Genomic DNA, 144,179 nt, shown 5'->3' on the forward strand with positions numbered 1-144,179 from the left:
TGCCGAATATGTTTTACAGTAACGTAAGCTGTTTTGACTCTGTTAGTGCTCACTATCTAATATGGAAAATGACACCTGCCTTAAGGTACAATAATAAAACAACCAGTTTTATAACCCTGCTTGTTCTTAAATGAAATAAAGTATTCTAAGAAAACGAACATTGACAACACACACTCAGCGGTCAGTTTATTAGGTACCCCTAGCCGTGAGGAATGCAGTCTTATACAACAGTCCTGCAATAAATCCTACCTTCATGAAGGTCATAATGTTCAGTTTTTGTTGAAATTATTTCAGTGATGTTCATTCAACTGTATAATAATATCAGAGGATGTGGTTTATGGTGCTGTTGGACTGCATTGCTTCATACAGAGAGGTTTCTTCTTTTATTTAGAATAGAAACACCTGTATACTGTATACTCCGGCCAGTAGGTGGCAGTATGAGCTATAGACCTGGTTTATTTCTGCAAACATGTCATACGGAAGTAAACAGGAAACTTGGGAACGCAAGTTTAGTAAGCTCAAATAGTTTGAGGAAGTTTTAGTGAAGGAAAGTATCTCAGTTTTAACTTAACAATGTCTTCGGTGCAAAGTATGCGCCAGTTTGTCTGCGATCGACTAACTGCCGCTGCTCAAGAAATATTGGGAGCATTCGAAAACAAAATACAAGATTACGAGACAGAAATCGCTCGTCAACGTAGGCTGTTGGGAGCCGTTCTGACGCCTGAGATAAAATTATGCCAGACAGGTTGGTAAGAAAAAAAAAAAAAAAAAAATCAAAGCGTTCTTCTCTAATGAAGACGGTTCTGTGTTAAGCAGGCGATGGTATCGGCCCATTCGCATTTTATCTTTGGCTATGGCATACCTCATCTCACAGACGCAACATTTGCTTTCGAGAGAAGAGGGCTGTGATTGATTGATTATAGTTGGGCGCAGCGTGTTGCCAAGTAGCCGAGGCAGGCGCGTGCCCAGATTGTTAGCACACTTTCACGTGTTAATTTTTAACCAAACGCCACCCCATGCCATAAACGTGGAAGCCGCCACAGTCCTTAGGTCATATCCGCTGGGTGGCAATAGGCCACAGGACAATAACTGACGGGCACTAAAGCGTCGCCAACGGTCTAATCCACCGCTGCCGCGTCCAGGGCCTCCAGGGCAGAGGGGAGGTAGGCGGCCGCCCGGCGCGTAAAGCGGGGGAAGAATTCTTAGAAATGGATGACAAATGGCCTTTCTACTTTCAGAGGTCCGTCTCTGCCTTCGATTGAGGTCAAAACACGCTGGCACTCAGTGGAAAATTTCAGAAAATACCGTAAGACACTATACCAAACATTATAGGAAGATATTCCCTTAAGGCAGAGCTATTCAGCTGTGAAACATGTCTAAACTGAGTCGTTAATTTCAGTGCAGGCCCAAACTGTGCACTGTGAGCTGTGAAAAAAGAAGGCACATCGAAAATATGAGAATATGTCGCAACAGGGAGTATTTTCATGTAACGTTCCGGATTTACAGACGATGGTGATGACATGACGTAGGCCAGAAGTTGAGCGGAGTTGAATAAAGTTAAATTTGAAATAATAAATTATTCTAATAGTCCCTCAGGGACACCAGTGGACACCTCAGGGCACCAAATTGTCCAGAAAACGGCCCTGGCTATGCTGGACTACTTTCTGACCCAAATAAATGCATTCAGCGAGGAATCAAATTTTGTCTCTGTGGTACGATGTGGTACAATCACAGAGACAGGCATTGGGGGCATGCCTTACATTTAAAATTGGAAGTGAAAACTGCCATTTAATGAAAGTTTAATTATTATTTTATTTGAACTAAAAATTATAACCCTTATAATCCAGCAGGTATGAACATTGTGGCCATTAATGTGTCATGCATGGCCAGTCCTTGGTAGGGGAACTGCTCATTAAAGACTTTCTTATTCATAACCGTTACATATAGGCTTATGTACGTACAAAACTTCATCACTGTCCCATTTCTTTGTCCCTCCCCATAGAGCTCTCACAGACATCTGTCCATATGGAGGAGGAGGCTCCCCTGAACCAGCAGCAGCAGCAGCACTGTAACCAGGAGACGAGCACCAGTGTAGTCAAACCAGTTCATCTGCAGGTTAAAGAGGAACACGAGGAAAAATGCATCAGTCAGGAACGACAGCAGCTGGCACAGCAACAGGAGACTGATGCCTCTAAGTTGACTTCCACACGTGCGGCACGTGTCCGCAGTGATCAGTCTCAGCCTTTGGACACTGACCAGCCTCACACTGCAGCAAATAAAGCTCCTCAGTCCAACATCCTAAACAAAGACACATTATCTGAATCTGACAGGGAGGGTTCTTCAGTATCAGTGCCAAACAGTGACAAGCACCTCCTCTCTCACGACTCTCGTGTAGCTGAGAGCCAAGATGCCATAACTTCTAACCACGGAAGTGTAAAACCAAATGGACATACTGAGTTAGCACCAAATGAGAAAAGCAACGAGGAGAACACAGCATCAGCTACGAATACGGAGCAAACATCAGATAAGAGATGTAATGATGAAAACACAGCATTAACCAGGAGTACCGAGCTAGCACCAACGGAGAAATCTAACAATGAGACATCAACTAGAAGTACTGAGTCACCACCAAATAACAAACCCGATAATGGAAAAACAAAATCGGCTACAAGTACTGAGCTAACACCTGATCAGAACTCTAACGGTGAGAACACAACATCAGCTAAAAGTACTGAACCAGCACCAGATAACAAATGTAACAATAAGACCACTACATCTACTAGTGATGGGAACACAACATCAAACAAAAGAACTGAGATAACACCAAACAAGAGAAGCAATGTTGAGAACACAGCATCAACTGAAAGTACTGACCCAACACGACATGTAAATGAAAATGAAAACAGGACCGTAACCAGAAATACTGCATCAGCACAAAATAGAGACCCGAAAGGGGAAGAACACAAGACACGGAAGAAACCCGATGATGGGAAAGCGACATCAACTTCAAGTATTAAACCAACACTAGGTCAGAAACGAAACAATGAGACAAAATCAAGCAGAAGTACAAAGCTATCACCAAATAAGAATTGTAGCAGAGAGAACACAACATCAACTGAAAGCGCTGAACCAGCCCCTAATAAGAAATCCAGTGATGAGAAAAAATCAACCACAAGTACTGAACCAAGAGCAGATGATAAATGCAATCATAGGAAAACAACTTCTACTGAAAGTATTCAGCCAAAACCAGAGAGGAAACCCAGTGATGGGAAAAGAACATCAACTACAAGTACCAAGCCAATACCTAATAAGAAAGATAATGATGGAACGACAATGTCTGCAAGAAGTGAGGAGCCAACGCTGCACAAGAGACAAGAGGACGGGAGCGCAACATCAAATGGAAGTACTGACCCAACACCAAGAAAGAGACGGAAGGATGACTGTACAACATCAACCAGTAGTACAGAGCTAAAACATAGTGACAAACATATCAATGAGAGCGCAACATCAAATGGAAGTACTGACCCAACACAAAACAGGAAAGATGGGAACACTTCAAGCGGTAGTATCGAGGATGACGAAAACCCTTACAAGTGTGACTGGTGTGGTAGAGTGATGACCAATTTCAAAAACTACAAATTCCATATGAAATCCCACACTGTCGAAAAGACTTTCAAATGCGACACTTGCGGGAAAATGTTCAGGGAGAGTTGGGACTTGAATAAACATGTAGTAATTCACTCTGTCGAGAAGCCTTTCAAGTGCAACGTTTGCGGAAACGGATTCAACCGGCGTTACAATCTCGACCTGCATCTTAGGGTTCACACCGGGGAAAAGCCGTACAAATGCGACAGCTGTGAGAAGAGCTTCAGCTCCTGTGTGAACATGAAGAAGCACATGAGAATTCACACAGGTGAGAAGCCTTACGCGTGCAGCGACTGCGGGAAGGAGTTTGCAGATTCTTCGTCTTTCAAAAACCATCTGCGGGTTCATACGGGCGAGAAGCCCTTCAGGTGTTCCCACTGCAAGAGAAGATTTGCCACCAGGACAACTCTGAAGAGGCACACCCGAACACACACCGGCGAAAAGCCCTATAAGTGCAATGTGTGTGAGAAGGTGTTCGGTCACAAAACGGACCTGAAAGGACACGTGAGGACACATACCGGGGAGAAGCCTTACAAATGTGGTACTTGTGGAGAACAGTTCTCCAACTGGTCAAAACTCAACAAGCACAAGATTGTCCACACAAGTGATGCACAAAGCTCCTCTGCTTAAAAACGTCGGCTTTTGACACGACATGCTAATGATAAAAGGAAATTTTGTTTAGTTTTAAAAAGGGTACTGATTTAGCATTGCACTCCTGCAGCTTAATGTTGTCTGACTCACGACTGACAGTCAAAAAACTATCACAAACTATCAAAATCAAGTCTTTTTTCAGTCCGTACATTCTTTTTCCTTGTCAATTCCTGGTGCCTACATTCCCCGTGATGCAACACAATCATAGACCATTTGCCGGCGAGAGTGTTAATAATAATGCATTGTGTTTGATGCACAAACTGGATTCAGTGTAGTAGCCAGCTAGCTTGGGACCTAGCAGATGGTCAGACTGAAAATTGAGTTGCATTTAAAAACGCAAGGGGGCAGCGTTGGTGAGGCTTTGTTACATAAGGTACTAGTGGTAAGATGAAATACAAGCCAGGAAAGTTACTTTAGTGAGTGATCTATGAGTTTGTTAGACATCAAAATACCGCACAGAGGTTTATAATGTCACAAAGACAATAATTTTACCGACATTTTTGATGTAAACCGTAGATTTGCACTTCTCATAACAAAGTACTCTACCTGGGCTTGCACGTATTTGACTGTCCAACACATTTCTTTGCCGGATTAAGTTGCATTGCTTTGCAGCAACACTTGATGCAGCTAAGCGTTTTCGCTGGACATCTCTGACTCAAAATGCATTTTGTATATTACTATTTTCACTGGTGTCTAGATTTTCATGAAGCATCTGGAAGCTGGGGCGTTTGTAAGAGCCAAATCCCACAGTTTTGTTCCCTCTCAAAGTTTCATAACAATTGTTTTTATACACAGAAATTGTTGGCATACACTACCAGTCAAAAGTTTTAGAGCACTTCAGTTTTTTTTATTTATTATTATTGTTTTTTTATTTTAAATAATTAAAGTATAGAACAAATAAATGACTGCTGTGGAGGAAATATTAGGAGTTTGTGAATAGACTATAGTGAGCAGTGTAGATTGCTGGATACCCTTTTGAAGCCTGAGATAAAGCTACACACGACAGGTCTGTAAGATGATTTTGTTACTGTTACATTATACGTATTCGTATGAGGTGTTAAAAACAAATAGTCAGTTTGAAGTTGGATGACTGACAGATGAACCGTGCGTCCGGGAGTCGGTGGTTGTTGCAGGTTCAGCCTGTTTGGTTTTCTGTCTGAATAAAATATTGTTGTTTGCCTTAATGCTGATTGACCAAAAAATTTGAAAAAATAGTTAAAAATAGCCTTTTTTGTGAGAAATTGAAGTAGGTTAGGTTTTTTGTTTGTTTTTGTACTTTTTACATGTATTTGCAGATACTTTAGATTTACCTGTACCGTGTTAAAACCAGCCTTGCTTTACCATAGGTCTAATGCAAGTTATACAGTTTCACAAATACATGGTAATTATGCCTAAAAGGGTAGCAACCCTATCCCCCAGACTAACTCGGACCAAAGAGCCATATTTCCATAGCAACACTGACATCTGCTGGCTAGTGGCACCAAAAGGTCTTTATGCCTGTCAATGAAAAATACTCCCGATAATCTTGAAATGACCTCAGACCTTTTCCGACCCCATGCCCAGTAATTCTCCCTAAGGGATAACTTAAGATACCGTGGAACACAGATTGACTTCTGTCAATACTCTGTTTACGTCTATACTGTCACATTAGTTAAATATTGAGTCATACGTCACGTATCAAGTTATTTTGTTCGTACAGTTGTCTCACCAGGTAGCAGTTCTTGATAAATGTAACTGTGCTTGACATGAAAAAAGTAATCAAAAGGTACTAAACTACTTTTTTTTTTTTTTTTATGATCTTGTTAAACTTCTATTGTTTACGGCTGTATGTTTTCTAAGCATGACCACCATGAACTTTGGACTTACAAATGGTCTTTCTAGGGACACACTGCTGTTAAAATGGCTGTCTGGTCCCTTTGCAACTTGCACCGTGATACAGGCCCGTGAACCACACAATGGTCTGACATAAACGCATAAAAGAATAACTGGAACGGGATGAATTTACAACCCCTTGTGGAAATAGATCTCCAGATCCTGAAACAGATCTGTTACTGAACCCAGAGTCAGCTCCTGTCTAACTGGATTCCGGTATAACTGGATTCTAAAACTCTCTCCACCATCAACAGGTTACAAACAGATGACTCGGCTGTTGTCACAGGGAAACTTTCCGCCAGCATCGAATCACTCGTGGTCCCATTCTCCCATCATGCGGGTCCTTTATACATTTGCACCATTTGAGTAGGTTGTGTGTGTGTGAAAAATGTGAATCCATATCTAGGCTGCCATGTTTCTGTTGCAGTATTTTTTTTAATTAGTATTTATTGTGAATTAAATTATTGTAGAGGCTGAACTTTTCATGTTTTGATGTTTGTTTGACAAGCTTCGATGCAATTTGATGTATTTGTCTCTACCTAAATTAAACTGTGATGTGTGACTGGTTATGGTAGTCCCTGATATAAAGCTACACATTAACTTATTAAATAACCTTCCTTTTATAAAAAGTAACTCATGCTGCTCATCCCTCTCATGTTGTTAGAGAGAAACCTTCTAGCAACACTGAATCAATTAGAACCACACTCTGCCATCTAGTGGGCATCTATGTGATTGCACCATCAAAGTTTTATATTTAGTAGGCCACATATGCGTATTTTTTTTTAATGTACAATTTATTATTTTACCTTTGGTTTCTCTTACATTTTGGGTTTTTTTTTTGACGTTACAGATTCAAAACAGCACCAGAAGGCAGCCTTCGGATACTGTTTTGAATCTGTAACATAAACATTCACGGGTAAGTTAAATAATTTGGTGAGCCATGTTGGTGAATGCCAAAAGTAAAGTTTCACCAGATATTTTATAGCTTTTTTTTTTTTTTTTAAGTTATTGGGCAAACTTTCTTATTCTACTCTTAAGAATAACCCCCCAGATATTGTAGCTAGGTAGAGACTGGTACTAGTGTGCTTTGCCTTGCGGCTGAAATTTACCAACTCATGGGGCTCGTTAATACCGACATGGTGTGTTTCCATTGTGTGTCTTCTGCAGAGACGCTGGCACCAGAATCTTTTAACTGAAGATGAATGGCCAGAAAAACCATTTTGAACTTTAGTTCAGCCCCAGCTGTGGACTTGCACTGTCTCTGTTCACTAGTCACTTTGTATAAACACACACTCGTGCTTTATCTATCTTTTTCATCTTCCCTCCTCTTCTCTGTTAAACATACAGGCACAATCAAAGGCTCTCTCACTGCAAAATGTTATTTTACGCCAAAGGCTGCTGTCAGATAACAAAACAAAATGTAGATGAATGTATACAGTTGTAGTCCTGTGGAGATATACAAAATGATAAACAACTGATAATAGTTGATTAAAATGAAAGAGAAATGCAAAAGCAGTCTCCGTCTGTCAGTCCGACCACCTACCTACCACTTTGTACTGTATACGAATCAGTCTGTGTTGCCGTTGGTAATCAGTGCGTCATGGTTCCAGAGCTGCGGCGGCTCCTGTGTCATTTTGTACCATTAGCAGCTCACAGGTGGGTTCATTAATCACCCAGATTGTGTTTGCGCAGCTGGTCGCAAACCTCCACGCTCCTAACCCCCAACCTCCCTCAGCCGCCGCATCAATTTCAAAGGGGACAAATATTTGTAATCATCTTGGATGACTTGTGTTTCTTTGTAAAAGTTTTCTTATGCGATTGATGGGAGTAAATGTGAGTAGGCCTTTGGGGCCAGTACAGTACATTAAAATGCATTTTTTTCCCCCTCCCCCTTCTGTATAACCATCACCATGAATCTACCAAAATAAGACCTTAACGGTTATTTTCAGCCTCCGGCCGGGTCACAGAGATGTTTCCAGAAAAAAAAGGCTGCTTTCAGCATCCTGAAAGGACCCTTCCCCACCCCTCTTACAGACCGTTTGACCCCTGCCTTGTGTGAGACACCGCAGGTGAAGTCCAGCACCACCAGAGGGAGCGACTGCTTCTTATCCCGGGGCTGTCAAACCACTGAACACATCACAGACGCACATTAAGTCACTCGGCATCATTTCAGTTGCCACAGTGTACATGGGTTCTCTCTTTTTCTCTCTCTCTTTTTCTCTCTCCGCCTTATACATTTTATTGAAATTCTAGCTCGGAATTTTTTAAAGCTCTCAGGTTTTTGAAACACACGTGACACGTTTTTTTTTTTTGTCTTAGTGCTTTTTCACGTTTCCTTGGTTTTTGATTTAATTTAGCTGTAGGCTGTCTTCACTTGAAAAGTGGAAAAACAGAAAAACAAATAAATAAACGGATGTTGCTGAACATTTCGCTTTTTACGAACATGTGCGGAACACAGTCGCGGCCCTGCCGCCCACCAGCGGCGGGGGACCGCGTGCGAGCGCCACGCTCACACGTGACAAAACTTACGTCCAACGCGCCCTTTCACCTCTGCGTGGCGGCCCGTTCGAGTTTCCCCGGTGCCACCTGTCCACCGTGCCGCGCTGCCAACCTCGCCGTGCCGGCAACAGGTGGCGGCAGGTAGCATTTCATTGGCGGGTTAGCCTGTCTGCAGCCCGACCCCGTTGAAGGCGGAGGTAACGAAGGATAAAACCACCGGGGCATTGATACTCTCCTGCCACCGGCCATTGCACCACAGCACAGTCCTCCCCCTCCTCCTGTTGAGACGCTACAGATCTGCTGCTTCACTTCCCCCTGGGGTAAGAAATGTCGCTGTGTGTTGATATGCAACCTGCGAGCCTTGGCTAAGCTCAGTCAGTTCTCGTGGGCTAGATGTGACAGTATTTGTGAGGCTAGATTTACTGGTCTGAGCGGGTTTGCTTGCGGTCAGCCTGTTAGCATCCGCTAGCAACATGCTACTTTTTTTTTTTTTTAATGTCTAGCATTTGGTAATATTATATTGGGTTTTTTTTTATTTCTTTGCATGTCTATGTCTGTTATGTGAATGTATTCAAAGGCTTTTATAATTATTTCCCTGTAATGTTTTGAAATTCAACACGCTGCCGCGTGCTAGGTATTATTCCCATTTTCTCCACACACTTCTTATTTCTCAGCTCACTTTTTCCCTGTTCTTTTAACATGAAGCTCTATGGTTAATGCTGTCCTTGCATTCGGCTGCACTTCTCTGTATACCCTCGCTCTGACGGTCGTCTGCTGACTACGCGCTACAAGACATTAAATCGGAGGATATCGCTTGCTACAAGTCATGATTTGAAATGTGCAGTTTTGCTGCTAGTCTGACACATCCGGCAGCACATCCACCCCCATACTATGAATGTTTTGCTTTTGCTTTGCTGCTGCACTGCTCATCTCCGCACAAGTGGCGGCTGGCTGGCTGCCACCTTTTGGCAGCAACTGGAGTATGAAGATACAGACGGTTGACAAACGAATGGGGGGGGGGGACCTGAGAAATGTGGCAATGACAATGCCCCCATCCACAGGGCACGAGGGGTCACTGAATGGCCTGATGGGTATGAAAATGATGGGAATCATGTGCGGTGGCCTTCGCAGTCAACTGACCTCAACCCAATTGAGCACCTATGGGAGATTTGGGGCCGTCGTGTTAGCAGGCGCTGCTCCCGAGGGAACAACTTTTGGAAGAACGGTGCTCCATCCCGCCAGTGAAGTTGTGGCGGCACCACAGTTATCAGTGGCAGGCTGAGACTCCTCTGTTTTGTTTTGTTTTTATTTTACTTTTAATTGCCACTAAGAGAGTTTTGGAAGATGTGAAATCTGAGGTTAAGAACATAACATGTTGTGGGGGGAAAAAAAAGGCCAACTGGCCAATGAGCATTTAGCGGTCATTAGTGGTTTTGGTAGTGTTTCCCAGATTATTTGCCAAATTGGTACATTTCAGTCAGTCTTTTCTCCCAACCATATTTATTTTTTGTTTTCTTCACTCCATGTTTTTTTTTTGTTTTTTTTTTTTTTGTGGCTGTGACTGGTAGTGCCCAAGAACAAATCCTGCGGGGACATAGGAAATATGTCTGTAGCTGGGGAGTAATGTAACTATTCTTCTAATAACAAATGTAAAAAAATTAAGATTTTCAAGAGCGCTTTGATCTGTTGTTTATTTTCAATGAAGTCACTGAGTTTCCTCCAGTTTATTCCGTCCGGAGGTGGAAACAAAGAGTATGAAATTCAATAGGCATTAAAAAGATACCACATTTTACCTACTGACTATTGCTAATTTGCTGATTCTTAAAGGACAGCCTCCACGGTGACGGCGGAAATTAAAAGCTGCTGTTACGATCAGGGCAGCAGGAGGTTGACAGTCCCCGGACCCCTCCTCTCGCTCTCTCCCGTAGGGTCCATGTCAACCAGGGATTGGAATCGCCCATGGGTGCAGTTAGACACTCTTAAGCCTTCACTGTTTAGAGGCGGGAGGGGTCTTTTAATGGAAACGGGGAAGTGTCGTCTCTACACTCCAGCAATGATAAGGACCATAGTATGTAAGAGATTTTAACCAAAGCAAAGAGCATAACCAAGCTGATGAAGAACAAAGGAGTTTCTCTGGCTTCTGGTTTGAAAATGCTAATACTGTATATTCCCCTGAAGTCATTTAATCTAGTTTCCTTTTGCACATTTCAGGCAAACTTGTAATTATCACATAGTCCTTATTTTACTGTATGTCTAGTTTTTTTTTTTTTTCCTTTTACATTTTAAGATTGCACAAAACACTTTTCATTCTTTAAACTATATTTTAAGAAGTTATATAGTTGGTTACAGGGGATTTGACAATTATTTGCATTACTTTATGTATTTTTTTTCCTGACACTTTTAAGGGAATAGTGTGTTAAGAGATCTACGGATTCCTGGATTAGACCCACAAAGCTCTTGTGAATCATCACAGAAGACCTGACTCCTTGGTCTCATTAACAACATCAGCCTCTCCATCTTCTTACTTATTAAGCTTAGCAGGTTGGAGCGGCCTGCCGTGACTCTTTTGGCTGGCTGACATTTTATTTTTTCAGCAAATCATTTTTGATAGTTTACACTGTGGAAATTGGATTGGGCAGTGGTCAGGACAGGAAGCCAATTTTCTTTTTTCTTTTTCTCTCATACTGGTGCCAACAGAGCTCCTTAAACAAAACACCACAATACTAAACTAACATACAGTATGTAGGCGCGCGCGCACACACACTGCAGAGTTAAATTTCATATAAGAAGTCAATATCAAAGGGAAGTTCCCCTTCTATATCATTTCCAACAAGGCTAGTGGGTCAAAAATGGACACATAAAAAGATAAAAAGGATTCTGTATATTTAACCAAATTACATAAAAGCTTAAATGGATTTGTGATGAAACCCCAAGCTTAAAAACCATGTCTGCGAAATCCATCATGGTTTTCACAAGCTTTCCCTGGCGATTAGCATTGGCTGGAGCATTGGTGTGCACTGCAAATCGAAACCATATTCATTCTGGCCAGACACGCTTGTGTGCTCGCAGAAAGTGTCTCGGTTGCTAACCCCGTGATTTATAAACATTTATCTCACCACAGTGGCCGAATCAAAGGCCTGGGAAAGGGGAACAAATTAACAGAAATGTATTTAGCTTTTCTGAGGGACCTAATTTTGAGAACCTCAGTATTCATAAAACCACAGTGCATAATTATGTTTTTATAGCTGTATAAACTATAATGTTACCTTGTAATTTCATGGTTACAAACGTAGCAATTTTTTAGACCCCAGATTTGCTTTGGCTTTGTTTGTTTGCATTTCTGTGTGAGAATTTTTGCATGTTTTTGAAAACTGAACTCTTAATTTTCACAGGATGTGAGCATTTTTATAAATGTTACGTTTGTGGCTAAAAATCACATGAATCTGGAGCGACAGCTGTCTAGTGAATGTTGGCAGGTTTGTCGACTCATATAAGCCTAAAACTGATGATCATACAATACACCGCTGACTGTATAATAATCCGTAATGGTGCTGCGCCTAGACCGTGCCAAATCAGAAGGTTTCACTCTAACAAGCACCATGTATGCATGTCCTATCGTTTTTAGGGAGAAAATTTGCTCTACTTTACCTTCAGCCAAAGATACATAAAATAGGCAGCAATTCAGCCACAGTACAATGCCTCTACATGCCTGTTGTGGCTGAATGGTTGTGTATTTTACATATTGTTGAATGGAGTAGAGTTCGGATTAGGAAATAAAGTGATGATTACACATGCAGGTACTGTATATACTGTGAGATGACCTGTTTGTGGTAATATCTCTTGTAGTTTCTTTACGATGATATAAAATTTATAGGATTTTTGCACCAGTGGGATGAATTCTCTTGATAAGGATAGAGATAGAGATAGATATAGATAGATAGATATAAAAAATCCTATAGAATATCAGAAAATATTGAAAAATGCCCATCACAATTCACAAAGGTGACATAGCCCATTACTGATACTAGATATTTGAGGAAAATAGTGATGTTTGGTTGTTTAAAAAATAAAAATTAAAGATAATGACTTACAGTATGGGCTAGTGGTAATAGCATTTTTTTATCTTGTTGGTAGTGGTAGTGCTCTCTGGTGGACAAACTATGTAACGGCCTGGTCCATTTATCGGTCTAGCTCTACAAGGTGATGTCCTCAAATTGCTTGTTTTGTCCAACCAACAGTCCAAAACTCAAGGGATACTCAATTTACAATGATATAAACAAGAAGAAATGATTAAATCCTCACCTCTCAGAAGCTGGAACGAGCAAATGTTTGGCATTTCGTTTGATAAATTCAGTCAATTATCAAAATGAACAGTTGTGCCCATTATGGGACTAATCATTTCGGCAGTTTTTAGAGTTTTTGAGCCGGTTCCTAAAAACAAGGTGTGTGTGTGTGTGTGTGTGTGTGTGTGTGTGTGTGTATATGATTACACGCTGCAGTGTATGTTATTGTAGGATTTAATGTAGAAATGAAATGTTCTAAAGAGTTTTAATATTTCCAATATGTTGTATGTTACAGTTCAACTTCTGCTACGGATGAGTGACAAATGCTTGGATGCAGCAGGATGACTCATGCCTTGTGTGCAGGTGAATTTTCTCAAACATAGCGGTATATTACTGAAAATGTGAAGGATGACAACAGCGTGGGCTTCTACCATCTCCGCTATTAAGACTGAAATTTAATATCCTTTATTTCTTGTATTTCTTACCTTACATAAACATCAAAGGCTGCCTGTATCTATATTGCTTTGCTTTTGGTGACTGAGATTATTTATGGATAATCTTAATGGATGTATGGAAGGGAAATTCACAGAGAAGTTTGAGCGTAGTCTATTTCTCTTCTTAACAAACTTCCACTGCTTTTACATGAAAGCTATTAAAAGCAGTAAAACTGCCAAGGCAAGATTTCTCTAACAAAGTTCCCATGAAGTTGGTATCATCTAGGAGCTCTGAAAATAAAATATGAAAGAAGAGGGACGGGAGTTTGATGAAAACTTTTGCGTGAAAAGCAGAGAGGGATCTGATTTTTTTCAAGGTGACACGAGGTAATAGTTAAAAGATGACTTTGTAAGAAGGAAGCGACTTCTGTTATTATCATAGTAGGGCAGCTTTTCCACCATCAGGGAGCCAAGAATGAGCAGACACATTAGAGATGTGTAATGGTGGTATTATTTCTTTGGGCTGTGACTTCACCAGTTCCCTCTCGGCCAAGTGAGACAGGTGCTCTAGTTTCAACCTGGCAGCCCGAGCTCTGACATAAATAATGGCCTTTAAGTGAAGCTCAATTGTTGCAATAACTTACCCGATGCAGTGAGAAAATGGGGTTCTTTACAGAAATAATGATGGAGCTCTAAAAGGCCTTAAAACCTGTGTAGGCGGTGGAACTGCAGAGAGGAGAGCAGCTGGGAAGCATAATCAGCCAGCCGTGGACAGCTTATAACTGTCTGCGCGATTAATTAGACATTTGAATATATTTGTTGGTGTGTGGTTCAGAAACACATTGTGTTTTACTGTCAGACACGTACAGTTTGAGATAAGAAAGAAATTTGTTGCCACATTTCCTATATTATTGGATATAGCATGTGCGTGATAGAGCTGCAAACATGAGCCAATTCCAATTTGTCATTCGGCAACAATTTTGATAATCGCTTAATCATTTAGAGTGATTTCTTTCTTTCTTTTTTTTTTTAGGGCAAATGCCCAAATTCTCTGGTTCCAGCTTCCCAAATGTGAATATTTTGCTGGTTTTTCATAGTTGAGTTTTGGATCCCTGCTCAGACAAAGCAAAACATTTGAAGATCTTACTGTGGGCATTGGGAAATTGTGGTGGTTGTTTTTTTTTTTTTTTTTGTGGTTCAGAAACACACTGTGTTTTACTGTCAGACATGTACAGTTTGAGGTAGCATGTATGAACCATACAATACATTACTCATTAAGTGACACAAAATATGACAGAGAGTAGGGCGAGACAATAAACTGTATTTATCACATTAGGAATCCCGTACGGACCAAATTTAGTCAATTTGCAATTTTCAACAAATGTATATACATTGAAAATAGCTACTACAACGAATGACATCTGAATAGAAGTTTGGCCACCGGTCATAATCTAAATAAAAAGCACAAATGCATCAGAAGAGAGAACAACATGAGATAGAAAACACGTGCATTGACGTATAAAAAAATAATTATTGTTACATTTATAAGTGTCAGGGTAAATATGATGATTTATTTTGATACAGATTACAAGTTACTTCGTTCAGCCGCACCAGTAAGTATCCAAATCTGAATTCTTGAGACATTGTCTGCCAAGAATGAGTACCTGCCCGTGGCCAGCAGGGGGCGGTAGTTGACTGGTGGGTTGTGCTATGACTGCCTCACCCTGGACTTAAAATGTTCAAGTCTCCCTCTGCCACTGGATGAGAGGCGTTCACAGCATAAGTTTGTCAAAATTCAGATTTTATATTCAGCCCGCACCTGCATTAGAAAGAAAACAAAGAGAGACAGTTTTTTTTTTTTTTTTTTTGTAGGTCTTACTGCTGTGTGCACAGCTTGAATCAGTGCTTGTGTGCATTATTTTCAATAATTGTATGACAGATCACACAGTGGCATCCTTGGCGTTTAATCGAGCCTTCATCAGTGGTCTGTCTGGCCTGTCGGCAGCAGAAGGCGTTAGAGCAGCTGTGGGAAAGCAGAGGTGAGCTGGCCGGAGAGGTCGTAAATCTTCCTCGGCTCACAATAGTGTTGGCTCACCGACTGAACGACACGACTTCAAAGAGAGCCCCCGTCTTCAAATGAACTTGTTGCCTTCGCTAATTCAGGTTTATTTTGGCCAGCTGTTTCAACTGTGACTGTGTGTGTGTGGGTGTGTAGGTGTGTGTGTGTGTGTGTGTGTGTGGGTTTATGCTTGAGATTGACACCAGTGGGCCACCAACCAGGAGCTATGACCGACACCTTTTTGGATGAAGCCTTGGTGTGTCTGTGTGTGTCATTTTGAAATGTAAATTTTAAAGGACCTTACCAGTGTTCTCATACAAATTAGCCAATTTGCTACATTTCATGTATACTTTACATTACTCCTGGTCATTTTCCACTTTTTTTTTTCTTTTTGTGTGTGTGTGTGTGTGTGTGTGTGTGTGTGTGTGTGTGTGTGTGTGTGTGTGTGTGTGTGTGTGTGTTTTTATACCTTCCCAGGAGGCCACAGTTTCTATTCAAGTTGATATGAAAGTCAGCTTGTTTGAGAGGTAATTGTCACTGTTAATATCATATGTGCATGTATTGTTTTCAAAATTACTTATAAGAGCTGTTGTTCTAAAAGATCGCTAAAATATTACAGGGTACTCTGGCAAAAGGTCACCAGCAATGTAAAGTATATGTGATTTGCAGTAAATGAATTCAACAGGCAAAATACTGCTTGAATGTTACAGTTCTCAGATAGAAACTAAGTTTGGAATCTAGTTACAGAACAGAATAGTATAATCTATGAAGTTTGTTACAAAATGTCAGGATGGGAGTAAATTTTTGTGCCATTTTGTTTTTGCTAGTGAGTCACACCAATTGTTAAAACACAAAATAATATCTTAAAATGGCTACAGCATGAGCTCTGACATCCGTTGAACATCTGTGATTGGCTACTGAAAAGAAAAGTTTTACTTGTAAGAGCACACAGGAACTTCGCTGTAAGTTGAGAGTCGAAGCTGAATCATCCTGAAAAGAAATTTTCACCTTTTGGAAATGGGTATTTTCTCAAGAAAGTTTGTGGGGGAAAATACTTCTCAAAAGATCGTGGGCAAGTTTGGCAAAGGATACAGAAGCTGAATAGAATGGATCCCTTTGGTTTAAAATACTGACACAAGAATTTGGGAAACTGTTTTTCTTTTCAAAATGCATAATATTGCAGTTTCTGGAATAGGACTGTGTTCTGCATTCTTTTAAGAAACAAATGGAACCTGTCCGCAGTCATCAGAGACAGCCCAAACACCCTTATGGGGTGTCAGGGTTCCTCTAAAGGGACATATCACTTTAACAATTGTGCAGTCAGACTTCCACTTATTGCGAAAGCAGTCCGGGCTGATCATGTTTTGGAGGGCCTGCAGGGTGTTTGAGCGTTCCAGTAAAAGCAACGTCCTTCCAATATCTTCCTGGTATTACTCTTTCTTTATGGGATCTGTCTTTGTGCTAACTTTGATCTGTATACTTTACAATCAGTCATTCCCCCCCCCCCCCCACACACACACACACACTCTCGTCTCACCCCTCTCCTCCCTTCTCTTTCTCCCTTCTCTCTCTCTTCCCATCTCTCGTGTTGGTTGTCTTTCCGTGTCAGAGACTAAGCAAACAGAGTCGTGTGTGAGCGGCCTCATAACTCCACGTTCCTGAGAGACTGGGAGCTCTCAGACGAGCGCAGCTGTGTCTTCATTTTGTCGGTCATGTTCGGCATTCCCAAGATGTCTCCAGGAGGCTCCTGGGCTTTTTCTGTGTTCTGGTTTGACCTTGTGCCCTCTGAAAGGCTGTGTGGAAGGGAAGCAAAGTGGGACAAAATTTCAGGTGCAGTTATGAGGTGGACAGACACATGAGACACGGCACTCAAGAAGACTCTTGGTAGATATACAGTAAGCAGGGCTGGGCGATATGGCTGAAATCAATCATATTTTTCTAATATCAGCATATCCAGGTATATCACAATAGGGCAGATACACACCGAATCACATGAAACCTGACTCGGTTTAGCCAACAAATCTTTATATTTGAGAACAAGAAACCAGTCAATTTTTGCCAGTTTTGCTTGAAAATGACTGAAAAAAATAATCGATTGCAGATTATATTTCTGTCGATCGACTAATTGCTTAATTGACCAGTCGTTTCAGCTCTGAAACTGATTGAACAGTCGGTGTATGTAATGACTTGTATTCCACTGCTATGCATTACACGAGACATAACTTCTCACATGTGAAACAAGAACGTCTGTAACTCATTTGGTTGGTTATGGTCCAAATTTGCATTAAAGAGTTGACAGAATTTTGGAAAACGCAAACATCATATAATCATACGATTCCACTGAAAAGTTGACAAATGGAAATTTTGAATTTAGGGCTGCAACTAGCTATTATTTTCATTATCAATCAAACTGCCAAATATTTTCTTGATTAACCAAATAATCATTTAGTTTTTTTTATGTTCAGTTTTGCTTGAAAAATGCACACAAATCTGTAAATGATGATCAAAATAGTTGTAGATTATTTGACTGACTAGTTGATTAATCGACCAATTTTTTTAGCCCTAAATTAATTATCACTCAACCCTAGATGTAAGTTTGGTGCCCGAACAGCATGAGGACGAGAGCGAGAGAGAGAGAGAAGATATGTTGTTGCAACGGTTAGAAGCTTACAGAAAAGGAAAAAAAGAGGAGAAACACAAATCGATAGAGCAGAGAGCAGATGGTGTGTGTGAGTGTGTGAGAGAGCGTGTAAAGAGATGGGAATGAAGCAGGAGAGAGAAAGTGAGGAGACCCGTCCTTGCCAGTCTCTTGGTTAACACAGATATTAGCGGGAGGCCAGCTTGTGTTTTCTTCACCTTGGCCAAAGGAAGTTTGCACTTCCCCTTGCTCCTTCTTGCTCCCCCTTCTCTCTCCTCCCCTACTTGCAGTCCCCTTGACCCCTCTTCTCCCTCACCTTGCTGGCGTGAATCGTCAGAAACACACACGACTCTTTCCGCGCTCCTCCGCCTATTCACTCCTCTCTCCTCTCCCCCCTTCTATCTCTCTCTATCTTTTTCTTTAACTTTTTCAGTCCCTTCTTCAATGGTTCAGAATCAGGGTCTCCCTCTCCCTCTCTCTCTCTTTCTGTCTTCATCACTCTCATCTGTTTCTTGGTGCATCTGGCGGACGAGCTGTGGAAAGACAACAGACAAGTAATGGGAGAAGTGTGTGTGTGTGTGTGTGTGTGTGTGTGTGTGTGTGTGTGTGTGTGTGTGTATTTAGTGGGGGAGGCTGTGTACATCTGCATGTGTGTGCATATGCACAGATGACAAAGGCAACTGCTTGTCTTCATCAGCTAAATCCCTTCTGAAAGCATTTTCATAAGCTTTTGGTTCTGTACCGACGCTGAACCAACACCCACAAAACCACTGACACTTGAGGGGCTAAGCTGTCCAACGACGACTGCTGACATCTCTCAATAAGCACCAATATATCTTAATATCATGAACGTACTCTGCATTTAAACAGCTGGCAAAGAAGCCTGGTGGTTGGGTCTGTCCATACTGTAACACGATGATCACAGATTTGATCCCCTTTAAAAGCAAGTGTATCCGTCTGTCTTGGTGGCCACAACAACTGGACAGAATCAGTGACGAATAAGGACATTGGTTGATTTTTGTCAGACAACTGTGACAGCTTCTACATATGCACGTATAACTTGTCTATAAGTAGTTATAATCAGTGCAGACTGTGACTTAGAATACTTTTGTATGTCTTGTTACTCAGGTTTATCGTGTACAATTAGGGATGGTTGCCGATAGCCGGGTTCATTTTGGATTTGGTTCCTGGTCAGCAAAATAACTGGATATGTTTAGCTCCGAGGGTGGGAAAAAAAAAAAAAAATCTCTAACCAAGACCCCATTTCTCTTCCTTTTTTTTTTTTCATGTATTATGCTGCTCATTTAATTTCCAGGCTGTAGGCACAGATTGTGAACTCTACTGTGCCAATAAAAACTGTAGGGTGTCTGCCTTCTGAACCAACACAGAGACATTTCTGAGTTATAGCTGTTTTTGGTCACAAGTTACTTTCAAATGTTGAAAAGCAAAGCAAAGAATTCAAAAAGTGGTTCGAAAGGATTCGGATTCAGTGGGTTTTGGTAATATTAATTATAGTGCTGTTTTACGTGTGTTTTCACATTATTTACAATGAGTTATTGATTCCCCGTGAATTCTCCCAGCTGTTGAACTACTGGCAGCTACACATTTTGTTATGCGGTGTCCAGAACACACAAATATGCATACAGACATACAGCATATGCTCATCTAAGAGTTGTTTTCAATGTTATCATGCATTTTTGTGTAATACAATAACACAAGTTAGATCAGATACAATCGTGTTTAGCTTTGGTAGTTCAGTGTCAATGTTTGGGCATCCCTTGTACATATGAAACCTCAAGTACCACGATACCCACACCAGTTTATCAAGCTGCAGGAGCAGATTATCTGACAAGCTGTTACAAGTACAAACAGCTGAGACCCTTGTCAAATCAGTGAATGGTGTCTTCAGTATAATATCATGACAGTGAATTAGGTCAGCTCCAAACTTACATCTGCACTTTAAATTCTGGCTGTGAGAATAATTTAAGATATCATTACTAGGGCTGCAATAAACATTTTTTTTCATTATTGATTAAAGAAAGATTGTTTTCTTGATTTATTGTTTAGTCTGTAAAATATCAGGGAACGAAATGGCCATCACAACGTTACTAGAGAGTTTTGTCCATCCGACAGTCCAATTCCAAAAGAAATTCAGTTTACTATCACAGAAAACGAAAAAACCGCCAATATTCACATTTTAAGTTTTTTTCATTTTAAAAATGCATTCAATGTTTAATTGTTCATTACAGTTGCTGCAGATTAATTTTCTGTCAACCGACTAATTGATTAATCGAATCATTTAAGCTCTGGTCACGACATTCAAATTGAATTTTCTTCCAAAATTAGATTTTATTTGAAAACACTAACATCTCTCTCAAGGTAAAAAAAGAAAAGATCCCTTTTTTTTATTAAACTATATATTAATTATGGCTAAATTGTAAATTTTTGTCAAAGTCAAACGACTTACTACTGACACACCATGACACAATGACTGATTATCTTTGTAGAAAAAGGTGATCGGTCAAAACAGCCCCCCCCCCAACAGATTCATCAATCAATAAATATTGTTATCTGAGGTGAGTGTTGATGATGTTTGGAGAGCATATGTTTTTCAAAGGGCACATTTTGAAATACAATCCTTAATGTTCTGTTCTGTAGTGTGACTGTGGGATTGACAAAAAGTGTCATTTTCTCTGACACTTTTTGTTAAACTCTTCACGCTGTGACTTTTGAACTGAAGCATATGACGTGTCAGGTTGCATTAGACGGTGTTCAGCTTCTGCACTTTGCATATTAACCTTCTCTCACCATGTGCTCCTAATGAATGGTGGGTTTGTGGCTCGGACCAGGCAGATGCCAAGTTCTGGATGTGGAGAGTCTGCCAGTGACCATTGGTTACACAGTTTAGCTACACTGCGAGTAACATGACGACCTGAGGTTCTAATTCACTAAGAAGTAACATCTGTCACGCCAAAACATAGTCCGAAGTGTAAACAGATGAAGGTTGTATTGGTTTTTGTTGGAGGCAGTCTGGTGGTTTGTACTTTCAGCACACCTACAAAAAAGCACAAGCCACCGACCACATCTCGTCCATCTCTGGCCTCACTTTGCCTGAGGTTTCCCCTCGAAGTACCTTTGCCAGCACCTTGCAACCCGCAGAAGCCTAACTGACTTGGGGAAGTGACAAATTGTGGGGTTTTGGCAGTCTGCTGGCCGTAAAACATGCCTGTTTACATGGGAGGATCCCACAGAACCACAGACGTGTCTCTGACAGCCAATAAGAGAGGAAGAGGGGAGCGGATGAAGGGAGAGCGACAGGAAGAAAGCAGGAGGGAGAAAATAGAAGAAAGAGGGGAGAGGATATTGAAACACTATTTCTGCCAAGATATTAATGCCCAGAAATTGTAGGCAGGTCAAACCCAGAAGCACACACTTAGTTATGCACATGCACTTCCAAAAATATTGTGTTGTATAGTCTTCCAGCAACTTGTAAATTGTAGACATTCATTTATATTTCTCATTTTTAGCCATGCTATTGGCTTGGCTCAAGGGATGGCAGTAGCTGGGTGTCCATCCAAATGTACTGCAAATTTTAATCAGAAAATCATCAAAAGAAAACGCGAATTAATGCGCGTTTCCATCCAGTACTGTTATGCTAACATTAAGAGTTGGTTCATTGAGATAACCAGTAGGTGGCACGAATTCTCCAGTCAGGTGCCGTTATACCACTGCAGAAGAAGAGGGCACAACGATATGTTCTAATTAAAAGAGCACCAGTCAAACCTCAAATGAAGGGAACCCATAAATGTACTATCACGATGGAAAGCTTGGAGACGAAATGCGCACTGGACAATTGAAATGGAGAGTTTTTATATTACAGCTATTACAGCTGTGTGCTTTTGGAAGGGTCCTGGTAACAGCCACGTGTGCATACATAAGCGTGTTAAAAGCCATCCAGAGGCGATGAAGAGAGCTCGCAGTGGCCTGTGCAGTGACAGCCCAAATGGCTATGGCGCCACCGCCGCGTCGCCCTCCATACATCTGGGAACGTCGGCGCAGTAAGCAATTTCGGGAAGTTGTTGTTGTGCAAAGGCATTTAACACACCAACTTTAGGTGAAGAAGCATTTGAGAATGTTAAGAGACATTTTTAACCAACTGTGTGCCATTACAGGAAGTCACGTGATTTCTGTATGTCGTTAGTTGTATTAGCCGAAATCTCTTTCCGTTGCACTCAGTCGCATTTAACTTTTTACCAACACACCAACTCTTCCACGTCTCCCAAGCGTGAAAGAAATATTATAGATAATAATATAAATACGTCTCCCTCAGTATACACTATAACAACTAGGACGATACCCACACTTTCCATCTAGCACCATGATCTGGTCAAAATTTTAATTTGTCCAATACTTTGGTTTTTGACTAAATGCCTGCAAAAATAATGACATTCCCATCAGCCTCAGCTGTACTTTGTGTTTACTGCTAATTAGCAAATGTTAGCATGCTATCACTCTAAGCTGCCGAACATGGTAGTCATATGCAGATTTCCTCTTCTTACAGGCTTGAACTTTTTTATGGTTTTTACACCAGACCTCTTCAAACCAATAAAATAGTGCATACTGAAAAAAATACTGAAAGCCATTGTCTTTAGTCTGTGTGCTGAGCTGCCTGGGGAGCAGGGCTCAGGTTTCCAGGCCAAGACAAAACTTTAAGGCACTCTGACAAAAACGTCTGAGTGAGGAGAAACACTATCCTTCACATGTCATTGTACTTCAGGAATATAATATGATTTAGAGAGTGGAGAGCAAAGGGCTATGGAAACACCGAACTCAGTGGCAGGGCACACAAAGGACTTCTGTTCTTTTACAATGGAAACCTTGTTGGCATTTTCTTTGTGCCTTGCAGAAGACTAAAGAATAAGCAACAGTTTGCTGTCTCCTGTCTCTGATGTGATTGTGTATCAGACAGCTCTTCCAAAATGGAAATAGGGTGGATTTAATTTCATCAGAGGCTAACCTCAGCTTGAAGCATTATTCAATTTATTTGGTCAAAAACTGTATATTTGTTGTGAAACCTCCGCAAAAATCACAAGAAGTGTTGAGTAAAGCTGGACTGCAGCTATAAAAGACAACAGAGCGGTTGAAGTGTAAATCTTTTTATGTGACATCTGAATGTAATTTTTAAGAGCGTCACTGCTCCGTCTCCACTTCTTCATTCCACTTCTTTCAGCAGCAGAAACCCCTTTTGCTCTACAGAAAGTTTTTCAGGTTAGCCCGCAAGATAATACAAACCCTTTGTTTCTCCTCAAAGTAAAAGTTTACAAGCAAGTTAAGAAACCCTACTGTCTCTTTATTCATTGATTATTTTCTTAATAAATCAATTCATTGTTTAGCCTAGAATATGTCAGTGAATTTTTTTTTTTTAAAGATGTGTTGCTTTGTCTGACCAACAAAAACTGAAACCCAAAGATATTCAGTTTTCTATCATATAACACTAAGGAACCCAGAAAATTCTCCAAATGGGAAGCTGTACTAGAGAATGTTGGACTTTTTTTTTTTTTTTTTTAATCTAAATAGTTCCTGAAATATTTTCTTTTGAGGGACTAATTGATTAATCATAGCAGCTCTAGCCAGGTTAAGTCCACACAAGTTAATAGTAATTTCTAGTTTTCAGATTTTTTTTTCTTTGCATTTCCCATGTTGGCTTGAATATGTGTGTTGTCTGTTTTTGCTATGTGAATATTTGGAGAGGTGTTGTTAATTAAAAGAATAAAATCAGTAAAATGAAATCAAATCAGGTGACCAGAAACGCAACACTAAGTGACTGCTAATGTTTCTCCGTTTCTCCGTTTCTGTGTAAATAGGCAACTTTTTGCTCACACGTTGCCATCAACATTATGAAGTGATAACATGTCAATTTTATGCTTGCAGCTTGTTGCACTGCCCCCAAGTGGCCAAAAAAATCAGTTAATGCAGGTTTAATTTGTATAGATTGTATAGAATTTTTGATGAGCTTCTCCTAAGTGCTCATATTCCATTTCCTACTTTTTTTTTCACCTTTTTAAGTTTTTATTAATTTCTTATTCAGTTAAACTAAATGAAAAACACAATTGCTGTTGAATTTGTTGTTTAGCTGAGAGAACACACAGAAATTTATTATTATTATTATTATTATTGATTATTAAAAGTTGTGAAAATGGGGTTTTTTTCGCCATAGTCTATCTCTTCCACTGCTGAAAATGATAGATTAATCCTGGAAGCCTATTACTGCAGCGCTTTTCTCCTTATGAAAGTAACGCTGGAGATTGTCCGACCGAGGAGAATTTGGTCGGATGAGAGCATATCCACCAACCAATCGACCGGTCAACCGGGAGTTCTGGTGATTCCTTGTAGTGGGTGCAGTCTGCAGTAGTAAAACATTCACTACGCCACATTATTCCCTCTGCCAGAGGCAGAAGGAAGAAGTGAAGAGCTACATTTGAGCAAAGCTCCGTAGGAAATGAATTAGATGAGATGGAAAATTTAGAAAAGATGCACATGACATTCTCCAGGATGATTTTCTGGGGATCAGATATGTTCTAGGAACTGATACTGATACTGCATGAGTCCATTGCTTTGCCATCCCATTCATCATCATTTGAGGAGTTCAAAAGAATACATCAGGAATACACTCACAACACACACTTTAAACAGCTGGGCAAGCTAAACCTGTGTCAGTGAAGGCAACAAGTTCATTTGAAGACAGGGGTTCTCTTTGAAGAAATGTCACTAAGCTAACAGCAAGTGGGTTGAGGATGATTTATGACCTTATGAGCTCACCTCTGTTTTCCCACAGCTGCCGCACACTGCAGGTGACACCCCAGCACTGTCACTCATAAACAAAACATTTAGCATCTTCCAAAGTTATAGTAGGAAACTTAATGGCATAGAGGAATCATTTAGTAACTGAAAAATGTAACTTGTAAAAGACAAAAAAACAAAAAACAGTACATGGAAATGTTAAGTTGTTTTCCTTGACTGTGACTGTAGCAGATGCCAAAAGAATTAAAAAAAAAAAAAAAAAAATCTGTTGTTGAGGAGTTATGCTTCCTCTAGATGGAATCTCACTGGATCCTTTTTTTCAAGACACTTTGTACTTGAGTGGGAGGTTCATTCTTCACCTTCGGAATACATAACATATACATAATACATAAATATTCTAATATATATTGTACTTTCTACATAAGTATTGATTTGTCACCTCCTGTGGTTGGAGGTCCACATACCGCACCAAACATAAGCATTCCATATATCATTTGGAGAAATAGAGCAAATCTACAGAGTAAGTTAGTTAAAATTACAATGTGCCAATTTATGTATATCAAGAAACGTTATCATTGCAGAATTATTTGAGAATTGTTACGTCTTAGCAATGAGAAAAATGTCAACATGACAGTATCTTAAGTAGACAATTTTCTGCAGAATATTAGAAACAGAAGCATGTTTTTACCTCAGGAACCTTTAACTCTTTGTGCTGGACATAGCAGTAGATGAACATGAGACACTGAATATCTGTTTCCGTTGCATGTGGCTACAGTCTTGCAGCAGGCCCAGCCATCAATTTAACACACAGACACAATAAGCCCATTATGATACACATTGTCAAACCTGAGAGCTGGTCCTACTGATTCCGGTTCATTACAGAAAGATTAGAAGGATAAGGTGTCTCTTCGAAACCCAGTGCGGCTCAGAGGACTTGTTGTCATGACTGCATATATTCAAGAGAGAGATTTCCTACACTGGAAAAAAGTAGCTGCCATTACAGATAAAGATTTTGTTTATACTATACTTTTGCATTGATTAATGCAAGCTAAGATATAGTATCTAAAAGATTACATTTGAACAGTTCATTTTTAGCAGTTGTTAGCTGGTCAAGGCCAAGACCAGTACTTTTTTTTTTTTTTTTTTTTTTTTTAATTTCCTGCAAACAAGTAAGTTAAATCTTTGTTTATAACATTTTAAATAAACACTCAAACTTTATGAAACTAGATCTTTGTAAAGTAGCCTACATTTGTTATGTAATGCAACATCACTCGATCTTTGTAGCCGTTTAACAATACCCAGTATTGAATATGATAATGGGGTTTTCTTGTGTTGTTAGTTCAAAAATGTCTTTTATATGCTATTCTATCCCAAAACGGACCAAAAAGATGAATTTATGTTGACACACATGACACACATTTCTCATGAAACAGTTGACTTTCTTTCCTGATTGCTGATTTTTTTTTTTTTTTTTTTTTTTCAAGATGGAGTCATTTAACTTGGAGGGAACAGGCCCTTATTCAAAGGACTGGCCGGGTTTAATCAATTTGCTGCCATCTTGATTAGCCAACGATCCACCAATCTGCCTGGCAATCAGCAGCAAATTGCCTGGCTTGAAATAAAATCTCCTCCTCAAACTTCCAATGTGCATTTTGTCCAACTTATCAGTCTGGTCCGTGCACCAATGGCAGGGGCTCGTTCGAGTTCCTGTGATTACCTTTGGCGTCATCTGAGCCGCTGTCTCCTCTCCTGTGTAGTGTGGCCAAAAATGTGCAGGCATTGAAGGGGTACTAATGGGCCAAATCCTGAATGGTCCAGATGGCTGCTGAAGGAATTGGTCTAGGCTGACAGTTTGTCCAGGCATCCGAAAATTACTACTGAAATAAAAGGCAACATTTGGATAGTTCATTTAGAGCATAACAATAGAGAGGAAATATCAAAACACATTCCCACACACAAATGGAACCATATGGCAGCCATATTACCTGGGTCTGGTTCAAAAGCTGCTTTTAGAGTGTATGTAAAAAGCAGTACTTTAAATTTTTTTTCCACATTAAGCTTTTATTGTAAATGTACAATCCACTATGTCTTGTAATACACCAGATATATGCTATTGACACGAATATTCACTAATTGTTTTTTTAACTTGACCAATCTTAACTGTAAAATGTTTGTTACCTCAAACACGGACTTGAAAACTTGGGCGTCCTGCTGGAGGTTTTAATTAATGCATATGCCTGTAGTCTTAAATTACTTGATCTGAAAGAACTGATCAATGTTGCTGATCACCATTGAGATCAGTGGTATGCTAGCGGAATAGCTTTTAAATGTAACCTCTTGGCCTCTCATTGAAAAATGCAAACAAATAGTGTATTAGATAACAGTTAATAAGTATTTTATTTGTCACTTTCAGTTATGAGAAATAACACTGTACACTGGCTCTGGTTTTGAAATTGTGCCTTACCGACCATTCAAACTGAAAAAAACTCTGCGTTAAAACAAAACAAGGAGCTGCATTGGCTAAGGCTGTTGCTTCAGGTACTGGTGAGACAAGAAATAAGATCCAGGAAGTCCAGTTTGAATAATTGAAATATAAGTTTTTAGGCTTATCAGATACTAAAACACTGCACAGGGGGTTATAATATTAAGAAGAATTTTACAACTTGGGAAAGTTATCATGGCGACAGTCGTTTTATCCTCTGTTGTGACAATGACCAGGTAAATATTAGAAACTAACTGTTCACATTACCAAATAATCTATCAGGAATGTACGCTTGCATATATTTGATAGGCTAAACTGTTGCAATGCGTTGTGCCAAAATGTGAACACAGTTCAACTTTATTTTGCCTGGGCAACCCTATATGAAGCATCTTTTATGAATTTCGGGGATAATTCAGTTAGATCTGAATTATCTGAGTCAAATTGTGAAATGGCCACTTGCTTTCCCCTCCCTACATCAATATCCAGAGAACGATGCTGGATGCTAAGTCCACAAAGTTTAAGAAGTTTTCTCTTCTCTAAAACATAATGCCTAAACAAGCCTACATTTTGGTGTACTTTAAGCATCTTAAAGAATACCTGTCAATTTTCCAAAATCCTACTATAGATTCTTAGATTTAATGTGTTTTCCCTACTGTACCTTCCAGGCAGCCAGTAGTTTAAGTTCGTGTCAGCACAGAATACTAATCCACTTGCAGAGGCTTGAAACTGGCTTGAAATACATAAAACATCATAGTGGACACTTTTCTTTTTTTTTTAAATGTGGTTGGAGTTGCTGCTTGGATATGCAAGAAGAGACTGTATATAGAACTGTTCCTGGTACAGTAAAAGTGCTTGTTAGAACGCTGGGAAAAGAAGCCTGGGAAAAGGAGAGTACTGAATTGTGTTTAAAAACCTAGAGTGCAGCTCGGGTTGGAAAAACTCCACACCAGTTTGGTGTGGTCTCACTCAAACTTTTTATTCAGCTAACTTTTATGGGGGAAAAATGGACATATTGTTGACTTCAACATCAGTACATCCTTTTACAGTACTTCAGATTGATGACTTCAGATATATGTATATATAAATATTATCTAAATAAATAAATAAAATGCATGCTACGAAAAGCATGTGGTTGAAGGCCTTAGTGCTCCAAAACATAAAGCTTGGCAGAAAGCTTTCATATCCCTCATTAGTTGGGTCCACTGGCAAGTAATAAAAGATTCTGAACACTCATTTTGGTTGTGTTCAATTCATAGAAAACAAAACAAATAAAGAGTAAATGAATAACAGATGGTTTGGTGTATAATACAGAATCAATTCCCAAACAGCTGCTGCAAATAAGCCCGGGAGACATGGAGACGAATAATAATTACGCAGGAAACTCAAATATAGAGGTGACTACGGCTTGATCAAAGCTTTGCTTTTCTTCAGGAACATAATGAGACATTAATGTATTATTAATGATTAATTATTACAATAATGTAATCGTTTTCTGAATAGGGCAGAAAACACATCACTTCATAATAATGAGAGAATGACTGCCATGTTTCAACACATAAAGAAGGGAGTGGTTGCGTATGTGCAGAGAAATGACTAGTGTCTTAAATAATGCAAAAACATGATAGTGTTACATGTGTACAAACACTGCAAGGCACATTTTCATGCACAAATTATTTGACATGACTAGGTTTTGCATGTCTGACAGCAGGTGCAGTCAGAACTCAGAGTCAAGAAAACTTTGGGATATAATTCTCAGATACAATACGCAACGTGGGATTTTCTTGAAGTTTTCAGTTCAAATTATGAAGCTATATGAGTCACCACTGAATCAATTGTGCCTTTTTGCAGATCAGTGGAGTGTAACACCCTTGTTGTCGGCCAAAATAATCCTTGGAACCAAATGTAAGTATCTAAGTAATGAAATTCATGGACAATTTGATTCCAAGTACATGCTGATCCATAGCAAAAAGTGATTTTCATGGATGAACAATACAACTGTGTCACATAATCCCTTCCCAAAGTGATCCGTCTATCTGCACTGAGAGCTCTTCAAATCCTGCTAAACGGGACCCAGAGTGAGATGAGCCCAAAGATAGAACGAAAGATTTATTGCACCCCAGATGCGCCTGATTTATGACCATTGTTTAATCTCCAGATTCCAACCACATGAAGGTCTTATATTTGGAGCCTTAATTTATAAAGCTCAGAGAATGCAGGCTTAATGTTTTCTCTCTCTGTAGAAGATGAGCCATCACTGTGACTCGGGCAGATAAACAGATGCTTGGATTAACATTGATCTTATAAACAGATGTGGAGAAAGGTAATCTCTTAAACAGGCAACATAAGTTTTTGTCAAATACAGAAATCCTGCATCTAAACAACACTGAAATCCAATTTGAAAACAGTTTTTTGTTTGTTCATTGTTGTGTTTTTAAAAGGTCAAATTATAGCTGCAATGCACAGTATAATCATAGACTCAGCTGCTTCAGCTTCAAAAGTGGGCTTTTCACTTGAAATCCTTGAGTTTTTTAGTTAAATTCTATTTTGAGAAGAAAGGTCGGAGTCTGAGGGGAGTCCACTTCAAAGCTTTCACGCCAAAGCTTGATTTTAGAGCTGGTAGGAGGCAGGAGTGTCACACACGTAATTATACATCATAATATGTCTTCCATTTTCTTCTTCCCACCCCCTGGCGTCATAGGCAAGTTCTCATTATCAGATTGGCTGAGCTGAGAGCCAAAGGCGGCTGTTTTTTTTTTTTTTTTTTTTTTCCCCCAGCAAGCTGGGGTTCTTGTGTTGTGGTGGGAGGGTCGGCAGAGGTGACACGGTCAAATGTTGCTGTTTATTTCCATTCTGTCATGTGTGTGAATCTGATTACAGGTCGCTAAGTCAATATTTAGCTTCTGCGGACGGCATCATTGTCGGCCAGTTTATTTTTTCTGGGCCCCGCCACATCTGCTGCCAATGTCGTGCACAGTAGCCAACGTGTGCTGCTACCAGGAAGGAAAGCAAACAATGAGTCTGCAATCCTGGTCAAATGACTCAGGCAAAAGACTGACGAGCATGAAACCATGATTTACAGCTAGAAGTCAGACTGGTTCGAGGATGGGAGGTTCATAGTGAAAGACTAATTTATCACATCAGCCTCATTCACATTTAAAAGAAAAAACAAACCCCTAGTAGATAAAGGCAAAACACGTTTACAGAAGTATGTCAAGTGCACATTTAGTTGACTGCAAGAGTAGAAACGTCGTGTCAGTGTGTGCTTCACTTTTAGATCTTTCCTACAGTGCAGACTCTGTAGAAACTGCAGGGACAATTATTGCATTTCCTGTATTTTTTTCCGTTTGATTCCCCTTGTCTGAGAATCTTTCATTGGGGCTGGCATTCTATTAGGAGCCACGAGGAACACTAGGTCGCGGCCTCTTTTCATCTGGCCCTCAGGCGAGAAGGATTTGATATTTATTAAAAATAGGGAGCAGTGTAGTTTTTCCAGTCATGACTTCATTACCTCAGGTTATTCCAGGGAAGCGGACCACACACAGTCACTAGATCTGAAACACCTCCTCTGCTTGTTTGCCTGACCTACTATTTAAATTTGAGGGTTCACAGAATTGTGTAAATTCTCTGCCAAGGACGTGCAAGTCAGGACTTCATTAGATTTGGAATAGTATCTATGCTGGCTGTTACTTGAACTGAGTTGGCAATAGTATAGTATGTATGGACTTGCTCTTAGTTGCAGCTATTTCAACTGTCTCAACTATAGATTCAATATTTGCATATATTGTAAATTATTCCACTGGTTTTGCAGCCAAATGGTGAGTTTTACTACTTGTTCAAGAGATTAGGGACACAATGTCTCAGCCCGACCGTTGAAGTCCTGCAATATCTAAGTGTATAAGTAGACAGCTTTTTAGGTAGGGATTATACATGTACATTATACAGTAAGGTACAGAAGTATATGGACGGTGACAAGGTTTTTGTAATTTTGACTCTGTAGGCCACCACAGTGGATTTGAAACAAAGCCATCAAGATGTGATTGCAGTGTGGACTTTCAGCTTTAATTCAAGGGGATGAAAAACATTTAGGAATTACAGCCATGTTTATACATAGTCCCTCATTTTTAGATGCTCAAAAGTAATCGGACAATCGACTGACGGTTTCATGGCCAGGTGTGGCCTGTTCCCATGTTACTTCATAACAAATTAAGCAAGTGTTGAATTTACATTCCGTAGCTATTCATGGAAACAACGAGGTGTTGATGCAAATTAAGGATGCCGTCATTATGCTGAAAAAACAAAACAAACCTATCAGACAGAGAGCACAAACTTTGGGAGTGGCCAAATGAACAACTTAAATACATTCTTAGAAAGAAGGAATGCACTGGCGAGCTAAGCAACACAAAAAGGCCTGGAAGACCACAGAAGACAACTAAATTGGATGATCATAGACCTCTTTCCTTGGTGAAGAAAAACCCTTCACGACATCTAGCCAGGTCAAGACGCTTCATGAATATAAATACAGAGGGTTTACCACATGGTGCAAAATGCTGGTAACACTCAAGAACAGAAAGGCCATATAAAACTATACCAGAAAACATCTAAAAAAGGCTGCCCAGTTCTGAAACAAGGTTTTTTGGATAGATGAAACCAAGATTAACCTTAACCAGAACGATGGGAATAGAAGAGTACGGCGAAGGAAAGGAGCGGCTCATGATCCAAAGCCACCACGTAATCTGTCGAACATGGTGGAGGCAGTGTTGTGGTGTGGGCATGTATGGCTGCCAAAGCAACTGGGTCACTGTTGTTTATTGATGATGTGACCGCTGATAGAAGTAGCAGGATGAATTCTGCAGTGTATAGGGCTGTACTATCTGCTCAGATTCAGCCAAATGCTACAAAACCAATAGGACGGTGCTTCAGAGTACGGATGGGTAATGAACCAAAACGTACTGCAAAAGCAATCCAAGAGATTCTCAAGGCAAAGAAATGGAATATTTTTCAATAGCCAAGTCAGTCACCTGACCGCAACCCAATTGAGTATGTTTTCACTTACTGAAGACAAAACTGAAGGCAGAAAGACCCACAAACAGGCAGCAACTGAAGGCGGCTGCAGTAAAGGCCTGGCAAAGCATCTCAAAGGAGGAAACTCAGCATTTGATGATGTCCATGGGTTCCAGACTTCAGGCAGTCATTGACTGCAAAGTATTTTCCTCCAAGTAGTAAAAATAATCCTTATATTTACAATTATTTAGTTTGTCCAATTACTTTTGAGCCTCTAAAAATGAGGGACTATAAAAATGACTGTAATTCCTCATCGGTCAATGCAGTATTTTTGTTAAACCCCTTTTAATTAAAGCTAAAAGTCTACACATCAATCACATCTTGATGGCTTCGTTTCAAATCCAGTTTGGTGGTTTACAGAGGCAAAATTCCGAAAATTATGTGACAGGCCAAATACTTATATGCCTAACCATACTTACTGTTCAAAAAAGAGCAACTCCCCCCAAATGCCAGCACCCCTTAAAATTCACTTTCGTCTGAAAAACATCTGGAATTCATTGAGAGGAGGAGGTTTTGGGGAAATGAACTCCGACAAGAGTCTGTAGATTTGGGTACAGCCCCCTGCTTTAGGTTCTCTCAGATGGTTATGATAGGCCTGCAGACAAAAACTTACTGGTTTGTCTCACACAGACTCTTACCTGTTCCATCCTGCAAACAAAATAAGACTTTGTTGTGATAACATTAAAACCAATTTTTAAGATAAATATGCTTTTACAGCATTAAAATGTCAACCAAATGCAGCAGATGTGCAGAATTTTCCTTTTTGTTGTGTAAAGGAAAAAAAAACGTATCTAGAATCAAGTAAAGTTAGGACTAATGTAATCCATAATGATTCTCTTTCCTTGATTTGTCCCACAGAAAATCCACTCTTTGCACATAATGACCTCAGAGAAAGGGGTCGGAACTGGAGAATCTGTTACGGTAACTCATGACTTTACAACAGTTTTAATTAGAAATAATTGTGAACCTCAAAGAGACCTGTTGCATTCCCCTATTAAAAAGTGATTCATCGTGTTAGTCAGAGTGACTAGATGCGTGAGTACAAGTTAATGGTCATTTTTGTGTTAGAGGAAGAGCAGAGCACACTTCATGCAGAGGCCTAATTTTTTTAAAAGTTGCATGCAATGGCAAAGAAATGCCACAATATACTCTACATAATTAAAAGCTGCTAACATGAGTTACATGAGTATATGTTTAATGACAGAACACAGTCATCTACTCGTTATCATGTACAGTAATTTGAAAACTATAATACACAGGGAAAACCAGCATTTTTGTTTGTCTGGCTCCACAGTGCAGTCTTTGCTGTACCACTTTTCTTCACAACACACTAATACAACTGTACCTTCTAACCTTTTCTCTGGTTTTAATAGAGAGTTGTGTTTTTAGAAAGATGAAAAAAAAAATGTAGAATCACTCTGCCTTTTGATAAACTACCACTATAAACAAAAGTCAAGACTCATGAATTAGAAATGGAATTTGTGTCTCCAGTAGGAGCAGACTGTGTTGTCACTTGTTGTTTCTTCTGTTTTCGCAAAGAGCTCTTTTAATTGCTGTTCAAATTAAACACTTGGCTGTGTGGGATATGAGTGACCTTACACATGTGTCAGAGGTTTCTGCTCTCCATTACCTCTCCTTCTCTCTCTTAGTCACTTGAAGCACATGTTCATTTGTTTTTCCGAAGAAAAGGACCAGCTCCAGCTGCAGCAAAATGAAGTCTTTCCTAGGAATGGTCTGACTTTCCTATAATACGTATTTTGTCCCAGTATTATAGTAAATATCATATGTATTCAATGCTGGTCTAGTTTTTTCCTCTTTGTGTGCCATTAATATTTGAGAATCATGAGCCTAGAAATCCTTGTTAAAAGAAATATGCATGTAGCAGTGCCTGGAGCAAATAGTTTCTCAGTAATACATGGGTACAGGCTGCATGGTGGCCTCCTTATGAACAGAATTACATCTGTTTTTTGTTGGTGTGAGACATTAATTATATCCCTCTGGAGTTGTCTACACAGTGTATTGGTGTAACTGATAGTAAGACAAAACACATACAATACCCACATTTTCTTTTATGTTCTGTCTTTGTCATGTCCTTGTTGAAGATTTATGTTACATTTCGGTGTAGTTCTCATCTCGTGTTTGATTAAAAATGTTAAAATCACACGCAAACAATTTGAGATTGGCTATCAGTGCACTTCTGTGTGAGATATTCTTAAAGCGAGGGACAATGTGATTTTTGCTTTACAGCACCTGTTGTGGCCACGGTTTCCCGGGGTCATCTCCGGTCAGTTGTTTTAAACCTGGCCCCCTGGGGGCAGCAGAAACAAACTGTGATCACATCATCGACATTATTGTCGCTATTTAAGTTGATATGGGGAACTTGTTAGGGAACAGTTGCACCTGCCTATTTACACATCCAAAAAATACAGAGAAACATTAGCATTAGCTTGGAGTTTGTCTCCACCTGATGAATTTAAGTCCAATAATCACCCTCCTTTAAGCCCTGTTTTTGGTCTCCACCTCCTCTCAAGGGAAATATCTGGACATACTTTACCTCCTAAATTCTCCATTATGTTCACCAGCTACTCCCTAATTTTACCAGGCAGCATAGCCTACAGGGGGTTTATCAGAGCTTTTCTTCTGAAAACAGCTGCCTGCTGTGACTGAAAATGACTCTGATGAGCCGAAACAGTAAAACAATGAGCCGAAAGATGCTAAAAAGATTTATAAAGAGAGGTAATATTTATCTGTGGATTCATCACTACAAGCTATCCTTTTCACATACAAGTAGTCAAGTAAATCATTGACACTACAAAAATAATCATTATAGCAGCTTTAAAGATATTATCATTAGGTGAGTTGAGTTGAGTGAGTGGAATGAGACCAAAAGCAGGAAATCTCAAACTCCTGAAGAGGCACAGTACGTTGTGTTTGCCTCATGTTTAAGCTTTGCAGTAAAATCATTGAAATGTCAATTTCTGACGTGCTAAAATCTAGTGTAATAGTAGCACAAGTAGAGAAGAATCATAAGGTCAGCAACTTAATTCTAATGTCAGTTACACAGGGATATTTTTTGATAAAGTTTGCAAACGTTAACTAGCATTAGCCACTATAAGCTGCCGGTCATAGCAGACTGAGTAAGGCTGAAGCAGCAAAACCTGTGAGTGTATTGTGTCAAGCAAATGTGTGTATTCATTGCTAATGAATTCAACTTTTTATTTGTAAGAGGAGTGTTCTCTTTATTTTATCAAAAGTTACATTGTCTGGTTTTTAAAGTTTTCAAAAATTACAACTCAAAATATCAAAACTGAGCTGAATGTAAAAAGGTAAATGAGAGAGCAGTTTTGGCTTTTGCCTGACCATAAGACTCTGACTTTGTCAGATGTTATTATTGTTGTGACGTTACACTGTACTTGATTGTTATCAGTGCTGCCCCAGACAGAACAAACTAGGTGAAACAGCCACTTCTCACATTTAAGAAGAGCAAAATAAATAAATAAATTAAAAAAAAAAAGGTGATATATTAGCGATACAAGTGAAAAGACGTTTACTTTGTTTTTGGAAAAACTTAACATGCTAGCTTTGGTTCTAAGTGTTCCCAGCTGTTTTTTTTTTTTCTTTTTACTTTGGCTTCTCTCAGCAGGTCTGCTGCAGTAACAAGGCTGCTGCGCTGTCCCGGGGTCCTAAAACTTTATCATACACAGAACTGAGGATCAGCGTGCCAACATAGGCCACTAAGCCCCTGCTTTAATAACCTCAAATATGTGGCACTTCATATGGATGTGGTTTACCCCAATTTCTGATGGAAAACTACACCCTGACACAGGAACCAAAACACTGATCCCATCAGCGAAGGGCAGAGTGCACTGCCAAAACACTGCACTGATTTTAAGCTTAATCCTGGTGACCAGAGAGCCGCTCAGGTCCTGCTGCCATCATCCGGAGGTGTCTTTCAGAGGGGATTTGATAGGGTGTTTTCACGTTAGGTCAAACTGCGCAATGCTGTCGCTTCGAGTTAATTTATTGCATAAAAGAACTGAAGGTTTTGCGAGTGGAGGAATGCTTCATCAAAAGAGTTTAACAGTGTTTGGAGAGCACAGGTGAGACCCTCGAGGCCAAAAATCTCAAAAACTGTCATCCATGATGCTCTTATACAAATGCCTTGCCAAAAGTTCCTCCTCTTTTTTTTTTATATTCCTCTCTATCTTCTGTTCTTTCCCTCTTGTCTTCTTCAGTTGTAGACAGCAAGTGGAAGTGCAAGAGAGAGGAGAAAAAAAATGAGTGACAAGTTTTGCGACATAAACCACCTCTGCAGGCTGAAGAAACATCCCCTTCCTCGTGTTAAATAGTTTTCAGTTTTGCTCTTTTAAACACTTTTCTGTCTCTGCTACTGTTTCTAAAAGCAGCTGTTGTGAGAGGTTGTGAAGCGTTTGAGCACCCGTCATTGTTCAGTAGCTCAGAGAGCGGAACTCTTTGGATTTTCATCTAAGCCCTCAAACAAAGCTGAGAGCTGGGTAAACAAACTTGCCTTTTTTCACACTTGTTCCATCTATTTGCTCTACTTTTTGGCCATGATACCAAAAATAAACAGCTCAGCGACTGCTTTTGCTCTGCTAAGGATTTGTGATTTATCTGTCCATAAACTTTTGGCCCTACTCAAAAGTAGTAAACAAGGAGCAATTTAAGTCTGGTTGTCAGCCAAGGCAAATGGTTATATTATGATAACAGGCCTATTTCCTGTAGTTAAGATTTTTGTTTAACATTAGGCCCTATTCTCAGCCTGCAACTGGCAAGGAGCAGTGGCCCAGTTTCGACACTCTTAACCTCTGCCTCAGCCATCCGACCAGATGTGGGTTCCCTTAAGCAAATTATTAGCGGTTCCTAGTACACACAGGTTCCCTACTAAGTGTTTCCAGCTCAGATTTGGCAGGACACAGAGGAGACATTCCAATGAAGCAGCATCATATTTTCCCCTCAGCATAACCATAGCAACTAATTATTTATTGTTAAAAAAAAAAAGAATAAATAAAAAATAATTAAAAAATCAATTTCTGAACTCAACTAATATGTTATTGTCATATTAGTTTTGGCTGTTATTTTTTCTGGATTGAATTTTTTTTTAAAGTGTTTTTTCACAATGAAACCGTTTGGGAAGATAAATATGGCAAAGTCTTCAAATTTGTGGAAAAAGAGAAGAAAAGAGCAGTGCGACTGCTCTGTGACTAGTTATGCTTGTGTTTGCTTTTGTGGAAGGAAAAGCCACACAAGAAACATTTGATTTTGGTGACACTCATCAGTATCATGGTGGCATGCTTCATCTAATCCCCACACTAAACCAGCTCCAGAACCCTTAACATGACTGTGTGCTGAAAACTTTAAACGGATATGATCAATTTTAAGAGAAAACCATGAGCCATAATTAATTTCTTAGGGGTATTTTGTCTATATTTTTCCAGTACAGTTTTTTTTTTTTTTTTTTTAAGTATGCCCTCCTTGTCATATTCCAACATAATCATGTAACATGTTCTCATATTCCTACAACTTTTACACTCCAGTGAGTTTTATTTTATAGATGATATTTAATAACATGTAAATAATTATGAACTGTAGTATTTTGTGGCTTTATTGTAAAATCCATTTACTGTGTATATATTGCTAAGGGAGCAGCTAGTGAATGAGTTTTTCATAGTGTAAACGTGTAATGACAATAAATTACATGAAAAATTTTCTATTCTTGAATTTTTTTATCTTGTAAAAAGGCGGATCTTTCGTATTTAGAACACTTAAAGAGATGATTTGAACCAATGGTTGTTTATATTATTGATTAATCTAAAGGTTATTGTCTTGATTATTTGTTTAGTTCATAACATGTCAGCAAGTTTGAAAGAGGCCATGGTGATGTCTTTAAATGTCTTGTTTTTTCCAAAACCCAAACATATTCAGTTTACTATCCCAGAGCATGGTAAACCAGAAAATAGTCACATTTGAGAAGCAAAAGCAAGATCTTTTTTTTTTTTCTTTCATTTTAAAATTTATGTGAACAATTAATTGATTATATAAATACTTTGCCAATCAATTTTCTGTGGCTTGACTAATTGGATGATTGCTTCTCTCCAGAACTGTGTGGCATTTTCTTTCAATAAAGCAAAACTGACTTTCCTCCGATTTATTTTCTGTTGAATACAAATTTAAAGAATAATAATAATACTGATCCGAGGTTTGAATCTTAGATATCTAATGACTAATTTGTTGTAATGATGATGGCAAAACCACCGTTAATCATCCCAGTAAATAAAATCACCCATTACTCTGCCAGACTAACTTCTCTGTCCCCATGTAGAGAGACATATTTTTGCGGAGAGCACTTACTCTCTAAATGACAAGTAATCTTCAACAACGTGAACCACTGCTGTCTAAGTCTGTCTGAGCCCACACCTTTTTAAAATGTGAGCGTTGCCATGGACGGCAGCCGACAAATGCAGAGCTAAGGAAAATATTTACAGTAAGAGAACACTTACACATGGTGGTAGTGTCTCTCTTCTCTGAATTGATGTTGGCCGTAGGTGGTTGGTCTCCAGAATGAACATAAACAATCAGCTGGAGCAGGAGCCCGCCTGGTGCTAATGCCAAACTCCTCAACGCGTAAACACACATCATTTAGCTTTGTGAGTAAGCGGTCACTTAAAAGTCACCACGGTTGGAGACACCAACACGCAGAGACTTGGAATGTTATGTTTTACTTGTGATACTTGTGATCTGTTTCAGAATGCTGGTTCAGCAGCTCTAAGTGTAACTGTGGAATATAAGTAGATAGATTGTAGTTTTGTGAAAATGAGCTGATAACTGTCCAGTGTTCTGGGATTACTTCAGTTCCATCAATCGCCAATAAGATTGCATCCAAATAAAACAACATTAACTTGTCAGTGTGTTTCACCTAAACCTGGGAGCACTACAGAAACTGTTACTTTCTCACAAGATTAAAAAAGATGATTAACTTATTTTTTGAAGTAACAGTTTTTGTTGCCAAATAATTTGCATAATCTGTTAATCCCCAACTAGATATGGGAACCTCTGTCCATTGGATTCAAGAGAGGTCATGTTGTAAGATTAGTGTAGATACGAATGGGGGGGGGGAAGCGAGGGGAGGGGGTTGTTGCAGGATTTAGGAATCGCACGACCAGGCGATTCCGGTTAGCTAGCATGGATGCGCGTTTACTGAAGGAAGATATTTTTGAATGCAATGAAATGTAACCTTTGCAGTAGTCACAGAGTGTGGTAGATCTACATAATATTTAGGCGGTGGCGTTATAAACAGAACAGCAGGGACCACCCAAAAAACAAATTCGCCACCCGCTCCGCGTGTACACACACCCTGACCTCAGTCCCAGATGGTCTGGGCTAAGCCCCAGACCTTGTCAACTCCTAGAAGTGCCCCTGGAGATGACATAATTAAATGAGCACCAGTCAAACCTCATCAATAGGAAAGTACTGTACGTGGAAAATGTGTTGGAAATATGGTATTTCTGTTTATTTCTGGTATTAATCTGAGGAACGTTGGAGTATCCTCATTCCTCCACACAGATCTGTGATGTTTTTGTCCGCCCCAATTTGTCATCTCTTCAGGGCAAAATTAAGTCACATCCTTCAAGAACGTCATGATTAATTTGCTCGGTCTCACTATGTAAAGAACATTTTCAACCTTATTTTCAGGTATACATTACTATTGTCTGAATGGCTTTACAACTGTTTTACAGCTCAGGTGACTAAGACCAACCAGGTATCGTTTGACTTTTTTTTTTTTTATCCTAACACAAAATAGAGATGCTAATGCTATCTTTTGAACAGGGAACAAAAATAAGGGCCTCCTCTCTCTAATTGCACTCCTAGCGATGACTTCCTGTGGGGACTCCACAAGGGATGTTTGGTCTTGACTCTTCAGATGACCCCAAACCAGAAACCTCAGCATTCTTTTCTTCTGGCACATGAAATATGTTTTGGACTCAAACCCCTCCCTAGTGGATCATTAATACAGCACTGTGTCTGCCAGCATTTGCTCTCAGACCATGTCTCTTACAGAGAAAACAGGACGGGTTTAATAGAATTTAATCACAGTACAGGAGGATTTGTTCAGCTTGTCCTGCTCAGACTCCATGCTCGACCAAATGTTTGCTTTCTTCTCATGTTGTTGTTTGAATGATCCGATCAGACAATGTGCTTTTCTTTGCATAAAGTATGTATCAAACTAAAGAAATTGTCTATTTTGCACAATTTCCTGGTGTCTAGCCCAGGTCTTCAGGCCTGAACAACTTAAAGCTTTTCACTAGCTGCAGGAAGACACCCTGTGCAGTCAATGATTTGACTCCTGCTCCCTGCCCTCATTTGCTCTGAGAACACAGCAAAGCCCCAAAGCTCAAACATAGATTTTCATAGTCAGGTTGTATTTACATTTGAAATTTTTCAGAGTGCAGTTGTCTCTGAGGCTGCCAGGAGTGTACACTGTTTAATCTGCAGACACCAGATAAATCACAGGCAGACTGGGCAGCCACGCTGAGCAATTTCTAGCAGGATCAAAATCACATCTATCAAATGGATGGCTCAAGACTCGGTGATAAAAGTTTGTTTATGCTCCCGTAAAAGAAAAAGTCACATCAGTGTTATAGGATGAAGTTAAATGATTGAAAGACCAGAAAGTAAGAGACAGGACCACCTCATAAACACGTTCTAGCCGGATGTTTGGTAACAACGTCAACATTTGTCTTTGACTCAAGTATGGATCAGGTTATATTTAGCTGCTAAAGGTAAAAGGTCAGTTTATCCAAATTTCTTCAATAACATATATTTTTACTTACACAAAGTGATGCAGTATCTAGACATGTAGGTAATTTTGTTTTGTTTTTTGGTCCTGGTGTTGAGATATCGAACTTTGGGACTTCTGCTGCAACCCCAGTACAGTGAAGGTGAATGAACTTGCATCTGTGGTGCTTGCAGCATTGAAAATGACACTTAAAAAATTCGACAACAACAGTTTTTCCAAAACGACATCCTGGCCACTCTGAGTAATCCACAGACAATACTGTGAACAGTGTTCACTGTTCTCTATTATCCATCTAGGGGTGCTTTCAAACCTGTAGTTCGATTAATCTGGTCCGAATGAAGTGAAAAAAACTATACCGTGTTGCCTTTTACTTCTGGTTCAGTTGGTGGTCACATTGGCTTTTCACAAATGAACCAGAAGATGTAAATATGAAGTTATGCCGACTGATGGGTAACTCACTGATTGGACAGTTTCAGACGACTGTCATCCTGCATCGCCAGGGCCCACATGGAAAATTGAAGCATTTTAATGCATCTAACGTGAATATTTATGTTCTCTGGCATCACAAAGATTATTAGCATCATTAGTATTATTAGACTGCAAATCGACCACATGTTTTGAATAGTGACTAATGGGTAGAGACATGGTGAAAAAGAGACATCTTGTACAGGCATATATGTGGGGTATTACAGTCGGATCACTATGTCACACACTTTTTAATGGATTTTCTAACAGTTGTACCGGAGTCTACTTGGAAGCTGACTGAGACCCTCCTTTTCAAGTAGTCTTGACTGTGAAAGCACCCTAAGAAATAGTCCCTACAGAAACTGTTATAATTTGGGGATATTTTTGTTTTGTAAATTGGGTGAGCTGACCCTTTAGCAGCTGACTGGATTGTCATATGACTTGCATGATTATCGTTAAGTTAGTTCAAGGATTGAGTTCTCCTTACAGTCACCAAATACCTAACACAATAAAATATGCGGGGTTGTCATTAGATTTCCCAGAACACAGCACACTCTTTTAAATGTTTAATAAATGCGAAAGCTGCTGCTCTGATCAGGTCAAACATGCTATTCCTAACTTTGTGATTAATCCACAGAAAACGAGTCTATATACCAAGGTCAAACTATTCCTTTATTTAAAAACTACCCTACATCTCTCCGTCACCTCCAGCCAAAAAGAAAGCTCAAGTGAAGACCAATCATTATACAATTATTTCCTTTAGTCAGGAAAACCTGGAGTTATTGCAGGCTGGGACATGGAAACTGATAATATATCAGGAACAGTTTTGACTAACAGACTAGACCACCCTTAGTGTTCAGTGCACCCAGGACCTCAAATGAGCTGCAAACTAACACAAGTGTCGCTTGGCACTCCAGCAATTCATCCAACAGAGGAACAGAGCTTTATTTAGACTGTTGCAGGTGGATTTGACGATAAGGTTTCTAAATCTAGTGTGTTATTTGAGTTACAACAGAGATAAGTTGTCTTCCGTGAATTTGAGTGGTCTGTTTCTGGGATAGCTTCAAGGTCCATTGCCTGTCTACTTATCTACAGTATACATAGCATGCTACTCTTGTCTGTGTAAATGTTGTATGAGAACTTACAGTATGGTGCTTACTCTTCACAGTTTAATTCTGCAGCAGCAAGTAGCAGGTCAAATTGAAATTCTTATGTCTTTATGGTTCTCCATGGTAACGGAGCAGTTTCTTGCCTCCCTTAAGACTCGAGCAACGCATTTAAAACACAGATATGTTAAACAAGACTAGGAGAGACAGCTATTCAAACACTTTGTCTACAAAAAGTAGATTCATTTTCTGTCTTCAGCCAGAGAGGTCCTCATATTCACCCCTCGAGCAGCCCTGACACAAATCCAGACTGCAGAGAGGAGAAAATTATTCAATCATAGAAAAATAACACTGAAAGTTCAGACAGAGGAAAATTTTTAAAAATATTCTGTCTTCACGACCTTTTATGCAACCAGACTCCTCCCGTTTTGAGTGACCTCCAGCGGAATGTGAAGTGGTTTGATACTGCAATCGCAGGTTTCTGACCGTGAATGCAGAATAATCATCTTGCATAACCTGCTGCACAGTGTCTGATGCTCCTTACTGTCTCATGACCAAAAAGTGAATCCGTCAGTTATTTTCTCTATTAATAGTTTGGTCTTTTAACTGTCAGAAAATTGTGAAAAATACACATCACAATTTCCTACAGCCCAATTAGAAATCTTGAAATGTCTTGTCATGTCCAACCAACAGTCCAAAACTAATCGATCAATTGACTACTCGCGTTGCAGCTCTAATTTGGTTAGATTAGTCGTTTAGTGTTTGTTTGCCACAGTTAAATTACTGCAAAATTCATCTACGTCCTTTTTAGAATTGAAGTCGGTGATAATTAATGCTCACGATGCTTTTCCCTCCTTGAAATTCTTTTTCTGGCTTCAATATTGAAACTATGTATGTGGCTGACTTCCAGAGTGGTGTAGACGCTGCAGGACCAAGGAGACATGAGCTGTTTTTTTTTTGTTTTTTTTAGAGGAAATAATCGGCAATAACTGAGCAATTCTCTAAAATGAGTCGGCGCCTAAAACCGTTACTTGATTTTTCCCATTTCCTGATGTTCCGTCTGTGTCGTCATCATCATCAAAGAACACACTTAATGTCTCATATTTTCCATGACTGCAGCCCTCATCTCCAGAGACCATTTATTTTTCATGAGCTCCCATGACCTTTGAGTAAAGGAATCACATTATATCTTCAGTTAAAATTTAAAAATTGAGTTTTTGATTCGATTAAAAACACTTATCTTTGACTTTTTTGTGTGTGAATGAATATCTATGCAGGGTTTTAAGTAATTTCTCTGCCCATATCAAGGTGTTAATATCATCAAGACTTCAGGAAAGCCTTCTTATTTATCTAACCTCTCTTTCGTGGCCTACTTTTTTCTGTCTCCCATTTTATGGAGATACTGAATAACGCGGGACCACCCGAGTCCTAACTCCCACTCACAGGTGGGAATCTAGTGTTTCAGCTTAAGTTAAAAGTGATTATCGTGTCACAAAACAACCCTGTCTACACACTAGCATGTCAAATAAAGCTCCGAAGAGGGTGAAAATAGCCAGCGATGTAGCAGTGCAGTGGATCCTGAGGCCACAGCCGCCTGGCTGCCCGCCTGCCGCTTGATGTTTAACAAGCCGGTCATTTAAACACTGCTAATAAAACATCTCCTGCTGAGAGGATAGGCTCTTCATAAACCCTAACTTCACAATGTTGAGTATACGTTTCCCTCTGCAGCCCCCACCCCCCCCTCCTCTCCCCCTGACCAGTGAAAATTCAACCAGGCATTTATGCAGGCTTCATGTTTTTAACTATAACTGGAGTGATAAAAGTGAAACAGCTACCACATTATAGCTGTTGTAACTCATTTTCAGACTTGGGTAACATATAGGGGGATTTGCATGCTGTTGTGCAAGAGTTATGTTCTGGCGTGTTGGGGTAAAGAAAAAAATAATTGGCTCATTTTCTCCGTCATTAATGGAAGCCTCATTTTTGAACCGTGAACAGAGAAATAAGATGTTCCAATATCTGATTGAAAGGAATAGTTCTACATTTTGGGAAATATGCTTCATAACTTTCTTGTTGAGAGTTCGGTGAGAAGCTTGATACCATTACCAGTTTTGTCTGTTAAATCCGAAGCTGCTTAGCGGATTAGACTGGAAACGGGGGAATGTGTAGTAATTAACTGGTGTAGCTTTTTATTTCACGGACAGATGATTGGTGTTAATATTCTCATCTAACTCAAGGCAAGAAAGTGAAAATGTTGAGATTTGAACTTATTTAATCTAAATTTTGTTAGACATTTTGGGAAATACATTTATTCACTTAAATGTGCTTTAATATACATGAATTAGAGTGGGCATTGTATTGTTCTTTCTCCGAGTTGTGAGCAGAGTTAAGAAAAACTAACTTTTAATTATTTTTTTTCTGCATCCTTTGTGTTTTCAGGCTGAATATGCAAAGAAAGTAGAAACACTGTTTAAACACAACCATAATGTAGACTTTGCAATCCCCAGAAACCATATAACATCTTTAGAGTCAACAGACGTCAGACTTTTGACCATTCATTTTGTTAAATGTAAATAAACACATTGTGTCTTAAGTCACTGTGAACTTTTTCCGTGTGAAACCAGACCACAATCTTTCCCTAACCTTAACCAAGTGCTGTGAGTGCCTAAATATAATCATAAAAAAGTTGAACAGTTCTGTAGTCACTAGAGGTGGATATTGCACAGCAAGATCGGATATTTTCACGGAAAGAAAACACGTTGTCTGTGAACATTTTACTGTTCTATTCTGTATCGACATATTTGCGACTTGCCAAATACGCCAATCAACAACATATCCTCATTATGTTACGAGAAAAAGATAATCCGGTCGCAATTACTTTTCCTACAAAAACATATTTGCTGTTGCAGTTTGATCATATATGAGGGTAATTTTTAGGATGCAGGGTTGCAACGGGATAGATATTACTTTGTAGTTAGTCTGTTATTTGTTTCTGTCCTGTATTCCAGTCTTTGATGTGACAAACTTCCATGAACTGTCAACCAAGCATTCAAGTTGAACTTGAGTTGATAAATTAAATTGAAAAAATATTTAATATCTGTGCAGTTGACCACTTGATATCATTGATATGAAATAAACCAATGAGAGAACTATCAAGTCTGAGGATCACTAAGGCTGCAGATGGTGCGTCTTGTCACCTGAAAATCAATCTGCTAAATTACACACTTGATTATAGTGCAGTCAGTGTAATTTTCATTTTTCCCAGAGCTGTCACACAAGACAAGCATGAGAAAAGTAGAAGTAATCAAACAGATATGGCAGAAGACTGATTACATTCTTGTGAGTTTCTGGGGTCCCGGCCTCATGGGGTCGACCTCCTCGAGGGACAGTAGGTCTGGGTCGCATCCAGAGCAGTGAGGCAGCTTTCTCCTTTATCACTTTCAGCCTGTAACATCTATTTAACCCTGTTGAGGCTCCAGGGCCTAAACTATAGAGTGTGATTTGAGACCCTATAATTCAGAATATTGTGTAATTACATAAATGTGTAAGATTTGAGTGATGTTGCATTATGTCACCATCCTGGCTGAAGACTTCATGGAAATTGCTTAAACGGAGTTAGGAATTTAAATTTGGATTTTGGGTGTTAAGAAGTTACCCACAATCGGGGACCTCTATGTATGTCATCTGGAAAACAGTAACTCCATGTTAACTTATGTTGAAGTAAAAAGAAATTAATATACCATAAAGGAATGGTCTAAGGCTTCATACAGAATCCTGATTTTGCTGTAAATATTAAGTTGCTTTGAAAGTTCATTTAGATTAAGTTCAAAATTGTCTTTCAACAGTACTTAGAGAACAGTGCAAATTTTGTATTTTATTCATAGGACATTGTCTGGGACAGGGCCTGTAGATATATCTATAGCTGGTTTGCCAAGTAGTGATTTGTTCCTTTGCTTTTTCATCAGTTTGAAACACATATAAAAATATTGTACTATGAATTTTTGCGATGCCAATACATCATATCTTAAACTTTTTTGTAGTGACTACCTTTCAGATGTGGCCGTTCATAAAAATACTTCAAATTGCATGAACATGCGAAATGCTCTGCAAGATAACAGCCTTTGCTAAAGTAAACATTTTGTTTTGTGTCAACATTTGCTGGAAATTAAACTAATATTTAACTAATACCAAAACAGAAAATGTATAAAGTCCAAAAAGATGCATAACACAGTCCACAGCTCAAATTAAAATTACAATCAATTGTCAAAAAGAGAGTTTCTACGCAGTCTTCTACTCAACAGCCGATGTTAGTTGTCACAGAACAACCTCTCAAAAATTTCAGTGATCAGAAGCTGATTACCCCTCAGCGACAGCCAATCTATGATTGACTCAGAGTCAGTTTAAAGTAACGTTACTCTTCAGCCAAAATTGCTGGTATCATTAGAGAGAGGCCTCAGGAGGGTATAGGCTAAAAGCCCTCAGGGCACAGACTGGGGGAGGGAGAGATGCTTCACGGGGGGGCATTCCTAATATTAGGTTTCCTTTAGTTCAGATGCCAAAGTTCTTCAGTCATTTCAAACCTGAGGTTCTGTGAAAATGGGTGGATTCCATTACTGGACTGCAGGATTTCATAATCAGCTGATGTCCCCCGTCATGGGAGGCTCCGTCTTCTTTATAGGAAGACGGAAACTACGTCTGTGTACAAATGCAGTGTAATGCACCTTATCTTTTCATATGAAAATGATGCAATAAAGTCTAAAAGTTAAATGTGTTTACAAGAGCGCTGGACAGTGTCGTCCGGACATATGATCTTAAAAAACATGAGATAAAAACCTGGAAAAATAGTGGCTTGGAAAATGCAGAATTTTTTTCAGTTGTTATGTCCAAGAAGCTAAGTGTAGAAAGTGATTTTATTTATTTTTGTTAAAAACATATGTGGGTATTTCAAAATGGCTATCATATTGCAGTGCTGCCTGAAGCCCCCATCTGCTTCTGGACCCCTACCATCATAGAGCCAGGTTGCAGCTGCATCCGCACTCACTAACACACACACGCGCACACACAGACACGTGTGCGCGCGCACACACACACACACACGTGCACACACACTGCACACACCTTTCTCTCTCCGACCAGCTGTCACCACCAGAAGTGAAGGTATCTCGTTTCCCTTCAAGTATTTGGCCCTCACTTAGAAATCATGAATGTGAAATGATAATAGATGAGGAAAATTCTCCCATCTTTCCATTCCCCTAAAGGCAGCAGATAATGTAAAGGGGCAGGTCAACACTTTTAGACTAAAAAATACATTGTTTTTATGTTTTTCATATAGTTAGCTTTTCCCATGAAAAGACCAAAACCAATAGTGAGTCGTTTCTTCTAACTAGTGTTACCTGTGCATTCAGAGTCTTATATATCCTATTCCTCTGTGCCACAGCGCTCCATTGTTGTCCATAATCTACAGTGCTAGAGTGATTAACCTACAAAGAATGATCACCTGAATCTACAGGTCCCCTCAGCTTTACGGAGCTTTACAGTGAGTTTCGGCTCATTGTTTAGCTGTCCGGCCAACATTTTAAATTTTTTTTTTTTTCTTTCACTCTCACCGCTCTCATAGCATTGTTTTTTTTTTTTTTTGTCTTTAGAGCAAGCACCTGTTTTCAGTGAAAAGGCTCTAAAAATCCGCCGTACACTCGCCACTCAGAAGCAAACGGCAGACAGACAAAGCTAGCAACTAGCTGGTGAACATACATTATAGTGGAGCTTTTAGCAGCTAAAGAGCCAGATATTTTTCTCAGGAATAGGTCAATACCTAAATCCATATTTTAAAATGAAACTGTTAATATGTGACCTGTATATTTTAAATATTTACATCTTCCGTAGAAGTGAATGGGCTTGGGGCAGAGTGCAACAGACAGGCTGGACACCATCCTTATCCTTTTAAAAGAATAGCACTGTGTGAGCTTGTGAAGGTGGCTCCCTGTTAGTGATCCTCTATATCTCTTAAGATCAATATGCGAATGTGAAACCTAGCCTGCGGAGGCTGCCAGCAGCCTGCACTGCTTCCTCAGTCTCTCTGTCTGTCTGTCTGTCTGTCTGTCTGGCTGGCTGATGGGATACAGGCAGTGGATCTCTCCTGGAGGCAGCTCCATGCGGGCGTGCAGCTGCTGGTAGACTGAAGTTACAGGTTGAAAGAGTCACGGGCTGCAGGAGTAGAAGCTACAGCATGCTTCTTTCCTGTTCAAAGAAGAGGCCTGGATTGTGGCGTATTAAGGGTGCATGAAGAAACGAGGGGCCGAGGCTCCGTGCAGACGCTTTGATTTGAGTCTGTCAGATTCCGCTGAGGTGAAGAAATACCTGCAGGCTTTACACCTGCCCTTCTGTCTCCAACCACTCAATGATTTGTAATACCAGAGCTTGAAGGCATTCTCAAGTTCCCTGCTCCAAAGCCAGCTATTCCACTTATTACATGTGCTATAACTTATTACTTCTAACATGGTGTTGTAGGCCCATTCTAATAAAATGTGATAAATGCCTGTTGTTGGGTAAAATGTCACCATGATGTCAATAGTTATTTGTCATGCTAAACTATATGTCGGTAAGTAGTACAGGAGTGATTAATTTAGCTTTAATATCATGCAGGATTAAAACTGTTTATGTAAGGATTTACGCTTTAAAAAATATTTAAATCCACATAAGTGTGTTACTGCAGTGAATTAATGGTTGAATGAATAACTTTATTATTGCATGACAATTTACTTTCTTGACCCCAAGCCTAAATTACAGAAACGGTACGTATTTTAATTATTATGCAACTATTTGAGACAGCAAAACACACTTCCAGTTAAGGTTGAAGACAACAGTTGTCTTTCATAGCTTTTATTAGCGGTAATTGTAAAATGGTGAAAACAGTATTGGACAATAATGATAGTGATTTAAGAATCAGAAAAAAAATAGATTCCATAAACAGGTTTTACACTAAAGCAAGTGTAAACTGATTTAGTATAGTAATAAAAAAAACTTGATTCACAGAAGTAATGATTTGAAGTAATTTTTGAATTGGTCCCTTTATACTTCATGCAAAAACGAAACATATCGCCAGTGAAGATCAACATGAGGTCCCAAAAACCAAAAACCAATAATGCTAGCTTCCCAGTTTTCTATGATGGTAAACTCAACATTTTTTGGTTTTTGACTGTTGGTAAGAAAAAAAAGCATTTGAGTGGGCTTCAGGGATTTATGATGGGTATTTTCTAATTTCAGACATACAGCAAACAATCGACCCTTTGTTTAAAAAAAAAAAAAATTGTCAGACCTTTTGACACTGAAAATATTTGTTGGTAGCGGCACTTCGGGGACCGAATAATAGGACCTTTTCTGAGGTTTTCTGTGGGTGAAGTAATTCACCCACAAAAAAAATTAAATCAGCTGGATAAAATGCAACTTTAAAACAATAAACGTCTTAAGATTAGATTTTTACACACGGTCCCTCTTTGAGACCAGAACCAGGAGATATAGAATAGAAGGCCTGTCAAAGTTGATATTGCACTGAAGCGGAGCAAATGTGTGTTTAATCAAATTATGTGGACAGAAATGATGCGGCGTAAACATGGGGATACTGGGGCCACTGGTGGTCTGGGGCCCTATCTCCGCCACAGATGTAATTGCATGGTGTAAATAAATATATAGCTATATTATAGCTATAGCAGGAAAAATTGCAAGCCATAAAAATATCAGCTGCATGATGGTGTAACTGAGACTGTCATCTGGGACACAATTTCACAAACAAACCCCAGCTTTTAAAGGATAGGTTCACAATTTTTTGGTATTCATTTGGCCATACATCCATAAAATGGATTCAGAAGTTTGAATGAGGCGTCAGGAGTTTTAATCAAATCAAGTCATAACTTCCAAAGTTGCAGTGTTTATAGTTTAAAATTCCCTTGTCGTGTGTCCACAGCGAATGCTTCCTTGCTTAGCTGCAGTGGAAAGGTAGTAACACAAAGAGGGAATTTTATACTAAAAAGCCCGGAACAGTGGAAAATACTCCCTAGATTTATCTAACTCAGACTGTTTAAGCCTCATATTAGCTTGAAATAAACTTTGGAATGTATTTTTGCACAGAATGAGGAATGTGAATCCCCTCCAATCACTTACCTTGGAGATATCTTGGAAAGGGATTTCTTCACATCCAGTAGGGACAGGAGGAGTGATTACAGCAAACTAAACCTGGGGACTTGACTATTCTTTCATGGCAGACTGTGAACCTACCCTTTAAAGTAACACTGCTTGCTTAAGTCTGGAGAACTTTAACTCCATCCGCCAGGAAACCACTTACACTTAAGGGCAGTTTTGACCTGCTGAGGCTCCTGATCCGTTCTGAGTTTTCTGCTGTTTCATTCGGCTGTAAAAGAGCAAGAACTTTGCCATTGGAAATTTAAAAATGGTACAGTACTTAATGTATTTTTCCCCCTCTAGTGTCCTACTCCACTATAGTATAGGTATGTGAGTTGTGTGATTTGAAATTTTGGTGCCACAGTGTCTGCATGTTGCTATATGCGTGTGAGTGCTTTGTTTTCCTTGTAATTCACCACGCATCTAAAGCAAATGGCGTTCTCACAGCTGCTCAGATTGTAATCACAGCATGGCTAACATGGTGTGGGCATTACTGTGAATTACTCATGTTTCCAGGGCAACACGGCAGATTACAAGAGCCCAGATATGTTATACTGTTGTCAAAGAACAGCATTATATTAAAGATTACCCGCACCATAATAGGCAGCAATTTCATGTACTTTAGGTTGTACATTTAGTTTTAGCCTGCATTTTTATCTGTGGATGTAGAATTGCGTAATCTCTAAATCTGGCTGCTCTGGGGACCCATACTCAACACTGCACTTTTGTTTTAACCGTGAGAACCAATGCCGCAAAATCACACTTGAAAAAAACTGAAAAAACCAATACCAGTAGCCCTTTGTAATTTCATGTATTTGTTTCTTTTTCAAGTAATAATAGCTTGAAGAAAATTGTCCCCTCTCTTGCCCATTGCGGCTGATGTTGAAGTTGTGTGTGTAAAAAAAAAAAAAAAAAGTTTGAAACACGCTACAAGCCTATAATACAATGATCTCTTCTAATCAAACTATAGTCAATAGATCTCTCACAGATGTTTTTTTGGCTCCCTGTCTTAGAGGTCAAAGGTTAGTTCAGCCAGTCATCACGAGGCTTCTTGCTTCAGCAAGCTCCCTCCTCTCTACGTCCCTTTTTGATAATTACTTTTTTCAAAGATTGATGTCACTGCAGGAGAGGCTGATGCAACAAAAGAGTTTTGGAGCTGAACCCTGTGTTGGTCCCTGCTGTAGCCTAAGTTCTCCCTAAACAGGCCCCTCAACTAATTTGATCCAAGCAGGAGAGAAGAGCAGACACAAAACTGCCTGTTAAAGTTGAACTGAGAATAGTTCACTTTAACTTTATAGACACAATTGTTTTTACATTTTTTAAAATGGACAGAGATTACTGTAATACCTTGCCATAAAAAGCTTTGCTTGACTTTGCAGACAAGAAATATTAAAACTGACTTTTTTTTTCCTATGGACATAGCATGGAATTATTAGAAAATATGGAACAACCCAAGTCATACATTTTTATATCGAAGTGTGGAAAAAAGAAATAAAAGTAATTTTAATGTGTGCATGGTTTAAGTTAGGAATTTTCCTTACTATTACTGTGACAGCGACACATTTGTCTTGGAATAGTTTCACATTGACCGAAATGTGTACCTTGCCTATCTGAACATCAAAACCAGGCCCTGGAATCGATGCCAAAAGTTCCCTCACAAATGAGTCCCATATGGTTTCAACAAAAACAACTCATTGGCCTTGTCTGAATTTATACAAAACTGCTGTATCTTTGTGGACTACACAGTAGTTTGACTACATGCTTGTTTAAATGTGTTTGTCTTAGAGTTAACACTCCTTAGCAAAGTCATTTTTAACTAGATATTGCTATATGCAATACTTTTTCCTCAGAAATTCTTTAAGTCGTATTCTCTATGGAGTCTGGCAGTTTGACGTTGTGTGATAATGGGAGCTCAGTCTGTGTCCGATTACCTTTGTTCTTCCCATCATAATTTCAGATTGTACAATGATATCACATAAAGGAAAAATGATGTAGCATCGTTTATATTTGCACTACTAAAAAAATGGCAACTTACATTGGTATATTAATTTGTTATGTGGTTTACCAAGCACCAATTTAGACATTCTGTTGCAGCATCTTATTCCATGTTCCTCAAAAAATGATAATTGACTCAGTTGTGCTAACTTTCTCAGGCTCATGTTTTATGCATTAGTGCTTGCTGCCTGTCTGCTTTTGTCATTGATATTGAGCTGTGCTCTGCCTGGAATGGCAAGAAGGTTTGAGTTTCCTTCCAGCACATCCCCAGTCCATTTCCCGGGGGGCTGTGCAGCTCATTCCATGGCCTTAACAAGACCTTGGAGGACCTACACTGGTCTGTGTATAGTTCTGCCTTAGCTGTTGTGTATGATCGATCCTGATTTAGAGAATTTGTAACAAGGATGTTACAAGACCAGTTTCTCACCAAAAAAAAATATATATATTTTCAGAATGCACTGACTCCACAAATCCAAAGATACCAATAAGCTATTTCTTTTTTTTTTCTCTAAATGTATGTGTTTGTCCTTTTGAGTAAAAGTACCAATAACACAGTGTAGAAATACTCCATTACAAGTGAAAGTCCTGCATTCAAAATTTTACTTCAGTAAAAGTAAGAAGATATTTTCAGCAAAATGTACTCCAGGTATCAATATTGAAAGAACATACCATGGACAGTGAATGGCCCCTGTCATTGTTATATTTTTTACATATTATGTGATTGGATTATTATTACCGATGCATTAACATATAAGCAGAATGTTAATGTTGTAGCCGGCCGAGGTGGCGATTATTTGAACTACTTTATATACTGTCGTGTAGGTCTATGTGAAGCCATACGTCAAATTTATGAGATCATCTTATATTTTGTACGTGAAACATTTATATAAACAAGTGTAGTGTAAAGTTAATAGTAACTTTAGTTTTCAAATAAATATAGTGGAGTAACAAGTACAATATTTCACTCTGAAACAGTTAAATTATAAAATAGGAGAAAATGTAAATACTAAAGTAAAGTACATAATACTGCAGATTTGCAGTTCAGTACAGTACTGGAGCTTGTCTACATAGTTATTTTCCACCACTGGTACATGTCACCAAAGAACATGTCTATATAATTGATCGTATACACTTGAGTGTGCACACTAAGGGTATACAGGCGTGCCAGCCTTGGTAAAATTAGAACGTCATATTGAGTGTTGACAGAAATGCTGAGAGCAGGGCAGTGCTGCAGGAATTTTGGAGAGGACATAGCCTATCTGTCATGAGGTGCAGCTGCTCCTGTCAGGTAGGGGAGGGGGTCAGTGGGGGAACTGCAGGATGTGTAAATCAGGTCTTGCTTGTCCCCAAACTCCGACCGGAGAGTTGATGGAAAAATCAGGCCACTTAAAAGGAATCCTTTGGACTCTGAAGAGTTTCTCCTCAGGATGCTCCAGACATGTACAACTAGACAATGGAAAATGAAACTGAAATGAGTTTGAGATTGAGCGGTGTATTATAATCAAGAGAAATGGCATCATGACGTGGCAATTTCATTAAAGGTCTTTGTAGATTTTTATTTTTGAGTGTGCTGATGTTTAACATCTGTGTCTGAACATATTTAAACACTCTGTACTTGATTGTGTTTCTTTTTCAAGATGTCTGCATGAGAAAAAACATTTAGGAAAGTGTACCCTCCCAATCCTAATTGCCAAATGCTCCTTATGCCTAATACTACCTTGATGTGAAAATGCAAATGCATGCACACACACAAAAAAACTTCCTTAACGCACACCATGTGGAGTCCATGTTATCTCAAGTTCAAAGCCTAGCCCGGGTGTCTTTCTTCCTCTGTGAAGAGGCTTACTCAACCCTAGAAAATGCTTTTATGATAAGACCTGGGTGTACTGGATAGTTTGATATCAAAGATTCAAGGACCAGATGTGCTGACCTTTTTCTGTGTGAGGAGAAAATGTGTGTAGCATTTGGCCGAAATAAAGCGACAGTCATTTTAAACTTTATACTATTCACCATATGTTTTTGGCAAGTAGAATGCTTGAAATGGATCAATCTTCAAAACAATATTTACTAAGAACATGTAGCCAAAACAAACTGATAATTTATTCTGATGGAGCTGCTCTGCCCTCATGGAAGCTGGTGGACCAAAAGATTTGTGTCATGTACTAGAAGCATGCATCAGTCGAACCAAATCAAAGGCAAACACCATGAACTCTATCTAAATATGGCTCTCTGTCTCCTGTCCATGGAGAGTATTGTCACAACTTCAGCAGGTGACAAAGACACAAACAAGAATAGTGACATTTTCCCAGTTTTGCACATTAACCTAGCTTTTTTTTTAAGAGCCTATTTCATCAAGAAGATCACACTGATTACATTTTGACAGTTATCAGAGTCTGCATACTTTTAACAAACAAAACAAAAACTGTCGCTTCTTTACATGCAAGATTTGTCAAAACACATTTGAGGTTGAAGTGGTGTCCGATTACAACACCTCCAGAGGGAACATTTCATGCCAATTTCAGATAATATCACTTTTTTTTCACGTTTTTTTTTAATGTGTGTTTGTGGGTTGAGCTGTGCTGACAGACAAGAAAAGTATTTAAGCTTAATGAGATCAGCAGAGTATTTAACTTGACAGGAGAGTAGAGGAGTTGAGAAGGTAATGCGAACTATAACAGACAGACAATTGCTGTGTTTTGCAGTGACATTTTAGTATGTAAGATATGGATACCATTTTTTTATGTAAGATACCTTCGTACTTGGACCATGCATGCCCATAGGTCTCTGTACAGTGTCAGGTGTGTTGCTGCACCAGCGTCACCAAGACAAATTTCGGAAGGCTCGCGTGTGTTGTACTTGACAAACTGATGGATTGATCTGACTGGAGGAGCAGTGGAGCTCAAGTTTAAAACCAATCAAAATGATAAATTCAGATTAGAGATTGGGATTTGACTGCGTTTAGGCACAAACCTTGGAAGGACAGCAGACAAGACTCTCATACTGATGTTAAACTGCTAAATTGCAGAATTGCAGATTTGTTAAAGCTGCACTAATTGAAATTTTTATATAAATGAAGAATCAAAGGGCATTGTCTAACATAAAAAGGATCACTCATAATGACAAACCAAAAGAAAATATTTAGTCAACTCAGCATTTCCCCTCCCTTACCGTGAAGCTTTTTCAGCTCATTGTTTGGGTTTAAAGCTGCACAATTTTACTGTTTTGGTTCAGTCTTATCGTTCTTATCAACCTTGCTCCACCAAGTTAACAACTAGCTGGTAAACATAGAAAAGCCAGATATTTCCCTTGGTAGTTGGAGGAGACTAAAACAGAGCCCAAAGGCGAGTGAATATTGGACTTAAATTTGTAAGGTGTCCAGAAACATGACTCTAAGTAAATAAAATTTTTATCCATGTTTGCTGGATGTGTAAGTAGGAAACTGTTTGCTAGCATGTTGTTCTTGTTCTTGTTCTTAAAAAAATCAAGGCTCAACACCAGATTAATAAAGGTGCTACTTAATGCATGAAAAACTATGACTGGCGTCAACACCCTTGTCAAGGTATCTCGCAGCCACAATGACAAGGCCAGATTTGTTTGCAACTCCAGTAACAACTTTATTAACTGAAGCTGAGTGTGCAGCTGTATTTCTATCCTTTTCTAGTTTTAACAGCTTGGCTTTTGGAGTGCCTGACATTTTTTACCTCGAATGTCACCTCAGGCATCTAATAAGAGGAAACTCACAGGTTATTTTTACAGTGATTATCATGACTTCTACTGCAATCATCTAAATGTGCATGGTTAGCCTTGATGCTGCTGTAACAAGAATCATAGAGACCTACTTTTTTCATCCTTGAGTTCTGACTTTAAAACTCCAAGCTTATCATTAGTACTCTTGAGTATTCTCAGGAACATGTCTGGAGGAGGTAGATAAAAGAAATCAGCAGGGGGACAGAAAGGTCTTCAAGTTGACATTATCCAGCCATCTGTGCAAGGGACTTTCAGATAGTTCAATGTTGACTGATAAATCAGGCTCTGGTGTTCTCCTTTATCTTCATTCGGGGCAGACAGATTGCAACAGAAAGTATGTCTGGACAGGGAAGGCCAGAAGAAGGAGCAGATTGTTCGGCTGCTGTCGCAGATGGATCAGAGGTCTGCTGTGTGCTGGATGGATGAGTGTGTTCGCTGTGCTTTTGCACTGTCTATATGGGCTCAGACTGCCAGACTCCATACATAGAGACAGCCAGGGTGCACGGCTGGGTCCAGGAAATGACCGTGATTATGCCAAATGTCCTCTTTGCCTCAGTGTCCCTCTTGGTGATGGATATGGTATGTAATAGAGTGGAGATGTGGCCTCACTGTTAGTGTGCTCTCAAGCATCAGTCTTGTCCTATTGTCCTCCATTCTAAAATCTCCAAAATTAGACACAATTTATTTGCTATCAGTCTGTATACACATTCTTGACCAACATTAATCTATGCCCTGGAATTTTAGTTTGTATAAATGAGTGACCGTCTCACTACAAAACATTTCCAGTTAGGTTTGGAAAAGTGACACTGAGAAAGCAGGCACCCAAGGGACATAAAAGGCGTCTTGAGCAAGCCACTGCACATCCATACTCACATTCCTACCAGCTCATGGGACGACCAGAGGCTAATGGTGTGAGGTAAGAGAAAATGGCAGCACATTAGGTCGTAAACCTTTGGACAATTATTACCTTCCTGATATTAATCTGTAGTCTTTTAGTGAAATGGCGAAATGGTGTAATGGAGTTATTCACCATGCATTGCATCGTGTATGTGGTGAATATGATAAGTTCCTCAAATACTTGAAAAGCCGATTTATTTATTTATTTATTTTTAAAGCATTTTAAATCTTGCATTGTTTACATCCATGTTTATTAGCTTGCAGTCTTCGTCCCTGCATTTGCTGGCACATTGTTGCATATCTTGGTGTGTGACCGCCACCTATCAGTGGAATAGTGTGAACCCATTGGCAGTACTGTGTGTCGCATTGCCACATGCACGAGATGAACAAAACAGGAAACCAATAACAGCTCCATTGCGCTCCTAGAGGTCAAAAACGCCACAGGGAACCTTTAACTTTATTAGTGTACTTCATAAAAAGTGTATGATTCTCCAAAATCTTTTACATGTGGTGCTGGTACTGATGCCCTCTCTCTTTTGCCCTCTCTTCTCTTGTTTAATTTAACAAGCCAGGACAGCTCTTCAGTGTTTCCCACTTTTTGAGGAGGACTAAACACATTCCACTGGACCATATTACCCCTAATTTAGCTTTTATGTGGTGTTTGATTTACTTCTAATAGTTCTTAAATAGTGATTTTAAGAGTTCACTGACTTAATTTTAAGACCCACTGCATTTTACCCTACAGGCATGGTTAACAGTTCAGTTTATGTGCATAAAAGGTATTGACTCCTTAATTAAACAAGCCTGGATTTTACTGGGGCTGAATAATCAAATCATTAGCAATGCTTGAAATAACCAGAATACACCCAGTGAATGCATACCTCCACCAAGGCTGAACAATGATGTAAATGTTATTTTATTCATAGAAAATATGCATCCATATAAACAGTGTTAGGCAGTCATGCTGATTAGCTAATGGTGGCCACAATTTTAGATAATGACTTAAATCTGTCCAGGAATATTTAGACTTTGGGGTGAATTGTGCAAAATTGCAGAGGTACAGCTAAGGCCTACCTATCTATGAAATGCCATCAAATTCTGCAGGATCACTCAGAGTTGACATGTTCATGTATCATAAAATGTTGGTTCCTACTACTCTGTGAGGAGGTATAGTGGTTTATACGAAACGGGCCAGGACTTTAGATTTTCTGAACCGCTTTCAGAAATAGAATTTGGTATATCAAAAACCAAATGAGTAACTTTGTCAGGTTAACCCTGATGTACAAAACAGGGTAAAGACTGGATGAAATCTATACAGGTATTGGAGAATAATTTGTAAAAGTAAATAAGCAAAATGTTTGATTGCCAATGAGAATGGTCTTCCTCGAACCAAGGAATCTAGTAAAACATAATTTTGCCTCTATAATTTGGTTCTGAAAAATTATAGAGGTCTCCAGTTGAAGTTTCCCACTAAGTTTTAATAGAAATCTGTTAAGTAGCTCTTGACTTATCCTGCTAACTAATGAACAGAGAAACTGAAAAAAAAAACCCCAAAACAAAACGAATCATAACTTTCTTACTTCCTCGGCATAGGTAATTAATCACACAGAGAGTTTATTCATATACTTTTGGAGACTTGAGAAATGGTGACTGGAGCTAAATCACTATGATATTTGGATGTCTTGGCCAATAAATATTTGTAATAACTAAGCTCCAGCATCACTATCCTGAGCCTCCCCTTCCTGCGGATCAATGTTAAATTAGCCATGAATTCTGCGTTAGTTATTACTTGTTTATACAACGTAAACCAAACAAGCATAATTTATTGTAGCAACGATTCTAATGAGAATTATCAAAGTGATCCAATATGGGATATGAAGTCATTAGTTTTCTTGGTGTGCAGATGTTTTATAGAAAATGCATAAGGAGCTACTAGCTATGTTTATGTTAACAATATCTTTGTAATGCTGCATAACAGAAGCAATTTCCAGGACACTGCAGATGGGTGCTTCCTTTAATAAATGTTTCCTTTTGGCAGTTTTAATACAGTTTGTTGGAGATTTTATTCAGCATCTATGTAAAGGTCCAACCCAGGAAAGACCTGTCCTGGACTGGACTGTCGCCTAATTCTTTCTGTTACTGTGTGCCATGTGATTTGTTCGTTAGTAGTTGCTGTGAGCAAGCAGGACACGGCAGACACAGAAAGCGGGATCATCCTCCCTGCATGCTGCCATGTTAGGAGTTGCCCAGAGTGCTTAATAATGAGGCCGGTGACTGGTTTACTTTGTCAGTTGCTCCTGTGGTTTGAGTCAAACACCGAGTGTCATCGAGTGGGGGCTTCTTCTCCCGGGAGGCAGTTGATGTTGTAGTAGAATAATAAGAAACAGCTCATCATCCTGTGTGTGTGTGTGTGTGCGTGTTTGTGTGTGTGTGTGTGTGTATCCACTGACTACACACACACTTACACAAACACCTTTATTTACCTGCACAGGGAGAGTGTTACACAGATTTTGTTGATGCCTATCATATAAGAGCACAACCTGTGCGCAGAGCTACACACTTGGAAGAAGACATAAACTGTGTCAATGGAGTTATAACCTCAGCCTAAACTGAGCGAAGCGTAAAATTCAGACAGGCTTATTTTGCTCCTACCTGACACCGCTGAATTCGCTCAGCGTCCTGATGGATTACCTGCGGCTGACCTGAGGTGTTAGTTGTGATGAATCCGTCCCGAAGCCATCTGGGGCCCGACTAGAGTTATTGCCCGGCAGTTATCAGTTGAAAGCTGATACTGACGGGGTATGCTGTGACAAAACATCAACACCAAGGTGGATTTTGTTTAACATTTGCAAGTTTGAATTCTTACCCAGAAGAAATATGTTGGAAAGCTTGCCTTCTTGCATGGAAAGATAAAACTATGATTGCGTCATTAGAACATAAAAATATCCTGTAAAAGTCAGCCAGAGTTGTCATGATGTACTGGTTTTGAATCCAACTTATCTTAGATATTTATGATTGCACAACAATTCTGATTAACCTAGTCGTTATCAGATGATATAATGAGGTAATTTCCAAGATTTGAAATTCCAGACCCTGACACACATGTGAGCGGACCAAATGCATCAATATAAAAACTTGTTTGCCAAGGACTTTACATTTTGTGGAAAGAATTTTACATGATGTCCTCTTTAAAAAAAAATAATAAAAAAAAGCAACAATTGCAGAGTATCCAAAACTCTGGTAGTGAGATGTAGATCTCTTCTTTCTGCATTTCTAATTGAATGCATGAGATATAGTTTTACCAAAGTAATCACTTGATAAAATGTAATTAATGGCAATAGGCCAGTTCTTGTCAATCTCTTACAAGAGTTATAAGTTAGTAAATATACATATTTTGGTCTTTAATCAAACAAGATAAAATAATCTTCTAGCTAAATAAAACTGGCTTTATGTTCCTGTACTAAATGATACTAATTCTTTATCATCCCACAGGCATCTGTGTCCCACACAGCTGGCAGGCAGCTTGTCATTCACCTTAAGAAATGATTTGAAGAAATGTTTTCGGGATGATCAGACATAACTGGCTCATTAAAAACCAACATCAACCTTGTTGTTTGGCCAGATAATTGGTGTTCTGCCTGACTGAGTCAGTTAAGACTATAGATCTGTCTATATGTCTCTGTTGATGTTGATTTTGTTGTTGTTGTTCGTGGGTGGTTTTCCTGTCCTCGTTACGTTTGGCTTAGTACTGTGTTTTACTCCCTTCTGATAATTTTATTATCTGTTTAAAAGCCTGTTTCAGGCAAATGGCTTGGAGTGACACACATGGCCACAGTTAAGTAATCCAGAAGATATCCTGCATCATTTTTCTTGTAATCTTGAAAACTACTATATTGCACCTTTGAACTGGTGCTTGCATATAGCTTCAAACAAAAGGAAATGCTACGTAGCGCGCTAAGAGTACTATGCTATATTAAACTAGATAAAGCGCCCTTAAGGAAGGGACTCCAGGCTCAAAAGTAAATACAATCAACACTGAATCATTGAACCCTTAAAATGTATGTATTTGGAAAACGTTTTCTGAAAGCTAACACTCCAAAATGGCGCCTGTGTTTCTTCGAAGTATGCAATATGTCGATGGTCACATCATTCTTATCCACAGTAATCCCCTCGGAGTCAAGAGTTCATGGAGGATTGATGCATCTCTGATGCTTTGTCAGACATGTGCTTTTCATTTGGTCACCAGGCAGCCGCACTGCCTTATCAGCATAGCAGAACCAGCTGGGAATGCACTCCTGCACTACTTTGCTGGGGACATTGGCAAGAAGATGAAATGTTTGGACTGTTAGAATGTTAGAGCACAGTTTAAGCTTAAGTTAGATTAATACATTTACTTATCCTGATCATATTTCAGTAGTCATCAAGCTTACATTGTGTGTTTTACCTTTATAGCCACATTTTCACCCAGTACTACAAAAGGAACCAGGTTCTTATTTCGAATTTTCTTTGCCTTAGTTTGTACCACAACAGAGGCAATAGTTTTCCATTGGCTATAAACTACTACTACAGAACTGTATATAGCTTGTTGTTCAATTACAAACTTTGTGTGAATCTTAACACATCAACTGTTTTTTAATGCTGACTCAGCATCTATTTAACCTGAGTCACTTTAATTTCTATAGCCCCAAATTCCAAATCACAGATTTGCCTCAAAGCATACGGCACCCTCTATCCTTAAACTCTTGATTCAGATAGGAAAAAAACCACTCCCAAAAAGGAGGAAAAAAAAGGAAAGTTAATGTACAGAAATGGACAAAATCATGGACCAAATCTTTAAAAAGTTAATACCAGTTCCAAAAAATGTCTTTAAATGTACAAAAACATTGCTTTCTTTCTGAAACCTTTACCAAAATAACATGATTTTAAATAAGGAAATATCACATCAAAAAATTAAGAAAACAAGACTAAAATTCGGGTACAGATAGCTTCCAACTTTTAGTTTTGGATGTTCTGTGCCACAGACACAATTTGAGTTCAACGAGTGCGTTTGCGGTGTTTTTGCAAATTTTTGTAACTCCAGACCTTTGTAAGCTTTACGTTTTTGCCTCCTCCAAGCCCTGATCTTTTGGTGTAAATTAACCATATTAGATAACTTTCCTTTATCCTTAACATTCCGTATCAACATTTTTCACCTTATCTTGGTAGTATATTAATGCCAAGTTGTTATTACTATGATGTTTTTGCTCTTCCTGGAGATTGCCTCAAACAGATTGGGAAATACTTGATAAGTAATCTGTTGGAATTTTTTGTGTGGTGAGTGTGTTTGAGTTTTTGTGGCGACTATTGAGTTAGCTTAGAAACAATTGTTTTCTTCTGATAATGTGAAGACCATTTCTTTCTCGTACAAGAACTTTTTTTTTTTTTTACCCTACCTTTAAATCAAGAAATGTAGAAAATATTTAAGCTTCAGTGAGCAGAGAGAAATAAAAAAATCTATCACACATTATTACACTGATTTTGAGGTAAGCTGCTTTTCATTAGCGATCCACAGAACTTATGAATCATTATTATTATTTGGACCGGCCTCAGTCTTTTTGAAATACCACAGTAATCTTTCATTGAGAATTAGATTTGATAGAAGTCCAATGCCAGCAGGATTGCGGTGAGTTCATTTCCTCCATGTGCAGCGTGGGAGGAGGAGGAGGAGGAGTGGGGGAGGAGGGCGGTGGGGGTGCCTTGGGGAGCTGCAGAGGGACAGTGGTCTTGGAGGAGTTAAGAATGACACGTAATTAATCAGCCCGAGCAGACGACCGATATCACTTCACCGTGGAGGCTGGAATAGAGGGCCGTCTGTGCTGAACAGCTGCAGGAGAAAACCGGCCCTTTGCCTTTCTTAGACATGTGGACGGAGGGAGGAAGAGTGAGAGAGTGAAGCAGTGAGAGTGAAAGAGAGAGAGAGAGCGCGCGTGTGTGTATATATATGTGTATGAGGCCACTTACAGATGGGATGGAGGAGGGGAGGAGGAGACGGAGAGGAAGAGAAAAAAAAAATGAAGCTTTTAACAGTGTAACCACATCTGTTTATTTAGAAAAGAAACCATTGTGTCATTCAGTTATTCTAACAACCTACACCAGGGCCAATGTTAGTCCCACAATGACGGCTTTTTAAATACACAGTTTACAGTCGTATGAAGTGGCCTCATAACTGTGTTGGAGCCTCAGGAACGTGCCAAATGGGGGAACATGCTAGGGTTTCACATTCCCTCTTGCACTACTTGACGTCTCTATAGCAGACTGTGATGCCAGAGTTTGGCCGGGGGAGATCTGGTGGGGGCCATTTGTCTTGGTCTTGTGTGCTTTTTCTAGGTCTAATCTCTTAAATTGGTACTCGAGGCTTGGAGGCCTGCCAACAAAACTGCAGGGGGTTCTGGGACACAAGTTTGAAAGCCGTGCGAGATTGTATTCTGCTGTGTGTGCTGTTGTTTACATATCCTATCAACTGTGCACTCAAAGACTGGCTAGCATAAATGCTGCAGATAAACAGAGAAGTTCAGTGGAGTGTATTCCTCTTTTTAAAAATGTCCAATCTAGCATCCTAAATTACAAAATACAAAAAGGTTATAAAGCAGCCCTATTACCAGACATGCAAATTGAGACAGACAAATATGCAAAACCCCAGATTTTTTTATGCCCAAGTGGCAAAATCCATTATTGCAGGTTTAAGGTTATAGAAAGATCATAGATCATAGTTAGAGTCCATAGACAGACCAAAGGACTATACAGCCATTCACGCTGCTCTGTGATGCTGTAATTAGGCACAGTGGTGCCAACATTAGCATGCTTACATGCTCACAGTGACAGTGCTAAGCTCAGCGTCTTAGTTTAGCGTGTTAGAATACTAACATTAGCTAGTTAGCAGTAACCAAAAATTACATTTGAGGATGATGAGATGTCATTAGTTTTACAAAAAAAATCAAATCATGAACCAGAGTAAGTAAATACCATGAGTATTGGACAAATCTAAATTTTGACCAGATGATGGCGCTATGAATCGTGGTCTGTTACGGCACGCAAACGCTGGTCTCCTGCATAAAGTCAGACGTGTCACATGCCCACCCACCACGCCAACCTCCACGCCCCTTACTTTCTGCCCTGCTACATATAGCACACACTACTCCCTGCAAGGGCACTGAACTTTTATGAACACAATTCATGGGATACTGGGGCTGTCATAAAGACATGGCTTAACATAACATTACAACACTGGGACAGTTTGTTTTACAATCACGTAAGGCTGGGTGTTTTGACCCTCAGTGCTTCTTGAGTATCGACCAAAATGTGTCCGCCCTGTCAAGTTTTGAGAACTGCCACATATCGAAAGTTGAATCAAATGTTTCATCAGATTTCTTTTTTTTTTTTTTTAATTCTTTTATAAGACAGCTCCTGATGTAAATCAGGAAACCTTCCCACTTGGATATTTTATCTGGGCAAAGTTTATGTTTATGCCATGTTTTTAGTCCCTAAACTAAGGTGTAGAGCTTGAATAAAGGTTTTTAGGTATGGTTTGCATTAATAAAGCAGGCAGTTTTTGCAGGTGTCAGTGCTCTATAATGAAGCTGAGCCTTTCTCTGACAGCAGATCAGGAATATTTAGCACTTGTGGTCAAACTGAGCATGTATACATATGCGTTGTTGTGTTTTTATATAGTTAAATTCTTTCTTGCTGCACTCAGTGTTTGGGAGATTGAGGTCACATGTCTGTGCTGGGGGTTAGGGCTTTATTGGTTGGTCCATATGTGCTAGCGTTTGTCTGCAGTGATATGAAAGGACTTCAGGCCTGTATAAACAACCACTCATACACGCTGATGGCTGAGCAGCATATGTTGCAACAGCTGTTTGTGTGATATGTGGTGTGTGGAGGCCATGTAGAGATTCATAGAGGTCTGTCAGGGTAAATACTGTAGAAGTTACCTGGATGTAATTACAGTTCTAAAAGCACATGTTCCACCCCTAATGGACTTCACTTAGTTTACTAGTAGTTGACATGAGGACCAAGGTGAGCATTTCTGATGCCAGGGGAAAAATATCACTGTCATTCTGTCAGCAGACGCCCAGGACAGACAGAAGAGGTTGTCATCCAGGAAAAAAATACGTTTTTTTCGGTGCAGAGCGGCCTCAAGGTGCAGATTTAGAGCCACCAAAAGTCAAGTCTGTTATCGGGCAAAATAGAACTTAGATCACAACTCCACTTCTGTTTGTTTGACTTCTACAGTATCACAACAAAGGATATGAAATAACACAATAACTTTACTCATTTATTTGATACTGACGGTAGAGACAAGACAGAAAATGAGTGGAGAGAGAGATGGGGAATGAAAGGTCTAAGGCCAGTTGTGAACCCAGGACACTGTGGTTTGTGATCAGCGCCTTAGCCACCATGGCACGTAAGCCCATGTCTTTTTAAAATTTCATTTTTTTGGAATTTATTGTTTAATACTGACACCTGGCTTTTTCTTCTGTAACACATTCGGATATTTGGCAGTTTTATTTGCTTTTTAAACAAAGTTGGTCTGATACAGTCTAAATTCATAAATTATTACCTTGTTCTACATATTCTCTCATTGATTGATTTTATTGATTTGAGACACTGAAGACTGTTTATTAAGTGTTGCTACGAGGGAACAAATCACTGACTTACATGAACTACGACTGCTGCCGCATAACACTAAAATGGCCAAACTCATAGTAATAGTTTTTGAGAGTTTGTCTTCAAATGTGCAGATCGGATAATGCTGAGTCCTATAGAAATGATAAAAAAGGTTAAAAAGGTAAAGAAGGTCAGTGCCTATATGACATGATGGATGACTTTAATCTTACTGATTAAAGGAACACACACTCCATAACACTTCATTTAACATTTTGCCCATTTAGCAGGATTTTGAAAAAGGGGTCCACCTACTCCCTATAGTTACTTTTCAAGAGCAATAGGAAAGGGAGTTTGAATTCCCTACCCTATTAACCTTCAGGGAGAAAAGTAAAGGGTGTTTATTCCCTCAAAACTGTATAATATCAGTGTTTTTCAGTGTTGTGAAAAGAGACAAAGTGTTGTTATTTCATCCTGCAGGGGATTTTCTTATAATCACTACCCCATGAGCAAAGCAATTTCCAGGGATTCATGACTTTTGCAGCCAGAGTACTCTACCAAAGGTAAAAAAAGATGGTTTATTTATTGCCCTCTGCCATTATCTGCCTACTTGTACATTTGTAATCAATTGGGCGTCACTCTGCAGTTCCAAACTGAAAAAAATCAACACAAATCCCCGGAAGAGGTCGGACAAAACAGAGGCACATTAATAGGCAGACTTGAGGAAGGAAATGAATCCTTAATCTTGTTTGGTTTCGTTCCAAATAACTTATCACTTGCCATTATCACTTCTCTAAAATCCCAAAGAGGAAGCAATTTGAATGGATAGTTCCTGCCAACTCATTTCCTGTATTCTGATATTTCCTTTTTCAGACAACATGGTGCAGGCCCACGGCCGCTGACCTGCTCTGCTGGGATTCAGCTCACTCAGTAACTGATCAAATCCTCACAACACAGCGCTCTGCAACACTTCAACTGCAGCAGCCCTGTGGCCAGTGATGGGTTAAAAAATTTTAAAAAATGCAGCAGTAAAAATCTCGGAATGTATAAAATATGGCATCAGGAATGTTTTGAATGGGATAATTTTTTTGAGAGAAGCTAATATCACAAGAAGAAGCATCCGTTTATATTTCAGACTTTGGGCTTTAAGTGAAAATCTCAAGAAAGTTCTTACACACAGTCTTATCGACAGGTGTGTTGGATCATAAACTCTGGCGCAAACAAACAAAAAACCCACCGACTTTTGAACACTTATGCCCACTTTATTAATTAATTTTCGGTCCAGAATGAAGTGAGTTCTTAATAAATTGAGTGCGTGTATTCCAGTGTGTGGGATTCTTTGGTTCTTTCAGACTTATATATCTTTTTTTTTGTGGTGTACTCAGTTTTACAGAGAGATTTTTTAAAAGTTTGTCTCTGTTGAAATGAGTTTCCTGTAAAATGAAAACATGAAACATGTAAAAATAAACTGACGACACAAACAAATGACATTAGATATTTTCCATATCACCTGCTGGCAATGCTTGGGTCCTGTATAAAATGGAAGTATGTTTTTATTTCAGTCAGCTGAATTTAACAGCCTGGTATGATGTTCTTCACAAACATTGCTGAACTTCACTAGCTCTCAGTGTTCTGAACATCAGCAGGGGATGGTTTTAATATCATTATGTTTGTCCCTTAATTGGACTGTTGCGGCAAGAACTCGGATTTAATTGAGCCCTCAAAGTAACAACGCTCAGCTCTCAGTGCAGCACATCTGGTTTAAGCATACAGCTGTTGGCAAAGACAAAAGTGTTGGTTGAAATGATAATTTGATCAGCCCCCCCCCCCCCTTTAGGTAAGTGTCTAGGATGAAAGATTTTTTTATGTGCTTAATGAGTTTTTAAAGAGGCCTTTTTGCTTGAAGTCTTAATCCATTTTCATAAGATGTAAATTATTATGGAGTCTGAAAGGCAAAATTGCTGCTTTATTTACACTAATGCAGTAAAAAGATGAATGAATGAATACCTCACTTGCATAGTGTTGCCTCTGTTTTATATTACAGTTGTTCCAAAAGCATTTAAAACAATGAAGACTGTGGCGTTTGGAAATCTTGTGTCGAAACACACAGTGTTTCCATTCTGTCTGCTGGCGGGAAAAGCAGGGAGAGGGACTCCTGAGGTATTGAGTTCCCTGTATCCATCATTTTCGACGAGTTGGGAACTTGGAGTAGCGCCAGCAGTGTCTGTGCTAGCCAGCCGTAACTGACATTGAGTGCATTGTTTGCAGTGGGAAGCTCACGGCTGTGGCCTAAAGGTACATTCCTGAGATCAGAATGCTGTTTGAAACACAAACAGCCTTTGTGCCCTCGCTGCTCTCTTTCCCTGACTCCCTCATCCACATCAAGCCTCAAGAACTAAACTGCCTCCTCCCGCTCATGTGTCAACATGTGGGCTATCATTTTACTCACACCCACACACACTCACACACACACACTTGTGTCATTTTGATGTTGAGGTCCAGGCAGGTATATAAGGGCGACTATCTAAACTCGTGGAAAGAAGCTGAATAGTTAAAACTTTTTATAAAACAATCAGATTTTTACTGACCTGTTTTGATGGTCAGAGAAAAAGTATCAAAAATATAAAAATACACATTGAGCTGCAGCTCTTAAAATTTTTCCTCTACAGCAGCGTTTTCTGTGATTTTGTTTATTCATATGATTATGTTTGAAGAATGGTTTTATGGCAGCAGATTAATGTTGGCAGCATTGATTAGAATCAGCAAACGTGTGCAAACCTTAAGCTCAACTTGTCTCCGTGAATAAGGATATTTACATGAGAAATATTTTCGAGACGATTCAACAGAACAACAGAAAATAGCCTCTCAAATATGAGAATTTGCTTGTTTTCTTAGTCTTCTATGAGAGGAATCTGAATATCTTTGGGTTTGGGGCTGATGGTTGGATATAAGATGTATGACGATGTATGCCAACTTGTCTCTGGTAAACTATAATGAGCACTTTTCACGATTTTCTGACATTTTTAAATACCAAACAATTAATTGATTAATAGAGAAAACCATCAGCAGATTCATCAATAATGAAAATAATTTTTAGTTGCAGCGCTAATGAGGATTCAAGAATGTGTTTTTTTGTCATTGCTGTGGTCGAGGTCAGTCCAGTCAGTACCCGTAAACATGCAAAAACTCTCCCCTGAAACCAGACACCAGAAAATTATGACTGAAATCTGTGGGGGACAAATTTCCTGGTTGTCAGATTATTTGACCATGGAAGGGAAAACTATTGAAAACATGATGAGGTGTGAGTCACTGTAATTATAGTATATAAATAATACACATTAAAGCTTTTTTAACATTATAAAATTGCTAATTGCATGTGCATTGCTTCTCTGGGCTCTTTGTTCAGTGACATACCGTATTTTGCTTATACCCATGCATAACTAATAACATGATGTCACAAGATATTTCCAGTAGAGTTAGATAGAAATCTTCAAACTCTCGACAAAACAACAGTAAGCTTAGGATTTTGGTATCCATCCCTCAGAACTAAGGAGGCGATGACAACTTCTCCCTTTTTACAGAATTATTCGACAAATATGCAGTGAGAGGTCCATCACAGAAGAAGCAGATGTTTCCAATTTTACCACAAAAATCCACAGCTGAGCAGACTGCAAGCCTGTGTTGAGATATAAACACTTCCAGGAAAACCTGTGTCCTCACGTTCTGTCTGCCAACGTTTATTACCTATTGCCCTGTGCCACTTGATACCTGTTTCACACTGCTAAGCTACTGAAAGTTAATAATGGCGGTGAGAAAAAAAAAAGTCACTGACTGACACAGACAGGCAAGTCATTCGGGTCTAACTGATATAAGTGTGGCCACTCTGGGTCGGATCAATGTCAGATCGAAGTTGAGGCACGACACTGCACGTGAAAGTGCCAGAGCCCTGATTCACCAGCTTAACATTTGACAGTGTAAAATGCAGTGCAGTAATGTGTGGGAGGTTAGCCCTAATGAGAGATTATATTAAATGATGTTCACTGAGGTGCCCTGTTATACCACAATTAATTTGTGCTCAACTCTCTGCTGGGGAAGAGTTAATAGGATGGGGGTGATTAAATGTGAGGATGCTGCACAGATCATTAGCATGAGGTTTTGGAGTTCAATTTATTATTGTGCATCGGCACAGTCACAGTGTCATTACCCATTATCTGGAAGATATCATGGTGTAAAAAAAAAAAAGAGTTGTGTTTATTCCAGCTGGGGACCTTTTGTTGCATGGCGTTCCTCCTCTGTCTCTTCTCATTTTCTGTCAGCCCTCCAACTTTGGATGAAGAAAAATGCCCCAAAAAACACTTTAAAAAGGTATGTATATTTTTAAAAAAAATCAACACTATGGCTTTGTTTGTGGCCTATAAGGGCACAGCGTGCAAAGTGCATATTCCTCACAATGCTTTAATAAGAACTCTGCAATCTCAAATTGTTCACTAAGAAATCAGTTGGGGTATAACACGTCAGAAGCCAGTTCAATAGGCTTTTCATATGGCTTTTACTGTAATTCAGACGTACAGCAGTCATGGGATTGTATTAAGAATTGTAAATGAAACCCTACGAGCCAAAGCTGACTTTGTATTTTTATCATTTGTCGTCATATACTTTCTAATGAGTAAGTTCATAGATAACGATAAAAACACAGAAAAGGGCAATTGGATAGATAATAAGCAGGGAGGACTGCTCTCTCTACTAAATCAACTCCAACACACTCGCCTGTGAATGGAAGAACAACACTGTATTCAAAATAAATATTTATACACTAAAAACATCAGCTGGGGTATAACGTGTCACGAGCCATTTAACTAAACCCTTGTCTTTTCATGATCCTACATGTCATAATGCAAAAAGGGGAAAAAGTGTCATGATATTTTATTCAGTAATTATTAACCAAAGCTAGTTATCATAATGTGGACAATACAGTATATTTAGGAATGTTTTTCTTTTCTTTAGGTTCATAAAACCTGGTTGAGGTCAATCCCCCTGGGACTAACCGCGGAGCACTGCCCTCTCCACTGACTTTTCCCCGCAGCGCATCATCCCTCCTCACCTTTTATCTCCCGAGACCGTCCTCCCCACAACCCCGAACTCCCGCCCCTCACTACGTAGAAAACCCACAACAAGTGGCCCAGCCAATGAGAGGCACCTCGCTAGTGTGTGGAGAGGGGGCCGTGGAACAGAAAGACAAATGCTCACGGGGGAAGAGAGTAGAGGACCACTTTGCGATTGTCGTTTCCCCCCCATGCAGCATTTACCTGCATTTCCCGGCCGTACGAGGACTGCTAAATGATCCAGCCCGATCCCCTAAGGGGCTCTCGGGACTTGTCCGGCTTCGGTTTCTGCTGGAGATCCGCGGGGAGAGAGCGCGCAACGGGGAATCGCCGAGCTGGAGGCAGTTTGTTGCAGGAACCGAGAATCGCCGCGATGGAATGAGCCGCTGCAGAAAACTCTCCCAAGTTATGGGGAAGCGTCCTTCTCTCACTCCTGCGAGTCTGTATCTTAGTTTCCACCCAAATCATGTATGGATAACGGGAGGCTCGCTCAAGAATCCGGCTCAAATGGATCAGTGCTGAGCGGGGGGGAAGGAGCCGGGATTACACGGTGCTCTGCCAGCCTGTTGAACGCCCACACACGGGCCTATCAAGCCCCATCCGTCTCGGAATAAGTCACAGTCTCCGGCGAAGACACTGTCCGTGCAAGTGGTGTAGAAGTTTTACATATGACACTGCTGTGAGTTTCCCCGTTTCCTCGCCAGAACAATGGCAACCCCTGGCGCGTCGGCCCGGAGCGTGTGCCGATCCCTTTCGACTCTTAGCTGTGCGCTTTTGATTTTTGGCTACTTATCCGTGGCCTCGCCGTCCCACGGTCGGCGGCTGATATGCTGGCAAGCCATCATGAACTGCCAGGCCGAGCCCGAGTGCAATTACGCATACGAGCACTACACGCGCGCATGTGGCCCCGTGCTGAGCGGGGAGAGGAAGAAGTGCCCCAGCCACTGCATCTCCTCGCTCGTCCAGCTCAATCTGACCAAAAACGGGCCGGCTCTGGAGGAATGCAGCTGCGTCCACGACGTGCGGTGTACCAGCACCAAGCGGGCCATCGAGCCCTGTCTGCCCAGGACTACCAGCACCGGCTGCACCGAAGCCCGGCGCCAGTGCGAGAGAGACCAGCAGTGCAGCTCCGCCATGCAAGATTATTTGAGGTACTGCGGGAAACTTTTCAGCGGGGCGGTGTGCACCAACGCCTGCCGCAACGTGATAGCGAATATGCGTAGAATACCCAAGGGTCAGCAGCTGGAGACGTGCATGTGTGACGGGACGGAGAGGGCCATCTGTGAGTTCGTCAAGAGCAGCATGAAGGCGCTGTGCTTCGACTCGGCCGACAGCTACGAGAGCAGCGGCGACGATGGCACGGACCAAGACTCCGAAGAAGAGACGACGGACTATCCGGTGGACCCGGAGAGCGGAGCCTCTCTCCCAGCGGCCCACCGTGTTTCGACCCTGCTGGCATCCATTTTGGCTCTGTTGCCCCTCATCTAATCCCTGCGCCGATTGTTGTCCGGATGAGAGGCCGTCTCCACTTTTGTCACTCGTTGACCTGCCACCGCAGTGAAAGGTCAGAGCCGCAAAGACTAGAGGAAAGGACCTTGTTCGAATCGAGAGTGGTGGACGCTGAAGGATATCAAATCAGGATGTTTTCTATGCAAATGAAACCAGGAAGATATTTTAAACTGCCTGAGCTCTGGGCTGCTCTCTTATCAACACACACCACTTTTCTGCTCTCCAGATGCTTTGCTTATGTGATAAGCTAAATAGGATTGTCTACTTGCTCACAGTCACAGACTGATAGTAGAGTTGTCATAATAGAGACACAGTTGGTTTGTTTTGGTAACAATGCAACGTTTAATCAGTATATGCTGTGCACTGCCAATCTTTTTTTGGTTTCTTTTTTTAAGATATGAACTATTTTTGTATGATAGACTGTTACCATTTGGCAGCAGGCTATCTGATCCACATGTATTTAATGCTGGAATCTATGAACCTGTAAATAGATTAGGAGTTAAAGTGAAACAGTAATTTATTACACGCCACCTAGTTACATCCAAATGTCCATCATGTGAATAAAAGACTGAGAATTCCAGCTTTAAAGGGAAGTTATTTTGCCTGTATTCTCTTCAAAGATAATGTACATTGTATATATGTGTATAGCCTATATAGATTTTTTCAGAGAATCCTCTATGTTTTAGGCTATGACATGATTTATTCACGGTGTATAGCCCAGAGAAAGAAATGTCTAAATCCACTGTATGATTGCCTCAGTGATATACTTTTATAGAAGGCATAAAGGAAACTTGAAGATATCGTTCTTGACTATGAGTTCTTTGTTGATTTTGCCTCACCGCTTCCCCGATAGCGTTGTGTCTCAGTTCAGAGAGTAAAATGATCTTGTATAGTAAGCATGATTGAAAAGAAATGTTGGATCAGTTGTCACAAGCCAAGACACTGGCAATATGAGCAGAAACTTGATTTACACATACAATTCAGTTAGGTAATAAAAATAATGTAAATCTGCTAAGTGTGTGAATCTTTATTCTGCTACACACTTATTTTTTTGTTCCTAAAATCCCATTAAACTTTGAACAATGGTTAAGGTCAACTGTGCATGATACAAGCCACTTTAAGTGTAAAGCAACTTATTTTGGTTTCATAACAGGCTGATTTAAAGAGCTATATGTTGGCTATGCTCCTTAGTTTGGTTTTCTAGTGCTAACTAAGGGGGTTTACTCGATTAACATGATATTGAATATTAATCCCGTTGATCGTGAAGATAAAACCGAAACATCGCACTCACAAAATTTAAACTAGCATTATTTTTCTGTTGGACAGTGCCTGAGATGATTAAGGCATTTGTACTCCTTTTCTGGATGTTTATCCCACAAGGGGATATCTCTGGTCGCTTTCAGCTCCATCGTTACTCAATACACTACAGCTGTGTAATAAATGGATTAACTTTTACAGCCCTGTCTATAACTACATTACAGTATATACAGGCTCGTTTAAAAAAGCAGGTTAGCTTCCACTGTGGTCTGACAGCCTAACGGCCTGCATTGTCTTGATTTACCTGGCTGTTGTCAAAAGCAGCTGCTACTTTGAGTGTCTCTCCATTAAGAATAATTAAAAAAATATATATAATATATAAAATATTAATGTCTTGCTCCAGTGTTTATAAAGATCACTAATGTAAACAAACTTTCTACAGCTTAAGAAACGTCAGTAACTTAAATGTAGTTGTTAGTCCGTGTATTTATCTACAGCCCTGTCATTCATTATATCAGTAATGACATATTTAAATCCTCTGGGGGCAACTCTGTTTTTAATTTAGAGTATGGATTATTCCTTTAATTGGCTGCAATTAAATGCAGTATGGAACAAGATGCATTCAATTGGTGTCCTGTTTACAAACAAATTTTATGAAGCTGCCACTGAAAGTACGTGTGTATGATTGTCATTTGTAGAATTATTACTAGTATTGTTAGTAGTATTATCTTGCAGATCATGCCGCCCCCTCCCTTTGGTCGACTTCAGGAGCTTTAAATCAATGATTTGCTGCAAAATGTTTTATTAGAAGTGGGACAAGGGCCCTCCAGCTTAATGGATGGAGGAGAAGTCGAGTGGCATCTTTGTCATGGAAATGTTAAGCACATAATAGTTGGGTAGCACAATAGGGAGGCACTTCATTCTTTCAGACTGGCTTGACACCTCTGGAGAGCCGAGAGGCGGGGAAGCATGTGGGAACGATCTGCTGCCGCTTGGGTCTCAACCCTCCACCGCAAGAGAAGAAGAAGAAAACAAATGACAGGCTTGGCAAGGGATGTTTTAGCTTGAATCCTCACTTAACATCCCCTGTCTTTTTGTTAAACTATCTTTTCTACTTTTTCTGCAAGAAATTACAAAAAAAAAAATGAAGCTTGAACCTACAAAAACTCACTTCAAAACATTTCCTTTCCCATGTTTTTACAGCTTAGAAATTACAGCAAAGAAGTAACATTAAACTAAAGCTATGCTCTATGTATTCTTATTGCAAAAAGAGATCCCCGTATCCCTTTCATAAGCGTGGCTCCTAAATAAAATACCTTGTCAGTTTCTTACAGCGTCGGTATGCGGCCCTCCGTGCATGAAGATTTCCAGCAGGAGAATAGTTCCGTGGCCCAGTCTGTCCTCCCCTCCTCCTCCTCCTTGTCTTTCTTTTGCCTCTCGCATTTGTTCGGGCAGTTTCAGCACTTAGAAAAAGCGCAGCATGTGATGATTAGGCTATAATAATGCACGGTGTGTGAATGGATGAATGAGGTGCAAAAAATCTCACAAAAGTGGCCTGCTTGTCATAAAATGGAAGTGGTGTACAATGAGTGCTTGAATACATTTGATGGTGTTGTTCTCACAAGGCAAATTTGAGACCTTTTTTGGTGGGTGTTTAAAGCATAAAGTGTCATTCTAGGTAAATTCAGTAAATGCAGCAGCCACATAAAGTGCCGCAGAAATGTGAAAAGTTATCACAGCTGATTGTGACAACTTGCTGCTGTTAAAATGCCCTCCTCTCTTCCTCCACATACACAGAGGAGTGTGTGTTTGTGTGTTGGGGGTGGTTCTGGGTTTAATTTACAAACTGTGGCTGTTTGTGTTCCAGCTCTTTGAGCATGTGTAAGGTATCTCTGCCATCAACTTTGCTTCAGTGAGTTCACTTCACTTCCAAGCTCTGTTTCTTTGGCCTCCTGAACAAAACGGCCCACACTTCACCCCATGCAGATCACTTCACCCCTTCACCCCTTCACCCCATGCATATCACAGCACAGTGTTTACAAAGGTGCAGCTCTCTCGACCGCTGATACTGGAGGTTCGATGCTTGGTATAGGCTGCTTGTAATGGGATCTATTATAATCCTTACAGTATTTTTTTTTTTTAACAAAATTACTCTTACTTCCTTTTCTCTTTCATCCTTCCTGTACATTTATTCATCAACGTAGGCCAAATAAGTTTCCACATATAATTACATAACTTCTTTACCATGATTAGGGATATTTGACAACATGGAATATTTGACCTTAGCCCTACTTTTCCTTCCAGTGTTTTCACTTAGGTCCTGGCATCAGTTGGGGTGGTGTTTTTTTCATGGAGAGGTAAATGGAATACCTACGTGAAAACTATTCTCCTGGAACTTGTTTTATTCAAAAAAAAAAAATCTCTATCAAAACAAAAAGTCGTAAATGCTTCGGTGTTTCAGTTCGCTCTCTAAGGACTTGAAGCTTAAACGTACATGTTGTTGTGATTTATATTGTTGGGATATTTTCCAACTGTTTTCTACGGTTGTGAATATACATAATGTGCATTACCTCCACAAATAAGCGTCTTGTGTCTGATGTTCACATTGATAAAACTAAACTATATTTCCATATATTCGGGCCTTGAAGGGAGCTCCTTACTCCTGATGTGCGCTGACCATATTTCTCACAGGCATTTGTTTTGGCTTTGGCTCCATGCGAGGTTGTGCAGAGAGTGATGTAGAAACGGTTGGACAGTTGGAATGGCTGAGATGGAGGAGGAGGCACTGAGATGGAAAGTTCATTTGAAAGGATTTGGAAATAATCCCCTGAAGTTACCACAGGGTATTCGATGGAATGGGCTCCACCTCGACTCCCCTCTGTGTTCCTGGCATGCACACATTTGTCAAAAGGTAGTTATAAAAGAAGTGTGTTCCTGTTAGTTGTTTCCTTGTGATTCTGACTTGGAATGTGTTTTGGTATTGTTAGTTATTTCAGTTCTCCAGATGATGCGCTCCTCCTCGCCCTCACGTGGGGATCGCTCTCTGAATTCATGCCATTCGAAGGAGACGCCAGTGACATGGCAAAGCAAAGATCATTGATTTTGCATCTCTCTCATTAGCTGCTTGGCCGATGCCAGGAGACTTTCAAGAAACTCTTGTTGTTTTTCTCCTGTCCATTTCAGCTGCCACTTTGATTTCATCATGCAAGACCTCTGCTGAGTTCACAACCCTTTGAAATGAGCAAAGGGCCTGTAATCCAGTTACTCATGCTGCAGCCCGACTCCCCGGGTCCTGAGAGAAAACCTGCAGCACTAATCCCACTGTCACCAAGAGAACGCTTTGCTACCTGACTGTTTGTGGCAGCCATTTGATATATTCGCTGTTTAAAATGGTGCTGCTGAGTATCTTACAAAGGGGGTCACAAAGTGTTGCACACTGGTGTTGTAAGTTGTGCAGCAGTGCTTATGTAGCCAGTGTAGTTATGGAAAAATCAAAAAGACAATACAAGAAAAAAAACCAAACACATAGTAATTCACCTGCATAAGAACAGTAAAATGTTGGTTTGCTCAGGATGAAGACTGCAAATACAATTTTCTTATGTTTTTAAAGATTTAAACAGCTTTTCTCTTCCTTTAATAGTTTTTCTTTTGCGCCGATGTGGATTTAAAAATAACATGATTTACAAATACTGAGGATTTTATCCATCAGCTGTTACATGTACTGCTGCCTTACTACACTTTGAATATTGTCAGTGATATTGTGAAAATATTGTGAGAAGAACTTACTATGTGTATTTTACTGCCAATTACTTATGAATGAATACAAAATATGAGAAAATACTGCAGTATTGTGAGGACATGCAAAATAACAGCAGTTTAGATTTTGAAGTGGTGAAAATAGTAAAACTGGAAATGAGTTGGATAATTTTGAGCTCTGAGTGATAAGAAAGAAAACAAAACTACAATCTAAAACATTTGCCCAGTGCCATATCAATAGTGGAGACTGTCATATCAGCAATTGCTGCCAAAAAATATTTGGTTATGTGAAAGCGAGACCTCTAGTTGCTGTAGTAATTATGTCAGGAGCAAAGGAGGAAGTAAGGTGACATTATAGAACGAAAAAGTCTGCGTAGGGAGGAGGTCAGAGTGGATGGATGGGCTGCCTTAAAGGTATAATGCTTAAGATTTCAGCCCTGGTTAATTTGGTGACACGCATGGTTACTGATGGTATCTGCAAGAGCACAAACAAAACAGAAGAGCCACGGTGTATCTTTTCAGCACAGGCAAAAAAACTCACATCGTAGGTAAGCATAGGTAGGCAATTTGAATCCTGGACTGGAGTGGCAGACTCTGCCACTAAGAATATAAGCTACTGTATTGAAAGGCTATTGTTAAAAAATGCAGACGTTAAATGAAAAAAAGGTGTTGATTTTATGAAAATCTTAACACAATATCACAATAATAAAATGAAATGAAATTTTTCTGGGTCACTTTGGGGCAGCAAAAACAAGTTGCGAACAACACGTTGAAAAAATCATCAACTTTTTAAGTTGATATGGTGAACATGTTGGCAAACAGTTGGTTGTTGAAACTTCCAGCAGTTACAGAGCAACATTATCATTCATATGAGGTCATGTTTCTGGCCAACTGGCAAATGTAAGTCCAATATTCACTCTCTTTTAGCTCTGTTTTTGGTCTCCACCAACTTCTGAGAGAAATATCTTACTCTTTAGCCTCCAAAATGCTCCACTATGTTCACCGGCTAGTCGCTAGACTGTGTCTGTCTGCTGTTTGTTGCTGCTGAGCAGGTAGTGTGCAGTTGATTTTTTAGATCATCTTCACTGAAAAAGGCCTGCGGCAGCTGAAAACATTGTTAGGGGGAGAGTGAACCAAAACAGTAAATTTAATGATCGGACTAATAAAAGAGCTGAAACTCACTATAGAGTCCCATAAAGCCAAGTGGAGCTACAAACTCAAGTGAAAATTCTCTGTAGGTTTATCAGTGTGTGCGACTCCTTTTCACATTGTCACGTTGTTTTCAATTTGTCATTTGATACATTGATATTGTAAATTAATGGCTATAGTTGCGTTAAGGATTATAACTTTTACACTGGAGACTGTTTCCTACTGACAGTCGATGTTTTTTTTTTAACAATTACTGATTGTTCCGAAAGTTTAACAGTGTGATTATTAGTGTAACCACGATGATTAAGCTCTCCTGACCTTTATAAAGAAGTGTTTTTTGTAACACAAACCACAATATTTCCCTTACCTTAACTAAATACTTATTTTAACCCAAACCAGGATCTTTCCCTAAATCTAACCAAGTCGTTTTTGTGCCTTAACATAACCAAACCTCAATCTTGGCACTGTCACATCATAAAGTCGATTTATTTTTCAACAGTGAAAAATAAACATTTTCTATCGGTTTTAGAAAGAAACAGACAAATGATGCTGTCCTGCTGATAAGGGCTGCAGATCAGAAAATGCTGAAGTGTGTTGTTCTGGAGTGCATGGACAAACAACATATTTGGGAGGACTTATTGCAATAGTAAGTAATAGTTTTATTCTTTACCTAAAAGTCTTATAATAAACAACTCTTTTTGCAGGACTAAGTTACACTCTCAAGGCAGTATAGAACTCTTTTAGGTTGAATAGGTAGGGAAGCAGGTGGTCATTGGCTTGTTCTGACAGCGGAAGTTGCATATGGTAAACAACCTCAAGAAAAGCACTGTATTTTCATATAACATCGGTTATATGAAAAATAAATCAGCTATGAAAGTATATGTCTGAGTACTTGGCAATGTGTTATTTTGAGCAGTTGGTATTGATCAGCCCTATCAACTCTCCACAGATATGCTATGGTCTTTTTGTGCAGTAAATTCTTCTTTATAGCCCTTTAATTGAGGTGTTAAACAGTTTCTTATGCTCTGTCCGCCTGGTTGCACTGGCTCTTCACCCTTCATCGGCTTGTAACAGCCAGTGGGTCCAGCTGCTTTGCAGCCCAGGGGGACATTCCCGGCATGTTCACACATCACTGGAATAGCCGGAGTGTTTGCCTTTCACTTTGACCACAACACAAACAATTTCACCCGCAAATAAACAAAGCAGGAGGCAGGGGCCACAAGTGCAGCAGGATGCTGTCCAAGAGGCGCTGAGACAACAAGTCAGGGCCGCCTCTGTTTATGTGCCTGCTTTTGTGTTTACATGTGTTTAGGTGTTGGTGTGTATGCAAATGCCTTTGTGTACAACTAGGGGTTTGTGGAGGAACGCAGGGCAGTTTCATAGTAGTCTGATTGTCGTTTTGTAGTAAATGTTGGAACTTTTTTCTTAGAGATAGATGCACCAAGTTTTTTTTGCTACTTAGCTCTTTTTCCCAGCACGATTACCCATAACCCACCTCTACCTCCAAAAGCCTCCCCTAAATGTGCACTTTTGAGAGGCCAACGCAATTCAAGGAATACGAGGAGAGGTGCAGAGGAAGAGGGGGAGGGCTAGGGACGAGAGACAGAGAAAGAGACAGAGAGAGGAAAACACAAAACTTGCTGACACGGGGCATAACTTAATTTCCACGGTAGGGGGACAGCTGTGCAGTGTAATCTGCCATGGCAGCCCATTCAGACTTCAATGGCAGGCTTGACTCGCCAAGGAAAACTCAAACTGCAGCCAGCCCCTTCTCAGTGAAGGAGGTGGTGACCGGGCCACCATTTATGGGCTTGTCTTAAAGAAACATACCCCTCTCGCTTGTTATCGATAACACCCCCAGAAACACACACACACACACACACACACACACACACACAGAATCAAGGCAGTGGGATTCTTAGCTGCCATAACATCTCAGGAGGCCGCATGAATGTATAGGAGGATCATATTGCAGTCGTCTTCGTGCAAAGCCTCCCAATTATCACCACTTGTGGCAAAAAGGGGATTTATTCCCAGATATTATTTCTTTGTGGAAGATTGTCTTGTGTCATTGCCTAAACATTTTGCTGCAAGCTTCTAGATAACATTAAAGTTTCATATGCACACAGCAAAAATATCTTCACTCAAATTTTCTGTGTTCTTAAAGCTAACGTGTGCAGTTTTTGACCAGGAGTGGTGCGGTTGAGCAATAACTTGATGAGTGGGTCTCGGTTTACATTTTTCAGAAAATAGTACTTTGACAAAAAAAGAAGGAAAAAAAACCCTCATTTTGACCACTGCTGAGGGCTCTGCCAAAAAAAAAAGGAAAAAGATGCTTAAACATGGCTTTAGTTTTAGTGCAACGCAAAGTTATGTCATGCAGCAACAACTTGAGTGGGTCAATCAAATATGTGCAAATGCAAATTTCTGGTGGAGTCCCTTGTGACACTTACAGGACTGTTTTACCGTTTACCTGGTGAAAATCACTGTGCAGTGTTTTGGCATCTGCTAAATCCGTCTAAGTCATAGGTCTATTACTTAAAGGTGCCCTGAGGAGTTTTCCTGTAAACAAACAAAAGTAATGTTTACATTCAGTGTTTCTCACCAAAATGCATTGTGTGCATCCCTAAGGTTAGGGATGCACACAATGCATTTGCTGGCATTTGCTGGTATTTGCTGGCAGTACTCTTCCTTGCACCAATTGTCGACAAGCTGAATAGCATGAAACCATACGCAAGAGTATGTATTGTGTCACAAACAGAACAGGGACCCACTTGTAACAGCAATGCTCCATAGCTCTACTAGTGGTCAAAAACTTCACAGGGTACCTTTTAAACTGGACTTTTTGGATCGCATTTCTTCATTTGACCAGTGCCTGTAGCAACATGTCCTTACCAACGCTGCATCTTGTGTCTTTTAAATACAGTGCTATTTTAAGTTTCAATACACACTATCCCAACCAATATCAGCAAACTAGTGCTACAAGGATCAGTTGATGAGTAGAGTGAAAGAAGTTTTTCAAGTTCTAAACATTTTCTGGTTCCATTCTCTCAAATGTGGGAATCAAATATTGTTGGGGTTTTGACGTCACCTTGCACGCTAGGATATTATGATGGCCGTTTTTTTCACTGTTTTCCGGTACTTTCCAGACTAAACAATTAATCGAGAAAATAACTGACACACAGATGGTGGAAACACACGCCGTGTGATTTCACATTTCTGTATATATTGTGACATTTCTGTATGTATTGTTGGGTAATGTGCCGGAAGAGGAGAAGAGGACAACAACCTGATGCAAATCATGAAGACTGCAAAACATTCTAAAATGATTCTGCAAATGTTTTTATGAGGTAGGAAATGCATTTGGGATTACATATATATTTGTTAGGCAAAATGCACTGTGCTGAGAAACATTGTAAACAAAGCCATCCTTGATCTGACATGGAGAGTTTGTGCACTTGAAGAGCTGATCCAGCTGCAAGGCGTTTAAAACTAACCAAAAGTGTCACATTAACTTTAATGGGTGTGGCGTGGTATTAAAAGTGACTTTTACACTCTCAATGTTGAATTAACATTGATCATTTAGGAGTGTCAGAGTAATCTACCAACAAAAGTCAACTAAACAAGACAAAATTCTGTATATAAACAGGAAATGTGCTTTCACCCTGAAATGAATAATGAGGCTGTAGCTTGGGAGTTGTGAGGAGTTAATAGCTTGGCAGTGGAAGTCAATAGGGGCTGGGGTCTCACTCCATTAAGCTGACCCCCAGGGCCACGTATTCATCCCTCACACATTCATTTCCTCTTTCATGCTTGCTCTCTTTTCACAGCGGAGGGCAGGCAGCAGTGCGGGCTCATGCAGAACAGCCTCTGTACAGACTGTAGGCCATAAATATGTTGGGTCGGTGTGTGAGCTGATGTGGCTTTGTTAACCCAAACACAAATGGGAGCCTTCAAAATAATTAATGGAAAGGCAGGCGTGGGACACAGGCAGCTGTGAAAGGTACTGATCACAACACTGGCTCCCAGTTTTATCCCTAAACACACAGTCTCAGTGAGTCTCTCTAAGTATATTTGTGTATGTTGTGTTTTTCCATGCGTTTTAGAACTATTATATCACCTCTTGAATGTATATTTATAGATCTTAATGTAATTATAGATATAATAGTCATTTTGATCATTTTTAAAACTGTTATAAGCTTAAAAAGCATGCTTTGGTGTAGTTTGTATACATAGATTTCTTGGCGATAATAATTCTTTATGTATTCAGCAGATTAGTAAATGATCCATATAAGCTCAGTGTGTCATTCAAAACATTGGTTTAGATCTCTATTCTTTCTGTTGTGCTCCCTGCAGTGGCATTTGTAAACATCCTCAAGTGAAATCCCAAGAGCAAACACATCCAAAAGCCTTCAGCAGGACACACTTCACCCCTCAGCTGAAAGAGGTTCAGAGCAGAGGACGTCTTTGTTTGAAGTCCAACAAGTGGCAGTAAATAAGTGCTGAGTTTAACTTGGAACAGGAAGCAATTACTTGATTTAAAGGGACATGTTTTTGTTTTGACTTTGTAGATAATATTTTTTAATGTTGGATTTTCCGGTAGTTACTTAACACTCTTCATCTCATTTTTTAAAAATGACTTATTTCCAATCAAATAATAAATAACCCTTAAAAGTTGGTTTAACATTTGTGCTACATTGAAATCTCTTCCCCAAAATAATTCAAACTTTTCATTCTTTTTAAGAAAATTGTGTCCGAAATTGTGAAGTACAAAGGCACAAAACATGATGAATCTGTAATAAACTTGGCTGACATGAGCTGAACACATAATGAATAATACCACTCTGGCTGCAAAGGCGCTACACACAATGGTCCAGTTTACCAAAGCAACCGAGAGCATGGCTGGTGATTCAGGGCCATTAATAAAGCCCTCTTTGTGCTTCAGTTCATGATGGAACAGGAAGGTTTTCAAATGTCCCTGCATTGTTTTAGGATGACAAATTGAATCCACAGACACACAAAAAAAAAAGAAAGAAAGAAAGAGGAAGAAGCTGGAAGATTTTCTGGCCTTTTTCTACCTCTCTGATTGTTTGCCGCAGTGTGCTTCATTACAGCGGTAAAGTTTATTGTATGTGTTCCCTCATTAACCACTGTATCCATCATTTCAATACCGCCTGTAAAACAGTGTGATGATGTGCTGTGAGTCAGCTTGAATGCTATACATTTAAAATATGCACAGAAAAAGATGATAATAATGAAAATAATGGCGAAAATTATGTACTGAAGGAGGGTAATGATAGTGTAGATAACAAATCATACGGCAGAAATCCAGAACTATCCAACAACTGCTGGTTTCCTGGCTCCTCTTTAGGCCCCTTTTCCCCCTTGTCACATGGAAATCCAGCTTAGCAGCTCTCTAGTAAAGACAGAAAGCTGAGCGAGTCTTTTCCTGAGCCGCTTATATGTCATGCTAAAAACACTGCGGGAACAGCAGAGGAAGGCGGGGCGTACAACAGGGAGTTAGTAATGTCTGGAGCAAGACACAGAGAAGTTGTTTGTGTGTGTGTGTGCGCGTGTGTGTGTGTGTGCGCGCGCGTGTGTGTGTGTGTGTGCGCGAGCGCGCATGCGTGTGTTTTCGGGGGAGTGTAGTGCAGGAGTAGCAGGAACAAGAGTGAAAGTGATAAGGCTGAAATTTTGGCATGGAAGTAGGAGTGGTGGTGTCGGTAAAAGTGAGACAGAAAGAAAGAAGGAGGGATGTCGAGACTGAAACCAAGGAATATGGCTATTCATACGTGCTGCACCGTACTGCAAGTGTAACGCATATTGTATCTAAGGCATACTGTCTAGTTCTTTGGGTTTAGGGAATCAGATTTCAAAGGAATAGTCTGGAATAGTCATTTTGGAAAATATGCTTGTTTGTTTTTTTTTCCCCCCGACAGTTACTTGAGTAGATCAGTACCACTCTCACTAAAGCTGGAACCAGCCACTGGTTAGTTTAGCTTACATGGTAACAGTGTCGACAAGACTCCAGGAAGTCCCTGTGTCTAGCCAAGAAAATAGTCCTGCACATAACTCCTCGCAAAACCAAAATTTAGCGCTTTTACACATTGTGAATTAAGCAAATGAGATATAATGTGTTAATTAGTGAGGTTTAAAGGTGCTATATTTTAGTTTAAAACATTAAAAAATTAAGTAAAACCATCAACAGAATGTTAAGAAATAACAGTTTTGACATTATGGCAAAGATATCTATGTATTGTGTTGCAGAGAGATCTACTGAAGTTAGCATGCTAACAAGTTAGCCCCAGCCCGTCCCATCTTGTAATACCACGTGTAGTGCATTTCTCAAAACTACTCCTTTAAATCTCCACCGAATATACCAAATACTGATAAAAAAAAAAAACCCAAATTTATCAGGTAAAACAAGATTGATTACTTGGGCTACCTGCCATTCATCAAATCTTTTAATATTTGTCACTACAGTGCACTGTGCTGAAAGCCAATGTCCCTTTTAACAATACTATGTGTATATTTTGCTGGGCATGTTAAGATGCGTGTGTGTCAGATTTATAGCTGCTCATGCAGAGATGATAATTTCTTTTTCAGCCTCTGGGATTAAGTATATAATTGTGGAAATTGGCGTGAATTCTCAAACATTTTTAATCATTAAATGGGATTATAGAGTCTACAGAGTCTTTGCAGGACTGGGGCCCCTGGTGTGGATCAGTCAGACAGCAGCAGACAGTTCAGGGCTGGTGGCAGTCAAACAGGTAAAGCCCTGTTGCCAGCTGCTTCCACTCAGCCCTGAATCCCCCCACCACCGTAACCTCAACACACGCACACACACGCACACGCACTTGGATTCAGCTCTTAAGGCACAGAAAAACTAAAATTTTGTAAACTGGTTAGCTGCTTAGCTAAAAGGAAAAGCTTATTTGGGTAAGACGCCCAGTCTGCCTATCAGCACCTCTCAGCAAGAAAGCAAATAATCGTATTTCCCAAAATGTTGACTTATGCCTTTAAATGTCTGCAAAATATAGGAAAGACAATATTCACAACTATAGAAATAAAATTCTTTCAGCTAATCGGGTAACCAGGACGACATTATCTCATTTATTAACTGCGACGCATGGATAAAGTCTGCAGCAGTCATGCATTGCACTCGTGTTTTTGAAAACTGCCACGCTAGTCTGTTGCTGACTGTTTTGGATAAGATGATAAGATGTTCCAGAAGTGCTCCAGAAAAACATAAACATTTCTGTCCTTCCCTCTCACATGTCGAAGAAATAGATGCCGTCTCTGTTGCACTCTGGGTGCGCACTCGAGTTCGCTCTGCGGTCGTCTATTCTTCTCAAGAGCCTCTGGTCACCTCCACCAAACAAAACTAGCTGCAACACTTGTGTCGGGTTTGTGGTCGGCTCCAGAAATTAATTTAGCCGGCGGGGTCTGAGATTTCAGCATAGCAGAGAATTATAGACTTCTGTCTGACTGTGGGCCATGTAATTATTTACTGAGACAGTCAAACATAAAAACTGGAAACTGGATTTGTAGAGAGACTGACGTAAATATTTAGATCAGTGTCTGACCTATGGCTGCACCTCAGACAGCAGGCAAAGGGATAACATCGTTCATGCTGTGAAGCTACTTTTTTTCATTAATTGAACTGAACAATCAGTATAAAGTCGAGCCAGCGTTGTGGTATATGTAGTGCAACGCCTGACTCGCTCAATACTCTATTTTAAGACAAGGGCTACAGTGGGATTAATGAACTAGGCAACCAGTTCCAGATTAGCAAAACCAAACAATGACAATCATTTTTATTTGCAGAACGAAAGTGGCCCTGTCTGGTTTGGAAAAATATAAGTACCCTCCCTTCAAAACAAAAAATAAGTTGAAAAAGTGTTGTTGTTTGTGTGTCTCACTTTCTGTGCTTTTTTTCACTAATTTATTTGGCACTTCCCCACCGGCAGCTCAGCTGAACACATTAATCATCCTGTGTCTGATAATACACACAAGTCTCTTAAGTTTTTTTTTTCCTGCTTTTTGGTTGAAACTACAAAAGGGTGCCATTAGACATTCTCTTCTCGCTCGACTATCTTTGCACTCAGCGACAAATTGTCATGATTTAGAGAAGAACTGACTCATTCCTCTGTGCCCATTTCATTTTACAACTGCCCCTGAATGGCGTATCAGCTTTCAGTAGGTCCTTGGCCTTTGTTTGGAGAAAAGGAAACAACAGCTGTCGCTTTCACAGGATTTATTTTCTAACCCGGGGTCCTTGGAAAGAAAAAAAATCTCCCTTTTTTTTCTTTAAAACAAAAAAGCGAAAAAGTCCCCTTGTCAAGGAAACAGCTCCGAATTGACGCCACCAGTAGACCTTTCTCTCCAGTTTGGACATCTACACACTTTCTGTCTTTTCTCTCTCTCTTTAATTCTCTGTCTCATAAAAACACACATAAAGCATTTTCTTCTCTTTGTCCAGTGGAGCAGGCGGTGGAGAGGGAGGAAAACAGAGAGAAAGTCACAGGTTCAGCTCCTTCCTTCACCTGTCTCATTATTAGCGGTGATGAAGGACACAGTCAGAATTCCCTCCAATTATTCTGTCTGTGAGCCGCCTGTCTCCCTGCATCCACCTGTTGACAGAGCTGCTAAATGAGTCCCGGGCAGGAATGTTAATCAAAGAATCTGACATGTTGCTGGAGATGTGGCCTTCAGCCTCTCGGTGGGCCTCTCAGACAGGTGGTTTTGTCTCTGCGGAGCAGCTCTAATATCAGGACTGTGGTACATTTCAAAACACCTTAAAACTCGGTTTCAAATCTTAATTATTTCACCATTGCATTATATATTCAGGACTAAATGAGCTTGGCAGAAATTATATTTCTAACTGAACCCCAGCCACCACTGAGAATAACCCAGGCGAAAATACAGATAGGGAAATCTCAAATGTGAAAAAACCCCAAACTATTACAAGTTTGGCTGAAAAATGTGTGTTCAACTAGGAGCCCGCTCTTTAAATTAAGAAACTGAGGGTTTCAGGCCCTTCAAAACTCCTGGCTGTGTGACACGCTTTTGCTAATGTTGTCTGGCATATCTGTGGCAGTTTTGTCTCTTTCTGGTCTGGTTCTATTACAAACACAGTTGAGAATATTTCAAAAAAGAAATAAAAAACTTGTCTACAAGTTTGGCATAATCCACACCGTTACTTTTTTTTTTGTCTTGACTTGAGCATTGTCTTGTGTTTGGTTTTAACACCTCTCTTAGATCTTTTGTTTTCTATGTATGTTGCAGCCAAGCCACAGAGGCAAGATGGCACCCTTAAGCTGTCATTTCTTTTCATCTCCATAAATCAGTAGAATCCTCCTGACAGAAAACACAGCTCAAGATGGCGGTTTACAGATAAAAGATGTCTCAAATCACAGTAAATGTCGTTAATCGTAAGTAAAGACAATAGATTCTGCTTATGTCACTCTGATGTGCAACGTTCATCCTGGAAATGTGATCCTCTGATTCATTTGTTTGTGGTTTGGCTATTGGAAGATGGTTTTGTTGAACTCTTAACCCGCAGTACAGTAGATTTTAATACAGTGAGTGAGAGAATAACCATTTTTTTTCCTCTTCCAGTTAATCAAACATTGTGGCATTAGCCAGTGAGAGCTGCAGCTGCAGGATGGGGTTGTATGATGAGGTTAGTGGGACAAATTCATCATGTAGCTGAAAGGGCCTCGGGGCCACAAGAGATCATCATCAAACAAAACACAAACTAATTGCAGAGCATTATGGTGCAGGTTCAGCAGCTGAGCGGTTTGATGTGTGTGTGTGTGTGTGTGTGTGTGTGTGTGTGTGTGTGTGTCTGTGTGTGTGTCTGTGTGTCTGTGTGTGTGTGTGTGTGTGTGTGTGTGTGTGTGTGTGTGTGTGTGTGTGTGTGTGTGTGTGTGTGTGTGTGTGTGTGTGTGTGTGTGTGTGTGTGTGTGTGTGTGTGTGTGTGTGTGTGTGTGTGTGTGTGTGTGTGTGTGTGTGTGTGTGTGTGTGTGTGTGTGTGTGTGTGTGTGTGTGTGTGTGTGTGTGTGTGTGTGTGTGTGTGTGTGTGTGTGTGTGTGTGTGTGTGTGTGTGTGTGTGTGTGTGTGTGTGTGTGTGTGTGTGTGTGTGTGTGTGTGTGTGTGTGTGTGTGTGTGTGTGTGTGTGTGTGTGTGTGTGTGTGTGTGTGTGTGTGTGTGTGTGTGTGTGTGTGTGTGTGTGTGTGTGTGTGTGTGTGTGTGTGTGTGTGTGTGTGTGTGTGTGTGTGTGTGTGTGTGTGTGTGTGTGTGTGTGTGTGTGTGTGTGTGTGTGTGTGTGTGTGTGTGTGTGTGTGTGTGTGTGTGTGTGTGTGTGTGTGTGTGTGTGTGTGTGTGTGTGTGTGTGTGTGTGTGTGTGTGTGTGTGTGTGTGTGTGTGTGTGTGTGTGTGTGTGTGTGTGTGTGTGTGTGTGTGTGTGTGTGTGTGTGTGTGTGTGTGTGTGTGTGTGTGTGTGTGTGTGTGTGTGTGTGTGTGTGTGTGTGTGTGTGTGTGTGTGTGTGTGTGTGTGTGTGTGCGCGTGTGTGCCCTCTTCCAGTTAATCAAACATTGTGGCATTAGCCAGTGAGAGCTGCAGCTGCAGGATGGGGTTGTATGATGAGGTTAGTGGGACAAATTCATCATGTAGCTGAAAGGGCCTCGGGGCCACAAGAGATCATCATCAAACAAAACACAAACTAATTGCAGAGCATTATGGTGCAGGTTCAGCAGCTGAGCGGTTTGATGTGTGTGTGTGTGTGTGTGTGTGTGTGTGTGTGTGCGCGTGTGTGTCTGTGTCTGTGTGCGTGTTTACGCGTGTGCACTTTGGCCTCATTTTGGGGGGGGAAACCACAATGTTTAATCTTGACATTAGTACTTCTTTAGCAGGCGTGAAGCCAAGCTTTGTATGTTTGGTGGTGGCTAACCAGCCAAAGAAAAGATCCTAATGAGATACCTGTGTACTCACACCGGCTGGGCTTAGCCAAAACATTTGTTCAGCCTGAGGGACTAAACGCAACTTAACAGTGCTGTAAAAAGGCACTTACTGCTGTTTTCGATAATATTGGCAGAAAATTCCGTCTTAAAATATAAGTGGCAATTTTCCTGAAATGAAGCCCATATTTGTTAATGCCATATGTACTTTTGTTAAATGATTTTCAAGTTGAATTGGCAACATGTCTTGCCTTGTAAAAACCTTAGTAAATTGAATTTCCATTTCTGTCTTTGCTCCTCTATTTTTCTTTCCTATTTTTGTGGCAATTATCAAAGTTGCAATTATCTGGTTCCTGGTTCTCTGATGTGAGGATTTGCTCCTTTTCTAAATCTTATGTGTTACTAAATTCAATATCTTTCCGTTTTTATGACTTTTAGTCAAACAAAACAAGTAATTTGAAGATGTTTCCTTGGGGTCTGGGGAAACTTGACAATTTTGAGATCCAGCGAATTATCAATAAAACAAGAAAATAACCGGAAGATATTGTGATGAAAATAATTGTTGAATGCAGCTCTTGTTTGATTTCTTTAGTTACCTGGTATTTATCAAGGAATGAAGTGCAGGAGGTACCCGTAGAGCTTGGAAACCCCCATAGTGACAGGATCCAGTTTATTTAGCACCAGATGATGCTAAACTTGAACTAATGAGCACAATATTTCTCTCTAATCTAGCGTGTCTTCATTTTAATAGATCTGAGACATTCCTAGAAGGGCATTTTTAAATTCTCATTTACTCTGTTTGTGTGCAAATGGGCCAACTGGCTGTTCTCAGCTGCTCTGCCTGGTTCCTCTCTCCGTTGGTCGTTGTAAGGTGGAGACATGCTGCGTTTGCTGAGAGATGAGGTGTGCAGCCGCCATTTGGCCACAGCAAAGCTCCTCTCATTGTTGATCTTTTTCTGTCAGGGCTCAGTTTGTTCTTAATGAGATGGAGAAGAAGTGGAACAGAGTTTGACAGAGCTGCCCTCAGTTTGTCATTGCAGACCAACTCCTGTGTAAACCCCATTATTACCTCCACTGTTTTTCAACCTCAGTGTTTACTATAAGTTAAATTATCAAGATCATTTGCAGAATGTGTCGTGTTGTCATCACAGCTTCCCACAAACCAGTTCAGAAACAATCTCTGCATAAAGAAATTTGTGTTATGATAAAGCCGGGTTACTGGCATTTGAAGAAAATGTTCCGGGAGCCTTGAGTGTTTGATGAGAATGCAATGCACACACAAGTTAATCCAATCTTCTAAATGTGTTTACATTTATTTATTTTTTGTACAGTGTCAAGCTGCAATCATTTTGTTTTGTCGGACCAACAGTCCAAAACCCAAAGATATTCAATTTACAAAGATCTGAAACAGCGAAAAGCAGCAAATCATCACACTAGAGAAGCTAGAGCCAGAAAAGGTTGGACATTTTTACTTGATAAATGACCTCAGCTATTAACTGATTATTAAAATTGTGAGGGATAAATTTCGATCATTTCTGCTCTAAATGAAACACATGCGACCTTTTGGTTTTAGGAAGTGGAACATCCTCCTGACACCCAGGCCGCCCCCCCCTTAGCACCTCTAAGAGTTTCCAGGATCAATTGCTGTTAAACAAACAAAACCTCAAAGAAAAGAGCAAAGGCCACAGACCCACATTTAACTTTCTAACAATCTGCTTGCATAATCTTAGCCCCTGTTAGATAACACCTTTTGTTGCTTTATTTATCTTTTCATTCATGCAGTAATTGTTTTGTGTGTGGGTTTCACAGCCATTCAGAAACTGCTGATAATTTGGAACACGTGTTGTTATAACAACTAATGTTTAAACCAGGGCATGCAACATAATGTGGATTGAAATCATGTAAATGCCTTCACTCAATATTCACTATTATCAAATGAGCAGCTTTTGTGTGCTTTTTGTCGCTCACAGTTAATCAACAAAGGAAAGGGTGTTAGTGGTACTCAAAGGAATTAAGTCCAATCAAACAAAGTGACCACAATGTGAAACCTTCTGATCTTCTCTCAAATCCCCGCTTGACTGAGCTTGGCTCAACACCAGCCAAAGTAAACTACCTCTCTTCATGCACCTTCAATGTGAGTAGCACTGAAGAGATGTAGCAGCCCTCCAGATCCCTGTAAAGCTCTTTGTTTGTGAAGCACTTTTCACTGGAAACTCTACTGTAAAAGATACATAATTATCCAAAGCTGGCTCATAAAGAGAGAAAAAGCTTTGCTGGTCACCCTGGAGATTTGTTAGTGCAAGAAAGGCTGCAGACAATTTGTAACCAGGCTCATTTAGCTGTGTGTAGCATTGCAAAACTTCAACACTTATTCATTTTGTTCCTATGAGGGTTTGTGGGTGATTGCTCTCTCTTGTCTCTCAGCCAAAATCCACAGTTGTGTTGTTGCACACAGGTAATAAGAAGGAGTATGTGAGGGCAAACACCAAATTATGACAACAGTTTCCATCAGGCAGCAGATTATTGTAAATGTAAATCCGAGAGAAATAGTCAAGGTATTTCCCCAGTAGAATACAGTAAGAAAAAAAAATTTCACCATGTTTTAAAATTATTGTAAATAAATCTAAGTTATTGCTGTTTCTACAGTTTTTGTTGATGCTCCAGTACTACTGAAACAAAAAACTAGGTCTTTGAAAACGGTCTGTATCTGTACCTTTTTGACATCATAATTGGGGCACTGCGTCCAACTTTTTGTAACATTACGAAATCAGCAAGTGCCCCAATTTCACACAGTGAAAATAATGCGTGTTGAAAGACCTGTTGATCAGTTTGGGTGTGATAGCAGATTACAACTGAACAAGTAGAAAGGTCCTCGGAGTTAGGCAACAATTCAGTTATACAACAAATAACTGTTCAAAATGAAATCCATTTTAATGTGATTAATGCAGGTGGAACAATGTGTCCAGTAAAGTTGCTTGTGCCTTTAACTGCTGGTCAGAAAACCAGATGGGTCACAACCTCTCTTCTCGTGGTGTCCCCACATAACCAGAGAAGACGTATGTTTTCATCAGCCTGGGTTGAATTTCTCTTTTGGTTTCTTTGGCTGAAAAAGTCTCAGAACCTTGCCTGTCTTAATATTTGTTTTTATAAATGGACCTCGCTGTGGTCAGATTTTCCCACAAATTTAACACTGTTCATATAAGTGATAAACCGCTGATTTACCGCAGCTTCAAAGACACTTAGAATTCATGTTATGAAGCAGAAATGGTCAAGCCACCTCAGACAGGCAGAGAAAGATAGGAAGTTGGAAGCGAAACTGCACAGAGGAAAAAGAGCAGATTCAAGTGAAAACAGAGAACAGGTCTGCACCAGTCTGCTCATATGAAGCCTGATCCAGCACAGAGACATTCTCATGGTGCAGAGTCCCTCGATGACCAATCCCCTCGCACGGCGCCGCACCACAGGAAATAGCCAGAGCCGTTAGTCTGACTGGCGTAGGACTCTATATTCCATCTCTGTTGGCCCGAGGCCTCACCACTTGCAGGGACGGGAAACATCGAAACGATTGTGCACCGCATTTGTTGGGGGGGGGTGCATGCTGGTATATAGTGCTGCTTAAGGCTATGCGCAGATTCACAGCACACCAGGCAGAAAAGATTTACACACCCACTGAAGAGAGACACACTAACATGTTCTAGCCAAGGCAAACCCACACTCGTGTTTATGGACATTTTTTCTCTCCCAGACCACAGGCTTTCCGGCGGTGGCTTTGGTTGAGTCCTTGAGAGTGTGTGTCCATGATTTCAGCAAGGATTGTTTTCCACACTAAATCCAACTCTAATCAGTTTTTTTTCTTTTTTTCTTTTTAAATTCTAATTGCATGCTCAGATTTTTTTGAAGGGCTTTGATGTTTAACTGTAGTGCACTTTGGGAGAACAAGCTCATTACACATTTACGATTAGCAAGTAATCAGGGCAGATCTTTTCTTGTGGTGCTCTCTCATGAGTTAGAAAGGGACCTGCAGTCACATAACATGGTACTTAGATCAAATCAAGTAGTATTTCTTTCACTGGGAAGATATTTTCCTTTTACTGTACATCACATAAATTCCACCATTAGTTATACCGATTATAATCAAGGCTCAAAAAGCAAACAGATAGCAAAATGTTGCAGGGTACAGTGTACGTAGCAAAAGTTCTGCGTCATATTGTCACTTCATATTCTCATGTTCATGCTCATTATTTATGAGTTTAAAAATAGGAATTTGAGGATTGCTTATTGTGTATGTTTAAAAGTTTTTATTTTGAATGTAAGTGTGATTTTGGGAGTAATGAATTTAGTTTCTGTTATTGATTCCTTTATTTCTAGAGGTAATTGGGCCCTAAATCGGCAGCTCATTCGCATTTCCTTCTCTTTTAGGAAATACATTTGGATGCAGGGGGGACATAAAAACAGGGCAAAAAAATTCTTTAAACTGATCTGCTTCTGTTAAAACATATGACTTTTGAAAAAGGTGAGCAGTTAGGTATTTAATTGGAAGGAAAGAACTTGACTCTGTTTTTTCCAAATAAAGACAAAGGAGGGTTGTGTTGTTGGCTAAACCTGTAATTTTAAGTGAAACCACAACAGAAATTGTGAGACAAATAATACGACCTGATGTTCTGTGCAGCCCAAAGGCGTAATTTCAAAATGATGAAAAAGGTTAAAATCGTGAATTGGTTCCTCATGATGGCCTAAGCTTGTTGGGAATATCATGTTTTCAAGCTTTGTAGTGTTTTTGCAGATGGCCAGCTGCTAGTAGTTTGGCCAGCCATGGGAAATCTCCCTCCCATTAGCTTGTCTCCTGCCTTTCGTCATCTCTCTTATCTTCTGGCTCAGCCCACTGAGAGAGCAGTTCTCTCTTTTCCAAATGGAAAGAAATATTTCCCCATGAATGGAGCTATAGATAAAATCTTCCCTCACTATACCCTAGAGCATAGTCCTTCTCTCTGGGTGCTACCCTGAACTATCAGAGCTACTTTCAGGCCTTCCAGCTACTAAACTGTCTTAATGAATACACAATTAGAGCAGCCCTGGGTCAGCTAAGGCCTAAGGGTCCAGATGCCATCCATGTAAGACATGCACTTGTATAGATATTTGACATCAATTCATACTTTGCACTTTAGCCACAATTAGCTGTGCTAGGAAGAAGAGTATGAGTCCGTCAAGTAATTTCACAACAAGTGGTTAGTCTTAGACACTGGTTTTCCATTAGCTATGACTGCATGGCTGATCACTGTCCTGCTTGGATATCTCCCCAGACTTCGACATTTCAGACACAGGTCCACCCATAAATTTGTTCCAAGAAGAAAGCTAAAAATACAAAGTCATGGGATGGCAGGAAATCTCCCTAGCGAGCCGGGGAAAAAATATGTCGAACAGCTGTGACCAAAAAAAATCTAATTTATTTTGATCGAGAAAGATCAGGTGAAGTTAAATTTATTTATGCAGCAAATCTCCAATTTGCCTGAAAGGTCTTTACAAATCCGTACAGCATTCAACACCCTCTGTCCTTAGACCATTAATAGCCCCTTCTTTGAAAGCCAATACAAACCATCCCCCACTTATATCCTGCAATTAACTGAATTAACTGACGGATAAAAATTAGTGGCGTTAATTTGAAACCACTTAAAATTTTTGCAACAAGGTTCTGGCAATTAAATTTATATCACATCACATGAGTTTGTAGTTGAACGCTACTCGAGTCACTAAAATGAGAATGGGAGATTTGTCTTGAAACTTGAACAAAAACACTAAAGTCTCAAGTTTTGACCTGGTAAAATCCTGGAACAATAAAATGTAACCGAGAGCTTGTCAGACAGGTCTTGCAGGTATGAACAACTGGTATATTTAATTATTAGACTATGAAAAGACTTGGTCTTAGTTAGGTAAAACATCCCACCAATGAGACTTTGAAAGGAAAAAGTTCAAAGGCTGTTCCAAAAAATAGTCAATGGAAATCACTCCAAGACCTGAAAAGTAGGAAGATGACTCACATTTGAGTTACGAAAACTTATGACTTGACTTGGACTTGCCCTACGGGATTTGCGACTGCTTTGACAGGGACTTAAGCCTTGACTCAGATGTCCAGGCATTACATGTTGAGGGAGGCCATTTCACATTATTCAGCTGAAATTTGTATCACCTGATTAGACATACATAAGCTGAAGGGTTCTTAGATCACCTGTGAACATATCAAGTATGGTAATTCTTTATTCTTTATTTGGATCCCCATTGGCTTCTACAAAGTGACTGCTAGTCCTCCTGGTGTCGTCCTCCTGTTTGATAGTAGTCTGGACATTTCAGTTAAGGTCAGGGGCACACGCATTTCATAAATGCACTTTCACACATTTTTATTCATTTTGCCGTTTGTTTTATTAATCTGTCAAAGAGCTGGCTAGTTTATTGTAGATTGCAGTTGTTGATGTAGAACAAGTCAAATGTTACATGAGCATCGTAATTGTCTTAAATGGTTAAGTTTTTTCTCTCTAAAGTCTCTCAGGTCTTGTTTTTTTGTGTTGTTTATGATGTATGTCCTAATCTAACTATGTGACGCTTATTTCACATTGCCATTTTGGCCGGGTCTCTCTTGTAAAAGAGACAATGTAATTCAAGAGAGGTCATGGTTAAATAAAGATTAAATAAATACATAAAATTTAAAAACAACATAGGATGACTCTTAAAGATTGTTGAAAGTCACGTCATTTTCTGATTTAGAATTAAAATGTCTAATCTACAGAAGTGCTTAGATATACAGAAACAGTGGGCTCCCAGTGATATCTCCAATAACCAAAACCTTATCTGAAATTAGTTGACTTTTCAATTGACCTCAGGCGGTTAGAAGCCATCTCTGTTTTATGTCAGCTCATTTTTCTGCTTGTTTGCTCACTCATGCAGCCTCCTCCTGCACACTTTGACACAGCAGCAGACATTCTTTGCCAGAAGTGGAAGATAGCACCAGCAAGAGATTGAAAGATAAGGAAAGACTGTCATGACATGCATGTTGTCTTTTGAGTGAAAATTAGAGACACAAGATCACTGAAGGAATTTCTGCACTCCCCTTCGCCATTTGAATCAGGCAAGGAGACAGTTTTTTTTTAAATGCATATAGAAATGTGGCACACATTGTCCAACGCCATCAAAAACAACACTGAAGTCTATTTGCCACAAACACTGTAACACGATGAAAACGGAGTGTGTTGAGAAACAAAAATGTGGTCAAAAAACAAAACAGGAACTGAGATGGAGAGGGTTGTCGTGGTCCATTTCAAACATGTTTTGCCTCAGGGACTGTTTGCCAGCTGCACTTCATAAGCGGTCCTCCGACCAAAGACGCAGGTTAATAAAAAAAGTCTCAGACCAAACTCCTTCTGGTTTTGAATCTGGGCCTCCAAACACTTGACTTCATTATTTTAATTTCCGCTGTCCGATCTTGTATGAGTGAGTCTTTCAGTTTCCTAATGCGAACATTCCTGTGTACTCAGCAGACTGCAGGGGACATGGCATGTTGATGAGGTTGTCAATACTTAACGACTTACAGTAAATGCTTCATAAGTCTGGAAATAAAGTTGTAAAAATTAGGTAATCTTGAAAAAAATCATTGGCTTGCAGCATGCGTAGTGATATGTAACTACGCAGACAAAGAAAACAAAGTATGAGTTTCTGTTCTCTTTAACAGAAGCAGCAGAATTGAATTCTGGAAAGTGCGATGCAAAAACTGTGGTAAAAAGCACTTATTTGGTCTGAGATTGAAGCTTGCAAAAGTCCGCATGTATATTTTAAGAAACTCAAGCATTCATGTCATTGTCTCTTAAAACTTGTATTTATATACTACTCATTTACAACAGCAAATTTATTTTGAAAGAAATGTAATGATTCACATATTAGATTCCCTTATTGACATAATAAGGAAACATTTTTAAAGAGTATCTACAAAGTTGCAAAATTCTCATAATGAATGCATCTGAAAAATTCACTTAAAATGCAAAAGCACAAACTTTCCCTAACCCTAAACCAATGTTATTTTGAGGTATAAACCTAACCACACGCAGGGGGTAGGTGTGAACCCTGTCTACAGTGTCAAAGTCCAGCACTTCGTACACCGACCACCTTTTTACATTTGTGCTGTACGCCATCGTAGTACATTGCGAACAGGCAGCAGAAACACAAGACTGTCATATCACCTTTTAAGTTGATACAGTGAACTTGTTAGCAAACAGTTCCTTATTTACACATCCAACAGTTACTGAGCAACATTATCATTAACTTTGAGTCACCCGGCAAATGCAAGTCCAATATTCCCTCTCTCTGAGCTCTGCTTTTGGTCTCTACCGACCCCTGAGGGCGCTATCTGGCTCTTTAACTGGTAAATGCTCCGCCAGGTTCACCAGCTAGTCTCTGACTGTGTCTGTTCAGTGGTGCTGAGCAGGTAGTGCACGGTGGCTTTTCAGAGCTGTTTTGCTGAACAGGGGCTGTCAGCTGCTGCCTGGAAACGACACAATGACAGCGGCGAGAAGGAACCAAAACAGTGAGGTTCAGGTGATAATTCTCTATAGGTTCCTCACCAGCACCTTTCACAATGTCACATTGTTTTCACATTTTCATTTGACACATGGTTGTTATAAAAATATTGTTTGTAGCCGCTTTAACCGGTTTAACCTGTGTGAATGTAGTATTTGCACCAGACATGTTGGCAAAAATGAAAGGAAATGATAATCATGTGGATTATCACTGTGATGTATCACATATTTGTAGAATCTTATCACATACATACTATCTCCTCTTCTCACAGTTATCGATACATCACCTCTGCACCAAAGTTCAAGACAACTTTTCCATTCTCTATGGACGCATTAGAGCCATTGTAGTGCATGCTGTCTACTCAGTGATGTCATGTAAATTCCTCTGGCGGTGTATCATTTACTAACGTCAGCTCTTATAATTCAGAGGAGGTAACCCGCCTGATATCACAAGTGACAACCTGTTGATGTGTTTTTGCTGCACAGCGAGGGAGTTGCTAGGCGCTTTTTTAGTCAGCAATTAGTTTCAGCTCTGGCCAAGGGTGGGTGTGACGGTCCAAATTGCTCAGAGGGTTTGACGGCCAGCCAAGAGAGTGAGCGAGAGAGAGGGAGGGAAGGAAAAACAGAGAAGGAACGCGAGCGAGCGATTCCTTCAGCTGACTTTATTTTTATGACCAGCAAACCACAGTAAACAAACAAAAAAGCACATAAATTGTTCATGGACTACCCTCTAAAACCCAAATGCTAGGAGCACGTCTGTAGCAAGAAACAAGTCTCTTGCATGACAAGCATTCAATGAGTGTCTTTAGTTTAATCTTTTTTTATTACACTGCAGATTTGAAGCTTATGCAACGAGAGCATATGATGTTCAGCTTTAACGGTAACTGTGTTTGTTTTAAAGTTGCACACACAGCTCTAACAAATAATACATATCCCTGAGTACATCTCTTGCTTGTGCCTTGACTTTATCCAGACACCCTGCAGGAGTCATTAGACAACTTACTGCTTGACTGTGAAATGTGTCTCTATGTGCCATTCCACATGATGACTAAAATGTCAACTGTATAGCCCAGAATGAATGTGTCTGCAGCTGTGTCGCCATTTTAATGTTAAAATATACAAACTTGAAAATGTGGTGTTTGTTTAGACAGGAACAAGACGAACTGTGCCATTTTCTCATTTCTCTTCCCAATTAGCTGGAAAGAAGGCAAGGTTTTGACACCCTGAGAGTGAAGTATACCCCCACCGAGGTCCTTCCAACACCAGCACAACAACAAGCCACCATGTAAATGGAAATAAAGATGTCACATACAGTGGGAGTTTAAATAAAGTCATGCTGAGTCCTCCTTAGTTGGGCGAACTTTCTGAGGTCTGTGTTTTTTTTTTTGAAATTAGCTCATGTGTGGAAGAACTCACTTTTAAACAGGGATGGCATAGCTGTTTCAACACATAACTCACGTGGCATATGTATTTTACAGCTGCACTAAACACTCATAACAACGATCCCACGAACAGTTATTACCGACTCTGCAGTTCCCCTCAGCTCTACGGAGCATTTTCGTGTCTCTCAGATCATTGTTTTGGTTTTTACGGCTCAAAACATTTTAGGTTCACTGCCCAGCGCCAAACTGTAGACAGATAATGTTAGTAAATTGCTGGTGAACATAGTGGAGGATTTAGTAGCTAAACGTCCAAATATTTCCCACTGGAGTTGGTGAAGACCAAAAACAGAGCTAAAAAGAGAGTAACTATTAGAAAAAAACAGTTAATGTAGGTTTGAGAGGGTTACTGGTGTCTGTAATAATTTCTCTAAACTGACCATGAACTGATCACTATTCACTTTAGGAAGAAAGGCCCAAGTCCACCTTCAGTGAAAAGATACATTATAAAAATTAAGCCAACGCTAATATGAGGCTTCTGCAGTTTGAGATAATCAAGTGGGTATTTTTGTTTTAGTGGTGTTTGTATGTAGGTTTATTGCTGACGTTTTGTCCCAGCCACAAAAATACCTGCAACTACCACAACCTCTACTGCAGCTCAGCAAGGAAAAACTTTCCCTGGGAAGTGCAAAGTTTTCCCTAAATCCACAAAATGCTGCACTAAAAGGCTGTAATTTTGGAAGATACCCTCCTGATTTGACTGACACAGACTGCTGAAGCCTTATATTAGCTTGAGCAGAGGCAGAAGTATGCATTTTTCAACAGATGAAGGCCCAACCGATCTATATTGTTGCCACACTAGGAAGGGAACATTTCAGTCAGTATGTACAGGAGGAATGAATTTAGCCCAGATACTTTTTGAAATTTACATATTGCATGTGAATATTGTATTAAGATGGACTTGAAACAATACAAACCTACAGTATCCTTTAACCAAAAGATTGCATTAAAGTTGAGATTGGGTTGAAATGCTGAAATGAGAAAATATCTACCAAAGCCAACTAGCAAAGACTCTCACACAACACATTTTACATTTTTAAGAAAGTAATATAAAAGCGGTATATGAAACACATTTAGATGTTCCAGCCAGACAATGTTTTTCTTTGTTTTCAGGTTTGGTCTGACTCTGATCCAGTTTTTGTTGTGGTCATTTACTCTGTGCAGTGACTTTAACTAATGGAGGCCAACAACATCTGGACTCACTAAAGCACTATTAGCAGCCTGCTTATAATTGGCCCTGACCCCTTATTCTTGGAGGTCATTTGTCAGAAAAGGTTGGGTAGTTTAGGAACAGGAAAATTAACTTCCTGTTATTCAATGATAATGCCCACATTAGGTGCAAAGTTAACTTAGGGTCATTTGAAAGAACGTCTCACACACACAACAGCTGCTTCATTTTTTTTTTTTTTTTTTTTTTTTTACAAAAATGTTTATTGAATTTACTGAAATGGAAAACAGCCCTAAGAAAAATGTTGATTAAGCGTTGAAAAAATTTTGCCAAACCTCCATGGGAATTTGCATGTCAGAAGTCAATCTAGTGCTGATGTGTTGTCTACAAAAATGGTTTGGACAAAGCCACCTAAAACACAGGGTGTGACTGTGTATATATGCGGTTTTGTCAGTATGAATGTACATACTTAACACGTAAAAAACAACTTGCTTATAAATGTCAAACAACCACCAGATGAAACCTGAATATTAACCTCCATCCAAATTTCATCGTACTGTAATGCTTTTGTAGGTACAACACCTTCTCAGGAATCCTTTCATCATTATTATATGCCAGCTTTTTGTTCTCACGTCCAAAAAACATAAACTTTGACTGTAATCTTTGAAGCTTTATGCTGCCTGCAGTGTTTGGAAAATGTCTCACTGAGGCGACTGCTCACTGCTGGTCCCGTACAGAGACAGAAAGGGCCCGAGGCTCGCTGCTCCGCTTCTAACTAACTCCATATGGTAAGGGTCTGGACATCCAACTGACTTCTAAGACTGTTGCAGACTGGTGCAATGTAAACTTAGCATCTCATCTGAGCGGAGGCCACGGGCAAACCCCCTCCCATGCTCTAAGGAGAAGCATCTGTCCCCCGTTGCTCTCAATATCCACCTCGTCCATCGCCCAAGGCTCTGACAGTGAAGAGGCTTACATTTGAAATCTTAGATGGCTTAAAGAATTCAGTTTCTCCATTTATCTAAGTTTATACAGCTTCAAATCACCCTAAGAATCAGAAAGGTCGGAAGTTTTAATAACTAATGCCTAAGAGTTAAAACAAGCAACACAGAGAGGCTCCTCTTTTCTAGTTTTTGGTACCTCTTTCTGTGAGGAATTTTTGTTGAAAACTCTTTACTGAACGAGATGTTAAAAGGGACTGCTGGCACTGAGACTGGATTGGTGAATGAGCAGGGTAAGAAAGAGTACAACAGGTAACAAGGACCTACTGCTGTGAGACAGATGGCTGAGCTGCACAATAAGAGGCCCGTACACTAACGGGAAGCTCTCTGTGCGTGTTAATGTGTGCGTGTAAGACCCTCTTTTATCCGCTGTATATCAATTTGTCCAATGAGCGGTCAAAGAATGTCTCGTGAATGACTGTTTCACAGAGCAGCTACTGACATTTCTTTGAGGGTTACTCACTCTTTGCTCTCTAATGAGCAATGTAAATGTGGCCGCTCGCACAGAAAGAAAAAACTCCGTGACAGGGCCGCAGGATTTCAGATGATCACAATAAACCATATTACAAGTACCTTCGAAAAAAACAACAATTTGAAAGAGTAGAAATAAAACAAGACAAAATTAAAATTTGATAGCTGTTGGAGATATTCTAACTGTAAGATTGTGCTGTTCCTATCTTCCTATTTAGCTTCTTGGTAATGGTTATAGAGCAGTTTTTGGAAACAATATTTAAATTAAAGACTGTAATTTGAGAGCAAATTGTCACACAAATGTCATGCTGGCGTGTTTACAGATTCTGTTTCATTTCAATTAACTGAGTATAGATGCATGTTAGCACAGTAGTGTAATGATGATCCTGTTGTGATAAAGTGCTGTAATATACTTTTTGATCTGTCCACTTTCCCTCAGTTTCCTTTGTTAGCATCATTCAGTCACTCCGTGCATTTCTCAGAATTAAGGCAAATTTGCACTTTCCATGAAGCTGCATGGGCCTGCAAGACAAAAATTTAGCAAGCTGCTCATTTCCCTGATCATCTGCACCTGACTGTACATGCCTACAAGCCTGCTGAGTGGATTGGTGTTGCCACCTTGATACCTACTGTGCATGTGTGCAACTTGTCCATGCAAAACAACACCCAGTAGACAGTAGTATGTACAGAACCACATCTACTGCTGTCTGAATGAGTTTTTGGGTATATCAGGGCTCTTGGTTTCTATACCTTCTTCACAAAAGGGTCATAGAGGAGGTTAGATTTTTTTTTTTCAACTATAGTTAATGTATGTATGTGAACACTGGGGTCTCGCTATGATTGTGACACTGTCCGTCACTCAAATTGCAGCATGCATTGGCCTACTGGGGCGTTCTGGCCTACTGGGGCTAATGTTGGTGGAGAATTGGAATCTCACCTGTTTAACAGTGATTTTCTTACTGTATGTTTGCTGAGTATTGCTGCAAAATAGTGACTCTACATAAAAAAAAAAACCTACTGCTTGATTCTGAAGGAATAACCTGAAACTTGATGCAGATGTTTTAGATTGTGGAAAAGTGGTCTACAGTTTAACTCCATCAAGACTGCACTGGAAATATGTTTGCATGGCAACACGTCATCTAACTTATCCATGGGAAAAGTACAACACTCGGTTTCCTCAGAAAAAGCTGAGTACATTACAAACAGCTGCATTTAAACAGTTGCAGAGCAAATTTAACTTTTACAGTATGTAAGAAACTGGCCATGCTTGTATTAAAGTGCTCTGTTGATATTTTTTGAATCTTAAACTTATACAGCTGATAACGGACGCCGTCATTAATATGAAACAACTGACAACAGGCAGAGAAATGACAACATCAGACATGTGAGGGTTTTTCTTTCCCCTATCTGTATGGTGATTATTGCAAAAGAACATGAACACCAGTCAAGCATACAGGCATAGCATGGATGAATCACAGAGGATCTCAGATTGCAGGGCTCTAGCCACTGTAATTGACAGTAAAACCACCATCCCCCCTTTGGGAGAAAATCTACAGCAAAGAGTTAAACCAGATCCAGTTTGGATCTCTGCCAGTGGATTATTCATTGCCTAAGGTATCTGGGCCAATGCAGAATCATATGGAATACACACACACACACACACGCACATACACACACACACACACACACACACACAGACACAGACACTGACACACACACTAGCGCCCTATCAGGGGCAGACTGAGCTATTTACTGGAAGTGAACTTGTTGGCTGCGGTGGCTCTCCACACTAAATAGCGAGGCTAACCAGTGTTTGCTTTGTGGAAATCCCTTTGGCGTTTACAGAGTGAGATGGGACGGATGGCACACACAAGCCAGTTGCCTTCCTCTCTGCAGTTACGTGTTGCATGTCATGTGTTACAGGCTGTGTGTTTTCAGTAAAATATGTATTAACTGTGCTGGTGGAGCAAAAATACATATTACACACAATGGAAATGAGAAAATCAGCTATTGATTAGGGAATAAAAGGGCTGAGCAATGCAAAAAATAATTACAGTACGGTAGTGTCATTTTTATGTTTCTCGTAGCACAAGTGAAATAAATTTGAATTCTAATTTGAGCTGCTACTTTGAAGGTGTTTAAATGATTTTAATACACATTGCCTAGAACAGTGATTCCCAACCAGGGGTAGGCCATTTATACTCCAGGGGGAAGGGCACATATTTATGTTTAGGAAAAAACTAAACATCTATATAGAAGTACAATTTGATGTCATGCTGATCTTTAGTAAATTTATTGTCATCAATAAGCTACCACTTTACATCTTAAAGCCATGTCTTGCGATGGAGAGTGCATGGAAACTAGTTAGCAAGCAAGTAATGAAGTCAAATAGTTAAATAGTAAATACTTTACATTAGGAGATGTAATTTATAAACAGTTTAAATAGTAGGCAAGAAGAACTTTTTAAATAACTAATAAAAGGGGCTTACGTAGATGGGAGAGCAGCAAATGTTAGTTTGTTAATGTGTGTGTGTGTGTGTGTCTGTGTTTGGGTCTGTGATCATATGAGAGAATAATAGCAAACACATTCAAGCAAGGGGGGGAATGAAAAAAATAACTAGTTGAAGCATCCAGCTCATGTCACCCTGCCAACTGACAAAACAGGCCCAAACACTGAAGGTTGTATGAACAATTACAGCATCCCCTTTTATGCAGTATAGCTTGACATCCACTTTAAAATCAACTGAAACGAAAACATTTGGAATATGACGGGCGGTGCTGATGAAGGGGTACTCTGATAGGGATGTGTGTCAGACAATAAAAGCTTGGGAACAACTGGACTAGGAGGTGGTTTTTTGTCTTTGCCCCCGTGATCCAGGGAGGATGGGGTTCTCCCCTATCAATTCGGCAACCTGCAGGCCTAAAGTGAAGCTCAGCCAGAGTTGGGGCCCAGGCCTCATATCATCTGGTTTCTATTCTTTCTGCCCCGTCCAGTGAAATCTGACCCGCTTTAGAGGAGAACTGAATAATGGGCCCATCAATAAATACCATATTCCCCCCTTTGAAGTTGCATACATGATGGAAAGTGGTAAGATGTCATGTGTTAAAGTTATTACCCAATTCCTTAGCACTAATCTACTGTGCTTGATGTTCCTGAGTTTTGAAGACTGTTGTGGCTTTATCTATTCTGACAGCAGCCAGACTGACCGCTTTTTTCGCTTTGCCCAAATGTCAGAACTATTTTCAATCTCCCTTCGACTTTATATAACCCCCACTGAGGTAACCTAGCCAGGCGGGAAGAGGGACAAGTGGGTGCGTTACAGGAGAAATACTGACTCCGAATGTTTCGTGGCAGTGGTGGATAATTTTACCAGCTGGTGAATAGTCTGCTCTTGAGTCATTTGGAGGTGCCTATAAAGCCTGTGTGTAATCTTCCTGCCTCCTGCTCTAATTGTGCCTCTCACGAAACAAGTTGCTTTTGTTAAAAGAAGAGATAGCCTAAGGTTCCTCTGATCCAACCAGGAAAAAAGACGAGACGTGAGGATAAGATGTGAATTCAGATATTTATTGTTGCGCAGCATTTCAAGGATTTTCTTTTTGTATGTTTTTGCTTTATTTGATATTTGACAGTGGATAGAGACAAGGAAAGAAGGAAAGACATCATTGATGACATGCAGCAAAAGGTCCCACATGCGATTTGACTCCAGAGTTGCCTGCCATTCAATCACGTGATGTGCAACAAAAGGCCGAGTTTGCTTTTAAAGAACTGTGTAGGATACTGTACTGTATATAGTGCGACCACTTCTGAAGGCAAAAGTGTTTCTACCTGTTACAAATGGCCACACTCGAAGCCTACAATCACAGCAAAGGGCAAGGCAATCGCACAAATGCAGATTCCAGTGCACATTTTCTGACAGTCTCTCCTCAGATACATTTATGGTGTTGCACTTGTATGTACACACAATAAGTGACAGAAGTAGCTGTGTGAAGTCTAGATCCCGCATGCTCTCTTACCTCGACACACCTGCCCAGTGGTTTTGTGAATTGGGCAGGCTTGATGGAGCAGCGGTTTTCGAAAGTTCCAGAAGTTGTAGGATGCAGCCCTTGCAATTCAGACATGAGAAAGGTGTGGCGAGAGGGTTTTAGATGCTATTTGATGATCCGTTGAGAACTTTAGCCAACTAAGCCACCAGAAGGTATCAGCGTGCTTCTTGTGATACACTTTGAAAAACTCAAACAAAGATAATTTTAAAAATATTGCTTTGTTTACTGTTGACATACAGATATTTTGTGGAAGTTTTCGTTTTAACACAGGGCATCATAATCTCTCATATCTATAAAAGCTTAAACAAAAAAATAGCCCACATAAATGACATTAAAAAAAAGAAAAAGTTATAAGTCACAGTGAGCATATCAGCATTGAAAAGGGCCCATAAGAGCCATAACAAGTGTTGGGGGAGGAGGGTGACCTGGCTGTTACCTGCACATACTCAGTGACAATGAAGATCTCAAGTCTAGAAGTAGCCCTCTGACAGTTCAGAGAGATCTGAGGTCACCCCTTCAGTAGCAGCTGCCTGCGATAATGAGTAACAGCACTCCTGCCATCCTGACTGGGTGAAAAACATCACGATCATTAAGAAACCTCATGTGAGCAGAGGAGGAAGGGAGGGGAGGATGATTGCACTCTCATCTCAGTATAAACTACGTTGGAATTAACGCAACATCTGCAGAGTCAACATATATTAAAACTAAAAAAAAAAAAAAAAAAAAAAAAAAACTGTTTTAAAATGCTTTTGGGGTTCGGAGCAGCACATGCAGAGTCTAATAGCAGTGAAAAGCTCCTGTAAAAGTCCTAAATATATTTGTTTTTACAAGAACATTTGCTGTCTTATTTTCCTGAAGTCCATTTGTTTGTGTATCTATAGAAGAGCTCATGCATATACCATGTATATATGAGGGACGACACACTACTTTTAAAATTGTCTTTCTACTGCAGAGCATCTGTTGACATAGTCATTGTGTCATTTCAGTGATGCATAGGAGGAGGTGTGAAGATGTTGTCGGTGATATTCATTACAAGGCGGCACATCAGCCCATCAAAGCGCTCCTTTGTGGAGGGGATCAAGCCAGGGGCGGGTTAAGGCTTTCCACAGAGACACCTGTGGTTTGCTCTTCCTCTTGGTTTCCTCTTTTCTTCTGCCGCTGCGTTCTTGAGCAGCCCTCATCAGGAGGGCTGCACAATCTGAGTGCAAACCTCTGCCGAACTTAACCCATTCAGCCAAGTAAAATTCGCCCAGTATAGAATGATATTTCCAAACAGGAATTTGTTGGATGAAATCTCACTCCGATACTTAAATGTGGTTATTTTTACGACCAATACCAGTACCGTGTTGAAGCTTCTGAAAAGACATTTAGACCTTAGACCTCAATTGACTCAAACCCAAATGCATTAACCCAAGTGCATCGAAAATTTTGACAAATACATTCAAATCAAATCCCTGAATAATTTGTTTTACTCACGCTCCTGACCGATCAAGTTCACAAACACAAGACATTTGACTCTGCGGATTTGCACATGTACTTTGAATTAATAAAAAAATACAGCTGAAAAATAATATAAACCAAAAATAGAACAACTTAAAAATAATACGCATAATGTTTGAGCTAGAATTACAGTATTGAGGTCAGTAACAGAGAGAAAGAAGTTGTCCCATTTGCACAGTAAACTGGAGTATGGTTCATAAAAAATCAGGTCGGTTTCATCTTTAAACACACCACCATTTAAATCCACATGAAAGAAATGAAGGGGAAATGGAGAAAGAGATCCAGAGAGAGATAGCGTTCTATCAGTTGCAGAAAGCCTTTAGCTGAGTGACTGAGAGCCTGCAGGGTGTTTCCTGTCCGGCACAGGTTGTGACCCTGCGGAACGGAGCAGCTGCTGCAGAATGATCCGTCTGTTAAAAGAAACTGCTGAGCCATCAGAGCCCCTGAAGACCAGAAGAAGCTGCCTCGAGACCTTTGACAGGCTCGGATCAATCAGCCAACACCACCACAGCCTCAAGGGCCATCTCCACTGAGATCATCCCACCTTGACCAGCAAAGGTCACAGTTTCAATTTGACTTTTCCTCACTACACTAAATGACTTGTCTACCAAACAGACAAGAATTGGTTCGAATATTCCAACATAGCTGTTTGACTAATGGCCTTTCATTCATTTTGGTATAATGAGTGTGGTCCAGAAGACTTTAGAACAGATTTTAATACTGTATTGTCCCAGTCACCTCCAGTGAGGATCATCCAGAGTTCAGTATTTGATTTTTTTTTCATTTCATTATTTATTTATTTGTTTATTTGGTTGGCTGTTGACATATTGTCAAAGGCAGCTGAACTTAGATGAAGACTGAACTAAGAAGATTATGCATTTAAATCTGAATCGCCATCATCCGGACGCATATATATACAAAGCCACACACACACACACACACACACACACATACACACACACACACACACACACACACAAACATACAGTAAATATAAAGCAGGAAACATAAAATGCCTATTGTTTAGATTTGGGCGAGGTTCCTCCAAACTCTCTTGGATTCAATCCCTAAATGTCCGAGGTAGGAGACAGTTGCAAAGGGAGGAGAGTTAGTAGGAGTTTTGTTTTGGACTCATTGCAGGAGCGGTGACTCCCTCCAGTTCCTCCAGCTCAATTATCGACCCCTGTCACTCCTCAGGGCCTAAGCACCCAGCAGCAGGCTTCAACTTGTGCAGGGGTCTTGAAACTCTGGTCAAACAGAAAAAAAAAGCGTTTCTTTAAGACATGAAGTTTCAAACTCTCGACCCTTTGTTTCATTCCTTCAGTGTACTTAAGTTCTTATTCTCTCTGTAATATAGGTGGTGCATGAGTTTGTTTTGCCGAGTTATTTTAAGCCAAACGGGTTGTAGCTATAAAACACCACTTCTTTTACAGTAATATTTAATAACACTGAAAAGTAAGATTGATTAAATTAACAAATGTACTGTTACTCAGTCACAGATCCGGTAGGTCCCTATAAAGAGACATGAAAACATGTTAAGAGAGAATAAGCAGGGGAAAGAAGAAAAAGAGAAAGTATATACAGTATATAGGTATTCATTTCCCTTCAAGATGCCCCCCCCCCCTCCATCCATCCATCTCTATCTTTGTCCCTGTCCGCCCAGACAGTTTCCTTCTGTACTTCGCAGGGAAAGTATCGAATGCCGTGGAAAGATTTGTCTTTCCTAAAAGACTGCTGACACCTGTCTAGTGCTCATTTAAAACTTTTACTGGCCCATTTCTCCAGGGCACACACATGTCGAGAGGCAGGGGTGTCCAGAATGGGCTGTCTACTCAGCCCCAGAGTGGAAACTGGGGAAACTGGGCTCCGTCTATCCCTCCTCCATCCACAGTTGGAGTGATTGCCACTGGTTAGATTTTAAGAAACACTGGTTATCAGTTGTGTCATTGCTTTGTTCTTGAATTTTCAAAAGAACCTCTCAGGCTCCATAAAGAACATCAAAGACATTGTGTGTTTGATAAATTTTTTTTATAAATTACACAAATGTGTCTAATGGAGGAGAAAAACTTCGATTACTGCTTAAAACAAGGTAACACACACTCAGTGGCCAGTTTATTAGATACACCAGTAAAATCTGATGCTGTCCAATACAACAGCTCTGCCATAAATTCTCCCTTTACAAAGTTTATGATGTTTAGTTTTGGTGACGTGAAATGTTTCATTTCAACAATATGTTTACTACTGAGGTCAAAGTGGAGGTGTTGCAGTGCGCTGCATTATATTGAGAAGTTTTTCTAATTTTATGTTCTTCTCTATTTATGAGAGGGACAGAATATTAGGCACCTCTCAGTATGATGCAGTCCAGTACAACACTACCACTAAGACCTCAATGCTAAAACATAACACCTCCATGACTGCATCAGAAACATCTTCATGTCAGAACAGTTGTATTTTGATTGTCTTAGATTGTACATGTAAGTGGCAATGGGAGGATATGATACTTGTTGGCCCGAATGGGGAACTAGTCATTTGCCAGAAACATCACAAATGACACATTCACTGTTATTTATTATTATTGTTCATATCCACCATGCATATAAAATGATTTAAACATGGAAATGATTTCAGCAGTGATCAGGACAATAAACCACCACAACAGACGGACTCATTCATAGATTGAAGCAGCACATACACACAGGCACTGGAGGTTTAAACGGGATCAAATGCAGGAACGAAGTTGGAAAATCAAACCTATAAATACCACAACATGACTTGACAAGTGGGATATGAGGGCAGGAGGCGGCTATGCCAAAGGATATCGGAAGCACGCATTCCAATGTGTGTCAATTAGTTTTCGTCTTCTTATTAATTTCCTTCTGTGTTTAGGCCCAACACTTACAAGTTTACACTCATTATTTTCTGGTTTGTCAGTAAAGCCGGTCCAGTCTTGCATTTCCGTTACACCTATAAAACATTTGCTGAGATATCACATCAGTTGTTTTTCTTGACGGATCAACATGTCGTGATGTGAGTAGGCTGCTTTGCTGCGGTGTAGGTTTGCGACTTAATGCAAGTGGTGCATGTTTGGCATTGGAGCAAAACTCCTCGAATATAAATGAAGTATTTTGTGTGAGTATGGGGACCCCTGTGGCTCCTTAATACCCCCTTCAATCCTTTTTGTTGTTATCTAATCAAAGTTCCCAACTCACCAGGGTTCAAGAGGGAGGGTGGGGGTCTCTAGTGTTAGACAGCTCACTGCAATTAAGATTTATTTAAGGCTTACAAGGAATCCATTCACTCTTGAACAAATCAGAGTGAATTCCTCTGACTCTGACGCGGTTTTCCCTCCCTATAATTATCCGCTGCTCAACAAGTGCTGAGAGAGCAGCTCTCCTTTAACCTCCTGCAATACCTCAGAGCTTTAGATTTGTAATTAAATCATAAAACAACAACAACAACTGCAAATTCAGAGCTTTCCAAAAGAGCGCTATAAGACCGTGAGTTGAGAAAATGGGTCCGAGGCAGATGACTTCATTGATTTCATTTTTTAAACTATCGTCATATATCGTGTTTTTATTTCCGAGGCGTTGGACCTCCACTGCAGGCAGTGTCTCTGACACTGAGACACGAAGCCGCACTGGCATCCTGAGGACTGTCGCTGTGTCATGTGACACACTTCAGGAGATTACAAGTTTCAACAGGTTACCAGGTACAGAGGGAGTCTGCTTACGTTACTACAAATGGCAGCTTCTGACCTGCTGACTCAGACTTTAATTTGACTTTTTTTTTGGCAGGTTTACAGTTTTATCCTACTCGGGCAGAGTTTTAACTGTTGCTGGGCATTGTGGCCTGCTCTGTTGTGCTACACTGTGGTTTTATTTGCACACACACGGTGTTCATACAACACTGGAAATACACTTCATTCAGGTTTTGCAGTCTGGCCCAGTGGGTAAGAGCAGTGAGCGAGAAATCTATAAATCTAAAATCTTGCCTCACTCTTTCATGTGCTGAGAATAATTTTAAGCCTGAGATGCATGACAAATGGAGATTGCCTTCTCCTCATCGCTGTGGTTTTAGTTTGGAACTACGTGATCAGAGATGGTGGTTAGGGTATTTATTTTCTGTTAAATAGACACTCATTTTACATAATGTTTTCTGATGCACTTAGCACTTGACTTAGATTCTCAGTACTTTGAGCTCAGTATTTCTTCACATTACTAAAATTCATCTCTGTGGGCCTTTCTGACGCTACTTCTCCACTTGTCATTTTAACATGTTTTTACGATTTCCCTCCGATTACTTTGCCCTTGTGACCGAATGTTGAACTAGATGCCTAATTTAACATGGGCCTTTTGTTGGCCACCTCTTTGTTGGGAAGCTCTTGCTAATCATCCAGTGGGCGCCGTGGTGCTGTTGACGGCCGGGGGCCACTCAGTCTGCTCTTATTATCCCTCTGTGACAGCATGTCCTTGGGCAAGGCAGCAGAGCTGTCAGGTCCCTCTGTCACACTTCTCTGCAGGCAGGACATGGCCAGCCCACAGCACAGATAGGGGTCCTTAAGACCCGGGGCCGGTCGCTCATCTCCAAAGATGCCTACCTTGGTTGTTTAGCAACCGCCTCTGGCTGACAGCATTTGTTTGATTCTGTGTGGCTGCTGTGTGATGGAGCGGTGTATGTGGGGGTTACAGCGAAACTAACCAAACAACACGATGGGCGCTTTTGTCACCTCACTAAAGAGGAGGAGCTATCAGGAGCTCCCTCTATGTGTCCTTTCATGCCTCCAAGTCATGGGAAGAGCAAGCACACACACATACACACACACACACACACACACAAACGCACACAAAAGCACAATATACAATGTAGAATTCTCTAAGAGTGTCAAAAAAAAATGTCCAGTTTTTCTATTTGCATATTACAATAACTTTTTTGATTTTCGTTTAGAGCTGTAACTATTTTTGTTATTGGTATATGTACCGATTATATTCATGATTAATTGCTTGGTATGTAAAATGTCAGAAAAAAATAAATAAATAAAATAAATGCCCACCACAAAGAGGTGGATGCCCAAGGTGGCATTTTCAAAGTCCTTGTTTTGTGCAACAAATCAGTATAAATCAGTACATTGTTTTGTGGGATGTGACAGGAGAAAAATAAAAAGAAATAAGGAAAAATGCTGCAAAAACTGTGCTAAGTTCAAAGTCATTACTGCAAAGGTCACAAACAGTGATTTTTTATTTTATTTTATTTTTTTTACTTTTGTCTAAAGCAATTAATCGATTAACAGAATAGTTGTAGTAATTATAACGGAAGCAAAGGAGGAAGTCAGGTGATGGTCTTATAGAGCAACAAAATCCACGAAGGGAGGAGGTAGGGATTAATGGATGGGCCTCTGAAACACCTAACCCAAGGCAATGAAGCTCCCCTAACCCTAGCAAAGTCGTAGTTTTAACCCAAACCATGATCTTTACCTAAACTTATCCAAAACTCATGTTGTTGTCAAATCATAAAACGGATTTATTTTTCAAGTGTGATTTATGACAGTTTTCGACGGCACGAACAAATGATGTCGCCCGGCAGATAGGGGCGTCAGATCAGAAAATGTTTCTATATATGGTTCTAGATGTCAACATATTTCAGTGATTTAATTTGGAGGACTTGTTGGACTAATCAAGTTGATGTCTGATCTGCTTTTGTTTTGTTTTTTTTATTGTCATTTTTTAATCATGACGAAGACCTGGCGTAACCCCACCACTTTTCCCTCCCACCAAAAAAGGGCAAATTGATAACCAACTGATCCATCAGGCCAAGCATGGCAAGCAGTGCTCGACCGTTTAAAGCTAAAAATAGACATCAGTTAGAAAGGTACCAAAGTGGAAACGATATTTTACAGCGATATCTTACCTCTCAGCGCAGTGTTCTGTTCCATATAGGATCTGATAATGCCTTTTTACATTTATCTTGTAATTCACTGCCCTCTTGTGGCCGCACCAGCCGTTGCATCTATCGTTTTCGTCATTTCCGCGGGGGTGGTCCTGTCCCGTTGACAAAGGCTGGGGCTTGTCAAGCAGAGGGGGGAGCAGCGTTTATTAGACGTATGCGTATGCGCATCCTGGATAATCCTAGGATCCATGACGGGTGACCAGCTATAGCTAGCTACAGACACGCGTGCTTGTCAAGCTGCCCTTGACTCAGCTTCCACCGTTTTGAGATCAGTTACGATATTGCACACATCATTATACACATGCATAGATGCGTGTGGAAACTGCACTTGCACATTAGAAAATTGCTTCAACGGTCTTTTCTACCTAAGGGTTAAGAGGTAGCAGTAGCAAGTGAACAAGCAAATTACACTGTGATTTATCGTCTCAGGTCGGGGTAAGTAGTCTTACTGGTCACCTTCGTCAACCTGTGTGACGACGAGGAGTTAGTGTTGAGGCCTAGTGAGGAGAATACAGGATTCTGGATTGTTACTGGAGTGTGTCATTGTCAGGTAATGGTAAATACTTTGAAAATTATATAGAAATGTTTAGATATTTTTCCTCTATACTTCCTCTTCAGACATGAAGGAGTGCAGAAAGGTGAAGATGTTCAGGCAGGCATCTTCAAAACAGAACAAAACACAAAACACGAAATTTATACAATAAGTTTGTCTCCACTTCAAGAGCAACAAAACAAATTGCTGTGTTTATTGATCGTGGGGGAAGAAAGCTTTCAGGTTTTTCAGTCTCAGGTTTCAAAACACTCCACTGGCTACAGTAGCAAAAAGCCACAGGCTCCTGGCAGCGACTGACTGAAAGGGCTTCCTCCCTCTGTCATCTCTCCTCTAATCTTATGTTTGCACAGCTCTCTGTCTTGTCAGTGTAGTTTGTTTAGGTTTTATGCCCATCAGTACAGCTGTATTCCTCCAGCTCAGCCCACATCTGAGAAGATCATCGGTGATAGATTTGCAGGCAGAACATTTCCTCAGCCGCAATCCCAGGCTTTGTCTAGAAAATGATTAAGGCTACCGGAGTGTTTCTTCCTAAACAGCAAGAAAGAAAACATCCGTGTGCCACTGAAAGTATGCAAATTCCCTTCCTTTTCTACACACGTGGATCCAAGAGGTGTTCAAGAGGTGTTCAAGATCAACAAAGAGGTGACTGCAGCAAAGATCTTTTTTTTTTTTTCTTTTTTTCCAACTCTCAAAATTCACACGGTACAAGAGACTAGTCTTCCTGAAAGCAATTCTATATTTGGGGAAACGTGCTGTTTCGTTTTATTGCAGAGAGTTAGATGAGAGGAACTGAAAAGATGCTGAATACTACTCTCACACCTGTATGGTAAATATGTAGCAGGAGCTTAGCAAAAAGACTGTAAACTGGGAAGCAGCTCGCCTGGCTCCTTCAGAAGTAGAGCTGGACTGATAATTCGAACAGGCCAGTATATTGGCCAATGCTAGCTTATTGCAGATACATCAGTATTGGTGCACATATTGGCTCATAGTATGTGTGGCTGTACTCAGAAAATGCGGATTGTCATTTTTATACTTCAGTGTTTGTATTGATCAAACAAACAAGATATGAAGTGTTAACAAATTAGCTTTGGAGGTGCTAGGAAGACTTTCTTGCTGTTGTACAGAGCCTGGCTAACTCTGTCCCCCTGTTTTCGGTATTTAGGATAAGCTAAGCTAACTGGCTGCTGGCTGCAAAGACACAGTAAGGGAGCTTGAGAGTGGTATTGTTCTTTTCATCTACCTCTCCCCAAGAAAACAAAGTGTATTTCCCATAATTTCAAACTATTCATTTAACGTGCCGCTGTGTTAATAGAATTCAAACAGAACATGAACATACAGCAGGATAAAAAAAAAAATTGTGAATACCTAAGTTAATCTGTTTTGGCGTAGTCGGTGTGAGAAAAAACCACTAATGCTGTGTGGTTGTGGCTGCGCTGGTTTAAATAACGACAAAGAAAAATGCACCAAAAATTAAAAAACAAGGACAGTGTAATAGGCATCGCGCTAACAGGCATGAGGAAGCATGAAGGTTAAAGTGTTCACTTATCTTCGCTGCTGACTAGCCCTGCTCAGCGGAGAGAAAGAGGGTGTTGTTTTCCTTCAACCTCTGCAGTCAGTGACTCATGCTGGAACGTGTTGCCAACAGACAGTGTTTGACGTTTTAATATTTATGCTGTCAATTCCAAAGACTAACCTCGGTAATTAGGGGAGGTGATTCCGGACAGATGCGGACGGAGGGACAAAGGGGCTTTTTGTTTGGCTCTTGCAAACACAGTCACCTCTCCCATGACAACATTTAAAAACAGGCCCACGGTCATGGAAAGCCCGATCGGCTCGCCGCTCAGCGCGCCGGGTGAAGTCACACTTCTCCGTGGCATGATGTCACTCCTGGGTGGGACGTCACATCAAGCGGCGTTCGAACGAGATGTCTTGTTTTTGACCGCAGAGAAATTAGCAGCATGTCGTTCATTTAAAAACCGGAGTTTACTCAAACTAAACTAAGTTATTGAGGCGTAGCAAGTCAATATTTTGCCAACAGCGGGAATATAAACACACGCTAGCGTGCCTTGTGGTTGCCTGCGGCGACGGGTCTGTACGCAAAGAGTCACACGTGCAATTCTGTCAACGGCAATGTTACCAGAGGGCAGACAGGACGCTGAACTACTGAAACTGTGGCACAGTAATAACAGACAACTTTTCTGTACTCTTCTGTTTTTATAGGATACATTACTTAATATCTCGACAAGATCTGAGCACTGAGAATTGAGATCTTAGTATTTCCCTCGAACTCTTGCCAAAATCTTCCTTTTCCAAAAAAAAAAATACAATAATAATCGTGTGGAAACCAGGGATTTTTAGCAAATATGTGCTTGTGTGTCTGTCTGGTCTTTGTGTGAACACAGTAATATGTAATGAAAGAAAGACACCTTCTCCAAACCTCATACACACTACCATACTGTCATAGCTAAAGTCCAACTTAAAAATGCCGTTATTACAGTTATATAACTTTTCAGCTGCAGTGGTTTCCTCCAACTCACTTCATGCTAAAACGGCAGCTTATTGTTCTGCCTATTTTAGAATAATTGTGAGTAAAGCGGGGTGCCAAATACATAAAAGAAAACTTTATAGGCAGTTTAACAAGTTGTTTAATCAGACGGGCAGGACAGCAGCCTCAAATCAGAGTGCACCATTTTATGAGTCATTATCAACACTTCTATATTTAAAATCAAACTTTATTTAGGGAAAAAAAAACTTGGTTTTCCCAGGAAGAGAGTGATACATTATCCATATTTCCTGAAAGTAATAATGTGAAAATCACACGAAAACTTTCAACCTTAATCTTCGCAACCGAGTTCACCTTTTTTTTTTTAAACTTCACTATGTTTTAAAGCTGCAATTAAAAGGCCAAAGATAAGACAGTTGTCTTCTAATGTATGACAAAGGAAATCCTCATCTTTGAGAAGCTGAAATCAGAGAATGTTTGGCATTTTTGCTTAAAAAAACCCCCCCAAAAAACTCCTGAAACAATTCATTAGTTACCAAGTAGTTTCCAGTTAATTCTGTAATCGATTGATCGCCTAATCATTTCAACTTTGCCATGATTTGAGCTGTATCGCTAACAGTCGAAACTCAACAAGTGAAAATTGCATCAGCAAAAAAAGTCAGGGGAATGCTAAGCTCACCAACTATAACAACAAAATGCTAAAATGAAGCCATTAAAGTAGCTTAGTTCACATTGGAAAAAGTCATCATACACAGATACACCTTACTCCAAATTTACTGATTTGTACATTACTGTCTGTTAGCTGGATCCCTTTGAAATGTTATACATTTAAGTCTTGAATTTAAGTTTCAGATCACTCAACTTTGTATCAATATATGCATATAATTGTGCATACTAAATAATACATGAATGCGTAGATACATACTGCTACATACAGCAGATTGCCTGCGCTAACTACTTTCTACTGTTTACACTAAGCTGTGGTTACTGGTCAGCCTAAAGGCCACGACGCGGCCTCCCCTGTCTGACCACTGACTGTAACGCTCCTTTCCCTCCTAACAGATCACACACCACAAACGCCACAAACCACTGCTTGTCCACAGTGACACATCAGGTAATTCATATATCCAACACACTGTAAATCATGCTTGGTCTATGATGAGTGAAATACGGGATTGTCAAAGAAAAATACGATATCCTTTAAGACTCCCACAAAAATCATGATTTACTCCATTAAACTTTTAAAACATGTCATTAGTAAATATCTGCATAGTGACCTAATGGATTAACTGAAGTTTAAACCAACAGAAAACCCATACACACAAAAACAACACAGATGATTTTTCATAATATCCACCAAAACTAAAAGTTTACCATAAAGAAAAAAGAAAACCTCACAATAATTATTCAAATAAAGCATGTTTTTAAAGCTGCTGGTACTCTGACAAATTCTTCAAATTCAGCGCTAACATTAACCAACATTGACCTAAACCACAGACCGGGCTGCAACATTACAAACATCGACATCATTTATTTACGTTCCCACACCTCAGCCCACCTGGGCAGAAAGTGAGAGTGGCGAACAGGTAGTTGCCATAAACACTCAGGCTTTATTGTCCCGGGGCAAACACCAGCCAGCAGTCATTTTGTTGTACGCTCCGGTTTAATGAGAGATGACCTCAAGTCATTTATAGGCTGTAAAGGACACCCTGTAGCAGCTTAAGTGCATCAGAGCCAGGAGGTTTCGGGCAGGGGCCAAAGTGTGCGGTCAGTAAAGACAGAGGACAGGTCAACGTGCAGGAGGGGAGGATTTTCAGGTGAAGGGTCTGGGAATGTCGCTGTGGTGAATTGAGTTCCAGGTGTGTGTAGTTCGCCCTCCCTCCATTTAAAATCTCACACTTTTAATTCTGCTGTATGGTTTGGCAGGGTTAAACTTTTCCCACAGCTGAATGAACTAAGGAAAAGCCCCTAATGAGTTGAAAAAAAATGTGGGCCCAGCGTGGTGTTTGAACATGAGGCTGGCATTATTTTAATTTTCTCATCAATCCATTGTGGATCGCGGTGCATGGTAATGAAAGAATTACGCTAGTGTTACCCTAAAACTCGGATGAATCTGTTTATTGACTAATTGATTGACCAACTAATCGTTTCAGGTCTATATATATCTATTACTATTACTATTATTATATCTACTAAGACATGCAACATTTTAAATTGCTTAAAACTGCAATTTTAAGCAACAGCTATTTCTATATTAAAAATGGATCAAATTACTTCATGTACTGTAGGCGAGAGGTGTCGTTCGTAGTGATGAACTGACTCAACTCTGTGGAGCATTTCAGCATCTTTCAGCTCACTGTTTTCATTTACCGTCCTGCAACTTTACTGTTTTGGTTCTCTCCCACTGCCTTCATCAGATTTGTTTTAAAATGCTTTAAAATGCAGACAGACAGATATAGAGACTCGCTGTTGAACATAGTGGAGCTAAAGTCGGTCTCCACGTCATAGTCAAAGCTGATGGCACAGGGGCCCTTCACCCCAGGTAGAGTTTTGTTGCGCTAGGACCAGGGATTCGGGCCTTGTTGTTGAGCAATATGCTCTGCTTTGTGTGGTGAGGGTCCGCCCCCTCATGCTCTGCTTGTGTCTCATCTCCACTTCGACAAAGAAAGAGGCCCTGCAAACAGCCACCTTCACACCTCTCATAGCAGTGTTACTTAATGAGCTCAAGCACTTCACCATTCAATGGAAATATACTACGCACAAAAAAAATCAAGGTAGGGGTGAGTGTACGGCCCTTTGTCCTCACTGTGAAGAGGAAAAAGAGAACGTATTCGACGACGTACCGAGATCTTCATATGAAAGAGGAGAAAAAGCACAGGCTCCTGTTCGGTTATTGGCCTTGAAATGTTTATAGGTTTTGCCAAAAGGGCAATTGAGGAATGAAATCTTCGACAAAAGGCCTGAAAAAACTCCAGCAGCTTGGAACCTTTATGAAAGTGCCAAATATGAATCACTGCACTGCGGATGCCAGACGAGCCTTTCCTGTGTTGCTAAGAGAACCTCTTGGACTGGAACAGGCTGGGCAGCCAGAGGGGGGTTAAGTGTTTCGGATGGCTGTACAGTGTTGCACGGTAGATATGACTTGATGCTCCTATTCCTGCCCCGCAGCATGGGTGGTCCTCTCTTGATTTTATGCTGCCACCTATTAGCACCATGGGCCGGTGATTTATGCAGCTGTCAACTTCAACTTCATCAGCTCCGTCAGCCACTGGTGAATTGTGGGTATGCTGGCAAAGCCTTCCCTCTCTGCGCCTCCTACTCTGGGGCTAAAGTAAACCACCCCTGAGAGCAGAAAGGAGGGGGGGGGGGAAAATGCTGTTAAAGAGAAAAATACAATTTAGATAAATAACAACCACGCATACCACTGAGGCCTCCTCTGTGAAGGACTTCCAGCCTAAACATCTGGCTGGCTGCATATAAGGAAGAGACTGTGTTTGAGTTAAAGCAAGGTGAGAAAGGAGGAATTCATGGTTGGTACAGCCAACTAACAGAAGAACTACTAGGGGATCAGTCAGAGGCTGCACAGAATTATTAAGGGAAAGTGTTACCAGGAAAAATGCTGTATACAGGAAATAGCTGCATTCACGGCAGTAAATTTTCTAAAAGCATATGGCTTTATGGTATATTGTGCTTGAGAACATAATGTGTTAAAGGGAACACTCTAGTCGACTGAGCGAGCGGTGAGTGCATCAAGGTCTTACAGTAGAAAGTAATGGAAACGTTGGGTAACAGCTCTCATTCACTGGTTAATGAAGAAAAAAGGTGTTAGTCCCCCAAGGGCAGAGCATGCTGGACCAGTGGTGCGGGCCAATTTCAACCAACATAGGCATTAAGGGAAGGTGGACTGTGCATATGGTTGATTTACAGTATGTAATTCTTTGCCATAAGGAACATATTAGCAACAAAAAAAAGGACTTTGACTGCTACTGTGAGGCTCAGGGCACTGCATTTAAGATTAAAATGCTGATTCTCTCAGAATACACTGGGGTTTTAAAGTGTCCACGGATAATTGCTTTTACTGCGGTTGCAACCCAGGAATGTTAAACTTTATTGAACACCTGTTAAAATAATACTTGTCACAGTGAGTTTGAGGGAAACGTCCTGTTGGATAGATCTAAAAGGAAAATCATAAGATGTGGTGGTCTAGATCAGTGATTCCCAAACTTATACCCGAGGGTTTACTTCCGCAGTTGGAGAATGTGTGGAAAGATTGTGAAAGTAGCTCAAGGAAATGATCTGATTTTTTTTTTTTTTTTTTAAATATACCCACATTGTGTTTAGGGGGAAATCCAAATAGGATAACAAATTTGAGAATGATCTTGAAATTTATTATCATAATAACCACTAACTACCAACTCAAGTAGGCTGACTGCACACCACCATCCACCAAACTGAGGCAATTATAACTCCATAAAGCCATGTGTTGCCATTGAGAGTGCATGAAAACTAGTTAGAAAGTGAGCAAAAGGTTTAAAAGTAACTGATAGATTGTTTCCATAGTTAGCTAAAAGCAATAAATAAAACTTTGGAATAATTAGCTAAAATTAACTGATAAACCACTGAAAAACCAAAGGTAATACATCAAGTGATGATATAATTGTTGCTAAAAGTAATGAATAAATGATTGAAATAAAAACCTAAAATACATACATCAGGCAAAAGGTTGGAACCACTGGTCAAAGATGACTTATTATGTACCAAGTTATCATTTTGGACCAGATTTCTAACAAACTGATTTAAAGACAAATCTGTAGACCGAACTGCTGCCACATATCTTGTATATTCTCTGTAGTTTTGTTTTTGATCCTCGCGCTTAACTTAACAGCTCTCTTGTGTTTGCCGAGCCACGAGACCTGCATCGCAGAAACTCACAGTGAATTGTTGGTGTCGTCTACATGCAGGGTGTGACTGGTGGCAAAGGCCTCTCCTTGGTGTAAAGAGGTTTACTTAATTTATGCTGGGTCACAAGCAGAGGTCATGCTTTTTAGATGAAAAAAAAAAAAAAAAGCCTGTTTAGCTAGCTCTCCAGATGACAGAAAGTGTGATCAAACAGTTCCCAACTAGAACCATGTAATTTGGTAACATTATGATATTAAAGATGGCAGCTTGGTTATCCCAAGCAAAACTAACTTCACGAGTGGCTGACCATAATTTGGGGTTCTGTTTCAGTTATGCAGAGGGGTAATGGTGCAGTAGGAGGTTGTGTGTGTTTGTGTGTGTGTGTGTGTGTGTGCGTGTGTGCATGTGTGTGTGTTTGTGTGTGTGTGGCAAGGGTGGTAGCAGTTGCTGCAGAGACAGAGAAGTATTCTGGAGAAGAAAATTGTCGGTCAGGATTCAAATATGCATTTCTTTGGTCCAGAAGCAACATGACGTGAGGATGAAAGGGTGGAGAAACATGGCTGTGTCACACGGGAGGCCTTTTGGCTTTTGGCTGTCACTGCAAAAAACAAAGTTGAGGGAGAAAACCTTTTACACGCATCGTAAAGACTGAATACACAAGAGCAGTGGATGCTGTCAGTTGTCATGGTGAGAAAGGAAAATAAACACAAAAACAAGGACAACAACCTGTTACTGCTGAGGAAGAAAAAGGCAGATCGGATGAGAAATCTCAGCTTTTGCAACGTGCTTTAAAGGAATAGTTTGACATTTTGGGAAATACGTTTAATGTGCTTTCTCGACGAGCGTTAGATGAGAAGACTGATACCACTCTCATGTGTGTCTCTTCAATTTGAAGTTAGAGCCAGAAGACCGGAAACATTGGGAAACAGCTCTCCAAAGGTATCAAAAATCTGCCTATCAGCTCACAATTTAACTTGTTATATCTCTTTTTAAGAAAAAAAAAAAAAATCCATATAAAAGAGTTTCATTTGTCATGTTAATTGGTGAGCTTTAGAGGTGCTGGTAGACAGATTTTGTTACCCTCAGACAGAGCTAGGCTAGCTGTTTCCCCGTTTCCAGTCTTTATTGCTAAGCTAAGCTAACCAGCTGCTGGTTCCAGCTTCATGTTCACCGCACAGGCATGAGAGTGGTTCCGGTCTACTCGTCTTACTCTAGGCAAAAAGGCAAAAAGGCAAAAAGGCTTACTTCCCACAAAGTCAAACTATTCCTTTAAGTTAGATTATTAGAAAAACTCTCCGTGGAGATTGTCGGGAATGTAGTTCACTATCATTTTTTTTTTTTTTTTTTTTTGGAGATAGATTGATTGAAAATTTTGGTTATGCTTTTAAAAGAACTGATAATCAACTCAAGTAATTGAGTGCTTTTAAACCATGTCACAGACAAAGTACTTCAGAAAGCAAACGATAAAAAAGGCTGGTATGAAAACAATAGACTTTCAAAAACTGTGCACTAACCTGGTTTTTCCGTCATAAAAAGAGAGCCCACTTGTAAAGTTTTCATACCAGGGCTTCTCCCAGCATCATCTAAGTAAAGAGCTGCAGCAGTGGGACCTTTTAACGTGTGAATTGATACCTTAAAATGCATGTGTGGCGAGAGAGAGAGAAGAGTTTGCTCAGTTCAGCGAAGCGTTGTGACCCTTCATGCCCAGGTCAGTGTCAGTGAAGCATACAGGAAGGATCCAGCGGGGAAAGAGGGAGCAAGGATTCACGGGGAGGCTGAGAGTCAACCGCCGAGCCGAATCCCCAGAGATTTCTGGCTGTCTCGCTCTGTCTGTTGACACTCTCCTACTCCACTGACTTTTTCATTAACCCCTTATCAAAATGTTTTTCTCTCCCACACTCCACTGACATTAGCCCCTCACCCCCACAAGATCCTGGTTGAGATGTTCCATCTTGTGGTCAGACTTGATAGAAGCATGTCCTTACACCAGCAGAGAGATACATTTTTAGTTTCTGACATCTGATTTCCTTTTTCTAGTAGTTTTATTTCAGCTGTCCTATTTCATTATAGAAGTGAACCTTTATACTGAACATATATGATTATGTTTATGAGTATGAGGGCCACGTCAGCCCTTTTTTTGTTAGTCTTTTTTTTTTTTTTTTTAGGTGCATTTGCAATCACAAACTTTACCTTGAAACGTTTAGACAAAACCGAAACACTAACATTGCATTCAACAAAATAATGGGAAGGGTTTTAAATACGTCTCTTTAAGTCACAGACTTGTGTCTCAGTAAGCATAAAATATAGACCTACCCCAAAAACCTAACCTGTGAACATGTTTTATTTGGTGCTGAAAAGTTCAAATTGGCCAAAGTAACTGATGGCTTCTCACTTGTTTTAATTACTTGCAACTTGCAGAGCAGCCAAAATCAATGTTTTTTGTTTGCCTGTGTTCAGAGTTGGGCTCAGAGCGGGGCCATGCTTCACTCTAACTTTAACCTTAGTGCTAATGTTCCAACTTAAATTAATGGGAGAAGTTTACATGATTTAAATAGGTAATTTCCAAATAAATCAGCAAACAGGTACTGCCATGTCCTACAGCCAGAAGGATCACGGGAGTTTCCAAACGTTGAACCTGTTAAGCACTTCATGAATGCTGAACCCGAATGAACAGTCGCTGAATAAATGCAACAGTTGAAGCCACAACAAAAGCATTAAGTTTCTTTTACCAATTTTGTGGTGTGTTTTTCTCCACAAAAAGTCCACTGGAATTAATCGGTGCAGGGCCACTTCTCCCAGCTGTTAAACTGCTGAAACACTGCTCTCACTATTTGTCTGCTCCAGCTGTCTGAGCGGAGCATACAGATGTAGCGCCCACTTGTGGCTGGAATAATAATGCAAGACTTAACGTGAGAGCTGTGTGCAGGATGTGCAGATGGTATACATCATCAAAAACTGTAACTGTATCACAAAGTGTAGTTTTGCTTGTTTCGAGCAGAAATGAGAGGAGATTGGAAGTGATCAACTGGAGCACAGATGGTTGTAAATCGCATGTTCCATCCAGGTCGTCACATGTAATTGGAAACATTGTCCTCTTATGAGAAAAAGGAATAAAGACTCCTATTACTGTCTTTAAAAAGTATAAAGCAGAGTAGAAGGAATATTATAATGAAAAATTTCACTCATGCTTTAGTGTAATGGAGCAGACGGCACAAGTAAATGCTCTGAGTTCAGTAAGCATGTAATATCAAGAAGCATCAGGTGTTTACCCTCCAGCACATGACACACCACTGAAGGAGGGTGATAAGGATCCACTTTTACCACATTCGTACACCTCCCCGGAAACTCATCTCACCGATTCCACATCCCCCTTGTGGAAAATTGGATGTTTTTGGGTCGCGAACTATCTAATAATTTCAATTTTGGCCTAAATGTGCAGAATCCTGAACTTGTGAAGTCAGTTGTGACTTTAAAAAACTACATCGGATAAGTGATGGAGACTGTCAGTAGCAACGAAAGCCTCTACCTTTCTGTCTTCACACCTCTTTATAGTATAATTAAAATGCACGTTGACTTTGTCAGCAGCCAATATTCTGCCTCATTGCTGTGATTATTTTGGGAGCATTTTAATCTGCGCGTTTCCTAATAAGTCTTTTTCTCCAAATTCTGACACAGATGACCAATGGACCTCCTTGTTTACGACAGCATAGTGAAGAAGACACAACCCTGAAGTGAGAAGAATTTGGTGCTGAAATGTCCCCAGCAGAAGAAAAAGGTGAGTCTTGTACTGTAGAATAGATTGTTTAATTAGCAAAATTGTAATTCAAGTACAATTCCCTGAAGAAATAATGAGTGACTGATACAACTGGTACAAACCATTTCCCCTCAGTTAATTACATATGCAAAAGGTTTTTGAAGAGAAGTTCAATGGTACAGAAGTGTTCTGTAAAGCTGTTCAGAGACCTAATCCTATTACAGTCTCACTACTTGTGTTTTTGTATAAGCAGAAGGGATAATGACAATTATACTTCATTCTGTGGAGTACAGCAACCATGAGACTTGATGACTGAAAACATAGTGTAACAGTAAAGAGGCAACAGAAGACACCAGTAGTAAAGGAGTATTGTCAAATCAGAAAAAATGTGATTTCTTGAGAACGAAAGACTAGGCAATGATGTGAACCAAGTTTTATCCCTCGTCGAAAAATGATTCCAACCACATGGCCCTTTTAAGTTACTGGATCCGAGTTCCTGTTGAGAGAGGGATGAACTGATGGCAGCGCTTTTCGGAAAGCTCAGAATTCCTCTTCAGCATTCCGACTCCTGGAGGACTTGAGCTGTCTCAGACGCTCGATGCACTCCTCCACAGTGCGCTCGCCGTGCACTTTGTTGTCCCGAGTGCGGACATTTACAGTGTTACTTGTCTTCTCCTTCTCTCCCACCACTTCTCCGAGAAGGCAAACATGCAAAGAGGACAAAAAAAAAAAAGAAAAAAAAGAAGAAAAAAAAATCAATGTTGCGACAGTGAGGAACAGATAAAGGTTTGGAAATGACAGACAGAACAGTGAAAGAAAGCATGTGTTGCCACTGACCCAGGATGAAGTTGTACTGCGCCAACTGTGCATTTCTGATCTTTTTGTTCAGGGTGCAGCCGGGGTCGAGATCAACGTCAGTCATGAAGCCGCTGTTGTGGAATTCCTGCTTTACCTGCCACGTGAACCAGAGAAACAACCAACTATTAAAAACAGCTAAGTCCCCTAATCAGTTTAACAGATTTCTACAAATTCTACTGTACGTTTTTCAGTGGTGGTTTAGTACATGAATACATTTTGGACAATTTGGCTATAGAGAGGATTAAGAATTCTACAGCCATTATCATCAGTGTGCAGACCTGCTGTCTTTTCCAGTTACATGGATATCTGGACCATACAGCTGTTTAATTACATATTGGCTTTTTGTGTAAGTAACAACGTGTTCAACACAACTAGGGATGCAACGAACAATTATTTTCATTATCGATTAATCACTTTCGCTATTGAATTACAGTAAGTAGTGCAAAAATGACGGTTCCAGTTTCAAAAAAACAACATATTCAAATGTCTTGGTTCTCTGACCATCAGTCCAAAATCCAAAGATTTTCAATTTACTATCATGTGTGACAAAGAAAAGCACCACATCCTCATATTTTAGAATCTAGAAACAACGAATATTTTCTTAAAAATTAAAACAATTACCAAATTAGTTGCCAATTAATTTTCTGTCGATTGACCAATCATTGCAGCTCTAAGCACAATAAATGATCAGACTCTTGTTCTATCAGTTATAAAAATGTACTCCCGAGGTAATGCCGAGATCTCTGAACACCGCAAAATCACTAAAAGCTTTTTTTGGAGAGGAAACGAAGGCAAACTGTAAAATGATTACCAAAAATGTTCACTCTAAACAACCATGAAGTTTACAGACTGACTTCTTGGTTCAATTTTGACCTACCTTACTTGCTGTAGTTCAGTGCACACTATTCCTGTGCAAAAAATGCTTATTGCGAACATTTTAGTGGCGCTCACTGTTGGTTTTACCTTTAAATAAAGTGGTAGCTAATCTTGCGGCTTCATTACAACCTGTATGGTTGTCTGACCACTCGTCTCTTGGTCAGACTTATTTTTAGCAATGCTGCCACCTTCCAAGATTTCAGCAATTACTTTGCTGAGTACAATGTTATCATAAATCATAGAGCCCATGGCCTAAGCTTTGGAGATAAAAACAAAGTTGTAACCAACTGTAGGTTTGGTTCAGCCATCTAAAAGAAGTTTCATACTTCAAGGGCATCTCAACAAAGCTGACTAGAATTTGTCGACAAGCATGAAACAGCACAGGGCTCCAGCCTGTGACCATGTGCATCAGTGATAAAACACTGACGGCTCAAGTAAAACAACTTCACAATCAGCTTAGTGTTTAATTAAAGTGCCTGAGATTCAGGGTACCGTTTGTACGGATCGCCGTCTCTGTAGTGCGAATATGTGCTTAAGTGGCTGAGGCCATGGCTTACCTTCTGAGCGTACTCCTCACAGGTTGGTCCCACAGGTACAACCATCACTTGACGAGGAGAGAGCCACAGAGGCCTGAAACAGAACAGGAAATATTTCCGTTTAGTTGGTTAGTAGCAACGCAGGCCAGACGAAATCGAAATAAGTACAGCCCAACAGAGCTGAGGTGCTTCTATTTCTAGCCCATAAATCTGAAAATCATCAGCAATGCTCTCAGACAATTGCAATAAAACCAAAAATATTCATGTCTGGAGTCAGTTCCTAGGTGAATATTCAACCTTTTAAAATCGACTGTTCACAAACCATTTGCCTGCGTAGTTTTCAGTCAGAATAGCGATCATCCTCTCTACTGATCCCAGGATGGCTCTATGGATGATGACTGGTGACGTCTTGTCGTTACCATCATGGCTACAAAATCATTCGAAGGGGGGAAGAAAACCATTAGGAACTCACAAAAAGAAAAAGAGGAAAACAAAAGTGATCATCTAGTGAAATTAGAATATTTTCATCATTTGCACACACTTAATGATCTTTTTTTCCCTTTACAAGATAGAGAGGCTGGTTTAACAGCAAAATTTTAAAAATCTATAGCCTCTGGGGCAGCTACAAAAACCTTGGATTGATTTCTAAACGTCTTTATATGAAACTTCTATCTTTGATAATGTTATCTGATTACAAAATATTCACTTTTATAATACAGGCATTTGCAGCAATAATAACAATATTCTATTCTTCTCTAATTTTACTTTAAACAAACCCAAATACGGGACTTACCTAACAAAGGTGAGATTAAAGCGGATCGGGAGCTGGAAATCAAGCTGAATTGTGGCACACTGATGGTACCGACCGATGGCATCCTTGATCTGTATGTCGATCTGCAAATAGAGGACGTGATCAGCAGTAGCTCTCCTGCTGTTTCACAGTCTAACTACATCATTAGTGCAGTGCACAGCTCACCTTTGGTCCATAGAAAGCTCCGTCACCTGGGTTGAGAACCCATTTCTCCCCAAAGTCATTCAAGCTGTTCTCCAGTTGCTGTAAAAACAAACAGTTACTGCTTTCTTACGATATCAGTGGCTGACCAACAAGTAAACAGTGGTGTTATTTTCTTCATCTGGAAATAATCACTGAACTGAGAAATGTTAACGTCTCAATAATATTTTACGGTCACTTGTGGGAGTTAATGAGGTGAAGGGGAAACATGTTCTGTTCCAGTGACTATGCCAAGTTTACAAGTTACTTTTTTGGGTATAGAAATTTTCCACCTTTGTACATGCAAACATTAATAAAAAGACAGTGCTGGAATTAGAGAATGTTTTCCTCAGAGAAACGTGTCCTGATAGGTCAAGCAAAGCAGCTGTAATTTTCTTACTTTTTACCACATACCATCCCTACTCTGAGAACTGTAACTAACTGTTAATGATGGTACACTTCTCTGTATTTCTGTGATTAACACATACAGTCAGTAAGAAGCAGCACAATCTCTACACTGCAGTTTTAACAAACTCTTCAATATTTAAATAGTTGCCATGACCGCTAGATTTAATCTTAATGAAATAACAGGTTAAAAATAACTTCCACAAGCAACAGTAATGTTCTTCTTCCAGCCGGCAAACAGTATACTTAAAAATACCCAGAAATTCAAACACAGAAGGAAAAATAGAGCCAATAATAAGGAGTAAGTACTTATTGAATTGTCATCCCTTCAAGTAGAAATGTGACTGCAGTTCCTGGTGCTTTATCGAAGCCCAAGTCAAAATAAAATCTTTCATTTGTGAGAAAAATAGAGCATTTTGTGTTGAAAGCAGAAGATGCATTTTTAAACTCTAAAACATTTTGACACCAAGCAGCATGCAGTAGACTAAGATGACAGACCCTATGCCACCGAAAAAAACAAGATAATCAATCTGATAAAAACTTAACAATCAATGAAGAGGGAGATGACACATGGTTGGGGACTTCAAGGTGTAAAAAAGTAAGTATTCTGTAGGACAGGAGCTTCCAGCAGCATAGAAAATCGAGTGTGTCAATGTGCACTGCAGTTATAATATTTCATTGTTGTGCTTTATACACCTGTGGTACTGATAAAACAATGCAGAATACGTGTGGCACATTTATCTAACAACTGTCATTTAATACTGATTCTGGAAGATTCACCTATTGTACCTGAAGGTGTATCAAGAATGATCCTCACTGTTTTTCATCTAATGAAAAGCAACAAGCAATAAAAAGTAACTATCACTCAGGTTAACTCGCTCAGTCATGCTATTACTTTGTTAAAAGCTTGTTTTAAAACACATTTCCCGCAAATGAAATCTGAACCAAAGATGCAAAATGTACCTGGTCTACATAGTGAATTGACAGTGATTGCATTGATGTGGATTCTCTGGAGAAGACATTTTTCTGCTTCTGAACTAATGGCAGTTCTAAAGAATAAAACCCATTGAAATATAAATGTTCTCTGGGTCTACAAATCTCACTCTTCCATTTGCTGTCTGTGGAGTGGCTCTGTAATTTCCATCTTGATAATATCACATATCAGCATCTTAACTCTCCACTGAGGCTCTGTGAGAGTTGTTCAGATTTTCTACTATATGAGAGAAACGAGAGGCATACTGATTACCTTCTCTGCTTGGTCCCACACCTCCGGGTCCCCCAGGAACTTCTCTGGTCTTGTGGAGAGGTTGAGTTTGAAAGTGAAGCCAAACACACCATACACAGTCCGCAGGAAGTCCAGGCAGCCCTTGATCTCCTCCTCAATCTGGGGTCAAAAAAAAAAAAAAAAAAATTAACAGAATTGGTGTCATCCACCTGGACACGGCTGCAAGTTTAATTTCTAGCATAATGTCTGATTTGATCTTTGGTTGTTCCAGTATTACTTCAGAACAAAATTATATGATGCCATGAAAAGGTTATCCAACATTTTATTTGATGATAAACTGCTCATTTTCATATTAATACAGCTACTGGAAACACTTCATCTTGATATAATTGTGTCATATGTTGCTACTGAGTCCCTGTGGGGGTTTCGTGCACTTGCATCACATGTGATCAATCACTGGTTTTGAGCAAGCAATTTGAGTGTGAATAATGATATAAAACACAGTGGCAAGAAAAACTTGCTTTTGAGGCAAATCTGTCCTAAGAACCACAGTCTGCTTTAAGTTTGCTTGGATTTTGTGAATAATAAAAGACGAAGAGTACAAGAAGTGCTTCCCAGCTGGTGCAATTACAGTGAGAAATTAAAACTGAAATAATTTGTGCACAAAGTGCAATCAAATAATTAACAATCCAATCCACAGCCACTACTGATACAGAGAAAACAATATCAGTGGGATCCCTGCTGCAGGTTGTTTGTCATTACATTTGAACAAACTAATTAAGAAATCTCTTCGTTCTTCCTAAATCCTGTTTGTGTGCACTGATTTTGGCAGTGCTCCTCTCTGGTGAAAGGTCTTCAAAAGCAAGTTGTTGTATCGGGCTGCAGCAGCTCCATGGGTTCCCTCACTTTATCTGAAAATGTGACAGACCTTTCACTGTCAACATTACCTGAATTTATTCATTAAACTGTGAAGGCAAGATGCAGATGTATAGAGCCTTCAAAACTGTGTAATGGCTTACCACTGTGTTCACCACTGTTTGCTTGTTCTTCGTCTTAGCATTGTTTAACTAGCTTTGAGGTATTTTGCATCTACTGCATTTTTAATTATCGAAGTAGACAGTGGAAACATTCATCGGAGGTATTGCCAGAAAAATGTGACAGTGGTATGAATAAAATCCTGTCAAATATGGGATGAAAATCAGTGCAGCAGAATCAGAGATGCTGTCAATTTTATTCCACACATTCTCTTTCCCTGTCAAAACCTGGCAACTACATTACGCACAATGCAACGTGACCGCCAACACTTGGGTAAGAGGCTAATGTGGCCTCGAGTCACTAGCCTCAAGCAGAGATGAGGAACAGGCAGCAGTCTGGTAAGCTCACATTTACTCTTCCCATCAGGCAACTTCTTTCATCAGAAAACTTGGCAGAGTAATGTCAGTGCATCAGTGCAGGCTTCACCTGGTCCATTGAGCAGAAGATGTGAGCGTCGTCCTGCTGGAAGCGGCGCACACGAGTGAGGCCAGTCAGGGCTCCTGACAGCTCGTTCCTGTGCAGGACGCCAAAGTCGGCCATCCGAAGGGGCAACTCTCTCCAGGAGCGCGGCCGGTGATCAAACATCAGACTGGTGCGAAACACAAAAACAAGCAGAGCGTAAAAAACAAAATACAACCGCTAACTTCAACCTAGGGTTATCACAATAACTTAAAAATTACCCTACTACTTCAATACCACTGTGAAAGATTGAATTCAATTTGATTTAACTGACATTCAACACTTTGACAAAATGTGCTTGCAAGCTCAATTTCCATTTAAGCATGATCACCAGAGGGGATGCCCATGTGGATAGCACGAAGATTGGAACAGTCAAAAGGAGATAAAAGATCTGAATACAAAGAGCTGCAGTCTGACTCGTTACACTGCAATGCAGCATTCAGCAGTAAATTGAACTGGGTCATTCAATAACTGAAAACATGGCAAGAGCATCAGTCCATTACAAGCTGAGCTGAACTCGATGACAGACTACTGTAAAAGGTGAAATATGAAGCTATTTCACAAAGACTGTGTGTGACTGAGTGTACTACTGATAACAAAACCCTTGGGGAAACTCTTATAAAGCTCTTCAGGTGTGGTATAACATTACTTAATGGTTGTCCCTGTTTGCCTCGGTACTGTGTTTGACTTTTTTTTTTTTTTTTTTTTTTTTTTTAAGATAGTAAACTAAATATTCTAACAAGGTTAAAACATTTTGTACTGTGACAACAGTACCGTGAGCTCATTTAATGCTTCCAACAAACACAGCTGCTTCTCTGATTACAGACAGGAACCGTCTAAAAATATCAGAGCACGACTTGATACACAGTGTGTAACAGAAGGGGATGTGTTTTTCCTTATACTTTATGTTTGAGTTTCTTGCTGAAATTAAAACCATACTTTCAAACAATTCTGACTGTGAGGAAAAGGAGGCCTCACCAGTGTCCGGGGCAGTTCATGGGTTTGAGAGCGAAGGTCTCCTTCTCAACCTCGAAGGAAAACATATTCTCACTGTAGTGCTGCCAGTGGCCAGAGGTCTGCCACAGTTTGCTGTTGTAGATGTTGGGTGTCACCACCTCCTGGAAACCCCTCTTCCTGTACTCACTCTGCCAAGGACAGAGCAATGTTTTCTCACAAAGAAGATTTCACTTCAATGACCGTTTTGAGTTACAACAAGAAACTCAGCTTCATAATTCTGTTTACACGTCACACCTACAAAAAACTGGTTAAAACTGTTTGTCGGCACCAGGGGACTCACTGATAAATAGTGCATATCCTTTTTTTTAAAAAAAAAAAAAAAAAAAAAAAAAAAGGAAAAAACCCCTCTGCAGGCAAAGGCTAATATTTTGAAAAAGCAAACTACCTCTAAGAATGTTTATACTGGTGAATATTCACATTCCTGTTTGTTTACACATTATGAAGGGGATCTGGTGAAAACTAAAATATGCTTTATTGCACTTTGGGTTGGCCTGTTTTGTTTATTATCAGTTTTAAAATAAATAAAAAAAAAAAAGACAGCTAATAGTGATAATAAAATAAAATAAGTCAGAGAAGCTACAAATATTTGGATATTCGAGATGTTATGTTGCTTGTACAGGCAAAGCTGTTTTTAAACAGATCTCATTACTCAAAATCTCCCTAGTCACAGATCTATTTTACCACATTAAAGTGAACTTACTTCCAATTTACACTGCATTGTGACTGCACTAACTGAAACACAAGAAAATGAACGCTTTAAATCATACTGAAGTGAGTGGCTTTATAACAGAGCAGTTGTTAACTAAAGATCATTTATTCAGTGCTGTCTGTTTTACATGTTTCAATCCATTACAATTAAATGGCTTTGAAAAATAAGTTTGTGTTCAAAGTTTAATTTCACACTGAGTGAAGTTTTTCTATTACCTGGCCAATAATGAGAAATGTCATATTGAGTAAACATACATTAGATGTGTCAAAATCTATTTACAGCATAATTATTGTGCGAAGAGAAGTTATGGATAGGAATTTGCACAAGTTAATGTTTTATAAATAACTTGATTTAGTTCTGGAATATTGTCCTCACTAAGGCCGACTAAAGGTACAAATCTTTTCTTTCCTTCTCCCCAGGTCCTCCTGCATTTTTAACTCTCTGCCTCATAACTTGTGTCTTCTCTTATGTCTTAAACTTTAGAGTGAGATCACCGCACTTCACCGCTGTGGGTCTGACAGCTCTGACTTACTCTGATGAACTCAATCAGGCTGTTGTAGATGAAGGCCCCCTTTGGCATGAAGAAGCAGCTCCCTGGACTCAGATCATGGAAGAAGAACAGGTCCTGCTCCTGGAAAAAAAAAAAAAGTTTGTTAGTGGGACGGAAAAGAGCCCCACTCGGCCCAAACTGGTTTCCGTATGAAATAATGCAACAGCTCATCACATATTTAACATAACTAGGTTTGTCTGACAATGACTGCTCAGCTCGCTTTTCCAAACCTGTTATTATATTGAACGAATGGCAACAACAAAAACACCCTTAACTGTCAGTGCCATGTCAAAAACAAAATTAGAGATTATACTACAATAAAAATACCCTTGCATATGAACAAAGTTGCTCCTTAAATTAGCAGCTTTCTAACTGAATGCTGCTTTATGCCATGGGTTAATTTTACCATCACTCATAGCTGAAAATAGGTCATGACTAAATTTTCTATCATGTCATTCTCAGTATTTATTTCTTGATTGACATGTAAATTAACAGTACATGTAAATGAACATCTTTTTGACAATTCACCAAGTAGGTGACACTTCCTTAAGTGTTTTTCTCTGACATCTAAAAACTTTTTTTTTTTTTTAAGTTTTTCTTGTTGTAGGATAATGGTTCTCTACCAGAAAATGTAACCGTACTGCTACGAATGCACCACGAGTAATATTTTCACACTTTTCAGAAATGTCTTTGGATATCTTGTCTGTTGAGAAGGTGTGAAGTGGTTTCATCAGACACACATCAAATCCAACCCTGACTCTTACACTTTAGAAATATTCTTCCTGTATTTCGTAACATATTTGTTTTGAGTGGGATCATCACTGCAACTCTGCAGAAAAATCACAGCTTCACAAACTAAACAGACAAATACCAACATACCGTAAATAACCCACCTTCGTAAGAATGAAATCTGCTGGTGACCATTTTAAAATTATGGATTATAGACACCAACTGTTTTGCTAACCAACAGTCTCTTCACATTTTAGTACATACTCGGCCCAGTTTGCGGTGATCTCTGTTCTTGGCATCCTCCTGAAACTTCTCCCACTCTTTGAGCATTTTGGGGTCAGGGAAGGAGATCCCATAGATCCTCTGGAGGGTTTCCATGTCCGCCTTTCCCTCCCAGTATGTAGACGAATTCTAGCACACCACAAAAGGAATATGTTTAGCTTTCATCATTCTTTTGGGTGCAACAAATCCCTTGAGAATAAAACATCAGGTCACTCCGCTCTAGAAATGGGGACAAGTTTGCTTACTGCCAGACATTTAGGGCACAGACTCGAGTACTTGAAGTCCGATCTGGTTTAACCAACAGTAAATCCACATATACTGTAACAACCACTTTGCAGTAACTCATATACATCTTTAAAAAAAAAAAAAGGCTCACCTTGTGGATCTTAAGGGCCTTGATTTTCCCAGTGTGTCTCACATGCGGCCCCCGACACAAGTCAATTAAGGGACCACACCTGAAATATATGTTGAATATTTTTTTTTAAATTATGCTATAATAACCAGTTGTGTTTAGGGCCAGCAATACTTTAGATTTTTGTTGTCAATAAATCTCATAAAAAGACCAAAGCCAAGGATGTGTTAGTCCATCTTTCAATACATTATGACTTCCCTACTCTGTCTGATGCTCAGCTCCAACCTCACTGCTTCCCACTGAAGACATAAATCTTTTAGAAATTGTTTCCACATATATCCTTCTACTCTTAATAAAGGAAAAACAATTTCCTTAAACGACGGGGCACTGTACTTTCAACAATTATTACTCACATAGGAGTAAATACTTTATTTATTGGGATCTATTTTCAGTTGTGTATTTGGTGTGATAATGAGAATTTTTTACAGCATGATCATGTATGCTGCATTGATTGACTCGAAATGAACTACAGTGCCCATGTTCACCGTAATGAAGAAGGAATATGTCACCCGGTGTAATGGCCTGGCTCATTCATAGGTTTTCAATAGTTTTTGGACAATAATGGAGCTCTGCGGCGCAGATTAATGAGCTGCATCAGGCTTTGGATACACACACAGTACTTGTCAGTCTGATCAATGAATTTATGGTTTTGGTCTTTTCAGGGGATAGACAGTAACCAGAATTATCATTTAAACAAAACTTTCACAAGCACAGGTCCTGGACTCACCTGTAAACTGTGGTAGTGGGAGTGGTGACTTTCTCACTCAGAATGCGGCACTTAAACTTGTTGTACTGTAAAGGACAAAAGGTGGTTTTCATGTCCTGGTATTTATGCAATGCTCCTCACAGCTTTTTTTTTCTTTTTTCTATGTGCATGTGTATGTGTGTGTGTGTGAGTACTTTAAGATACCTTGAACATTTCCAACAAAGTCTCCTTCTTTATCTCTAGCCTCTCAAACGGCTGCTTCTCCTTGATGATTTTCTTGCACAAGTTTTCCAGACATGGGAAGTCATTGCTCGATACACCCCTGTCCAAAACGTCAAGAGATAATCAAATAGGAACAGTACATTCAACAATGACTTTCTCACTCATTAATATGCAAAATGTCTCCAGTTGCTAAATTTAGTCTGCCACAGTTTCCAGAGGGCATCATGGATGTGACCAGACCTTTTTTTTCCACCAATGTAATTCTTCGACTTCCAGAAACCGATAACCTCTGCCAAGCATCGGCAAATACTTTAAAGTCCTTGGCTTTAGGGCTTGAGCAATGTCAAAATATCCTTGCAAAAAAACTGTCTCCAAGAATTCCATTAGCATAAAATGACTTCATTAAAGAGGTTGTAGAATTAATTAGACAGCCCTCCTCACGCTCTCCTGCAGCCTGAAGCTGGGAGAAATGTATCTGTTTCAGGAAAAGGTCAAGTGAAAAAGCTGTTTACGAGGAAGAAGTGTTCAAATTTCTGAGGGTGTCGCAACACACTTTCAAAGCTTCACTGAAGTAATCTGTAATTCTGTATTTTGAATAGATGTGCTTTTAGGTTTCAAATCTCAGAGGCAGATATTGAAAGATGTCATTTCAAATCCACACCAAGAAAAATCCAGCTAGACAGCATCAGTGTCATTACAATCCACCTGTTTTATGTTTGCTACCTGTCTCATACGGTGAACCCGACTGACAGCTGCTAAGCCCTGAAGTACACACCAAAATAACACTGAGAGCTGACTAACACAAATTATACAGACCAACCTGAACCCGACTCACTCATTGTTCTCCAGGAACATATCGTAGTAGAAGCCGTTCTCGATGGGGGGACCATAGCAGAGGCAGCCTCCGTACACCCTCTCCATGGCTTCACCCAAGATATGGGCACTGGAGTGCCAGTAGACCTAAACAATATACACAAAATATGGCCCACTTAGCAAAACAAGAATCCAGTCTATCCCTTTGTGTTTATAAAGACTGACAAGTATGGTTGTGCTCGAAAATCAAGATGGTTGTCCTTCATGTCCGTGTTGATAATGCAATCATTCATTGAGTAGCAAACTTTGCATGTTCTCAAAGGCTTTAACAAACAACTTAAACAATCTATATCATGTCTTCTGAATGCTGACAATACAAAAGATATGATAAACATATACAAAATTGTGCTACAAAACCTACTGACAAAAGGTACCGTGGAAAACAAATTGACTGAGACCCTGGAATCTCTTACTGTAAGTACTTGACAATGTGAGCTGACAAATGGTTCAGTAACTTGTAAAGACAATGACAATGAAATTGCCCCCCCCGCCTCCCCTTTTTTTTGGGGGACAAGTCTCATTATTCTTTTAGAGAGACCAGTTGCTGTCACTTTTATGACAGTGCATGACTGCAGTAATTTTTTATACTCTTAAATCTCCTCTTAATGTTTCTGTGGCTCTGACACTTGGTGTATCACAGAGCTTTGAGGTTTATTATTAATTGTAAACCTCTCATTCACCACTTTAACCTTACATGCCAAGATATCATGCCCTAAGTGTATATCAATATGGTTGAACAAACTCTTCAAGATGCTGTGTGTTGTTAAGTAACCACTGGATTCATTAAAAATCACTCAACACTAAGAAAATCCAAAAAAAGCAGATTTACATTTTATGATAAAACATATTTTAAAGTCTTAGGAAATAATTTTTAAGGAAAGAATTTTGATTATTCTGAATTCTCAGCTGAGGTTTAATGGTGAAAAATCTGAAAAATTGTTGCAATTTTTAGTCTTTCTGTGAGCGTATTCTATATAACATAGACTCCAAGTTAGTACCAACAGAAAGCAATTCAAATAAAACTTAACACACTGTGAAGGAAAGTGATGAAAAATTCCTGGAGCTTCCCATTTAACCGAATCTGCACCAAAATTTAATAGGTTCCTCCCTGGCCCATGCCCCATCCCTCCACCAAGTCATTCCCGTCTACCGATCCATATGTATGGATTTAAAAAAAAAAAAAAAAAAAATTTAGATTTATTCTGCACATTGTGTTAGACCAGGGCGAAGGGGTACTTACAGCCTGAGCTTCATCATCATCAAACTTGAGCAACTGAAGGCTGCAGTCATCTTCCAGAGGTCTGTCCAGGTCCCACACACTGTTGTTCACTTTTGCAATCACTGTGTTGTCGGCGAGGCCTTGACTGGACAGAAAACATAAAATATTCCAAATCATATTGCGGATGTACAAAAAAATCAATTGTATTTTGACACTGTATTGGCTGGTACACTTTAAGCAGAGTATGCTAGTCGAAGGTCAAAAGTCAAATATGCTATTATTATGTTAACTAAATTATTAAATGTTCCATTACACCTTCCACCACTGGTCATTTAAATGGTATTTGTTGTAGTACACGCCGACTAGATGTGTGCATTAGTGCATGATAACATCAAATAAAACTGAAGCTTTCAGTTGCACTGTGTATAACGTTCAGTGGGCATTAATTGACATTCTTTTCAGAAATCATCGACAGGGATCTGTGTTTGCTCTTTGCAATTTTTGCAATTTAACACAATCAGCAACATAAATAAAATTCCACAATATTATTACAATGGCAATTAGTGATATATTGATATATTTCCCAGCCCCAAGTACAATCTAGGTTTTCTGGGGAGTTTTCCATTATGAACTGATCATGTGACACTGATGTCAACTCCAGTCGTACTGTACATGTAGTTTGGCCCATTTTACAAGGTGTGTGTTGGTTTGAGATAGAGAGATACCGCTTATAGTACAGTGCCACGACTTTAATGCAGCTAATGAAATTACAATACAAAACTTTCCAATGCCTCGGTCATGAGAATTTTAGGACCTAAAAAGAGACCTATGGGCCACAAAAGGTTAAAAACAGCAGCCATATAAACCAATGTGCTCACTGCATCAGAAAGAAATTACAGACAGGTAGCGGGGGTGCTGGCTTCCACTCTTACAATAAACGGTGATGGAGCTCCTGACATTTCCTCAAGCCTTCTACTTTGTTTACTGTGCAGTCTGTTCATGTGCCCTGTGGTTATAAACATTTAATCTCTGTTAACACAGTCTTGGCACTTATTGTACATTGGACCATGCTGGTAGGGAGCTCAGTTCCAGTCTTTGCCAAAGCAAAATTTCCTCTACTTTTAACATTAATGAGGTTTTTTGTCAAAGAATTTTCTCATCTTCAGTGGATGGTCTAAGGTTGGTGGGTGTCATTTCCAATTACTGTTTTCATAATGTGGGTGTTTTGAAGTCCTTTGAAACTGTAACAGTGATTAAAAGCTGTACAAATAAACTTGACAGCTATTCTTTGGAAATTAAATTCCCGAAGTATCCTTGATGTTTTCCTTCTTTTTTGTGCTACATGAAAGTGAGGTGCCACATTCAATAAAAAACAATAAAATCTAGTCAGGCATCAGTCCCATCATCACACTGACCTGATTCCACAGGCCACCTGGTACGGTGTGGTCTTCCAAGACTCGGCCTCCACCACCTTTCCATCAGGCAGGGTCACCTTAATGGCTCGGCTATTCTTCGCGGCCCTCTCTGCCATCAGGGCTTCATGCTCGGCTTTCAGCTTTGCGTACAAAGTAAGACGCTCATCGATGTACTGAGGTGGTGGTGACAGCTGGATGAAAACAAAAAAGGTGTGAGTAAATGGGCTGTGGGCAATGCTGTCACTGTGTTTACATTTCCATCTGATCTTAATCTGTACAAATTGCTTATGTCCCTCTTAATGAAAAAAGAATCCCTGCTGATAGTCCGAAGTGGTTAGACATCAAACTATGATGGTCAAGGCAAGGCACACAGAAAAAGGTTTTAAACTATTTTCTATGAGTGCCAACTATCTTATGCTTTATTTAGTTATGTAAGGAAAATCTCTACAAAACAGTTAAGAGCACAGAGATGCTGACATTACACTGACAGTGGGAGACTGAAACCTGACCTGATATTTACAGAATATGTTTTAGCTTGCTGAAACATTTTTTGCTTTGAAAATTAACTGTAGCAGTGCTGGAACTATCTTGATGTGACACAAATGTTTCTGTTTGTCCATTTATTTACATGGAGTAGAAAAGGTAAGGTACTACACACTTAGTATTTTGGGGAAGTTTGCTCAAGAGGAGTGTTGAATGTTAGAGTTTACACTTAGAAGCCTATGCAGTGTTTCCCATTTTCCTTTGTGGCTGGATATCACAACAGTCATACAAACAGAGACAGAAATAAGTTTTTAATCATGGAGCTGCCCCACGAGTGCTATTAGATGCGTGAGCATTGAATGACAGATCTACACAAATACTGGACATAGAGAATGACTTATGTTCTTGTAAAACAGTAATTTAAATAATATCTAATAATGGCATGTACATACTTTCTGACACTTTATTAAGCAACTGACCTCAGCCCTGCCTCCAGAGTCTCCAGCAGCGCCTTTAGCCTTCTTCTTTCCTCCGTCTTTACCGCTTTCAGTTCCCCCCTTTCCAAAAATTACATCACGACGTTAGTGAGTTAGTTTAGTTTTATCAACAATACAGTGGAAGGATGACACTGAATGACGAAGTTTAGTACGAAGCTGATTCAGATACAAGTAGATGGATACTAACTGCACACTATTTCTACACAGATGGCAAAGGCACACACCTACACAATGCTTTAAATAACAATGGTAACATAAACAGCTATTATTGGGCACAGGAACACACGAACACTATACAAAAATCTTATTTCTAACAGACCTAGGTATACAGCCTATAGTACTTAGCAGTTAGAATGTGACTTAAGACCAATCATAAAAAGTGCTGAGGTAAATTCAGTGAGAGATCCAATAAAAACTTATAACCGAGTTACAATCACCAGAGTTATTAGAAATGGATGGGAGTACAAACCAGATTTTAAGAGTGAGCTTTATATGAATCAAAATCCGCTTGGTCCACTTGGTGTGTGCCGATTGCATAGTGAACATAAGTGATTCATGCAAGGTCTTAAGTACTGCCCCAACATGTGTGCAAGCCTACCGATATGCCCTGAACATTTAATTGTCAGAATTCTGAACTGAGTTTGGCGAGGGGCTGTCTCCTGAAAGCCACGTTTGCTAAACCGAACTAGCCGCCCGGTCTTGCTTAATTGCAATGTGGCACATCTTACCCCCTAAACAGAGTAAAACGAAAAAAAATTAAGCTTCTGTTATCCTGAGAGAAACATTTTTCGGCAAAGCCAACGTAACCTTACCTAATAAACGCTAGCTAGCTAGCCTCAACGTTGGCATCGCATTGCTGGTGGCTAAATGATATCATGAATCTGACTAGTGGCTAGGCTAGCTGATAGCCAGCCGGCTAATATGACGTAAATGTAGCCGGTCACGAAAGTGAAGCATCACCTTTTTTCCCTCGGCCACTTGCAGTGCGCTCATTTTCTCCGCGACGGTCTGTTCAGCCATCACCAGTGAAGAGTTACCTCACTTTTAGAGATAACTTTCTCAAACCCCTGTGAAATGTGCACAGTTAGCAGTAAGGGTGCCGGCTTGTGACGTTTCCCGGATATTGCGATTCTGATGCAACATTGCCGTAGTAGGCGGTGCTTGGTATGACAGAGGATAACATCGGGTGTTTATCAGATCAGTTTATGCTTTAAATTACATTACTTTAACTGAACTTTAAAAAAAAAAAAAAAAAAGACAGTTAATTAAAGCAGTGTGCTTTGGTCTTCGAACCTAGTGCAAGACTATGAGCATGTTGCAAGGCATTTACACCTGTAGTCTATCATCCATATACCCAGCACCATCTCAAAATACATAAAATAATGCATTGTAATAAGGCCTCAATGACTTGTTTTCAAATAATGCGCAAGTTGTAATCTTATTTTTTGGCTACAGTGGTTAGTGGAACTATCTGGCATTTCTTTTCTAATTCTTAGACTTGAAATGAATTAACTCTCTTCTTTAGTTTCAAGGAATGACCCAGGCTGGAGCACCAACAGCAACTGCCCAGGGGCTCCCGACCCCAGGGGCAATAAAAAGGTTATTTCATCAAATTACTTCAATTTTTTCTGCGTATCAGGTTATTGACACAGAGAAAGCCTCAGGCAATGTAGTTTTATTCCATCACAGAAGTACTGTAAGGCTACAATCAACAATTATTTTCATTATCAATATGTCCGAAGACCGGAAAATAGAGAAAAATGCCTATCATTATTTCCATCAAGCCAAAGTTAACAGTTGTTTGTTGGCAAATTGTTGCCAATAATTTTTTTGTCAAACAAGTAATTGATTGATCATTTAATTATTTCAGCTTTAGTGCACTGTTTGGTTTCTGGGTGCCTGAGGATAAAAAGAAAGTGCCAGCAAGAAATTTTCGCCCCGGGGCCACCTAGAAGGTTAACTCAACAGTAATTGTAGGCAGTGTATACTGTACACATTAACAACAGGAATTTAATGAAAAATGGAAACCAGACTTTAGAAGTACTGCGGTCAAGAGGTCACCACCAACCCTATCTCCCAATTAAAAAAAATAAATATGAGTCTCTAAAACTGGCATTCGGATTTTTCGTGTTTTATTTACTCAGTTAACTGTTCAGTTACATTTTCTGTAAATTTTATCTCCTTACATGAAAGTCTAAATTGTGCTTCAATGTCCATACACTGCCGAATTAAAAATTTTGGTGGGAAAATAGTAACTATTTTATTTACGTTTTGTTTATTTATTTTTTTGTTCTTATAGTATTTAGTATAAATAGTATATGTTTAATTAATATATGTTTAAGTCTATACTTTAGGAATAATTGGATTAGTCTATATAATATACACCGGAAACAATACCGAGGACAGTGTCCTTATCATCATCATCTTCAACGCCCTCATAAAAAGCTCCAGGAGACTTCTGTTCAGGCAGCAAACACACACACTCTGCAATTGTGATAGTGTTTCCGTGTGGAGGGAAGGGAAAACCAGCAGGTGATTTTTGTCATATCTTTTTTTTTTTTTTGAGAAAGAGGGTAATATTGCACAACATGATTACTGACAGCAGGGTTATACTTTAATTTGGTGGAACCATGAGTATGTAAGCTGAGCATCTTATTTCACTGCTTAACACACTTTCAACCAGAGAGAGGGGTTTAAATCACTGAAATCACATGCTACTGTGAGCAAAGCCTGCTCACACACAGTGCTCAGTGGTACATTTTAGGAGATTTTTGGATAAAATCATTTCTGAGAGGAATAGAATAGAAACAGTAATTTCTTTTTTTGCTTCAACCTTCTTAAGGT

The 144,179-nt window shown here is 39.8% G+C and overlaps 3 protein-coding genes across 12 annotated transcripts; 2 read left to right on the forward strand and 1 right to left on the reverse strand.

The window, feature by feature from the left end:
- The first annotated feature begins 491 nt into the window (after window positions 1-491).
- LOC120805297 (zinc finger protein 37-like) lies at window positions 492-5,354 on the forward strand. Of its 3 annotated transcripts, none has more exons than XM_040155412.1 (2): window positions 492-745; window positions 2,003-5,354. In XM_040155412.1, exons 1-2 carry the CDS (start codon window positions 574-576, stop codon window positions 4,273-4,275), a joined length of 2,445 nt encoding a protein of 814 aa, XP_040011346.1. In that variant the 5' UTR covers window positions 492-573; the 3' UTR covers window positions 4,276-5,354. The 3 variants fall into 3 exon arrangements, with proteins under 3 accessions (XP_040011346.1, XP_040011347.1, XP_040011348.1); XM_040155413.1 differs by lacking the exon at window positions 492-745 and adding an exon at window positions 939-1,240; XM_040155414.1 differs by lacking the exon at window positions 492-745 and adding an exon at window positions 939-1,163.
- Window positions 5,355-8,614: 3,260 nt separating this feature from the next.
- gas1a (growth arrest-specific 1a) lies at window positions 8,615-74,412 on the forward strand. 8 transcript variants are annotated; one of them, XR_005709589.1, is made up of 6 exons: window positions 8,621-8,987; window positions 13,246-13,313; window positions 29,213-29,266; window positions 29,605-29,684; window positions 33,284-33,346; window positions 34,075-34,360. XR_005709589.1 is itself a non-coding variant. In XM_040156175.1 (6 exons), exon 6 carries the CDS (start codon window positions 72,079-72,081, stop codon window positions 72,856-72,858), a length of 780 nt encoding a protein of 259 aa, XP_040012109.1. In that variant the 5' UTR covers window positions 8,687-8,987; window positions 13,246-13,313; window positions 29,213-29,266; window positions 29,605-29,684; window positions 70,585-70,633; window positions 71,273-72,078; the 3' UTR covers window positions 72,859-74,412. The 8 variants fall into 8 exon arrangements, 3 of the variants coding, with proteins under 3 accessions (XP_040012109.1, XP_040012110.1, XP_040012111.1); XM_040156175.1 differs by lacking the exons at window positions 33,284-33,346; window positions 34,075-34,360 and adding exons at window positions 70,585-70,633; window positions 71,273-74,412 and having other exon boundaries at window positions 8,687-8,987; XR_005709587.1 differs by lacking the exon at window positions 29,605-29,684 and having other exon boundaries at window positions 8,626-8,987.
- A 51,463-nt stretch (window positions 74,413-125,875) lies between these two features.
- tars1 (threonyl-tRNA synthetase 1) lies at window positions 125,876-142,486 on the reverse strand. Its single transcript, XM_040156049.1, has 19 exons — window positions 142,296-142,486; window positions 141,318-141,395; window positions 140,356-140,546; window positions 138,962-139,085; window positions 137,684-137,808; window positions 136,831-136,948; window positions 136,648-136,712; window positions 135,885-135,963; window positions 135,491-135,637; window positions 134,480-134,578; window positions 133,200-133,366; window positions 132,189-132,351; window positions 130,749-130,886; window positions 129,083-129,160; window positions 128,900-129,000; window positions 128,429-128,533; window positions 128,128-128,200; window positions 126,674-126,788; window positions 125,876-126,525 (listed from the first exon to the last, which is right to left on the reverse strand). Exons 1-19 carry the CDS (start codon window positions 142,353-142,355, stop codon window positions 126,377-126,379), a joined length of 2,175 nt encoding a protein of 724 aa, XP_040011983.1. The 5' UTR covers window positions 142,356-142,486; the 3' UTR covers window positions 125,876-126,376.
- Between the last annotated feature and the right edge of the window lie 1,693 nt (window positions 142,487-144,179).

This window comes from Xiphias gladius, chromosome 19, assembly GCF_016859285.1.
Source record: "Xiphias gladius isolate SHS-SW01 ecotype Sanya breed wild chromosome 19, ASM1685928v1, whole genome shotgun sequence".
Lineage (NCBI taxonomy): Eukaryota > Metazoa > Chordata > Actinopteri > Istiophoriformes > Xiphiidae > Xiphias > Xiphias gladius.

Excerpts from the sequence above, each read along its gene's own strand:
- tars1 (XM_040156049.1), bottom strand. The coding sequence starts at position 142,355 with ATGGCTGAACAGACCGTCGCGGAGAAAATGAGCGCACTGCAAGTGGCC. Across the intron at positions 134,579-135,490 it reads ATCACCGCAAACTGGGCCGA|GAGCAGGACCTGTTCTTCTT; the intron begins GTATGTACTAAA and ends TTTTTTTTCCAG. Across the intron at positions 129,161-130,748 it reads TGTGGGACCAAGCAGAGAAG|CAACTGGAGAACAGCTTGAA; the intron begins GTAATCAGTATG and ends TTGTTTTTACAG.
- LOC120805297 (XM_040155412.1), top strand. The coding sequence starts at position 574 with ATGTCTTCGGTGCAAAGTATGCGCCAGTTTGTCTGCGATCGACTAACT. Across the intron at positions 746-2,002 it reads GATAAAATTATGCCAGACAG|AGCTCTCACAGACATCTGTC; the intron begins GTTGGTAAGAAA and ends CCCTCCCCATAG.
- gas1a (XM_040156175.1), top strand. The coding sequence starts at position 72,079 with ATGGCAACCCCTGGCGCGTCGGCCCGGAGCGTGTGCCGATCCCTTTCG.